This window comes from Manacus vitellinus, unplaced genomic scaffold, assembly GCF_001715985.3.
Source record: "Manacus vitellinus isolate BGI_N305 unplaced genomic scaffold, ASM171598v3 scaffold_21_pilon, whole genome shotgun sequence".
Taxonomy (NCBI): domain Eukaryota; kingdom Metazoa; phylum Chordata; class Aves; order Passeriformes; family Pipridae; genus Manacus; species Manacus vitellinus.
In genome coordinates this window covers 59,597-203,775 of record NW_021939546.1, presented here as the reverse complement: position 1 = coordinate 203,775, position 144,179 = coordinate 59,597, and the positions used below count along the sequence as shown (strand labels likewise).

General features: G+C 38.0%; 3 protein-coding genes and 1 long non-coding RNA gene across 13 annotated transcripts in view; 2 read left to right on the top strand and 2 right to left on the bottom strand.

The window, feature by feature from the left end:
• ABCA4 (ATP binding cassette subfamily A member 4) overlaps positions 1-30,920 on the bottom strand; it is a 65,295-nt gene extending 34,375 nt beyond the window's left edge. Inside the window, exons 1-17 of the mRNA XM_018072175.2 lie at positions 30,855-30,920; positions 28,826-28,919; positions 28,187-28,328; positions 26,200-26,339; positions 24,048-24,175; positions 19,569-19,766; positions 16,957-17,046; positions 16,341-16,581; positions 14,779-14,918; positions 13,537-13,653; positions 12,580-12,777; positions 10,146-10,351; positions 9,807-9,983; positions 7,466-7,688; positions 5,460-5,681; positions 3,668-3,872; positions 1,353-1,451 (exon numbers count right to left, since the gene is read on the bottom strand). Coding sequence (XP_017927664.2) covers positions 1,353-1,451; positions 3,668-3,872; positions 5,460-5,681; positions 7,466-7,688; positions 9,807-9,983; positions 10,146-10,351; positions 12,580-12,777; positions 13,537-13,653; positions 14,779-14,918; positions 16,341-16,581; positions 16,957-17,046; positions 19,569-19,766; positions 24,048-24,175; positions 26,200-26,339; positions 28,187-28,328; positions 28,826-28,919; positions 30,855-30,920 — 2,686 coding nt within the window. The remainder of the gene's footprint in view (positions 1-1,352; positions 1,452-3,667; positions 3,873-5,459; positions 5,682-7,465; positions 7,689-9,806; positions 9,984-10,145; positions 10,352-12,579; positions 12,778-13,536; positions 13,654-14,778; positions 14,919-16,340; positions 16,582-16,956; positions 17,047-19,568; positions 19,767-24,047; positions 24,176-26,199; positions 26,340-28,186; positions 28,329-28,825; positions 28,920-30,854) is intronic.
• An 8,906-nt stretch (positions 30,921-39,826) lies between these two features.
• ARHGAP29 (Rho GTPase activating protein 29) lies at positions 39,827-89,284 on the bottom strand. 7 transcript variants are annotated; one of them, XM_018072313.2, is made up of 23 exons: positions 89,240-89,284; positions 86,274-86,620; positions 65,621-65,764; positions 59,071-59,167; positions 58,643-58,715; positions 54,773-54,833; positions 54,152-54,289; positions 53,810-53,874; positions 53,227-53,337; positions 53,016-53,096; positions 52,528-52,716; positions 52,143-52,280; positions 51,009-51,199; positions 49,040-49,206; positions 48,367-48,495; positions 48,097-48,195; positions 46,391-46,554; positions 45,957-46,145; positions 45,671-45,808; positions 44,090-44,319; positions 43,024-43,330; positions 42,744-42,855; positions 39,827-41,754 (listed from the first exon to the last, which is right to left on the bottom strand). In XM_018072313.2, the coding sequence occupies exons 2-23, from the start codon at positions 86,533-86,535 to the stop codon at positions 40,856-40,858; spliced, it is 3,984 nt and encodes a 1,327-aa protein (XP_017927802.1). In that variant the 5' UTR covers positions 86,536-86,620; positions 89,240-89,284; the 3' UTR covers positions 39,827-40,855. The 7 variants fall into 7 exon arrangements, with proteins under 7 accessions (XP_017927802.1, XP_017927801.1, XP_017927804.1 ...); XM_018072312.2 differs by lacking the exon at positions 89,240-89,284 and adding an exon at positions 88,576-88,805; XM_018072315.2 differs by lacking the exon at positions 89,240-89,284 and adding an exon at positions 88,576-88,805 and having other exon boundaries at positions 42,744-42,852.
• Positions 89,285-94,881: 5,597 nt separating this feature from the next.
• Positions 94,882-100,876, top strand: LOC108639587. The gene is made up of 4 exons (XR_001920602.1): positions 94,882-94,991; positions 98,905-98,971; positions 99,683-99,808; positions 100,042-100,876. It is a non-coding gene; the product is annotated as an uncharacterized LOC108639587 (long non-coding RNA).
• Positions 100,877-112,717: 11,841 nt separating this feature from the next.
• ABCD3 (ATP binding cassette subfamily D member 3) lies at positions 112,718-140,934 on the top strand. Of its 4 annotated transcripts, none has more exons than XM_029959785.1 (23): positions 112,718-112,883; positions 122,858-122,894; positions 124,874-124,972; positions 125,936-126,024; positions 126,827-126,896; positions 127,731-127,828; positions 128,418-128,541; positions 129,500-129,556; positions 130,739-130,881; positions 131,210-131,279; positions 131,716-131,785; positions 131,897-131,994; positions 132,073-132,164; positions 132,660-132,748; positions 132,825-132,897; positions 133,917-133,980; positions 134,337-134,414; positions 134,508-134,573; positions 134,672-134,761; positions 134,979-135,098; positions 135,536-135,640; positions 137,013-137,069; positions 137,876-140,934. In XM_029959785.1, the coding sequence occupies exons 1-23, from the start codon at positions 112,771-112,773 to the stop codon at positions 137,951-137,953; spliced, it is 1,980 nt and encodes a 659-aa protein (XP_029815645.1). In that variant the 5' UTR covers positions 112,718-112,770; the 3' UTR covers positions 137,954-140,934. The 4 variants fall into 4 exon arrangements, with proteins under 4 accessions (XP_029815645.1, XP_029815644.1, XP_017927665.1 ...); XM_029959784.1 differs by having other exon boundaries at positions 112,771-112,883; positions 124,871-124,972; XM_018072176.2 differs by lacking the exon at positions 112,718-112,883 and adding an exon at positions 114,866-114,953 and having other exon boundaries at positions 124,871-124,972.
• Positions 140,935-144,179: the final 3,245 nt, after the last annotated feature.

Sequence of the window (144,179 nt, the reverse complement as noted above, 5' to 3'; positions counted from 1 at the left end):
TACATAACACAAATTCAAGCTGGCAGTCTAGAGTGAAACTAGAACAATTGTAATGTATCAGATGGTCTGGGACTTATTTTTGTTGTGCAATTTCACCCTAACTTTCTGCTATAAGAAATTTTAGCCCACAAAACTCTATAAAATTACCTAGTGCACAAATAGCCACATAAACAAGTTCACGCCATCACCTAAAATGGCAAAGTAGGGGATACAAAAGTGCTCCAGTAGAAGTAAATTTTAAAAGTACGAAGATAATTTACCAGTTTATCTTAATTTTCAACTGTGAATTTACATTATCTGACATTTCCCTATCCAGTTTTCCTCCCAATACATTAACCAGTTACAATAAATTAAGAAAATGCTCCTGAAGGAAAGATAAAAGTTGAGAAAAGTTCTACAGTTGTTCAAGTAAGCCTAGACACTGAAGAGTCTTGGTTCTTCAAATAGATAAGAATCACAGTCTCCTACAAAGGAATTAATCAAAGATGACCTTTCCAATTGTCCCTGCTTGAGAAAACCCAAGGCAATGTTTTGTAGAAGAGAGAATGAAATTACTACCAGCACAATCAAGCTAGCTGAGATAATAATAGAATAATTTAGATCAGAAGTGACTTCCAAAGGTTTCCAGTTCCATCGTCAAAAAATAGGGTCAATTCAGATCATGGCAACTATCTCAAAAAATGAAGATTTTACAAACTTCCTGAGCAACCTGTTCCAGTGTTCTAACTACCTTCATAACAAATATTTATTTTCTTATATTGAATCAGAATTCCTGTTTTCCAGTTTATATCCATTGCCTCTCATGCTTCCTCCAGACACATCTGAGCAGTCTAGATCTATCTTAGCTTTCTCAAGGCTGAGTAGACCCAGCTCTCTCATCATGTTATGTGCTGCAGCTCCTAATCAATTTGGTGGCTCTTTACTGAGTTATTCAAGATGGTACAAGTGTGGCATAAATCATGATCTTGCTCAGAAACTGAAAGTAAAAAGACTAAATTAGTGTCAAATTAGATAGAAAAGAATCAGGTTTAAAAAGATGAGGAAACTCAGTGTAAATAAGATCAACATTTCACAAAGGCTGTGTTGAGCAATACCTTGAATGTCTCAAAAAGTGTTGGGTAGAGAGACTGGGGGTCTGATGTTGCTTGTTAACCCACACTTCAAAGGCTCTCAAATGGAACAGGGACTCACCTCTACTAATTCAAATAATAGCAGGCCACTCCAAGTTCAAAGGCACCTGCTGAGATTCCCAGTGTATGGCTGTCTCTCACCTTTGCAGCAGCTCAAGTAATGTCACCTTTAAGCAGATCAATGAAGTTATTTCTAAACACCCAAGTTTTAAAAGAACTCACCATCTGCAGTTGCTGTTTTCTCATCTTGTGGGTTTCTAGAGCCAAGCCAGTAAGATTTCTGCACAGGGAAATACCAAGGCTGTGGTAGCCCATAGTCCCCTAAAACAAAAGTAAGTAGGTAAAGTGCACTTCATAATCCCATTTCTCAGTAGGCATGAATACAATTAAACTAAATCTGAGTATAATTATATACACCTGCAGTCCTACTGTGCATATCAGAAGGTCAAACCATCCACCAAGGACCTGACAGAACAGATTTTGTTTACAGATATTTTTTTAATTTTGGGTAGCAGTAAAATATTAAGAAAATATGTGATGTGATTTGCCTTACCTTGCTTAAGTACAATATAGTTGAATTACAGAATGAAGCTACTCCCTGAATCCTTACCAACCAGGAGGCAGCTGACTGCTTAAGTGGGATCCCAGCCTCACTTAGTGATTTTCTTTTAAAGCCACTTAGCGCTTGAGGGTTGACATGAGTGAAAAGCGTTTTGTATTTACACTTATTATCCTGGGGCTAGATTCACAAGTCACAATGGGAAAAGACACTCTGTTATTTCAGCACACAGCCTTTTAGGAAAAGTGACAACACAGTAATCGTCTTCTTAAATAAAAATGGGCTTTTTTTGTCACAGGTTAATTCAGTTTGGATAAGAGAAAGTACAATAACATTACCAGTTCTTGTCAGGCCAGATCAGAGTTACAGCAAGTCAACACTGCTTTCCTGGATCATACTGATTTATAGAATGCAAGAATTTGAGCTGCTATGTTTAAAACTGGCATCCCTGAGAACCCAGATGTTATTATCCTTGTGCTATTTATTCAAAATAAGCAAATGGAGTTTGTAATACTCACTGAAAGATGGTCAGTTTTTCTTAATTGAAAACCACTTTTTATGAAAGTGTCTACCTATTTCTGAATTAACAAACATTATCTGTATTTCAGGCAACCACTTATACCCCTATTAATGCACACAAATGCTCTGTCTTCATCTACAAACAGTTTGCCTTGCACTTGCTATGGACTGGATTATATCCCTCTGAAACTGGTGGCTAAAATGACAGATTCTTATTCAGGATGAATGCAAAACCCAAGTGATATTTGTTATGGAGCAGAATACTCAAATAGCCAAAGCACCATTGTGCCAATGGGTGGTTAGCTGCAGAACACACTTGAACAGCAACAGAACCATATGGTTCAAAGGATTATCCAGGGAACTGGATATGACACAAAGGATTATCCATAGTAACCTCAAAGACTACAGCATTGATTTGGTAGGTCTGCACGTGTGTGACAGAGAAACACCATGAGAAATTCTACAGAAACAGAGGAGCAGAAAGTCAATCAGATACTCAGAGCAAATATTGGGAAGATGGGAAGGTACTAACTAGAAGCCCTGAAAGGTGTTACTTTCGTGTAAAGTGCTGACAGAAAAAACCCAATTTGTATCTATGAACAAAGAAACTGCTGTTGTTTAATTTCTGCTGTGTTCATGGAAATAGTACATTGTCTACTCTTTAAATAAACAGAGTTGCAGAAAAGGAAAAGGAAAAAAACATCCATCTGCCAAGAACACATTTTGGAACTGCAGTTTGCATGCAGGAGTAATTAATGAAAAGAAACCTCACTTGCTGGGTACAGCATAAGAGTTTACATTTATTACACTGTAACAATATTCAATATGAAGTAAGATAACCATTTAAGCTAGAAGGATAAATCATTTTGTCACAAAGAAAGTTCCAGGATTTTGTAACTGATAACAAAAAAAATCCTCTTGTGAACTCACACGAGAACCATGATTCCCCTTTAGAAATAAAATAAATCCGCACATGAACTTTCATAACTGCTTGGAACAAAGTATGTGTCTTAGGAAATAGTACCATCCTTTAAGAAACATTTTGCCTAAGGTGGCCATAATATATATGTGAACGAGAACTGTTACTTCTATATTTTTAAAAATTTAAAGAAATCTCATTAGAAATGGTTGAAATTTCTCAAAAGAAAACTTATACACAATTTGGATTTTACAGATGATATTTTTCTAGATTTATTTTCTATTTAAATTATAAAATGTGACCAGAAATTGCATCCTTCTTTTTACTCTTTCTTCCTTTTTCATTCTTTTCAGGAATAAAACAGGAGAAAGAAAAAAAAAAGAGAGAAAAGTGGAAGACTTAATAAACCAGTGGTGCTAAAGTGGATAAGATTCATGGTCTACAACACCCTGTTTTTACAGTGAATTACGCAGACACTGATTAGATTAACAGAGTTTACAACAACTACCGCCACTTCATATGGATAAGAAATGGACATACCTGGAAAAACGTTATCAAGATACCACGAAAGTATTCCATAGAAAAAAGCATCAAAAAGCATCATGTTAATGGAAAAAAGAAAACTATAATCATCTCCTTCCAAGGGACTGGTTCTGATGTTACCCCACTGTAGGCCAAGACCTTGTTCTTCATAGCGTGACAAGTATTCTGTACCGAAACCAAAAGCTACTTGAGAAAGCAAACTCTGGAATAAAGGAAAAATTACATTCAACTCAGACAGGGGGACGTCTTGTAATAAAAAAAAAAAAGACAACCTTTAGGGACTGGACTTCAAAACTTAATAATGCCTAACAAATGACACGGGAAAAGTTGTTTCACTTTTATATTGGCCTGTAATGTTTAATTCTCTGAATGGAAGCAATTCTAAGTAGTTTTTAGCCACAACAGACTGAATTCAACCTTGGTTGTGCTTTCTTTAACTACTAGTCAACCTTCACAGATTGGGGGTTTTTTCATTAATGTCTCTGTTCAGAAAATACTACAGATGCATCTAGAAGTTTGCAGTGTACAACTTTGCCTATTTTGGAGGAAAAAAATATTTCCTGAGTGTACGGGGAAGGGCCACTATGAGTAACAAGTCAGAAAGTACACCAGATGCTCAGGATAAGGAAAACCACAACCATCCCTTCCCCTGTCATGTCTGTTAGCTGGTTCTCACACAACAAACTAATAAACCAGTAGAGTATCTACATATTATCTTCAATGTTGCATTGCAAAAATAGAGGAAGAAGATATATAGTGCTGTTTCACAGGACTTGTAGTTCAGCCAGGAATGCCAGACCTCAGGAAAACGAGGGATCCCAATAGCAACTCTCAGTGAGGCATTATCATAGTGTGCTACGTAAAGAATATTTGGTTTTCAGCAATATATTCGCTGTCCTTAAAATTTTAACATTTTACTTCAGGCCCCCTAAACATGCACACCCTGCCTTAATCATCCCTGGTAAGAAAGCTGATTAATAGCCATATTTACACTTAGGTAGAGCTTTTAAAGTGTTCTGTTTTCTTTCTTCCTTTTTCTACAGATTTCCTAGTGCAAGGGGAGAAGACAGTTCTTTTACCTGTGTCGTTAGAACGCTCAGTAAAGATGGGGAGACTGGCCTCAAACACCCTTCCCGTTTCATTGAGCAACAAAAAATTAGTCTGAATAATTTTGTAAGATCACAGTTCCATTTCAAAAAACAGCAAGAAGTTTCCAGCTCCTCTGACTTGTTATGTATCTTAGCTAAAATGGAAGAGAACCAACAAGGAAGCACTGTGTGGAGAACGTCTACAACTACTTAGATGAAAAGTATTTCCCAGAGCTTTGGCACTCCAGTTCAAATCCTAACTCTACGGTCAGGTAAAGAAAGAATGTGCACCTGAGGTCTTCTCATCCTTAGATATTTTGGTGTTAACTAGGTTATAGCACATGAGAAAGATAACTGTCCCCATTTTGTGAATTGCCTTCATATTTACTAAGCATATCAGAAGTTAAATTTGCTTTGACTTCTAAGGGGCGTTCAAAACAATTTAAACAGTATGTTAATTTCCTAGCATTCAAAAAACAAAATAAAATTTTATTGGATTTTCTGAAAACCATGAAGATATCTCTTACACTAGGCCTGCTAAAGGCTTATGCACTTACAATCCTTAATTATTTGAGAGAGATTTAGAGGTCTCCCTCTCCAAGTCACAAAAGCAGAGAGGAAGAGGTATGCAATATTTTGTAATTCACATATGCACCATGAGAAGGGGAGCAAAGACAACACAGAACCAGTGAAAGGCTTACTGCTAGGATCTTCAGATTGACGGTCACGCGGTCTTGCCAGACAAAGCAGATGATGTGGGGCAGGTACAAGGTGAAGTAGATGACTCCACTGCAGGCAGCTGCCAGATTTGCTTTGGAGAAGAAGGTGCTGAACAAGAAACACTGCATTATGGTGGCTGTGGTGAATGTCAGTAGGAATAGAAAGAAGAGAAGTGGATTGCTATAATGCAGTACTTTTCCACGCTGTAAGCAAAAGGAAAACAAAAATTTAGAAGTATTGCTGCTTCCTGAACTGGCAGAAAAGGTCAGAATTGTCATTGACATATAACATGTAATGAGTAATAAGCCAGTCCTTCTTACCTAATATGACTTCTAACTCTCCCAGGTAGTATTTTCAACCATGGAGGTCATTACAATCACAAATCCTTCATCTAACTTTATCCCTGTTCCTGAATTGTGACTTCAGGTTAGTACAATAGGTTGTGGAGTTTATATTCCTATTCAATGACTGAATTAAAATCATAACTGATTGAAAATAGACATTGTGTCCCTGTCTTAATAAGTAAATGATTCCAAGCAAGATGTGCCTGCCTGGAAACTCATACATTTTAAATAAAAGTATTAAATGTTAATAATAAAGTTTCATTGATCTCTTCTCATCCTCTCCTCAATCCACTTGCTCTACATGCAGAAAAGACAATGTAAGGAAGTGTGACAAAACATCTTTAAAAAGCCAACAACAAAACCACAGGAAATTATAAAGCTTCTGCACCTAAATGATATTCAAACTCCAGAAGGGTATCACAGCTGAGGAAGCCAAGTGAAGTTTCTCAGAGATCCTTGTGTGCTAACTGACCCACTGGGTGAACTTTTATCAGTCTTTCTTCATTAGAGCTTTTGTAGATGCTCGCTCTCAAGAAGAGCATGAACTGCTGCCAATTATCTATTTACTCCTAAAAAAACAATGTTGAGATCTATTTATTAGGTCAACTTACATAAGGCTAAAATAGGTCTTTAAGGCTATAAATAGGCCTCAACGTTGTTGCAACATCCCACGGAGCCTCACAGACTGACTTCTCTATCAATAGTGATGCAATGTCTCATAAGGATGTATTTACAGAGGTCCCTTACATGGGCATAGTGAAATCTCGGAAAGGAAGTGAATTACAGGTAAAGCACATTCCTCTCTGATATTAATTCCCTCCTGATTTTTAATTAAACCAGTGTAGCAAATAAATTAATCTCTCTATACACCCAAGCTGTAATGGAACCACCAGGAACTAGAACAACACACCAGGGAATAAGACAAAGCAGAGTGAACCCTAATTGTGCATTTATACCAATATCAGTTCCCCACATCAGAAAAGATGCAAGGGCATTCTTCCTTATCAAAATGCTACAGATTTATATAATCAAATATAGCAGCAAGCTCTAAATATAGAGCTTGATTCTCAGGTAAATGAGATAAGAGATAGTCTTCAGAGACAACATCCAAACTATCCTGAAAATTTACAAAATTACGGTAATCCTGAGCCACCAAAACAAAAGGCAGGTTGATTTTTTTTATGTTTTCCTGAAAGTTGTGTTCTTGCAGTCTCTTTTTCCACTGAAATAGTGGCACAATTTCTAAGCAGGCAAGGATTGGATATTATACATAAATCACATATAGTGAGTTACAAGATTAAAATTCTTCAAATTACTATCTCTCTGATTTAAAGCAATGATTACTATTTATTGGGAGATGTGCATCTGCCTATAGAAAATACAATATACAGAGAAATCAGCCTGATGGATTGTTCTATGAGGAATCTCACAATTAATCTTTACTAGTGAACTTATCGTTCTGTCTCTGTCAAGTGCTGATGCCATTATGAGGTCTGCTTAGAAGAATGTGCCGGTTACGTGCCCTGATCTGAACAGGCCATCACTACTCCCATCTCCCTGTCAATGGCTACTCTTCTTTCTCAACAGCAAACTGATATCAGCAGTGCAAACACAACAGTGAGTTTGAGAGAAGCAATCCTTACCATAATCAGTACTGTGAGGAGGAATGTGCTCCCAGTCATCATGAGAAAGCTGTCTAGGAACCAAGTGCACCAAATCACCCCATTAGTTATACCCCTGTTCTTCATAGCCTCTTTCAGACGCATTTCCTTCTCCAGCACTATACTCTTTACAATCATGGACACTGAATATATCCAAGCTAGCACCATGAAGATGGGGAAGGTGCGGTTCAGGGTGATCATGAAGCTACCAAAGCAAGAAGGAAGAAATAAATTAAATTTTGGTAAAACAGAGAAATATTGAGATGAAAAGCAAAAGGAGTGGGGAAGAATGCATTCACTAAATATGGAACCGAAAATTCTCAGTCTAAACATCAGTAACATGTCACTAGTGAACTTCTCCAGCATCCTAAATATTAATGAACTAATGGTTGCTGCATTCCCATGAGACAGATAAATGTTATTTCTATTTTACAAAGAAGTTCTGAGGGTTATTGATGGCTACAAAATATGTGGTTGTTCATGAAAATACAGCTCTCTTCACAGTGAATTCCCATAATGCTTTTACTATTATCTACAAAGAATATTTTAAGACATATGCTAATGTTAACAATTTAGGAGTATCACTGTCTTTTTATGCTCCTAAAATTCACTGGCAAAAGAATTAAACAAATTAACCATTAACAGCACCTGAGGTTGCCAGCAAGGCTGCTGAAATTCATACAAACTGTGACTCAGGGTATTGGATCTAGCTGAGATGGAGTTAATTTTCCCCATAGCAGCCCTCACAGTGCTGGGCTTTGCATTGGTAGCTAGAAAGGTGTTGATAACACATCAGCATTTTGGCTACTGCTGAAGAGTGCTGGCACAGCATCAACACCAAGAACACCAAGGCTCTTTACTAATAAGCCTTATCTTGACCCACAAGTTGTTTTCCATCTTCATTTCTTCCCTTGCTTAAGGAAGGGAGTGATAGAGCAGCTTGGTGGGCACCTGGCATCCAGTCAAGGTCAATTCACCACAGTCCTTCTTGGCACCCAGTACAGGGTGAGACAGCAGCAGTTTTACATAAGCATGCTACAGTTATAGTAGTTATTAAGTAGCAAGGTCCTGTGCAGGACACAGAGTTTGTCAGCTGCACTGCTTATCTCTTTATTTTGCTGAGTCTGGGAACATGTTAACACAACAAATGTCTCTGTTGCTTTGCCCTGGCATTGATGGCCTTTTGCTGTGCTGGAGGAGTTATCTTGTGAAGAAGATGAGGGAATACATCTCCCTCTCCCTAGCTGTGACTGATGTGGATGGTTTTATTATTCAGGCTTCCAGGGTCCTTTTCCATCCTTATGTGAGGTGTTTAATTACTATTACTAATTAACACTGCCAGCATATTATGGGGTTTGTGGAATCCTGTGTTGTCTTGGTGTATGAGAAAGCAAATTCTGTGTGAGGGGATAATGAAATGTGCCCTGGCAGGGCAGGGCAGTGAGCAGCGGGTCCCTGGGTGGCAGAGCATATGGAAGGATTTGGGCAGGTTCCTAGTGTGGTTATCACTTCCATACCTTGGGACTTCACACCTGAACAGGCAACCAAACCTAGCAAAGTGACACATCACCTGATGGAAGGGTGCCTGCCCACCCCACTGAAAACCAGCAGCTTCTTGCCCTGTACCGGAGCCTGGCCTGTGCCCACAGAGCCAGGGTTCAGTACTCTCAGACTCACAGTTGAGGCAGGGACCCAAACTGCATCTGAGGACACTATGGCTGAGACAGGGACCCAAACAGCAACTACAGGAATTGCCCCAGTAGCGAAAAAGAAAAGGTGGATAAGGAGAACAACAGGTCCATACCATTGACTAGACAAGGGGAAAGAAGAAGAGGGAGAAGAGGGAGAGGGAGAAGGAGAAGGAAAGGGAGAGTCTGATCAAGAAGACAGCCCTTAACAAAGAAATTGAAGAAAGGAGTGAGAGAATTTAAACAGGAAAAAGAAATTACCCAGTGAGATTTTGGGGTGAAAAAGCTGAAAACATTTTCTGTGAATTCAGCATCGCAATTTTTCAATGAATTTGCCCTAAAACAAAACGGAGTTGATTCTTTAAAGGCCAAGAGCTCAGAGTTGCTAAAAATTGGATGTTGTCTGGATGCAACAAAGGCCAAGATTGGGATTAGGAGTAGAATCTTGGCAAAGGTGGCTTCTGGAGTTTGGGTTATGACAGGATAAGGAAAAAAATCAAATTTATAAAGTTACGTCTCAGTTATTGCTCTTGTATATACACTTTAGGACTAGGATTAATTCTGGTGCTTGAGAGTCTTAAAGCATCCAGCAATCCAAGCATTCAACAGAATTAAGACAAACTACTTTTACTCACACATCATCCACAAAACACGGATATGGCATTTGCTGCAGATAAATTCCCAATGGCACTTCAGTAGTGGTCTGGGTCTTTATAATCCCATGCTCAATCATGTCTTGGAGATACGCAAAACCTCCCCATATATAACGTAAATCATCCACAGGATCAGCTCTTGGACCAGGATCCCAGTACCTCAAAAGAAATTTCACATGGAAATCATTCTGCACTGCATTACATAGTAACTATTAACAAAAACAGTTGGATTTCACTTATGTATCTAATGCAGGTTCTAATATCCTTATGTCTCATATTCATGTTATGGCAAGTAAGAACTGAGAAGCAACCATCACTCACCTGTCTTTGATTTTGTTTGTTTTCTCCACTGCATCTATGTCCATCCGGATCTTGTATGTCACATGTGGTGGGAGATTGCTGGTTGTAGGTTCTAGGTCTGGAAAAACCACACCAGCCCAGAATTTGTTTTCCTCCAGTAGATAAAGGGCTTGATGAGTCAGTTGAGTTTCATCAAGATAACCTTCAAATTTATCCAAGGTCAAGCACTACAAATAATTACAGAGAGAATAGATTAGTAAGAGGTATACATTAAAGCAAACATGAGTGCTTGAAAATAGAAAAGGGAGGTAGGTTCATCTGAAGTAGTTGCCATTTTCAGCTTTAAAAGTTTATGGTGAAACTATTAAAGTTGACTTTCCCTCCCCATCCTTAGTCTAAATCTTATAACAAATCCAAAACACCCAGCATTATCAAGATAAGCTCAGAAACATAATTCTTCCTAAAAGGAAAATAAACCAAAAACCTGTACTTTTCAGGTTTAGCATTGTTGTGGTCACTGTGAGCGGATGGAATAATTTTGAAAGTAGCTTATTTCTGATATTTAAGGATTGCTTCCTCCAAGCTCAAGATATTTCCATCCTGATAAGAAATGAAGTAATGGTGGCCACAAAAGCAGGAGCTGCTGTTGCAATTTAAGCATGACAGGGCAAATTTAGACATACCTGTACAAAATGTATAGCTAGCATTATGTTCCACATTAATTAGATAGATTGAAATAATTTTAAAAAATATATTTAAGCCACTGTAATCATCCAGACATGGACACATGAACTCTGCCACTTGGACTATGCTTGGAAGATTCCCTCAAAAAGGCAAATATCTGAATTGGAAAGGCTAAGAGGTCCTGGTATCAGGAACCGTTTCCACAGTCCTCATCCAGGAGATAAAATTAACTCAGCTATAAAATAAATCTGGCCACGAGAACTCTTTAGCAGTCCATTTGAAACAAAACATTAACCTTTTTCAAGTTTTTGCTGTAGTCTTTGAGGTTACTATAACAGTATTCTCAGCTGCACCACAGCTTGCAGCAGAAATTTGGAGTCTCCAAAGATAATTGCTGGCAGCACACCTCTCCTCATTGCATACTATAGTAAGGAGTAGGCTGTCCCTGAAAGGGAGCTATTTGTTCCCATTGTGTTTGGCATGGTGGGAAAACATTCTCAAATGCTAACAACTCAGTGTAAACAGCAGACTTAAAGAATAAGCTCATTACAAAGAATGCTAGGACACAAAGATCTATTACCAGGTACAGTAACTGCCCTGATATTGTGGATGTTCCAGCACTGACCTGCTGGGAGCGATATATTTCACTCAGTTTGAGTAAGAAATAATTCTGCTAACATGATGCAAAAAGATCACTAAAAAAAAAACAACCAGCAGAGCTTTGTGCAAAACCTTTATTGTTCCCTCTTGCAATAGCTGTAGGAAGGCAGATACACTCTCAGTTCCTGTCTTATCACAAGGGATGAATGGTCTTTTAGCCCGAACCAGATTGAAGTTAGGTTTAGTCCTGTTGGCTATAACTAGTACCAATCTTCACTGTGAGCTTGAGCTCAGCTTATTTATTCATTAAATAATAACTAAATATTTACTTTTCTTTCAGAGATGCTTGTAAGATGTAACTGATCTCTATAAAGACCCTGACTCTCATATGGTAAGTGCTGAGTTCCCAAGTATTAAGCCCTCTAAAAAAATATAACCTTTTTCACATTGGACATAGCTTGATGAATTTATCAGTAAGCTGGATTACTCTGGTTACTATACCAGAGTAACCTCTCATTCAAAGTATCTTCACAATGCCTTGATATTTTAATCTACATCTTTAGCATTTTTTATTTACGTAATTAAACTTCACTCACTTTCTGCACTGTGGCTCTCAAAAATCCTCAGAGGGCATCACTGAAAACAACATGTTAGAGTAGAGGGGTACAGATTCCAGGAAAGAGAGACAGACATCTTGTCAGAAGTGGCTACAGAAGAAGCGGAAACTCCCTCATTAACTTCAATGGAATTTTGGTCTGGTGCTTAAAAACCTGAAGGGTGACTTACCAAAGAACTATTCGTTTCTCTGGTCCTGATCTTGCTGAAATTAGTGGCCTGTTGATTATCAGTACTTACAAAACAATACTTCCTTGAGGTTTTACATTCATCTTCTGCCTCTCAGCATTGAAGTGCGTTCAGACATTCAAGCAACATTTTGAATATAGCATAAAAGATCATCAAATTGAACTTCTTTTCATAATGATAAGTATTGATGTTCTTGTACCACTGTATTATTTAAAACATACGTTTTAATAATGAGATTAAATTTGAAACAAATGAAGATGTCTTATGATTTCAACATTCCTGTCTGTTACCACAGACCCCAGTACTGCCTAACCAGGTTTAAGATATCCTCTACAAGTATTCCCAGTGGGGGTGGGGCTGATCTTACCTCCAAATACTGACTGAGCAAACGCAGAACTTGGTCTGCAGCACTGAAGATGTTCCGCCAGTCAAAGTCTGCCATTCCCTTCTCGCGGCTCCTTGGAGATCCATTGTGGAGAAAGTTGATTATGTGTTCAGCGGTTAAGCCTTCAGCACCCAGCTGGCTGTTCAAGAAGTCCCTCACTGTAGGGTGCTTCAGAGAGTCCTGAAGAAACACACCAGGATAGTTTCACTACAGTGATTGCCTTTCTAGCCCCGTTTAGTTAGAAAGGTTTCCATTTCCATAGCTCTTTCGAGACAGAAACAAGTGCGAAAGGGTATGCTAAGGACTTCATTTTACAAATGGGTAATTGCATAACTGGATGTGAGATTTGAAGAATGCATGGAAAGAAATTTACCCTTGACTATTGCATTGCTTCCTTCTAAGCAAGAGGATATGTTACAAATGTCTAATTCAATATAGAAAAATGAGGGAAAACAGATGTTTTTTCTAGTATGAACTGCTTTATAAACTTTAACTACAGATAGTAATTGCAGCTGACCAAAGTCAAATCTAAGAGATAAGGAAATAAGCAATTTCCCAAAGTAGTAAACTGTTGGCCCAGCAAAAGCATGGTCCTACTGCCCTCTTTGCCTGTACCGAATCCAAGAAAATCAAGTTGTTTGTTCTTGAAGAACATTTTGGAGAGGTGAGGAAGCAGCGGTTGCTGCCTTTATTAAGAAGTCATTAGCCAGACTCTTGACTGCTCAGATCTGAGGTCCGGTCACAGAGATGGTCTAATGCATCTATGACTTGCCTTCAAACCAAGCTCAGTAACCAAGCCTACAGCTTTGAAGGCCACAAATTCCTTGCTGCAAAGGCTGTGCTTCCAGCCAAACCTTTCTAATTGTCTTTTCCACCAGTAAAAATAAAGGATGGTGAAAGGCTGCTCTTACTGAGGATCCCTGCTAAGTTATAACATACACGGATCATGTTCATTTGCAGGCTGTTTTGAAAGAAGTACCACAGCTGAGGTCCTATTTCTTCCCAAGCTTTGGTCAACAGTCTGATGCGTTCCAGTTCCTCAAAAGTGGTGTTTGCCTGATGAAAAAAACAGCAGAAAAGAGTGTTAGAAGTCTAAGGAGATAAACAAACAGAATTTATGATCCATCCAGGATTCAGTGACAGTAAATTATGGGAAACCCATAATTTACAAATGCTGTAGTTTTTACCTTCAAAACTAAATAAAAATGTTAAAATAGCAGAAATGTTAATAATCCTCAGAAAAACAACCTGTAAAATCCAACCAGAATCAAAGTCACTTAGGATAAAATTATGTTGTATACGTAATGGAAAAAACAAGTGCACATCAATCCTAGTTAACTTTAATTCCTTTAAATACTCAGATTTTAGGTAGAATTATTTATTCCTTTCTTTTTCCCCTGGATTATTTCTCTCCATGAAGAACTAAAAAGAAAGGTGATGTGGGTAGATGAATGAATGGGAGGCAATTGCAGAAGACAGGTACTCCCGTAGTTAAGATACTAGTTAAGAGCTGAAATGCTGGGCTGCTGTAAATCTGATGTTCTCCTGTGTGAATTATAAGCAGCAGTTCGGTGCCTTGTATAGATGAGAGTAAGTGAATTGCTGGTTATGAGGTGGCCAAAATCTAGGTCACATGTGACCTTGATTTAACTGCTCAGATTCACTTCACCCAACTGCAAGCATTTCACTGAAGAGTCCAGGCTCCATCCTATTTTCATTAAGTGAAAATTATTTATCATTTCAACAAATATAATACTAAACTATAATGTTGTTACTGGTTTGCAGTCTCTCAGTGTTAGGTCTCAATGAGTCTGTCCAAGCCTCACAGCTGCCCCATTTAAATATTTACTGGCACAGAGCTGTTCATTTTCCTACCTCAGTAAAATAAATATAAATATTACTATTTTTACTACTGTAAATATGGAATCATGCCAACAAAAGGCTGCTTGAGTGAGCTGGAAAAACCATGTAGCATGGACCAAGATGGGATGAGTCAGTGAAGATCTGTCTCCTGTTTTTTAAACAAAGAGTAACTGTCCTTCCTCTGATTGCCATCAGAAAAAAAGGATTGCTGAGAAGAAAATCTGATTAGACTGAGGTAGCTGGGTCACTGTTTTTCAAAAGGTGTTTTAGGATGCAATTTTTTAAAAATACACACTTTCACATTTCAAAACTTCTTACATTTTTTAGGATTTGCCGTACAGAAGGTGAATCAGGAGCAAAGAGAATTTTTCCCATCAGCAGGGGCTTCACAGCACTCCAGGCTATTTTGGTTAAAGGGTTTGATTCCAAGTTCTGGATCAATGCATTACAAAAGGGTGCTAAAGACAGAAAGAAACACAGTCTTTATGTAACCATACTCAAATCCTACTATATATAACATCCTGCCGGGCTTTTTATTGGCAATACAGACAGTTTAAAGCATTTTGAATCTGAATGGGTTAAAGCACATTCTGCAATGTAGAAGTACAACATCTGAATAGATAGAAAAGACTATTAAGTAGCTGTTGGAGTTGTAAAGTACACACAATGGAAATTGGAAGGCAAACATAAATAACCATTTGAAAGTTGCTGTCATTTATATGGTATTTCAAATGGAAGGAAACCAGACAGTTCAAAACTCAATGAGCAATTTGGATCTTTAATTGTTTGACTTCTAATGACTTAGCTCCTTTGCATTGTAGTTGATACTGATACAAAGTGGATCCAGCAGGCTTGGATGTTGAACTCTGGAACAGTTCGGATTTGGATCCTACAATAATTTAGAATTAAACATTTTAGTGTAAATATTTTTATCTTACTCCTGCACTATGAAGTAATTAGTTTACTTGGATAACATGCAATTATTTTGTTCCTCAGTGAAGAAATGAAGTACCCGGCCTTTACAGGTCTTTTGAAGGTTCAGACAAAAGTAGAGCCAAGTATCAACACAAACAGGGAAAGGCAGGAGTCTCTCTATAAGCAAAGTGCTCATCTGTACTTCATGACTGTGCAACATATGTATCACAGCAGAAGGGACACAGAAATATACTGCCAGCTATAACGTGGATGGTAGTACAGAAAAAATTGCTGGTGAGCTCAGTGTAGAGAGAAACTAAATGGCAAATGGAAAAGGACATAGTAAAAAGATAAAATAACAAAAGGTAAAAAAACTGGTTCATCTTTGCATTCTCTCTTATCACTGTAACAAGAAGTGAGGAAATCAAAGCTGAAATATTTTCTATGTAAAATGTAATCATGCTGTAGAATATTTTTGCTACAAAATATATGTACTTCTATGCAGGAAGAAACAGCCACCCTGCATCAAATGGAGTATTATTTAAAAAGAGAGATTTTTAAATTCCTGTGCTCCAGGCCATCAAACAAGTTAAAAGATAAAAATTGAATTTAGAAAAAATATTTTGGAGAAAAGTAGTTCCAGAATGCAGCATTGTCTTTTCCTAAATCTTCTTCAGAGGCATCTTTTTCTTAGTTGTATCAGTAGCATATACTAGAAGATAAAGTAGAAGGACTGTCTTTAATTACGATGATGACTATATTTATGCCTCCATATTAAAAGCAAATGCATATTTCTGGGCTTCTCTCCTTCCAGCTATGAAGTAAGTATGAAGTAAAATCATTTCATCTCTCTCTAATTTCCTGAATCAACTGCTTAAAAATGTTATTTTATAAAAGGAACAGTGGTACTCTAACGAAAGTTGCACCTGTCTACAGTCTCTTAATGGTATGGTGGAAAAACTTACTGGTTGTATTATCATAAAGATAACTGGATTTCTTCCTTGATGAATCAATCCCCAGGAAAGCTTTGTAGTTGTTATCTTCATACCAGTTGAAGGAAAGCACTCTGGATCCACCTCCTTCTGGGTAGCCACAGAAAAGATCCGACAGGGAACTCAACAACTGGCCTAAGGATTCTGGCCTTCCGGCTTGTAGCAATGGTTGCAGGACCATCAAAAGGTCCTGAACACTTGGCTTCCTGGCCAGCTGCAGTAAGACAAGACTTTGTTAATTGCAACCCTCAAAGGAGGTTAATTATCTGCTGAGGTCCCAGTTGTGCCCAGACAGTGAAGCACAGATGCAGTCAGAACCACATCCTTTTATCTCCTCTGTCCTGGTCACTGGCATCATATTCAGTTTTTGTTCTTTCATATCTTTTCTGAAGAAAAGAGTATACTTCATAATTGCCAATGCTTATGTCTACATTTATTCTGTAATAAGAGAATGATTTTTTAAGGAATCAGCTCTTCCAAACAAATCTCTTTTCCTTCTGGTAAAGCAGGTAACTGGAACATAAAAAGAACAAAGGAAAACAAGGACTATGTGCTATGCAGAAAAGTCATCTATTATTAGACCGCTTACCTTTTGCACCGCGTGGGAGACATTAGACAGCACCCTCCCCCAGGCCCTCAGGTCAGCACCTGGTGAGTTTCTGTCCAACACAGTGGGAAGCTGTGAATACATAAGAAATACAGATGAGTTTTGTTTAGTTTCTACATGACAACAGCCATTACAGTAAGAAGAAGATCCAGATGGCATCTCTTTAGCTCAAATACTTTGAGTTATTTGGAACAGTATCTTGTGGGGCCACAAATCCAGTACCCATGTGCAGACTCACACAGTAGCCTGTGTGTTTTTTCTGATACAAGGCTGAAAAAATCATAGTCCACTAAAAATATAGCTTGGGATTTGTTTTGCTCATTTAAGCCCAACATACCAAAAGGTGAAAAAACAGAGGAGGAACGCAGGAACTGGGATTTCTGAGAATTTGCTTCTCACAGAGGCTACTCTTCCAGTGAGATCTACAGACTCTCAGTAACTTCCAAATTTAGCAAAGGTTGTGATACAGAAGTCCCCATTTGCCATGGAGGTAAATAACTTGGAGTACTTTATACTTCAGATATTTGCTGATTTTGGAGACAGTCTAGTCCTCACTGTCAGACCTGACAGAAACCATTGCTTTCCCAGCTCCTGCAGACTGACCAAATTGCCTTTCCAGCAGAAGTTAACACTTTAGGTATTAATGGCTTAAAAGAAACAGGTGACAACATGGTGTGCTTGTCATATACCACTTTGTTTGCATCACTGCATCCTTCTTTATCGGTTGTCTAAAGAATCACATATGCATTTGGAGATAGCACTTTTGAGGTTTTCTCAGGCATATATATTTCTTCTGCTATTACAAAAAAAAATATAAGGCTGGACTTGCAGACAGCTAGACTGTAATGTTTATGAGACAAGCCCCTAAAAAGCCTTCCCCAAAACTGCCCAGCTATATACCCTACTGATTGCCTGCCATTCCCTTCAGTCAGTAGGTGGTTAAGAAAGCAGGACAGCTGCACTGTGTAGGGACCTGGCAGGGAGTCACAGAGGCAAGAGTTTTTATGGAAAGCTTATGTTAGCATGTTCTGATCTGTCACTTGCACTTCTGGCAGGAACTATACACATACAGTGCTTAAAAATATACTTTTCTTGTCCCCTAAGGGGAAACAGTCTCTGCAATACAGGGTTCTTGAAGCACTTGCCATAACCTGGCCTTTTTGAAACTGTGAGGAACAGGTATTGTAAAAACCTGTAAAATAGCTGGGTAGCATAGTGTGCATACTCACATAAAGCTATCTTAGAAGTACTGTAGCATTAATTCTCTGCTACTTCTGCAAGAATCAAATTTATGAAAATATAAGAGTATATTTTTAGAAATGGAAAACAGCAGCTTTAAGAAGCTCACCACAGATTCTTATCAGGACTGGTAAAATCACATGGGCACAATGACTGACCTTCAGTGCTACAATAATCAGTGACTTGCTGGTGTGTCAATTAAAGCTTCTGGCATATTCTGTTCTCAGTTCTGAGCAACTCAGAGCTGAATAAAATCCATGTTAAATTAATGATGATGCTACACTGCTGTGGCAGAAAAGTCCAATCAATACTTCCTATGTAACTTTAGCAGTTGTTTATATATCCTGCCTGGTTCTATAGGGCAAACTGACAATATATTGGTTTCATGACCCTAAATTACAAGCTGAAAACCAGCAAATTAAATTCAGTGTTGAAAAAGGAAAAGCATGATCATAGAGAAAACAGACATGAAAGATGTATACACAGTGATGGACTCTAAGTTCACTATCATAAGGCAAGAGACCCTGGAGTCTTTATGAATAGTGGCTTGAAGGCACCACATCAGTGTGCAGAATACAAATGAAATATCAGAAAAATATCAGGAAAAGAACACAGAAGTAAAGGAAGAAAAAAAACCCCACACCAATATCCCATTATATATATATATATATATATACACACATATATACAATTTATATGTTATTATATATTTAAAGTAAATATATCAATATTTATTTATATATATAAAATGGCATAATATCTCCATAGTAAACCAAGTTTGCAGATGTGGTTATAACACAAAGAAGGGCAATGAAAATGAACAGAGGTGAGGAAAAGCTTCAGTAGAGCGATGAAAGCCAGTACAACTTCCCAGTTTGTTTCACCTCTTTTTACTGAAAAAGCTCACATGGCTATGTCAACTCAAGCTGCATCACGGCTTTGACTGCAGCATAAAATTCTGTCACGCTGGATGGAACAAAGATAGAATGGGTTGTACGGGGTATTTTCAGAACCCTCAGCAATGTCCCTTGGTCTTGCTATACACTGTTTTGCTACACAGATGGAAAGACCAGATAAGTTCCACACAAACTTTGATTTTAAGATTGCATTTCAGTCTCTTAGTTCTGCTCTACTGTGAATTTCATCTGTTTCATCCCAAAGCATACTCAGAACTGCCTAGTGTCCTGCTGATGGTAGGTTAATTATCCCACATCCATATCCTTACATTTGCAGGGGTAAATAAACAAAGACCACTTGGAAAATCGGTGACATATTACCAAAAGTTCTTGAAGGGCAGCGAAATATCAACCAAAATAAATTACAACATAAGGCAGGATGATTATGTTAATACTTACCAGTTGAAATAACTTAAAGAAATCAACATTTGCATACAAGGCATCTTCCACTCTCTGTAGACTTTCCTGGGACAAAGCACACATGGCCTTGTGTACAGAAGGGAGACCTCTTCGGCTGCTGAAGATAATAAAGCGGTCCAGGAGCACCTCACTGCAAGCAATGTCCTTCAGAGTCAAGTCAGGGACACCATAGGCAAACTGCAACCAAAACCAATGTTTCATTTACTGTTGTGAAACCTTCATGCTCCTCAGAAACAATTATAACTTATCACAAGCGGGCACCTTGATACCAGTCCCTGCTAATATTTTAATGAACGGTAGAAAGATGTGGTCAGCTGGAGCATCAACTCTTGAATCACTTCCACTTGATATTATGCTAGATCACCTCGCCTTCAGTCACATTTTTCCTTCTCTCATTAGTGATTCTTCCTTCCATTACAAAAGTTCTTGTGAGTTGTCTTCCCTTCCTCTGTCATCTAAGCACACATGAAGTCATGCCACCCATTCTTGTGGCTAAGGAGGGAGAGCTACAGCTTGCTTGAAATTATTTTCCCAGTACTAACCAATGGTGCTACCTCACTACCGTTTGTGTTTAGGTTGGTTATGTCTTTGCTGTCAATTGTGTAAAAAAAAAAAAAAGGGCCAATTCCACTGAATCTCAAGCTTGATTTCCCTCAGCATTTTATTTCATAGAGATGACTATTCCACCGCAATGCTTCCTCACAGCCATTATTCATTGTCACTGTGCACAGCATACAGCCAGGATTTACAAAGTCATTTTACATTAAATCACACACATCTACTGATTACCACTTCTAATATAAACATGGAACAGAAAAAGCTCCAATTTTTATCTTTAGTGTTCAACCACTGGCAACAGATTAGTTTATAGTTAAACGAATGTAAATGCAGAATAACTCCATAGAAATCAGATATACTTGGGATTTACACTGTTGTTATGGAATGCTTTTGGTAGTCTACTAAAATAAGTTCCACTTATTTTATAATGGACAGAATATATGGCAATATAATAAAAGTAGCACTGGAAATTGCTCCTGAGCTAATGTTCCCATCCTGTCTCCACCTCCTTTCACAGTACAAATTTTAAGGAAAAAAGCTCAGAACACTTTGATGGTTGTAAATGCCTACTGTGTTTGAGACAAACACAGACCTTCAGACAAATGAGAACTATGCACTGACATAATATCATTAGGTTAAATGAATTTAATAAGCTGCATGGAAAGAGATAGTGTCAAAATCTACCCAGAATATAATTTTCTTTAGAAAAACAATCTGCTGAGCATTCCAATCTCTAAGACATATGGATCAAAACAAACATACCACACCCATACCAGGTCAGACATAAGCACATATTTGTTTCTTATTTAAGCAAATTAGAAAGTTCATCTAAGAGATTCTGAACATTATCAAAATTTTCTATCTGCAAATGCCCTATAGTTAGCAGCTGAGACTTGTTTGGTGGTGCCTGTAAAGAGAATATTTAAACACACAAAGGAATGAGAAAAAACTTAATTCAGTTGCTTTGGAGAGTAGGTTCAAGCTTGAGGAGTTATTTATTAAGTGCTTTATCTGTCAGAAGCTATCACAAAAGTGCAAGTGTGGCTGTGGAAAGTCAGCATCCAGAATAGAAAAGGTGGAGAGGTCTAGTACAACATTATATTTTGTCTGCCATGACTGCCCTGAGTTCCAGCTTATGGAGCTGCAGTTGGGGAAAAAAAAAAAAAGAAAACAAGAAAGACATCTGAGTTACACACAGATTATGTATTGGAATTATGATGCAAAAAAGGGATGTGGATTTCTAGCAAAAGTGTCTGAGAGGCACTATCATCACTGCAGCTATACTCACATAAAGGCATTGTTAACATGAGAGAGAGCCTGGAGAGAGACAGAATGCAAAAGAGGGAATGCAGCTGACAGATACAGTTTGTCTTGCTAAAAACCTTCAAAACCAAACACTCCTGCCCTCCCTCAAACTGGAACATTTGAATTTGAATTAACTGAATTTATGCCAGTGAAAGAATTTGCTTATTTGTTCAGTCTCTTATGTCCTGGGGCCGTGTGTGATAAGAAGGGCATTTTTCAGCCATATATGCCTCATCATGCAGGGTGAACTGCAATGAAACGGGGCTGCACATGGAGGCAGCCCGGGAGCCTTGCTTTGACTTGTGAAATGAGGAAACAGTGACATTAACATCATTGAGAAGGATAAACATATTAAAAAAAAAAAGGTTATTTACAAACTGTAACTGCATTTCAAGAATGTTCACGAACAGATGGGATTAGAAAAACATCAAACCTCCGCCCTTCCAATTTTTCCGGTAGGGTGGGCTGCTGCCAATCTTTCCTGAACTTATTGTGTTTTAACATCAGTCTCTTATCCTTATCTTAGAATGACTCAAAAAAGCAGGCCCTCAGAGGGAAACTTCAATACTTTTTTTTTTAATCAATGGGTCACTGTTTGGCCAAAGCTGGCAAGATGAAGTCCAAATTATTTTTTCAGCTAGTTGGCTGTTTGATCAGGTTTAGCTTTCAGCTCTGTGTGTCATTTCCTGACTCCCAGGCGGCTCAGACCTAGATCTGCAGCCAGCTGTTGGCAACAGTCAGGCTTTTGTAAACAAGTTGCTTTCAGTTTGATCAGCTCTGTGCCATCAGAGCAAGGGGGAAAGTGTGTACAGCAATATGCAAGCAAACAGAGGGCAGAGCAGCACAAAGAACTAGAGATGAACCATCATGGTTGAGGATTAAGACAACCATAGATCTAGAGTGTAGTTACAGCTCTGCAACTTCTACCTCAACCATACATAAGTCCAGCCCAAGAAACTTGCCTATCAAGGTCCCTACAGGTACTAAGCAATATGTCTCCCACAAGAAATAAAGCGTTCAATTCCCATTGAAAATAATTCCCTTGTCATCTCTTGAAAATTATGAGATTAGTTTTTCTGCATCAGTTTCCCCTGGAGGAATTATTCACAGCACTTTCTTCCCTCAGCTGTAAATCAGCTCTGGTGAGATGATGTTGTATTCCTGAGATTACTGCTATCAAGAAAACTGTATGGAGGACAACAAAAGTGGTATTTAACTTGAGATCTCCTCCAGCTTCCTCTCTAACCAATGTTCAGATTTCTTTAATTTCCAGCATAAAGAGAACTACATCTCTTTCTGCATCAGCATAGAAAATACAGCAGAAGGACATCAGCAGGTTTCAATCATACTTTCAGTCCTGCATACACTTGCAAGCAGAGGTTTTAAAAGTAGATGAATGAATGCCACTGGGGAGCTAATAGAAACTAATACAGCAGCACTCAGTTCTCCTGACACAGCAGATCTCTGGTGAAGAAAAGGTTAGGGACAAAAAGGGAAAGAGAAGCCCAGCAGGATATCTGTATATATTCTTCTTGTCACAAGCAGTAAGGAAGCAAATTTTCACCATCTCAGCTGATATGGAGGTGTGAAAATAAGTAGGATGTATCAATTGACACTGGCTTTGGTATGATCTTGTGGTATTGCTTCATGATAAAGTGAGGAGAGGGGCAGGCTTCCCCCGTATTCATCAAGAATACAGCAGATAAGTAATCTGACTACTGGTCACACCAGCTGGAATTTGTGATGCAAAAAAGGAAGTGCATGCAAGTGCATGAATGCCCTCCCTCTTTCTGGCCACACACAGTTCCAGCATTTGTGTTTTATGTGGCAGTGAAAAAGACAAATTGTTATTTGTCTCAGCCTCAGTTATTCACTTGCTTCCACCCACACACTACGGCACTGTAGAAATTGTTTCAGAACTCCGATTCAGCAACATTCATTCATTAATACAGCATTCCTCACAGAGCTCCCAACCACCAGTACATGCAGAGGCAGAAACAGCCTGGACTTGGTCAAACGGTCCTCTGCTTTGCTGCTTCAGGAGGGATTTGACTTGCAGTTTTCACTCTGAATTTTCTGAGCAGATCTATTATTCAATCAGAACCTACAAAAGTGGATCTGTTTCTCCACTGGCACCTATTCATGATGTGAGACAATGCCAAAAAGCCACCATATTAATCTGTTGACATTGGGGCAGAGAATTTAAATAATAAATTAAAAACCTCCAAAAATTCTCTCTGGCTATTCATCAGGACTACTGTCTCAAAAGGATTCCTCATGCTTTTGAGTCAAGTCTTCAGTCATGGGAATGGATGCATTGCATGGCAGTATCGTTTCTTGATGCTCATTATTTGGAAGGAACAACAGCACTGAACAAATATGTACATTTAATGCATATTCAAAATGCTTTTAAAAAGCTAAAACAAACATCTCTTCTTCTAGATTCACAAAAAACAGAGGGAGAAGTTGTACAAACAACCCATAAGACACTAGGTGCTCTGAGCCCAAGGCTCTCACTGAGGCTACTTCGCACATCCAACTCATAAGATTCTTTCCTCACAGATAACAACTTGGTAACTGTTAAACTCTACCCACCTGTTCAGGGCGTACTTGAGCATTAATAAGCTGGAAAACAACAAAATCGGAGAGGCCAACATTTTCCAGCAAGAAGGAGGTGAGGGTCTCCCCATCTTTCAAAATGTCTAGAATTCGTATTCCTCTTCCTGGATGAAGAAAGAAATCCACAGATTAGTGAGACACCAAACAAAGGAAGTTAAAGAAAACTCATACTCAAACCTGCAAAAAGAATGTACTTTGGCTCTTATACTTAGTAGTGACTAACAGGGTCTAAAATTATTCTTGCAATTCAAAATCAGTTTAATCCTTTGTTGAGGAATGATAATCAGAAAATGCTGAGTGTTCTGACTTGGCATATCTGATCTCTCAAAGGTATTTCAGACTAGAGCCACAGCAATGGGTGCACTGAAAGTAGCCTTGACTGCATTTGAAAGTGTCTGCCTTTTTTCGATGCAATGTTTTATTTTAAATGTTCAGATTCAAGTATGCTGTTGCTGTTAGTGTCCTTCCTTCTAGGCCTTGTGTAAATACACTGTCAACTAATTTTAGCTAGTTAACCTTATTCTCTAGCACTGCAGAAGTGACCATTGAGAATCTTCCACAAGAAAAAACTCAGTTTCCTTGGAAAAGCATAAATTGTAGTTTCTGCTTCATATTAAACTAGATGAGCAACTACTAAACTAAAAGCTGGCAAATCTTCAGGCAAACCAATGAGACTATCCACTGTTAAATTAGACACATATAAGAGGCCACCAAATTTCCCTAATCCTGCCTATAACAATATTCAAAATACTGCTGCTCATAAAGTTAAACAGTGCCAATCTTTTTTAACTTTTCTATGTTACAAATCATACCAATGGGAATTCTTCCTCAGTATGCTCCAAGAGAAAGCTTGGGAAGTTAATGCTGCTTGTGTCCATTGACTACTACAGCCTTTTTAAAAGGTAGTTCACACAGCATCAAGAAACTCTGGTAAAGAAAGCTTGAAAAGCACTAGTTCTAGCCTTCAGGCAATTGAAACTGCCAGGAACAGCACATATCCTACAGACATGGGGAATGTAGCTTTAGACATCTCCACATAAACATGCACAAATGTGCTGCTGGGGGCCTCCATTCTGTGAGTTAAGCAGAGTCTTATCAGAGTTTGCCAACTAACTTCCACAATTCCATCTGCAATAAGCATATTCTGCCCTAGGGCTGTAGGGGTTGAGCAGGACTTCTTCAATTGTTCCTCTATGTACTTATTCAAGCAGTAAACACTGAAAACAATAGTAGGCGTCTGTCCCTCATATTCTCACTGATGCCTTTCCTGGCACCCAGGCATCACAGAGGAAAAAACACACTACAAGAACACATCAAATGTGTCAGTGCAAGGGGAGAATGGGACAAGGAAGGAGGACTCAAGAGTTAGATCTTGTTTAAGGAATCAACAAAAGGAGCAATCTCAACTCTGACATTTGCTAAATGGCAAAGGATTTGAGAATGGGACATATCAATTCTCAAAGCCAGTCCAGTTTTATGCCTTTAGTTTTAGGGGTATCTTTTCAAATTCTGTACTTTAAGTCCAAATATTATTAAAAAAAAATATTATTATACCATTTCCTATTTTCCCCCAAGACTGTGTTTTGAGTTTGGAAGGTTGTTTTAAATAAAAATTAATGTAGTCAACTTGCTTTTTCAGTTTTCTTTATGTTTTTAATGCCTTCTCTTTCAAAACACATCATCAAAACAAGGGGAAAGTGTTTCTTTCTTCACTGTTCCAAACCTGTTTTAGGTAACACTTCTAACAGTGTACCTCTAAGCACTTCTCCGGGTTATGCTTCTAGTATATGTTCAGGCATGTTCCCAGCTTTTCATTCCCCTGCATCTTCCATGACGCTTTCTTACTGCTTCTACCTCTACTGTAATAATTAATAATGAAATCTCTTCAGCCACATGTTTTACTTGGAGTGGTGAGAAATCCAAACTTCTGGTTTTCGAGTTTTGTCTACTGTTACTTAAGGACAATTGTAGAATGGAGTTGACTGCCTCTCTCCTTTCTCTTAAATGACAGGTGTTACAACAGCTACATGTCAAATATATTATAATGTTGCCACTCTGCAGCTTAACTACTATCCAGTTCTCAGAGAGAAAAATTAAGTAATCTAAAGGATATAGACAAAACAATTACCTGCAATTCTTTCAGGATTAGTTCTCATTGTTTCCATAAACTGAGTCATAATGATCAGTTCTTCCCAGATTCTGCCAAGGTCATGGATTTCAGGGCCTTCCAGTAAAAGCTCCTGAGCATCTTTATATACCCTTGCAAGGCTGAAAGGAGAAATAGTGTACAAACAGTAACTTAAGACTGATGACTCTTGAGAATCTTTTATATTTAAAAAAAAAAAAGGCAGTGTTGACTTTCTCTGTTAGGGATGAGAAAAAAATAAATTATTTTGTTCTCAGTCTCAGGTACTGTGAGATTCAGTTAGATTTGAAGTCCATAGAAGGTTTAAGAGGGCTACTGGTGTTGCAGGAGGTTGGCCTCTCCCACATTAGCCATGCTGATCTTGCTGGGGAGACAGGACCTTCCTCAGACTGCATGCATCTCGCAGGTACAGTGCAAATCTGCTCTAGCCCAGGCTCAGCTCCAGCAGTTGAGTGGGGCACTCCAGGCACATGCAGCCCTGCTCAGCCAGGTAAGTGACATGGAATCATTCAGACACAGAATCCTCCTCCCCCTCTAACATCAGTCCCCTCCAATGTAATCGTGGTGTTTAGGTCTCTTCAGAATATTTCTTCTAGGAGTGGCAGGAAAACACAAGTGACAAATGGTCACAGACAGCTGTTCACCTACTGGGTCTGGGTTAGAACATGCAGATCATGCAAGGATGCCATCAGGTCCTGTGTTCATGAACAAGTATAGAAAATTCTTACTATCAGGGCAGACCATTACATTTCTTTAATAGTATTATGTTTTTCCATACATGGAATGGTATATATCAGTCTTTATGACTTATTTTAGCTTGAGGAAACAGCAAACAGGAAGGACCGAATTCTTTCAGAAAACACAATGTATTTACTTCCGCTGTAATGCACTGAATTTACTCTGACTGACAAAGTGACAGTTTGCTCTGTAACAAGTAACCTAAAAAAGTCAGAATATATAAGAAACAAACCCCTTTAGCTTCACTGCGTGATTGAGTGTACCCCACAAAAAATGTTCAGCTGATCATTTTAAACCCTGTTCACTAGGAAACAAGGTCAGCTAGTAAGTTAACCCCAAGCCACAGATTTTCACATGACTGGAGCTTCAATGGCCTTGAGATTGTTAGCTCATGAATTTTAATGATTGGATGCTCCAAAGTGGACTTCGCAAAGGGAGATTTGGAGCATTTTTTTATATTTATTCTAATAGGTTTTTACTCTAAGGGTCCTTGTCTGCTGTGCTGTCTTTCATGACTCAGCTATAACAACATAATAAAACACTTCCACAGCTCTTTTTCAATAACAGTTAGGAAATCTCCCATCCTTCTGCTTTGCTAACAAGCTGAGTACTGAAGGTTACTGTGCTGATTAGTCTCACAAGTATAAAGCCAAAACAAGTGCTACATAAGAACTGGCACTGCAGGTTTTTCTTTGCTGCTACTTCATTAGAGCTCTCATTCAGAAGAAATGACTCAAGTAATGAGAAAAGAAGGCTTAGGGGTTTCATGCTTTTATATCAAAAAGATCTGTCCCAAGACATTCAGTAAGCAGTCAACAACAGGAAGGATGGATTTTATTAAATGGACGTGTGTTCCCTAGAGACTAATACAACTGAAGTCTTTCTCCAAAAGGCCCAAACCCATCCTCATGAGTTCTGTTTCAACTTTGCTGGCCATTGTTAGCACGAAACCGACGTGTTAGAACTGAACATTTTTGTCTTCCACTGTTTGCACACTGGTGTTTTACTAAATGCTCACCCTTCCCTTTTCATTCACACCATAGAGTTATTCTTTAAAATATTCCTGGGTGCACTAAGGGTACCCTTCTAAGCAGGTTGAGGATACTCCGTCCTTTCTTCTTGCATCATTCATGCCCATGAACACTCAACAGTTGCCAAGAGCAGGCTACCAGCAGCTGTCTAGCAGGCTTGTATTGCTGCAACCCAGTCTCACACATACAACTCTGCTTACATGGAATTTTTGTAGTTGGACACCACACCTGGACCCTCTCCAGGGGTTGGGCTGCGGAAACAGGGATTGTTCATGTTACAGAAGATGCCATGTAACCATGGCAACGTTCCTGCTGATGGCATTGCCTTGTTTGGGAAGTGACCTAGAGTAGGGAAACACAAAATATAAATTGTTAGGTGTCTTTTCTAATGGAGTCTGTGGGAATCTAAATAGCATGATGAGTTGGCTCACTACAGAATCCTATAGGTTTATTTTTTACCAAAAAAAAAGAAGTCACCAATATAAGCAATAAGGTTATTTTCAACAGAAACGAGTTCTGAACTAATGGGGGGGGGGTTTCAATAGGTAGTGAGTTAGTACTTTCTCAGTAACAGAATTACAGAAATCCAAAACTTGATAGAATCTTGAAACTTCATGTGTGTCTGACCAGAAAGCATCTCACTGGAAAATTAGAGCTTTTTAGTTCCTCCTCACTGGTAATTCTTACAATATATGGCTATAAATAACTAAGCTACTCGAACTAAAGTTTGTTCCTTTGCCAGAACAATACTCCACAAGTAGGTCCCAGTATCTCTGTCTGAGAACTCTAGCCATTACCTAAAACAAGTCCGATCATTGTAACATCTTAAACGCTCTTACATTCATGCTGGCGATACAGTGGATTAGCTTTCCTCAGCCAGACAAGGGCAAAAAATAACGACAGAGGCCAGACAAGCTCCACTAGAAAACGAAGCTGGGAAAAAAAAAAAAAAGAAAAAAAGATTTTACAAATAGACCACCATAGAGTCACTAAGTGACTAACAGGATGAGGCTGTTCTCAGAGCAGCAATGCCCAGCGCAGCATGTGTCCGTGGTTATTCTTTGCCTCTTTCACCATTTGAAAAGGACACCCAGAAAGAGTGAGGATTCATCAGTGCCATGAAGCATTACCATTAACTCAGTGGCTTCTCTGCCTCCTCTAAAGAAATATCTATGCATCCTGTCTGAGGTAAGAAGAGGCAGCAGGTAGTAGATGACTCTACAAGAAGGATTACATGCAAGAGAGAAAGTGTGGGGTTTTTTTATCCACACTTTAACACTGCTGGGCTCATTAGTAGGCTGTCTGTGCACTGTGCTTACCCAAAGGTAAAAGACTTCAGCATAAGCTTAACATTCTTTGACCTTTACTTTTAGTTCTTTTTGTCAGCATTCATTTTAACACTATTAATTTCCTAATACAGGTAGAAATGTATACATTAAGATCAAACACCTTATTCAATAATATAGAAGATCCCATCAAAGGCCGGTTTATTGCCCAGATCTTTCAATAGACTTACAACAGTCACTACCTCCCTGACAGAAAATCAAGGGCACTGCTTTACCACAGAGCAATGTACTGCCTGGTTTTCAGTCTGCTTCCTCCACTCCTGTGTTTCAGTTTGTTTTACTGCCTCTGTGTGTTCTGGTAGAGGCTTGAAACTACAATCCTTTGATCCTGTAATACAGGCTTTGGGCTCTGAGGAACAGCAATGGGATTTTTGTGTCCAGACACATGGCACTTTTTTTCCCCCCTCCCTACAAGAGTGAGGACGAAGTATCTTCAGAACCAGGGTTGTAGCACATGCACAGGAAAGCACTCCTTGCTTCTTTACCTTTGCTCTCTCCTTCCCAGTCAGGTACCAAAAATATAACAATAATGCATATAGCAGCAGAGTCAAAGACAAGGTGGGTCACATACAATTGTTTTGAGCAAAAGAGCATACTTAAGAACAGGTTTTTTTGAGCAGTCCTGTTTTTATCACTGTAACTTTGTCTAATAGCTTTAGTTAAGCACAACATATCCTTACAGCAAAAGGGTAGAAAGCTTTACACCAGGCAACAATTCCCTATTTTTTCTGGTAAGACTCTCTTTTTTAAAACAGAACAATAACAAAAAACCCCACCCACCACCACCTAGGAAGTTATGCATGCCTGATATTTTTAAAGCCAGACAGAATCTTACCAGCAGCAAAGGGCAGATGACACAATTATTAGAGAAGAAAACCTGACAGCTGTTGTGCACAGCTCAGAACATAGTGTTACAGATCCTTCCCAGCAGGTCCACAAGGTATGATTAACATCCATTGCCACCCATTTGGTAAGAGGTTTGGGACAAGCACTACACATCCATAAACTCAGATGGGTAAGGACTGGGGAGACTGGTCATCACCTTTGCTGCAGAGTTGATCTCTGTTAATGCTCAGATGTAGATTCTTTCTTCATCCCCAGGAAATACAAAATCCTCGGACTTGAATTTGGTAATTCCTTTCTGTCTGAGCTAACTAGTTTGGAAAGGATTAAAGTCTAAAGCACAAGGGAAGCTTTCTTTCAAGCTAGTACACAGTGTGTCATGCAATAAGGACAGACCAAGTGCTGTTAGACCTCTGATTCTTTCCTGTGAACCTTTTCCTGAGGACACACAGGTGTCTCAGAATTCACTAGAAGTATCAGAAAGCAGCCCAGAAGCCTTCAGAACCACAAGAGAAACAGCCAGAAATCCTAGCAGCATGCACAGAGAAATGTGGCCCATATAAAGATCACATTTGATTCTTTGAGGGATTTGTGATTTTTATATGCTGATAAATGTACCAGCCACTTAATCCAGCGAAGCGCATAGTCCAAAGCTGAAACCCAAAGCCTAACACTTTACCTTTTGTCTTTTCCGGAGGATCCAGTTCTTCCAAAGCAGAAGTCTGACTTGTCTAAAGAAGTTCATTCTTCTGCATCAACACTTCTTGCTAACCTGTGGCAAAGGATGCATTGCCATTTCTCAGCTAACAGCTGAAACAGACCTTAGAGCAAAATAACAGCTTTCTGTTCTTATTTTAAGATTATGTTATCATAGAGATCAGTTCCTTTCATTGTCTGCATCATTTAATTTTGCACTTGATACACTATCATACATGAAAAGTCGTGGCTTTCCTTTGTTTGGAGGCTGTTTCCTGTGACACATTTATCAGCACCAAAAAGCAGTGGAGAGGAAAAGCATCTCTTTCGAATAAAAAAAGTCATTAACATTGAATCTGGCTGTTAACTTGGACTTGCATGTAATGAAGGTAGTTAACTGTTGTATCATTTATTAGAATAAATCTGTGTTTTCAAACTATATTTCCAAGAAAAGATAGATTTACTACTAGACATTAGTTTATATAAAACTGTTTAGTTATTATGACACAATTAGCTTTAATCATTCAGACACTATAAATATATATTGATTAACAGAGTCTTGAAAGGATTTTGTAAAAGTAAATCCATTTTGTTGCCACTTTAATAAAAAACACAGGATCTCATATTTTTATGCTTTTAAATTCAGCAATTCCTATGACTTTTTAGTAGGGATATAACAGAATTTAAACTGTTGCATGCTCTGTTTTTTACATCTATGACTCATTATAATGATCATGAATTTTTACCTTCAAAAGGAAAAAGAGAATTTGACATATAAATTCAAATATGAGATACATGGACTGTTAAAAATTAAACAAATCATTTAAATTTGCTACTAACTCGAGTAAAACACTATAGTAAAATCATGGAGTAGAACCATGATAAAAAACAGTACCTAGCAACAATGTGTAGAGAACTCCACGTGGGTTGAGGAGGTACACGAACTTCTGGAGTGATTAGTCATGGTGGACATTTATCTTCACTCTTTAAAGGCAGCACTCTGCTCATAAAATTAGTGATGGCTTGAGACTGCTGCAATTAGAAAGAGCACAGGTACTAAAAGAAATTCAATTTCTAAAAAAGAAGTTTATTTACATAGATATTAACATTCTCCTAAAGTCAGAAACTTTATGAACTGTTCATTCAGTTTTCTGCGAAGATGCCAACACAAATTATGACTGTTCCTATTTAGAATGGCACACACTTTCTGCCTGATGACAACATGCTTAAGGGATGCAACTCATACCCATGGCACAAGAAAATATGTTATTTTGTTCATTTTCCTTTTGCAGGAACTGATTTCTTTTCTGGGGGCTGATTGTAAGAGCCAACAAAATAACCTTGTTCTATCATCAGAATACTATTGAAACATTGGAAGACTCTTACAAAGCCCCAACTCAAGAAAATAAAAAAAAATAGCACTTCTTTTTAACTTTGTTATCTTCTTTTTTTCCCTAGTAGTTCATACTATAACATAGAAGAATGATTTACTGAATACATTCAGAAAGAAAACTCATATATATTGTTGACAGAATACAAGAAACTGAAATAAGAAATTGGTTACATCAGTCATTAGAGTTAGCCTGAGCTCCAGAAATACTGACATTGTCACAGCCTTCCTTATTCCCATCAGGTTAAGAACAGTGCAGTGTCTTCATAACTTCTCAAATTCCTTAATATTATCATCATAAACAAGCATCACCCTTGGGTAACTTTTTTAGCAAATTCCTTCAATTGTATATCTGCTGACATGGCCCTGGAGAAGACAGAAGTCTTTTCCACTACTTCGAAACCTAGTTCATGGGATTTGCAATACTTTCTTTAAGCTTCACTTGTTTTATGAAGGTGGCACAAGTGCTTTTTTCTGCTGAAGACAATGTTTTAAATGCCAGGAATTTCTTCTAGGATTTCTAGATAAATCAGAATTTCAGTAACCAAAGAAAATGATTGTTTTTCACCCCATCAATTTTCACAAAATTTTCTGAAAAAATTAATGTCCTCACTGTTGGTATACTTCCCTTGTGAAAGGCCTGGGGAGTCTGTTCTTACAACATCTATGTGTGCAGATATACAGGTGGTTCACCACATTTTTTCATGGACCATCACTCTCAAAGAACAGAGACAGTGAAACACAAAATTAACTGATTCACAACACCAGGAGAGGAGGGAAAAAATATTTCATTCTTATAATCTGATTTTCAATTTTATATTTTCTAGAACTTCTAAAATGCCAGCAAATTGCTTGTTCACACTGAAAAATATTAAACTAAATGACTTTATGTATTCAGACTCAGAGCTCCAGAGATGCATTCAGAGAGTTTTTCAGCAAGTTCTGTCCTACTTGAACTACTATTTACTAAATCAAGTTACATATCAGCATTAAATGGATCATTTCACATCTCCAACATAAATTTCCCCCAAGGAGTATGGTCAAATCCAAAGCAAAAGAGCATAGAGTCAACACTGAATTCTTTATAAATTTTCATCTGTAAGGGCTGGGACAGCAATGCAGTAAAACCTCTCACTGGTTCTCATGCTGGGCGATGGTTCTGTATAAGCACTATTGCAGCTTCCCTCACTGCCACACCATCATTGTTCTTCAAAGTAGAGGTTGAGCAACAATCCAGAGTTCTTTATTTAAAAAAATTTTAAAAAGGATGTGGCAGCTTGCCTATTTCTTTCTTCTTCACAGGACTTTGGGGAGACTTCTGAGAATCCTGTTTCACTGAATTTACCAACTGCTAGATTTACCCCAGAGCACACTGCAGCTCTGACAGCAGAGCACTGCACTCAGCACTGTTTCCTTCCCAGCTCCATTGCAGGATATTTCAGCCTCTGCACAAATGTGCCACCTAAACCCACAGAATTTAACCCAATTTAACCCATGCTTCCTTCACAAAGCATGACAAGGCCCAGGATCAGGCCACCCCTATGTGTTGAAAGATGAGCAAGTGGGGAAGAAGACTGGCTTTGGCTGAATAAGGCGCTTTCACTGGAACTCAGGGAAAAATAGAGAGTTTATGACCTTTGGAAGAAGGGACGGACAACTCAGGAAGAGTACAAGGATGTTGTTAGGTCACGTAGAGAGAAAATTAGAAAGGCGAAAGCTCAGCTAGAACTGAATCTGGCCACTGCTGTGAAAGATAACAAAAAGTGTTTTTATAAATGCATTAACAGCAAAAAGAGGGCCAAGGAAAATCTCCATCCTTTATTGCATGCAGAGAGGAACATTGCAACCAAGGATGAGGAAAAGGCTGACGTACTCAATGCCTTCCTTGCCTTAGTCTTCAACATAAAGACCAGTTATCCCTCTGAAATGGCAGACAGGGATGCAGAGCAGAAAAGATCCCCTTCAATCCAGTAGGAAGTAGGTAGTGACCTGCTGAGCCACTTAGACACTCACGAGTCTATGGGGCAGGATGGGATCCACCCAAGGCTACTGTGGGAGCTGGCAGAAGAGCTCACTAAGCCACTCTCCACCATTTACCATCTGTCCTGGTTAACTGGGGAGGCTCCGGATGAACAGAGGGAGGCCAGAGTAACAACCATCTGCAAAATGGTCATTACAACCACAGTGCTACAGGTTTGGCGAAGAGTGGCTTGAAAGCAGCCCAGCAGAAAAGGACCTGGGGATACTGGTTGACAGCGGCTGAGCATGAGTCAGTGTGTGCTCAGGTGGCCAAGAAGGCCCCTGGCAGGACCAGGGCAGTGACCATCCCTCTGTGTTTGGCACTGGTGCAGCCGCACCTTGAGCACTATGGCCAGTTCTGGGCCCCTCACTGCAAGAAAGACACTGAGCTGCTGGAGCAAGTCCAGAGAAGGGCAACAGAGCTGGGGAGGGGTCTGGAGAGTGAGTCATATGAGGAGCCACTGAGGGAGCTGGGGGTGTTTAGCCTGGAGGTTCAAGGGAGAACTTACTGCTCTCTACCTGAAAGGAGCTTGTAGCCAGGTGGGGGGTCTCTTTTCCCAGGCAACCAGAGACAGAACAAGAGGACATAGCCTCAAGCTGTGCCAGGTGAGGTTCAGGAAGAATTTTTTCACTGAAAGGGTTGTCAAGCATTGGAATGGGCTGGTCAGGGAGGTGGTGGAGTCACCATCCCAGGAAGTGTTCAAGAAATGACTGGACACGGCACTTAGTCAAACACAGTTTAGTTGACAAGGTGGTGTTTGGTCAAAGGCTGGACTCAATCTTGGAGGTCTTTCCAGCCTTAATGATTCTATGATTCTATTCTATCATCCTATGGCAACCTCCTCTTTCACAAGTAGCTTTGCTCTAATTTCTGTCAGACACATGTTCATATCACAGCTGAGCCCCAGCCTGCTTCAATCCAGACAGAAAAAAAAAGCTGTATAAAGCCACAGATAGAAGCTCACTCTGATTAACAGCAATGCAAAGCAGAGAAACTAGTACTGCTGTTGCTGCTCAGCTGTAGACCGTATTTAAGTAGTGCTGCTATGTCTGAGGCAAACAGATACTTTAATAGTTTTATCCAGCAAACAAGCATTTTAACCCTAAAATCCTAAGTCCTGTTATTTTAAGAAAATGAATCTCTTTTTGTTGTCCACATGTTCACAGAGACAGCTCTAACAGATTAAACTAATCTCTCCTAATTAGATTTTTTACATCATTATTGGATGATGGTAGGGTAGATTTTGCTTTCTATGATCAGCTGCTCCTGTGACACATTTTTGCTCTGCAGCTTTACAAAGAGATCTTTGGAAGTAAACAGAGAAGCTTATGTGGGGCCTATCATTTTACATGAGAGGTGAAAATACAGTTCAGCTTATGGAGCACACTGCACAATGTCTCTGGTAGCTCTACCCACAGTTGTCACTATCACTGTTTCCTAATGATTTGTAGTTTGTTGCCAGTAGCAACAAAAAATGAGACATTCCGTTTATGTATCAGAACATAAAGAAAGCAAGAAGTGGAAATAGATATTTGGTGATGACAGTTCTCACATTATGCCCACAGTAGATATCTGATAACATAAAAGTTCCCTGTGATATGCTTCATGAGTATACATGCCATACCAAAAAACTGGGGTCACATGGCACGTGTGTTGTATTATCCCTCACCTCACATGCCATGGTTTTAACAGCTGTTTTAAGTACCAGCATTTTATTTGTTTTCTTATTTCCAGGCTTATTCCTGACTTTTGACTACAAAATCAAATCTGGTTAAAATTCTGTTTGTCCAGCAAATTATAAAAACATCCCTAGTAATCTCTCTAGTACCACAAGAATATATTTCTCTAAAATTAACAGAATTTAAAAATTACCTGAAAAGATAACTTTGAAAATACACACACTCATGTGTATTGGGTGTGCTCATGGGCCAACACTTCTAATTTTCAAGAGTAATGCTTTCCAGCACCCAAACCATTTCTTAACCAGATATTCTGACACATGTAGAAGAGCATGTCCCTAGACACAGCCTCACTAGGAAGCGAACACAATTAGTGCTAACACAATTTTGCCAAAGCTAACTGTAGGAGTGGTGTGTATAAATGCATCTTCTATAGATAAACAGATATATCTATGTGTGTGTAGAGAAAACTACACATACACAGGTTAGGGCTTTCTCAGTTAAGGTAAGTTTTGCACCCAGCAATCTAAACTGCTAGGGAAAACATAAGCTGAAGGTTTTTAGGTGTTTCCTACGTATTTCAGAGGCCTCCCCCCATGAAATAGGTAAGGAGTGAGCTGAGGGACAAGAATGGCAAGTTCTGTCAAGCTGGAATCAAATGATAAAAAGAATCAGAGAGATTAAGAAAAGGCTCCATGAAACCTCTGCTTGAAAAGTATATTTTTACAAATCAAAGACAATCAGAATCACTCTTCCACATGTCAAACACAGGGAAATGTAGAATCTTAAGCAGATTCCATGCATGTGCAAAAACAGTGGTTGGCTAATCACCCCAATCTGTGGAAAAACATACACAAAAGCACAGCAAGTAGAAACTCAAAAGGCATGTTTTCTACTTCTGGTGTAATTCAGTTTACTTCCTATAGACACCATTCTGTCATGCAGCTGCATAAGGGCTGAGGAGTGAGGATTTTCCTAGAATTTACCTTACTCAAACATTTTACATTTCAGAAGATTTAGGATACCTTTTCCTTCTACCTGTGAGTAAAAACACTTTCCATGGATCCCTTGGATCTCTAAATTAGAAAAAGAATTCCCCAGTCTCTGAATAAAAATGGGCATGGAAATAGAACATTTTATTCAGAATGGTTTTTCTGAAGAATCCTCCTGTGAAACTTACTTGCAAGAATATTCAAAATAACATAGTTTGCAAATATCAGATGTTCCCTGCCCCTCTCTCCTCCAACTCTGCTAATGAAAGTTGAAACATCTGGTTTGTTTCATTTTCCCAAAATATTAAGTTTATGTGTGCATTGACAGGTGGGATGGCCTAGTAAGAGTAGCTTTATAGTGAAACACTGAGTGCTGAGGACCCAGGACACACACACTACTTGCCTAAGGGTTACTTTAGAGGAACTCCATAGACTGAATGTGCATTAGCAGCTGCAGCACGTCAGGTATGCTGTTGAAGCATATGTCCCAGTTAAGTCTCACCCAAACAGAATCGAGTTTGTGTGCTCTGAGATCACACTGTACCGTGAGCCACAGTGGCATGTAGAGAAGTCACTTGAAAAGTACAAACATGCTCTGAGCTAAGTTACCAACATTAGCATACGTGCACTAAGGGCCTTCACAGAGCATTTCGTGACTGCTTTCAGATTAATTCCATTAGGGCTCTGCTTTGCTATAGAAGCTAAAGAATTCACGGATTTTAAAGCAAAACACAGACTTCTTAAACAGAAGCAATAAAAAGCTTGAAAACTTACCCCAGAAGCTTACCTCATGTGCGAGCACTGCTGGAAGAGGAAGGTTTCTGAAGGAATGTTCAGCTTGGTGGCAGAGAAACACATATCTTAGATGCAGTTAGTGCTGGCAAAATAACACTGCTCAGTTGTAAGGAGATTGTTTTAATCCCCTACTCGATACAGAACAGCTCAATCGGTGAGTTTAAGGACTCCTGAATAAAAATACCCCCAAATATCCAATATGACCAGCACAAGCAGTCAAGTCTGTACCAGGAAGTTGATATTTCTGAGTGTACTTCTTCAGATCTGAACAAACTCTGTATTTGAAAAGATGGTAGTTCTGGTAGCATCAGGGGCCCTACTAAACCAAACACCTGTCATAACTAATTAGGTCAGAGACTTACAAAAGTCGGTATGCTGCCAAAGCTTTAAGAGGGATGAGGCAGTGCATTACGACTTCAGAAAATGCAATTACCAAGCAAATCTGACAGAGAAAGGTTTCCTCCCCAGAGGACAAGCCGCAGGGTTCTGGCACTTTGCATGACCCACAGCCTGTCACCTGGGGCAGGTGGGTGGGATTGCTGCAGTTCAGTCGGAGTGAAGCCATTTCAAAGCAAGACCTAGGGAAACCTGCATCAGAACCGAAAGAAACAACAAGGGCCATTAGTAACATTTCCAGTCCAAAAGGAAGCCAAAGTCTTTTCCACCAGGTTTAAGGCTCCGCTGCCGGCTCCTTACACCCCTTCCTGTGCCGGCTGAGGCGCCCGCCGTCCCCCCCGCTCCCTCACAGGGCGGAGCGGAGCTCGGTCTACGAGCCCGACCAAAACACGGCCGTGACTCCAACGTGCAAACATTGACGAAAATTTACAAATTAAGAAGTCACACACTGGCCGTTCAGCCGCCGCCTCCCAGCCTCCCCCGCTGGCTGCTCTATCCCAGGCCTGGCTGGAAGGCTCCGGAAGCAGGACCCCCCCCTTCCGTGGTGCCACCAGGCTGAGCAGCAGGGTCACAACTCTTACATAGGCTTCAAAGGTTTAATTTCCAAAGAAGTACCCTTGGCTCCTTCGCTTGTATTGCATAAAAACAGTCGAAGGCATTATAAAGCTGGGTCGTGAGTAATTCATCTGTTGAAATTGATGATATTTTTCATGAAATCCGGTGGGTTTATGAGACCCTCATCCCCGCGCGCAGGCACACAGTGGCGCTGCGCTCCCCGCGCCCGGCCCGGCCCGCTGGCACCGGCCTGGCTGTGGGAAACACCAACAGAGACCCAAAGTGCACTTCAAAGAGCAGAAACTCTCACACCAGCAAAACATGGAAGGACATGATACATAAAAAGCAGTATGGCAACAACCAGTAGTAACTAGTATTATGACTTGATTAAGAAACATTTGTCTGTTTCTCACAGATTAGTATTTGATGTTGTAATTCTCCATCCCAGCAGCCTTCTCGGGCCCTAATCAATACTGACCAGCACCATCCTTTCACAGCTGTGCTATTAAGTTCTGCTCCAACATCTGTAATGACTCATTAACCAGTTGTGTGCATTATATTCCACTCCTCCATTGTCAAAGTAGAACAAACTCTCATCTATATCAAGAAGCCTTTACCTGTCCACTTATTTTGTTATGCAACTCACAACACCAGTATGGGCAGACAGCAGCATCTGGGATCTTCAGCTTTTCTGTAGTATGAGGCAGCTCCCCAAAGAAACAGCCTCTAGCATGGCCAGAGCAATCCAGTAATAGCATGGCTTTTTCCAAGAATGCAAGTCATGCTTCCCTGGAAATGTGATACGGAAGCAAAAGTTCAGCTTTGTGAGCTTAGTAGCTTTTGTTCTGGAAATTAAAATCAGATTATGTCCACTGAATGGAGTGTGGGATTTTATTTCGGATATTTTGGGAAGATGGGCAAAGGTAACGGAGTAGGAAAGTCCAGTGAAGTTCACACTGTAAGAACAGAAAAGTGATTCTTTGCTTTTCCTGTCCTTTTCATTCTTACATAGAAAGTACCATGCCAAAGTAACTCTATAGTATGTGAGAAAGGGTCATGCTAATTGTAATCCCATTAAGAAAAGTGTGCCACTCCCCATCCCCAGAAGACAGAGGCAGCAGAGTACTGTACTATTGCAAAGGCAAAATGTCTGTATTTTAATAAGTTAGAAGAAATCCAGATATAGAAGCCATAGAGTCACTGAAATGTTAACACGTTAATATATTTTAAAGCAAATATAACACAGTGTACACATAAGAACCATTTAATACAAAGTGAAAACCATTAGATGCACCTACTAATGCAGATTTTTGGTTATTTTCAGCTCTTTCACTGAAACTTGGAAACAATGCTCTTCATTTCAGTTACACCATGTTAGGTGGTAAAACTGATCCATAGCAAGCAAATCACTGCCTTTTCACTCACCTGGGAAAGACAGCACCACTGCAATGATAGTCTCTCCAGAAGGGCATCCAAACAAAACAGGTTCTGCATATTTGCCCCACTTGCTAAGCTATACAAGAAACCAGATGTGAATTGATTGCTGCTTCTGAATAGTAAAACTCAGTAAGTGCATCCTTGCTGTACAAAAAAGAAATATTAAAGTGACAACATAGAAAACTGGCAACAGATAACCATGTCTGCCTAACATATACACATATGATACATAATTGTGGCCATACTGGCCAGTATGTAAGCCTGTTCATGAGCAAAGCTTTAATTGCACATATTAGAGAAATGAACAAATGCTTTTACAGAGCAAAGCACAAGCTTTGGTTTTTGCTTAGACAGTGAACATTAAATCTTCCATTTTTATTATAACATCTATTAAGAAAAATAGCTGTTTCTCTATGAATAAGCACTCCATTCCACACAATGAAATGAAGCTCAATGTCTTATTCAATGAAACCTTTAACTGTATCTAGACTGGGAATGTAATACATCTTTATTGAAAGCTACTGAACTACAAAAAGTTTGACTCATTTCATTCACAGTTCCCCAGCCCTCCCCCCAATTTTAAAATGCTGCATATATAAAAATAACTCCAGTATGGCACAAAAGTGGGATTCTCAAGGGAAGGCGAAGGATAAAGGGGCAAAGGGAAGCCTCCACTGGCAACATCAACAAATTGCATACAGTCCAAGAGGAATTTGCACCCTATACAAAATGAGCTTCCCTGTGTTCCAGTTCTTGGATCCTTTTTGGTCTCAGTCTCTGGTAAGCAGGTTTCAGATCTGTGGGGTGAATATCCTCTGAGCTAGGTTTCTGTTCATTTGTGTTCTGTTCAGGATCACCTGATGGAAGTGCAGAGCTCCTAGCCAGTTTCACGGTATTGTCCTGGTGAAGCACAGAGCTAGCACTGGTTGGTGCACAAGCTTTAGCAGAAGAACCATCTCCATTTTCTTTTGATTTGTTAGAGGGTGGTTTATAAAATGTCCCGGGGGGGGGCTGTAATGTTCGTGGTGCCCTAAAGGCAGCAAGAGGATTAACACCAGGACCGTTCTCTTCTGTTGCTGTCATTCCTGACCCAACAGCAGAATATGGCTTACTAGGAAGAATGGCATTAGCTGAATTGTTACCAACGCTGCATGATGAAGATAAAGCACCTGCAGTTCCACTCTCAAGTGCTCGGTTCTCCTGGGGCACATTAGTCATAATCATTGCTGTCCTTGCTGTGATATCGTACTGTTTATATTGCTTGTCCCAATTTTTTCGCAGCATCTGGGTGTCATAACAAGGAAACCTACAGCAGGTATTATCAGCAGGGAGTGCCTTCACCTCTGAAACCTCTTCAATAGTAGGGCTCCGGCCCAGCTTCTCTGAACTTACTGCTCCTTTATTTCGTGAATTTCTTTCATTCAAAACACATGGAGGAAGTAGTCGGTCCACAGGCAGGCTCACAGGGCGAGAAGCTGCTTTTGTCCTTGGAACCCGCAATGGAACTTTGGTAATCTGACGGTTAGGTTTTGCAGGAAGTAAGTTAATTTTACAGCTGTCTTCACCTAGGGAATTTAATGGATCATTGTCTTTCTCTGAAGTTGGACTCACAGCATCACCTAGAAACACACAAATAGATGTGACTGGATCTTTGCACCAAATATAAAGAGAAGTCAGCAAGACTTTATTAATGATCCCTTCGCAGTTAGTATTTTAATGGGATAATAATTTTTAGGGATAGCCTATATACATACTAGGAGCATCCTACTCTAACCAAATGTTAACTTTTCAATAGCAGTAAAACACATACTGTACAGCTGTAACCAAGGAAGACACCAAGAAGAAACAGCCAAAGAGACACTATATTTTTTTGGCTGGTGCTCTCCCATCCCTGAATATTTTCAGCTTTAGTATGTTTCAGGATGTTGCACTGTAAATGTACAGGACATGACTGAACTGGTAGCATCAGCTGAAAATCAGTATAATTAAAAGGGATTAGGGACAGCTACTCCTAAATAAAATAGATGAAATCATACCTACATTAAAAAAAACCACTGTAGTAGCACAGGCAGATAAATAGAAAAAATGTAGAGTTAGTTAGGTTAGCAAACCTGGCTTTTTTTGAGCAGAAATATTGATATCCAAAACGCTCTTAGCTGATGATTCTGTCAGAGAATTATTCTTCCCAAAGCCTTCTGGTTTAGTTCCTGTGAGTGGCAATGATACACATTCGGGGGGGGGGGGAAATGGTCAAAACACATTAATTGCTGGGTATTAGTTTGCAGCATCATAGTGGATTTCAAAAATCTATAGTCACAGTGGAACTATGGCTTTGTTTTGTTTGATTTTTTAAAAAAAGCAGAAACCACCACACTGTTGTATTCTCTAACCAAATACTTTAAGCTCCAATTCCATAAACACAGGTTTCTTGAAAGCCTTGGGAAAGATTTAATTCTCTCTTCTTCTTACAAAAGGAAACAGCATATCAAGCAGTGATAAGCAGGTTTTATCACTTGCTTCTGTCTAAATTGAAGAGCTGCATGCACTGTAACCTAAAGCATCGAGGACTCCTTATTCACTCACTCCCCAGAGTCAATAGCATACTAACCAGTTACACATGGATCTGTGTGTTCTTTTGTATTCTTGCTGTTGTTCGATTCCAAAAACAGTGCAGCTGTTTCTGAACCTCTGCTTTCACTCGGAGCTATCAGAATACCCTGCTAACAAAAGTCAGAGCAAAAGTAAATGAAAACTTGAGAGAAAAGGCACTCCTTAACAAAAAAACCCATAAAGATTTATTAGAAATGTGCCTTGGAATGCTGCAGCATTTAACACAGAAGTTAAGATGGCACAGGTAGCATTGTGGCAGCACAAGAATAGTCACTCACTTCCTTTACAGCAACAAATGATTTCCTCTGCTGCTGTGGCTCCTTCTCATCTGCTGATAAAGCAACTCTGACTGTAACAGCTGTTTCTTCAGACTGAGATGTGCTCAGAAGTGGCTTCAATGAAACATCAAATATCTTTTCATAGTATGTTATGAGCAGCTCCACTACTCGGGCCTGATAAGGGTAGTCCACAAGTGATGACAGCGAAGCTGTAGCATCAGTTTGACGTGGTCTGATCAGAGTTGGGCCAAATATTATGCCAAGGTTGCTGGCTGACATTTTATTTTCATCAGCCTGTTCTGTAACTCTGCATAAGAAGGGGGAAAAGAAAAAACAAAACAAACCTCCAGGAGTTAGAGGGTTTTATTACTTTAGAAATATTTTAGATATTAAAATATTATGTCTAAAGAAGATAAAATGCAATGAGAAACTGGAAGTGGGTTTGGTAGGCAGGTTGAATCTTCAGTGTAGACTGCATTTAAGAGCAGCTTGGACTTTCCACACGGGGTCATTTTATGTCCTATTTGTTAATATTATCTGGGGCTATTTGGCATTTTTGTTGTTGGGAAAAAGAGCATCTCTCACTCTCAGTAATAATATAGCTGTGGCCCACTTCTATTGGTAGTCATCAGCTTGGTACCCCATCATACAAACCAGCATTTGGAGGACAAGGAAGTGAAATGTAACTGGAGAATAGTCATGTAAGAGACATGATACAAGTTCAGTTTTCTGTAACAGCCACCAAATTGCTGCCCCGCCTGGGTCACATCACAGTTTAAATCACACCTAGGTCCCTGCATGTGACACTGGTTACTACTGACTGATGACAATGCTAGCAGTGAATCAAGAATAATGGAGCTCAGCGCTTTCCCTGTTTTATTTCCTTTTCATATTCTTCTCTCACTTGAGAATTCATGACATGGAAAAAAGAAACAGCAAGGGAACAATGCCTCCTAAGATATACATGACTTCCTCTAAGTCATTAAAAAGGTACAAGAGATTCCTAGTATGCAGCATGTAGCAGTTCATTTTTCACAATCAGTTTGCATTTAAAGTCTTTTCTCACCTGTGAAGGTGTCCAATAAGGTACTGAAGAGTGTTATAGTTTGGTACAGGCAGTTGTTTCAGAAGATCTTTAATTTTAATGATGATCCTATTCAGTTCAATACAGATTGACTGCCTTTTCTTTGATTTGGGACTACCTTTAGCATCGAACTCCTCATTAATGTGCTGGCTTTCTTTTCCAAGTCCAATGAACTCATTATAAAGCCGAAACAAAATCAAGGGCTCAGGAAGCTGAAGAAATAAGAACATTTCAGAAACACACTCAAAACTGAATTTTAACTTAGTTTCCTTCCTGATTTTCTTCAGCTTTGTCTCATCTAGCTTCTTTTCTTTGACGATGACTTGGTTTAATATCCTTGTTCGTTAGCTCAAAGGCCAACTTTTTCAAACCCAATCCCAGGTAACAAAAACACTCCTTCCTACACTGTTCTCCATAAATCTCTTGCTAGCCCTTTCCCACAATAACTTCAGGACTGAGCACTTATCAGTACTTTATTGAAATAAGATTTAAAGAAAAAAATAAGATTTCAAGAAACTGATTACTATGAGGGAGGAGGTTACACTGCATATGCTCAAATAGCATGGTAATAGAGCAATTATTTATTCTTCCAGTCTTTGACAGTATATCAATAGTATATGATTGGTTTTAATAATCAAACAGGGTTTAACTCAGTATTCTGAAACCGCATGTTTCTAGCACTGCTCCTGTATTTAAAACAAGCAGGTTTACCTAAAAGCCACACCAACAGAACAGCTACAAAGGAAGTAATAAGACCAGAAGAAAACATTTTATTTGATATTTTTCTTTTTAATTGTAAGCCCTATTCAAAATACAGCACAGTACCCTAGTACGCTACCTTCTTACTTGAATATGTAGGCAGGGTACATCTTAGTAATTTTTCAAAATCACTTAATGGCAATGATCATAGGATTGGAATGCTCATCGCTGACAGCCAGTGTAAGGAAGAGGACAGGATTACGCAGCTAAGGATTATTTCTTTCAGGGCTAACAAGTTTTCAGTGACACAGTAATTTCACTTGGCAACATTCCAGCCTAATTTTTTCAGATAAATATTGAAACTGGCTTGGAAAATTCAATCATGAAGCTTTAAAGCTCCATTTTGAAAGACAGACCCTCCATAATGAACACATCATAACCATTATGAGTGTTTCATGACATTTTCAATAGTGGATATTAACAGCAATATATCAGCATCTGTCTGCATGAAAACACAAGAATGTGAGAATCTTTTAAGTTTCACCTAAGACAAGCAAATTCACTAATCAGAAAGGATTTAGAAATTAAAGCTTCACTACGAGTAGACAAACAAAAGGTTATTCTGTGTATGGTACTAATATTTAAGGAGCCATAACACCCACGTGGAATACATATTGTAATACCAGCAGCTTTCCCTGCCCTTGTCACAGGCTCCATGTGCAAATAAAGAAGCCTTCTGCAAATATACAAGGCACCCATTTAATCTTCTGCTGTGGGACTACTGAAAAGGATTTTTTTTCCCTATTGTACTGAAGAAATATACTACAGTACTTCAGTTTTCCATCTGACCTCGCAATTCCATACCTGGCGGAGATACAGCTTGAGAACGTTGCTGATATCATGTGCATAGAGTTCAGAGAGCTCGACCAAATCCTTTCCATTTTCAAAAGCTTGACAAAGCTTTTCAACTCTTAATTTGGCTCCATTCACACGATAGATGCCCTGAAATTAAAAGACCAGCACAACTCTATTTCATTTTGAATGGACAGTGTTGAACAGAGATATTGACAGTACAGCATTAACACCCTAAGAAAATTGGTTTTTTTAAAGATTGTCTATAAAACTTAAACATGAACAAACTTGAGTATACCTTGACATTCAGCGCTCTGCTTTCAATTTCTGACGTACACTTTTTGATGATGAAAGGAACGCCATCGGGAACATTTTTAGCAGCTTGGGCAAATTCCACTCCAAACAAGTGAAGCCTTCCATGAAGTTTTTTGTGCCCACATTGAATAGCTAAAGTCTCTAAACATTTTTTATGGCATGCAAGTGAACACTACAGGGGAGATAAAAAAAAGCACATCGTTTGATATAAATTGACACCATAAGAAACATCTCTGATGTTTGTCACCCCATATGTGAGCAAAAGGCAAGATTTATTAGTATGTTGTGCCTCTGCTTTGAGTTCACAGTGATTATATGAGCCACAAACTCGACAGTGTTTATACAGGAACATAATTCAAGTTTCCACAACTCTCAACTTTACGTAAATCCCAAGCAGAAATGTAATTTTTAACTTACCTCCTCACATTCAGCTCCATGAAATACCACTAAGCTGTCACACTCTCTGCATTTAGATGGAGCTCTCAGCTTCCGTAGTTTGTGTGTTTGTGCTGCTTTTGACATATTAGCATTTCTAAAAGGTCCTGGAGAATTTGCAGTTTCAGATGTCAGATCATTTAAACCTGGAGAGAATTTCTCTGTTATAGTCTTTCTAATATCTACTATTGGGACAGTATTTATTCTGATTTTTTAGAACTGTGGTGCAGAACACAGAATTCTGTAAGTAATAGCAACTATCAAAGTAATTAAAAACATTTCAACCACAAGAAAGCAAAACTACCTTACAGTTTACATAATAGACTTATTAACTATCAAAGAATCTTACATAAAAGTGTAATTAAATGATAATTTTTGCATTTTTAAGTATTCCAGTTTTCTCCGGTATCAATGACATGTGAAAATATTAGGACACTTAATTCCAGCTGCCCTGCAGTTCAGGTAATGATTCATAAAAGTTTCATTTTATGTATTTCAAAGTCCTGTATGAGAGGATGAAAGATGACAATATGCTTTGGCCTGTAGTGTTTCTGAAATACTTAAAAAATAATACTTTGCAGCAGGGAAGAATTAACATACACTCATGGCAGAATGCATATGAAATTAAAAAAATTAAATGAAAAAAATACTGATTCTCAGTTTCCTATAACAACATCAAACTATTTTCTAGAGGATTCTACAGCTAAAAAGAATAGCAACTGGCCCTTTTTACATCCAGTTCTTTTCAAGCAGTTTACTTAAAATGCTACCAACAACTCTGGGAACCAAAATACTTTGTTTTGCAGATAACTTAAAATTAGCACATACAGTTAATTGTCCAAAAAGCTTCTTAAAAGCTCAAGCATTGATTAAACAATACCACTCCAAGTGAAAGTTTGCATCCATTAACATATTGCCATGCTTTGAATCTTGATCTAAACTAATATTGTTAACCACAGATTCATTCCTAGAAGGCAAAGTATACATTTAAGAAATAAGGACTAACTGAGTAATTTCTTAGGGGCTTTACTTAGCAAGTGCCACAAATATTTCAAAAATAGTTTGTGAGTACTGTAGAACTATTCCCATAGAACTATTTCTGATAATCTAGTTATTCAGGTTTCAATGCCTGTGGCAACATTGTCTTTATACAGTCAAAATTAATTTGAAAATTAGATATGGCCTGATCAAATCTGGGACAGACATTACTGAACTTGCTTATCTTAGTTGAAAAGGGTAGGATCTCAGCTATTACCCTAAACACTTGGAACTATGTTTTTCCAATTTTCCAATTACCAACTCTATGTATCTGTGCATTTTATTTCAAAGTTTAGAAGTTACCTTACATAAATCAGTGCTATGCAGCTAAATTTACATGCAAAAGTCTTGAGGGAATGGTTAGCAGATCATTTGTTTTACCTCAAAAGGGTGAAGACACTAGAAATGTTAAGCAGCTGCCCATATAGTTAATCTAAATGTATAAAGACAATTCTGCACCACTTCATTAAAATGACCTGAACATTATTCCTCAGCTCTCAACCTCAAGTGGATGCACACTGTATTGAAAAACAATGCTGCTGGTAATCACAGCCTTGTTACAGTACTTTTCTTAAGCACATTAAAAAGAAAAGCCACATTCTGCAACAAAAAGCATCATCTGGGGTCTTCAGGTATGGAAACAACATTACCACAGTCTGAAGGAGATGGTGGCTCTCTTTCATCGAGATCATCTGCAGATGACATAGTACCAGTGGAAGGTGTTCGGGGAAGTCGTCTTTTAAAATCCCCTGGCAGATAAGAAAAATTTTCAGGAAGTTGTAATTATGACTTTGACCTGACTGTTCATTTTCACCATATGCTCTGTTCAATACTTGCTTATCTAACAACAGTATCTTTGTTAATGTAAAGCAGAGCAAAGAAAAGACTTCTGATTAGTACAGCAGTGAATGGAGTTGTACCTGGGCTGGCAGATGGAGAATCCATGGATCGTGACTCACTGCTTCCCCCTGCACTTTCAGAATCACTGCACATTCCCCCACTCTGGTTGCCAACTGACCATGATCTGAACGGTGGTGGCCCTCGCACTGCTTTTGAAAAGAAAATCCGCTAATTCCAAATGTCAAGGACAAAAATTATTTTTTTTTATTTAAAGACCATTGATTATATTCAAAATAGGAAGATATTGCAAAAGTTACATGAGCATGCAATGTAGTGAAAAAACGCCCACAGCATATATTCCTTTAAAAGCTTCAGGATGTAAGAAAACTAATTTCAGAAACTCGATATTTGTGCTTTTACAGAAGACCTGAAATCAACACAGCATTTAGAAAACCAATGGATTTTCAATTGTTAAAGCTAATTGAAATAGTTTAGTCCACTGAGTTTGACAGTACTTGCTGTTTGAATTGCACCTCACCTTTCTTGTCAAAGAATCTAGGTATGCATACAGACAGTTTTCCATTTGTCCTTCTTATGCTCGAGTACATACCATTTTATAGGCTTCAAACTCTATAATACATTTTTAACCCTTCAGTCCTACATTTCTGACTGACATATCAAGTATACTTTTAAAAAAAATTTTATTTTTATTTATTTAGAGACCGAGCTTCAGATGAAATACAGAAGAACTACCTTGAATATCTGTGTTGCTGGAAGATCTCTTCTCTCTAACCTTTTGTGAACGATGATAAATTGGGCTTCCCACATCATCTAATGTCTGCACAGGAAAGTCTCCTGAACACTGAGATAAGTTACCATGTGATGCATGGACGCTGTTTGTTGATTGCTTATTAAAGACCCTTCAGGAAGAAGAAAGTAATTTGAAGAATGAGTCAGACAGAAATTAGAGAAAATCAATGTATTTTTTAAATCCCTGAGCATTAAAAATGCTTCATTTAGTTACTACTCATGAACATATGTATTTGACATGTAATTTTTTAAGTCCAAATTAAAAAAACTAAAAAAATTAAGGTGGCCATTTTTTTTTAATTAAATATGTGCGTTTTCTCCCCACGCCATAAATCAGCTTTCCCACCTCTCTGTATGGTATTATAAACATTATCTTGCAGACTTTGAAAAAACAGCCTATCTGTTCATCTGAAGATCAGAATAATTCAGAAGCCATTGCATTCCATGCTTATGGTTTCCCCTCCAAAAGATTCTCTGCCCAGCCATCAGGACCATCCACCTATAAACATACAGGTGCTAATATACCATGCTTTTTAAAAAGCACAGAAAATATGTTGAAGCTGTCAGAGAGTCAATCTGTTGTGAAAATCTACTCTCACAATAAGACAGAATACTGTTAACAGTAATTAATGTAAAATGCTGAAGCACCCTGTGGACAAAATGGCCTGCTGGCCAAGCTTAGCAGTCAGGAAGCTGTTGTTCCTTAATCAGTTCTACCCTATCAAGCGTAAGGAAATAGAGACTGAAAAACATTTAAATTCGCATTTGTTCAAGCTACTGTCCCTTAAATTAATGCAGACCTAAACAATAAAAATGATCACTTCAAGTACATGCAGAATCACAAGGCCATGACAAAGATAACAAAAGGTGGGGAGAGAGAAGGAGAAGAAACACACTCCTATAAATCTTAAGCAGTAAACAGCTGGGAGAGCACACAAAGAGTTGGAAATTTCATGCTCATCAGTTTCTCAGGGAGCTACACAGTTAAATCCCCTTAAGCCAAAGTTTATGAGTACAGCCTAAATCAGTCTTAAAAGGCAGGAAATTTATAGACAAGAACTAAGAATCTCAGCTTTAACTTTGAATTTCCTGGCTTTTGTTGGTAGAAGTCTGACTCAAGCATTCATTTTTTTGTATTTAGTTTCCTTTTGAAAAACGATGACGACACTTTCCTGTAGAACTGTGAAACACACAGATTGGAATGGATATTCTGGTGCTTTAGTGCCAAGATGACTATTAATTTTACAAATTAAAGGTGGAAAAGCATTTGGCATGCTGACACAAGGAGCTGTCTTTTTGTCTTGAAGTCTTTACTTCCACATTACCTGGATGTTTCACAGATTAACAATAAAAAACTTCCATTTCAGACAGATTGGAAAAAAAATATTTACGTTATAACATGTCCCTACAAATGGACTCTGAGCTTTTTTTAGTCACATTGCATGAGACAGAAATCAAGCAACACTTCCTGCCAAAAAGTTGTCCAGTGTAAACAATATGAAAGAAGCTACTGTAGCAGCAAAGCTTGTAGAAGAAGAAAACTACCTCTTCAGACTTTCTAAGTCTTTCTAATTATCAAATACTACTTCCACACTACACTACCAAGTCCAAAATTTACATTTTTCATATTAACCAGTGTCTACATTAAAATAGTAACAAGTCTTGCGCAACAACTGTCAATGTTTTTAGCAGGTCTTATTGCAATGAAATGACAATCTGCTTTGGAATGTACAGACAGGTTTTAATGTCAACATTATATATAATCTACCAAAAGATGGGAAAAAGAACGGTAAAGCAGGGTAAAATACTAGGATTCCTTTAATTCCTCCAAAAATGATATTTTATAGTTAAACACTTTTGCCTTATGTTCCATTCTAAAGCAAGTAAATGCCACCTGCTCTTTGGGACTTACCCATCAACCTGGGAGCTCTGGGTTTCCAAAGAGCGTGATTCCATAGGAACACCATCCTTTGGCAAACTTTTCACAAACTCTGAATACTGCTGACCAGGGTCATAGAGTTTAGCACTCTCACAGAGGGACTGGCAGTTAACTGGAAGAGATACAACCTGAGCATGCTGCAGCTGGAACAGGTTAACTGTTGCCTGTTGGGGGAAAAAGACTTTCATTATCTGTAGATCATTTACTAGATATTTCCCTTGCACATTGCTCAACAGAAATTATTATCCCAACAGAAGATTTTTTAAACAATAAGACTAGAAAAATTCCAGAAAATAGTAACATGTTTGTGCAAGATTCCTGAAAGTCACTTTTAAAAACTTGATCTGTAATACAGATACTAGTATTTCTCCTCTCTCTGGGTTATTGAATCCTTTTGGTAGCAAAGGCAATTCCAATGGCTTCCCACTTTGGGTTAATCCAGATCAACAGCAAGTTTTTTTTGCTACCAAAAAGGTATTTTTCACGCTCTGGGGGGGAATCTGAGTCAGCATTACAATGATGAAGCAGCTGGAATTCCAAACCCAAGTGAACTCCATATTGCCTTATGAAAAGGACAAAATTCTATCCTGATAGACAGATTAATTGCACATTTTCTTCATTAAATTACATAACACTTCTAAATGATTTTATCACAAGCCAGAGACCAGAAAAGGGGACTCTGTGTGGCTGCTTCTTCAGCTTTGGGGCTGCAAAGGAGTTTGGAATTTATACTTGAACTGACAAGTCTGTCTAAGCTTTCCATTGGTCTTACAGGTTGGTTTTGAGGTTGCTTGGGGACAGGGGGTGTGTGTTTGTTGTTTTATTTTCCATCTCTGCCCTGGCATTAAATTGTCTTTGCCTTATCTTAAAAAAAACAAAACAAAACAAAAGAATCATCTCTTGACATAATGTGTTCGTAAAGCTTTTTTAGAAATTGTGCATAAACTATATAGTAATATATCAGAAAGAGAACACCACAAATAAAAAGTTTTCCTCTGTCCTTTGAAAACTTTTTATTTTAAGCAGTAACATTATAGATAGGGCTTTCTGTTAGTTTTAACAATAGTTATATATCTGTGTGAAATATATTTTAAAAACCATGCTTACAGCTTTAAGAGTAAGATCACACTGGTAAATAATCTCCCGAAGCTGTGTTAAGGCATCACTTTTAAAGCTTTCCAAATCATTTCGTTTTTCTTCAATCTCTGCCATGCTTGCTTTATAGTGCTCATTGGCCTCTTCAGCCTGGAGAAAACACAAGTATAAAGGGTTGATGGACTGCAGGCCTTGATACTAGAAGCAAGAATAAAAAAAACCCACACCACATGCTTGTAATTGGAGATTCCCATTTAGGGTAAGAACATGATTAAAATTAAAATTATGAACTGAACTCTTTCCACTTAGGAAAGAGTTACTTACTCTTTCCACTAGGAAAGCATGAATAGAACGAGCATAGGCTTAACTTTAAAAGCAAGGAACAAAAACTCTTTACCTTTTGAAGAGCTTCCTCTTCTAGCCTTCTTTTTTTTTCCAGTTGCTTGCTGACATCTTTCACAAAGCTTCCACTTGAGCTGAGATGTTCCTCCTCAGCACGAGCAGTGCAGGATTTTGCCTTTTCATACTCATCCTGACGCTGTGTATATAGCAACTTTGCTTTTCGCAGAGCAGCTTCCAGCTCTTGCTGCAGAATGCAATGAAAGACAAAGCAGAAGAATAACTGATACTGATTTTTCAGTTATTTAATGTGATGTTTAAAGAGGTTGTTATGCACAGGGCTGTATGTTGCAGTTCAAAGTACACAGTCATTGAAAGACAACTGCTTAAAAATACCAGATTGTCATCAAATTGGCAGTTATGTGCTACTTACAATAAGCCCTATAGATGATACTTGTGAATGTAAGTTCATAACAGCCTAGTTTGAAAGTTTCTTCCTTTTGAAGAATTTTAGACTGAACCGTTAGATATGAAAGAATTACCAACCATTTTTTTCTGTTCTCGCTGCCAAAGCTCCTTGATATCTTTCCTTTGTCTATCCAACTCATTTTTCCTTCCAAGAAGAGGCTAGATAGGAAATATTAATAGAGTACGTTAAAGGCTTATAGGCTGCAAGTGCATTCTTTTAAACATTCTGTGGTGTCACAAAACTTTAAAAACCCTAAAGAATATTTTGGTCTTTTTTCTTTAAGCTTACCTGCACAAATTTGTTAGACTGAAGAGCAGCAGCTGTTTGTTGCCAAAGTTGATTGTTCTCAATATCATTTTGAAAAGCATTAACGAATATTGATTGGAATGGCATATAATCCTAAAATTACACAAAACACATTAATGTTCTAGGTAAGACAGAGATATGCTGACATTCTAAAAGTCAGCTGAACTAGATTTTCAATTAAATTTAGTAAGTATTTCTATGTGTGTGGAAGTCAGGTATGAATGTAGAAAATTACTGATTTCTCATCTGCATTTCACTTTACTAGGAAAAAAGTCTACAAGTCCAAATCACAAAGCATACAAGATATCAGACAGAAAAAAAGCACATTGTGAAAACTATTCTGGGTATTCAACAAAAATAATTTTATATATCCAAATTTCCATAGGAAATGGAAGACAAAATACAGCAGATCTTTTAACCAGTACTTTAAGGTATAAATCAATTCTGTATCAACTTAAAAATCTACTCCTTCATATCCCTGAATTTTACTTTTGGGCAAGGCATTCAATACTTTGGTTCAATACTAAGATTTAAGACTAAAATAAAGCCCCTAAGATGTACTCACCTGGTGTCCAACAATAGCTTTAGCAGTTTCAGCCATTTTTGCTAAGTTTCTAGAACACTCCAGTTCTGTTAAAAAAATTTCACAGTTATTGTTTACACTAACAGTTGTAACACATGCTAAATGTTTTTTACAGTCTTCCTTTAACAAATAGGCTACAGAGGGGACCACCTTCACTTTGTTACAGGCCTTTAATTATAGGAAATGTGCGATAGTTCTGTCCACTTCAGCAGAACAGCTACTAATTTAGAAATCACATTACTGACAGTCTGCAGCACAGAGGCCTGACAACAGATTTAATTTCATCATGACAAAGCTGATTAAATGCCAGAAAGAGCCACTCACCCACGCTAAGCTTTTTTTCTACCCATGCGACTACATCCTTGATATATTTTGACAATGCTTTAGCATAGGACAGAGCTGATTCGATCCCACTGTCATTTCTTAGGAGCATGCTATCAACCTCCTCTGCTCGAAGATGTCCTGCAAATAAAGCATCGAACACAAACAAGTGATTTTTAGACATGACCACACACTGAGAGCAAAGCCAGTATTAGCCAACTGTGAATGCTTAAGCAGCTCTGATCTTGAGTTGGTCTTTAATGCTAGTTGATTCTAAACAGGACTGACAGAGGTTTTAGAACAAATTAAAGGGTCATAGTATTTTATCTGGGGTAGTCATATGGTCAGCATAACTTTCTTCAAGAAAGTGACCCAACAAAACACCAATCATATGATGAGATACAGAAGAGCTTCAGGACTTGGTTCATTTCCCCCCCCAAAAGGCAACCAGGTTAATTATTTACAAAAGAATAAAACCTTTGCAATAGCATCTTTTTTTTTTTTACAGTGAAGTTTTAATGGCAGCACGAGTGTAAAAAAGTGACCAAGTAACTGACTTAAAACATTTTTAGAAGAAATAAACCCCACAGATTCAAAGTTATCAATGGTAAGTGAATTACCTACCTTGAATATCATCCCTTTCATGCAGTGAACCCCCAGACTCCACGGAAAGATTTTCAAAAGACTGGTGTACAAGAAAGAAAACATTAAGTTAGCAATGAAAAGCTCTCACTGGAACTGACAGGCTAACCAAATAAATGGCATTATCTGCCCCTTTCCTTTTTTGCAGATAAGGCAAACTGCACTGTAACTCCCTCTCAACTAAGGCACAACACCCTCTAACCTCCCACAGCTGTCGAATGAGACATAATAAATAGCAAGGAATCATTATATACCTTTAAATCAACAATCTTGAAAGGCTGTGATGAAAGAGTTAAATATCAACCAGATCTGTTGAAGAATTGAGTTCCAGCTTTTCTTAGATCCCTACCTATCTTTTAAAAACCTTTTCATACGGACCTAATGTCATATACATGTAACAGCTGTTATTCTACAAGCCATTAGAATCCTGTATTTCTTCCTCAAAGGAATAAAGTTATTTCTCCTAAATTACTTGCAGGTGTGCACTGTAGGCACAACAGCTGACTGTAGCACTTGCTAATGAAGCCCTGACAATCAATACAACCTGACAGAATGTAATCCAATAATAAAAGGAATGTAGCACATCATGTCATCCCTACCTTTGTCCTCATGCTGCATTTTGCTACCCCTTTATTTGTGAAAGTTGAACTATTTGTAGGACTGTGCTGTAGACCCGACTGCTCAACACATTTAAATGAATAAAAATTTTACCTAGTAACCACTTATCCCCTTAAAAAACAAAACAAAGAAAAACAACAAACCCTACATAATTTTAAATGGAGAAACTACTCTTCACAACTTTGAAGCACAGAGCAGACAGAAAATAAAGCTTAAGAAATAGCTGCAGAGTGCTCTTAAGCTTTACAAGAACAGCTTGTTTCCATTTAGACTTTGGAGCTGGTTTATTTTCAGACATTTGCTAAAATGGAGCACAGTATCAATGATGCAAGTAGTTTTGGTTTGTTGGGGTTTTTAAATGTAACTGAAAATGGATCATAAATCACATAAAAATCCCGAGAGAATAATTCTTTACTTCACAGCAAAAGCAGCTTTTCCATAGATCAAAACATGAAAGGTATTAATCATCAGTTGAACACTGAACAGAATTAAACTATAGTCTACAGAGCTGCTCCATTCCTAAAAGTGGAATACTAGTATAATTGCTGTCTACTATAAGAGAGTTTTAACAAAATGGAAGGGCTCTTCCAGAACAAATGGAAAACCTGTCCAAAGCTGTCCATCAACCAAACTGTTAAAAAACCCAAAATCTTAATTTAACAATGGATCAATATTCAGTTGTGGAGGCAGTTTGAACATTCCTAGACTTAGTTCAGATTTTGTAAAACCCTGTATTCTATAATAGCTTGAAGTGCTTATTAGTTATGGTCCTAAAAGTTACTTCTCATTCTGTAAGACCTAAATCACTGCACTCCTGAAAACTGTTCAGTCCTTTCCAGTCCCTCAGGCACACAGACTAGTTAGGGCAGCTAATCAAAGATTACTCATCCTTTCACATTCACCCCATTGCAAATACGTAATACCACGTTTTGAAAGCAAACATGAACAAATGCTTTCACATATGTCCTACAACTTATTATCAGAACTTGATCCATATAGCTTGCCCCCTCAAGCAACCAGTGACTCATCCTGGCAGTCCTAGCAAAAATGGAAAGCCCGACTTCTAGATAAGATTTCACTTCAAAATTCAGTGAGGCTCTTTCTTTTTTTCCCCTCCCATTACCCAAGACACTCACCCTCACAGCGGCAAATCTCCTCACACATTTTGAAAATTTTATCCTACTCCTTTATTATGCTCTTAGATCTGCATAGCATCAAATAGCATTCAAACAGCTTGCTGAGTAATGAAAGGTCAGACATGTCTGTCTCGTCTCTTTCAGTATGTTCTGAAGCACTTCTGTTTTTAATTAAAAAATATCTTTGCTTCCACCTTGTATGTCTGGTTGCACTATGAGGGCTAAAATGAGAACAATTACATTTGCTAAGAGGGGGTATACATATTATTTAACTTAAACTTCCAAGTGGAATGCCTGAAGTAAAGAATGTAGACTCCCCTGCAGTCAAGAGAAGCAAGATCAGCGCTGCCCATCCCCTTCCTCCTTGGAGCAATCCTCAACAGCTTAATTAGGGTAGTCCCTAACTAAACAAGCAATTAAAATCTTTCTCCTTAATCAATCCTCAAAAAATTTACATGTTAAATTCTACCAAAATGTTACACTCTATCTGTTTAAGATACAGCTAGCTGCTATGATCAACCACTGAACATAAACATCTACAGGAAAAGTTATACACCTCTTCAACATTTTGCATTTAACTCCTTCTAACACTCAGCTCCTAGCTAGCCTCCAAATTACTGTCTGAATTGCAGATCCAAGTGAAATGATTAATCTGTTAAGTGTATTTATTTGCCTAAATGAAAAGACACTTAAGACAGATTTCTAAGAAATTGAACTATGTTATCCTACTTCAAAATTTATAATTGTTTACCTCCACGTTAGGAAAAGCAAGAGACACAACAAAGAAGGGCTTTTAAATACAAGCTGGTAACTTCTGAAGCACCTAGAATAGAATTCCTTCTTCATTTCACTGTATTCTAATTTCCCCTTGGCCTTCCCCCACCCTCGTGTTCAGAAGAGTGATCTTTTAGGCAATCATTCACTTCACAGTACAATATATAGGACCATCTCATTCCACAGGCATATACTTTAGAAATGCAAAACCATTTCAAGATTAAAATGTTGGCAAACTTATCACCTTCCTTCTCCTGGTGAATCAATTAGATGAATTAGTAGTTGTTCCAATAACCTCATTTAACTTATATGAGATGCTGGCTTTTATGCTATTTTATTTCATACTTTGTATCAGCAACCTGATTCTAAGTTTGCTGGAACCAGTTTTCTGCATAGCCTACTTTTCTTCCATATTGTTTATGAAGATGAGTTTTGTAGCAACTACAGAAGTAGAACTTCTATCATAACCCATATTTCTCCCATGTGTGTTATCAAACATAGTGAAAATTTAAAAAGACTACTTCTCAGCTGCAGCTGCACAGCATTACTGTGATCAAGTCTGTGTGAAGGAATGCTAAGCCTTAAGTATGTTTCAACAAAGCCTTTAAAAAAACCCACAATCTAAAATTTTTAACCTTGCTGCAACTTGGCTTGTCATATGCACTACTTACCAACTGCATTTACCTTGCATGTAACTTCTAATTTTATTTGATTTACTTGAAAGTCTGCTTCTAGATACACAAAAATTAAGAACAGAATTTGGAACTGACCATTTTTCAATCACACCTTCAAAGTGTTTAAAGGGGAGATTAAAATGCTAAGGTTTTTCTTTGACTACCTATAAGTTGACAGGTATCTTAGTGAATTGTTGCTGAAAGAGTTACAGCACAAGCTGGGCTCTGGAAGAAGAAAAGGTTATTTTGTAATGAATATTAGTCTTTGAAAGCCAAAAAGAGGTCATTAAACCTTTAGCTTCTAGGTTTAACAGGTACATTCTAACTACTCCAGCATGTAAATCATTCAAGTATCTTACTTTTCAGTATTTATTTTCAGTTCACCACTTCAAAAATCTCAGAAGAAACTGCAGCAGGTTATCATTTACATATTTGAGCACCAGCTCTATTGAGTCATCATTGTCCTTTAGAACTGAGAATACATTCAGGTATCTGAAACCTTGAATACATATTTTTCATGGGCTTAATCTAGTTTTAACGCTCAGATGACTCCAAGTGTCCCATCCCCATGATGCACAGAGTTTCAGTAGAAATGGAAGTCTCCTTTAAAAGATATCATTCCACACTCCAAGAGAACGTGTTTAGCCTACCCGACTTCTCCGAGATACAGGAAGTCCCAATGACGAGCCATTGTCTACATCTCCCATAAGGAAGTCTGAAACCCTGCCAGAAAAACAAAGAATTGAATTGTGTTACTTCATTACTTTACCTCACCAAGCAATTTTGTATCACCAAAAACAAAAATTCAGACAGTGTTTTTAACATCCTTTAAAAGTTCTGCAAACCATTTTTAGAAGTAGTCTTATATTCCCTGTCATTTCTATACCATCATAGATTGCCTTGTTAAGGAAAAAAAACAAACAAACACTCAAAGCAGTAAAATTGTTCTAGATGTGATTAACTTAGTTTGTCAGCTAACATTTGACCAAAACAAAACTACAGTTTTTGTTGTTACTTAGTCTTAATTTGATTCAGCTCCGTTGATCTCTTTAAAAACTCCTTCTGCATTCCAACTTACACGTTTCCAAAGGTGAATGCCAATGTTTCAATGGAAGAAAATATTTCACTGAAGAGTTCTCTCTTGTTTTCTTCGTTAACTTCTTTGAAGTTCACCGCTTAGGGAAAAGAAAGTAAACCAAAGGGTGAGAGGTGAGGTCAAGCAAGCAGGTTTACCAGGCCTAAAGACTAATTTTATATGCAGTCTCCTACAGAACATGCAACATTATACTTTTCTGAATAATTGAAAAAACACGGTTTTAAAGAAGATTAATAAGAAAGTAAACACTAAAGGAAAGAAATTAACGCAATCCAGATGCTTCCCACAATGAAATCAGATTACTGTTTCACTTCCTGTATCTTCCCACTTAAGAAGCAGTTTTGTGTGGGAACATGTTGGTAATGTGATGGGAAGAGAAAAACCGTCATTTACCAGAGTCAAATCACACAGCAGCAGCACCACCAAGCAGCTCACAAATGCAGTCAGGTATTTGAAAAACTGTTTCTTTTCTGAGTAGAAATTTTAGAACTCAGGAGCACTCATTTATGGGGGTGCTCCCCCAAATGTATGCAATGCAGAACACAGCATTTCTGGCTTGAGTACAAGCAAACAGAAAGGTATCAAAAGGCAGTGCCCATTGCAAACCCCTTTAATTATTTGCTCCATAGTCTGGCAAAAACTCCTCAGTTTTTCCTGCTAAAAGTGGGGAAGAAACTCAGCATAACAATTGGTGATGCAGAATAGGAAGAGGAGCAATGCTGAACAAACTAGATGGTTAGACACTCAACACTGAATCTTTAGCAGACTTCCATGACAAACTGGAATAATGAGACAAAAAGAATGATTCATCCAGAGTTTCTATTAACAACTACTAAACAAGGAGGAGGAGGGAGAAAGGAGAAGAAAAAAAGCACAACCATTTTTGTCTGTTTTCAGTTTCACTCCTTAATCACTGGTGACTGGGAGATTTTTTGTACAGAAATCACATACACTCCTTTAAGCCAAAGTTGTGCCCTCTGGATGGAAGTTTTCCCCGATGTTACATTGTGAGAAGTAACAATTTCACATTAGCATTTATTTTGTATAACCTTTTTTTTTTAAGCAATGCATTGTTCTCAATTCTCTAAATGCTTAAGTCACACATGCTTACATCTGTTTCAGAGAACTGCAGTGACACACATACAGGTAGTTCACCCCATTCATCAGTTTTTGCAAAACCCGCAACAAGGTTCATTTACGTATCTTCCTTACACTTTGAGTATAAATATGGAAATAATGGGCTACAATGACTTCTAGAAGTAGCAAAAATTAAAATCATGTTAAATTGTTGCCCATTCTATACACATTTTCTTAGCAAATTAAATTACCAGGCTTTAATCTTAAAAAGTATTCAAACTTCCTGCCAGGTGCCTAAACACTAATGGGTAACAAACAAAGAAAGTACAGTAATCTACTCCCCCATTAGACTTCCTCTGTGAAAGGAAAAGTTTTTAACCAGTAAAGTTATACAGTTAAATCCATTCTTTTTTACACAGCATGTCAACAGACCTGATCAACATTCTTATAACTATTTCTATACAAAACTATTACAGAAAATACATATTCCTCTCATGGGCCATTTTTACCATTACTTGCAGATATGGAATAATGTGTCTTAAGAAGCCTACAGCAAAAAACAATCACCACATATTACAAAAACATTACCAGTCTCTCTTGCCCCAGTTAACTGCTAAACTACAGCTTCTCCTTCCTCTTCACTTGCTACACTTTGTAATTACACTAAAAAATGCCTCCGGCACCTTTGTTTGAAATGAGACTTAAAAAAAGTCCACAGATGAAATTTTTTTAACAAATTTGTAAATAGCAGTGACTTTATTTATTTTTTTAATATTCAGGTTAGTTGAAACCCTCAACTTTCCAGAAATAATGCTACCTATAAATCCAAATAAATTCCAAATCATTAAGCAACAACAGTTACTATGAGACCTATTGATTACCAGCCACTAATGACTGGAAAAATCATTTGAGCGCCGGCATGAAAAGCAAACTGTTTCAACATTAAAAGGAACTAACAAAAACTGTCTATACATTCAAAGCACTTACCACTGAAATATTTGTATATCCATTAGCCACAGTGCCTTCAGAGAAAGAGCACTTCTTTCACTTAGTTAACAAGACATTAACAGAGAGAGCCTTTCCCTAAAGAAATGCCGTCTGTTTCACTCTGCCTTCCTGTTCCAGGAAGAGTTTTGTTAAGCTTTACAGTTTATATGCCAAGCAAATCCTTTCCTTTCAGGATCCATCACAAAAGGAATAACCAATCTCAAATTTTTCAGAATTACCACTTCTCCCAAAACAGGTTAGTCCAATTTCTTAATAATTCAGTAGGATACAAACAACTTTCTTCTAGCTTACCACCAATGGAATGCTGATGTACTTAACATCAACTTTAAACCACGCACTCTCTTTCCCCAGGACATCCTGACTGCACACAATAGCTCCTGACAACAATGAACTATAGTAATCTTGCCATGTCTGGAAATGACAACTATCTATCTATAGTTCTACAGATTTAAAAGCACGTTTACAGTTTGACAACCCTTTTAAGTAAGATTTCAGATGACACATACTGAACTTCAAAAAAAAGAAACATATGATAGCGGTACATTAAAATCCAGTACCTGAAATACACACCTATCTTATAGTGGATCTTTATTGCCAAAGCTGTCTTCAAACTGAGGTGGGTTTGTCAATCTCATCAAAATGCTGTGAGATGCTGCAGTTTCAGTTCTCCAGTCACACCATCAAAACCTTTCTGAATCAAGCACAGACCAGGCTGGGGAAGCCAAAACAGCCATGGAAGCTTTGGAAGTGAGAATCCCAGGAGCTGAAGCGCTGACTGAGGACAGTTGAGCAATGCTTCTGAAACTACCAAGAAGAGGCTGACAACTGTCAAGACCAAAGTGCAACCAGGGCCCTTTAAAAGGTGATGGACAGTTCACTGTGATCACAGCACAACTCACAGGCACACAAGGCATGGGACACAGCCATGCTAGAGTGCAGAAGTTCACTTGTTTCCTCAACCCCCCTCCCCATGGACATGTGCAGGACTGGCAGCAGCAACATTATCCTGCCAGCTTCTGCAGAACCTGGACAAGGCAAAACCAAGCTTGCAGAATTTGCACTTTTTGGGCCAATTTTTTTGTACCTAATAGACTTACATGGTAACATCACCATTTATTTTTTTAGACAGGAATACACCTTCTATCCATACTTTACTAGCTGACTTTTAAGCAACTGGATGACTTCTTGGAACTGAATACCTTTGCAACAAATTTTATTTTTAAACTCCCAACAATGCCTTCAAGAACCTTTCAGAACTACTTCAAAAACAAAACTGTCACTCTAGCAAACAAAAAAAACCCAACCAAGAACAAAAAAACCACTCCCTCTCCCAAAACAAAGACTTGTAACACTTCTTGTTATTGCCCCTCTTCTTTAAAAACGTGTAAAATAAATGGGGGAGAAGCCTGAGTAAAGAGCAGTACTACAGAGACCAGAAAGAGGAAGAAGAGTATTCTTGGAACGTCACAGCTACAGAGGATCAGCAGGCTGTCCAGGCCCCACTGTTCTACTTTTAGTTATTAGTGCCATATAATTTCACCAGCCTGTACTTCCTACCAGGTTTGGCAGCCTTCTCAACTTGAACTGGATGCCAACAAGACAAGTTTGAGGAACTGTTTCCTTCTTTCTCCATAATAAATTTTGCTCTGAATTTACATCACAGATACACCAACAAAACTGAAATTACTTGATCTTCCTTGAGGTATTTCATTTTGATGCAAAACTTCTATAAAAAACCTTCATGCCTAAATAGGAAATTTCTATAAGACAAGTGCAATTTCAGCTTCACCAGGAATCTGTGTCCATTCTAACGATTCAGTTAAGTCAAAAGGTGTAATTTAGAACAAAAGAACAGTACAAACTTGAATTTGGGATCAGGAGAATCATGTTCTCTGGGGCCATCAACTATTCAAAGGCACTGAGTGGGAAACTAACAACTACAAATATGACGGGGTGCCAGACTGGGAAGTGACTTCCAGAAATAGGAGTCTAAACAGGTTCCAAGCAAGATGCTTCATTAAATTGCAATCCTTACAGGTCAAGTGAGGTGTCATTTAAAAGACACTCTTCATGAAGCACTCAAGTAGGCAAGTACAGAGTCCAAAGAGGTCCAGTGAACCACATCGTGTCCGAGATTTAACCAGAGAAATCACATATGTCACATCCCATCCCGCCCCCCTCCACACCATTTTCCTTCAACCTCAGTCCAAAATGGTACAGGTTTAACATTATCTATTCTGTCAAGTATCATTAAGAAAATTCAGATAACATAGCTAGTTTTTCCCTCGATCTATCTAAAAGGAAAAGCATTAGGCATACAAAGCAGAACTACAAGTACATTTACATCATTTCCATTCTAAGATCCTGAGAAATGGCTCAGAGGCTTGAAAGAGGGACACAAGCACTCTAATTTTTGCTAGCAGTAATTTAAAGGCAGTAGCCTACCTGCACTGGACATTATGTTTAAAGCACAGTACAACTTGTCAGTTATGAGAATACTTCAGAAGACAGAGTCACTGAGGTTGCACAGTTATTGTAACTGACTTAATGAAGAGCAAAAGGCATTCATTTGTTAAAACAGCAGTTTGTCCCTATATGAAGTTCCAAAGACAAACTAGATTTGAAACCATGGCATTATACAAAGACTCAAAAAATGAGGGTGGAATCACACATAAATCCTGGCTTGTGTTTATTTCATCCTCTCCTAAATAAACATCAGAAGTTTTCCATGCCAGGTTAATTCTCTTCCTAGTCATAAATCTGACTACAAATACACAGTACTTCCATATCTTTTTATAGTTCTGTCTTCCAATGACAAGAAACAGATGAGTCACATGAACTTCTTTCATAATGTCACATTAACACAGACGGGGAAGACAGAGGAAAAAGGATACTGGTTCTGTTCTACCAGCTCCTCACATTCTTGTAGCTTCCTGTTTATTCAAAAACTACATTACCTCTAGAGAAATAACCACCGCTGAAAACCTGTGAATGCATGTGTTACAGATAGGCCACTGTAAGCAAATTTGAAGTTTAATATGCTTACAATTCACCACAAAATGCTGTATTTTTACTTCTGCTTCCTTGGTACCAGCAGTCATACATTTCAGCTTGAATACAAACCTGGAGCAGTATGACCTCTACACAAAAAACAGCCGCAAAAAAACAAATGGGTGCTGAAGACAAGCCACCTTCACATTTACCACAGGTTATGGTTTTTTCATACAGCAAAGGTTTAGCTGTTGTCAGAGAAGCAGCACTTAAGTACCAGTCAGAAAAAGCTGATGTCTTGTAACTCCCCAATTTTGGTGCATGTGTGCACTTAAGTCTCCCCAAGATCAGCAAGCAAACAGCAATCTCTCAGGGATACTCTCTGCATTTCAACTGTTATGTACAAACCTCTAAGGCAAGTTCAGAAGTTATAGAGTTATAGTCCAAAGATCATTTCAAATACCAGGTACAGATCTATAAGAAACTCTACATGTAGCAGGAAGAAAACGCAAAGTAGGCTGCTAGTACCTGCCAAGATCAAACAAATTGGCAAAACTATCCTTAAGAGACTTGGAAGAATCCAAGCCATAGGAATCAGGAAGCTAAACACCGTGGCATTTTAACTCGTATTCCCACTTTACTGAATAAGCAGCGTATATTTCAACATACTAGGATAATTAGGAAACAAGAGGGAAAACCCTAGAACAAGGAGAAAGACTCAACTATGTGTCTCTGGAAGAAGGTATTCTGTATTATTTAAGACAGGTAAGAAGTGGAGATTTAACCCTACACTAAGCTGGTTCCATAGTAATATACCAGACAGAGTAGGGAGAGCTGCAGTCAAAGGTTCCACAGGGAAGAAACAGCTACAGTTTACAGGGCTGGAGCAATTGAGTGCTTCACTATTTACATTTTTGAAAGCATAGGTCAGCAATAAAAAGTATTAACACATGTTATGTCTGCAAGGCTTTTTTTTTTATTCCTGTTGACACCTTTACCATAGATATGATCCATCTGTTTAATTAATAACTGTTAGGCCATTCAGATATTTCTTCAGTTGATATAAATACAATACCATCCCTACAGATTCAGAGAATTAGGCAAAGATTCTTGGCAAATCTCAAAGTGGATGAATGCCAGGTTTATTACTCTGATATTATTCTGCGATACACAGGTAAAGAAAAGCTCGAGTTCAAAGGCTTGTGCTTTTTGAATTCAATGTGGGTTTGCAGCTAGCTTCCTATAAACAGAATGTTATCACATCAATGAGAGAACAAGCTTTTTAATACTACTCTTCACTTCGAAAAGGCATTTTTAAACAAATATTTAAGTATTACTCGTTAAAAAAATAGTTTTTTCTGTATACATAGAATTCTATCTGTAACTCCAAGCCAGAATCAATCAAGTCGGTAATTACAAGAACTTTCCAAGAATATGAAAGGTAGTAATTCCTTACCTTTTACTTTTGCAATAACTGTTCCTGCAGCACTAAGAATATCAACTGAATTTAGAGTCTGATGTTTGTTTATCACTGCTTTTAAAACGCGTAGCAACTCCCCCAGGCGTTCGTGCACTACCTGATGCAGGCCATCTTGATTTTCTGAAAAAAAGTAAAGGAGAAATTACATTAAAACAGTGAATTAACACCCAATTACATTACAAACCACTTTGATGGTATTCAGCTGCATGGAATTCTAGGCCATATTGAAGCTGCACCTACTCAGAACAAAGAAATTGTTAAAAAATAGTTATACTAGCAGTTGCCAACAGTTTACTTGCAATGTTGCATATCATTTACATATAAACTCATTTCTCACAAAAAGTCAAGCAAGTATATTAAAAAAAAAAAAGTGCTGGGGGAATTCTACACAAATACCCTAAGGTTTCTGAATTAAACCATCTTTTTCTCATGTCATTTCATCAATCACCATTTGATAATTACACATATGCAAAAAAGGTATCAACAAAAACAGATTTGGATTGTTCACTAAATATTTCTTCACCTGATACAAATTCTACACCATTTCTGTATATTCATAGAATTAAACAAAAATTTCTGGCAAATGTTGGCTAGTTTTTAACTCAAGAGTCGATGATATCTTAAGCATCATTAGTATATAAGCCTAGATCTACAAAGGTCTGTCTTTAAGCATGTCAGTTCTGACAAATCAGTTGAACACCTAAATTATTTTGTAAATTAGGCCTCATCAGAAAAATTTTCAAACACACATTTCAAGATGGTGATGCTCTGCAGCATATACCTCTTGCTATGTGCCCCTAAATCCCACTCTGGCTTAGCTTTTTTAAAAAATAGTTCTTATTCCATACATGGCACAGGTTCAACCACAAGCTTTTCCATTCTGTTACAGAAGAGGCGCTGGTGCATGGAATTAAAGTTTCACATGCACTAGAGTGCTGCGTTGCAAATTGTGGTAAAAAGCTTTCAAATTCAGGAAAGTCTAGCTTATGAAAAAGAAAAAGAGGATCTAATACAAGCTGACTCACTTCCTCACTGAGCAAAAAGGAATGGCAACTCTGTGTTGTCTGTGGTCATGATAACAAACAGGTCAATACAGACAATTACTGTACAGTGCAAATTGACCCAGTGCTACTCAGAGAACAGTTTCAAATCAGAGCCAGTTTGTTCTGGTTACAAGACATTGTAATTAGGCTAGAGGCACCTACATTCTTCTGAGGAATCAACAATGTACAACAGGACATGTCAGTACAGTGTATCACTGCTGTCAGGTGGGTAGGTGGGGGGACTACATACAGATTGCATATCATTGTATCAGGTGCAATAGCAAGTCTTATGGACTGCTGTGCTTCAGGTTTTACCTCTCTAGATGTCAAATATCAGGAAATTTTTTTCCCCCCAACTCAGACTGGTTTATACATGGTCAAAGGAAAAACCTTGACTCAGGAAGTGGACTAAGGCAAAAACTTTATCTACCATTCACTGGCACTTTGTATGTTTTTTCCTGCTGGAAGGCAGTAGGAAGCTCTGTCCATAACATGACACACAAAAGTCTAGGAAAACCCATCTTACACAACAGTAAATTAAGAAAGTTCTACACAATTTGTTAAAGAAACACAGCTGTGGCTTTATCTTCATTTACACGTACATTGTAATTAACAGTGTAGACTCAAACACAGCAAAGGAAAAAAAAAGTCAAAAGCCTGGTACTAAACGTGGCCATGATTCAGTGCTTCCACATTAGCAACAGAGGTTGTTCATGACAAACACACATCAATCTAAAAGGCATATTATAGCTCAGAGTTTTGAACTTATTGGGGAAAGCAATTCAGGCTTGAAGCAGTTTCCATGTAAGCAACAACAGCAGAAGCTGTGACCTTGGATAAGAAATGATTTATAGGGGATATGAAAGATCAGAAAATTATAAACCCCATGAAAATAGTGGGTAGAATCAATTGCTTATCCATGTCTTTCAGTTATATGTAAACACATCAGATGATTAAACTGAGCAAGGAGAAGCCAGATGCAAAGCAGAAAGGGGTGATTCTTCATGTAAGAGACCTGTGGAATTTCTTGCCAAAACACAGCATTGACACAAGAAGTTTACATGGAGACAAGGAGAGACTAGACAAGTTCTTTTAAGTTTCCCTGTGTGTTACTAATGAGTCAATAAATGCCACAGCAGGTCCGGCTGTGGGTTCTGCAAGCTTGTGCCTTTCACAGCAGTGGTGATGCTGCTTAGGACACTACACCAGACCGACTGCTTTCAGCAGTCCAGTCACCCAGCATCCACAACTGCTGCACAGTTGTGCACTTCAGTAATACAGCCTTGCTGTCTTTGAATTAATTCCTTCTGAACTTGCCTCCATAACTTCTTTTCACTCAACTACTCCACTCTTTACTCTACTGAACTATTAAGTATTGTACTAAAACAATGTAACTTGTAACAGCTTGAGAATTCTCCTAAGCAAAAACAGTTCAGAGGATACGTCCAACTTATCATTTTTACTCTTCTCTAGCTATTCACTTTCAGCAATCATCAGAACTCAGACACTGAGTTAGACACAGCTTTAGCCTAAGCTGGTATGACCATTCCCACCTTCTAACATTCAGAAATTTTATAGCTGTAAAAATGAAACCAAATAATTTTAACGGTCCCTTCAGGCTTTAATCCATCAAAGCCTCAATTGTACTCCATCAATGCAGGAATAAATTGTTGGGAGTAGCAGGCAGCTCCAGGCAAAGGTAATGAGGAAAATGAAAGACAGCAGAGCTGTACTGATGCCTACAAACCCAAAGTGGATCAGTCAACATAGAAAATGTATCTTAAAATCACAGCAACGTGTTATCTTTAGGAATTAGGATATTTAAATATAGTTCAAACTGGTTTATTAAGAAATACATATATCAAACTGCACAAATTATTCTTGTGAGTTCAGTGTGACCCAGACTTCTCATTATGCGATTAAAAAAGTCTGTTAAGGTTCCTTACGGGTTAGATGAAGGCAGAAAAAAATATACAGAAGATTTATTAACGCATATCTGATCCCAAAATGCAGTTTCTTAGTATTAAAATTTGACAGGACCTTACTATAACAATAGAGTTGGGGAAAAAAGCAAAATAAGTGGGAGGGGAAGAAAGAAAAAAAAAAAACTTGAAGAGGACACAAGCCTCTTCAAGTCTGAAACTGAAGCAGCAAGCTTCAAAGGGAAATGCAAGTTGAAAATAACTTCTGAGTTGAATTAGATGTTTATCATACCATCCAGGAGAACACTATCACTAAAATAATGCACTCAAGCATGAGATTAGTTATTTGTACTCTCAAAAGCAAAGGTCTGGCTACACCCAACTGAGATTTCTTTGTATTCCATCACTGTATCATTTGTTTACAAAATATCTGAAACATTGTTTCTGTGCCTCCAGAAGACAAAAGGCCTGTGACACAAGTGGTGCTTGGGGAGAGGTGGGGGCAGAAGTCATCAGGAACCACAACTACGCTGCATTCAGTGACTGATATCAAACAGACACTAAACCAGATATTTCCTGTTCACGACGGATTTAGAAACTTCAGGTAGCAAAACAATCTAAATATGCCAAATCAACAGAAACGCAGTCTTAACGCTAAGAAGTCTGAAAATGGCTGAGACAAAAACAAAAGCAGAGCAAATACAGCTTACAGTGAAAGGAATGCATGAGGGAAGCGTGTCCAAAAAGTTCCCACAGCAGTTCAATCTGACTTCAGTAGTCATAAAAAAATACTTACTTTCAGTTTTTCTTTTGTCCCTTGTATCACTGTACACATTTATTTATCTACATGAAGTCAAGCGGAAATTCTCCACCAGTGGATGCTATATTGTTTTCAAATCTCTCTCAAGCTCAATAACATGAACTGCAATACCACAGAAGGCTAAGATTGTGACTGCCGATGCTCCTGCAACACAGAGGACCTCTCTGGGCACTCGAGTTCAGCTGTTCGCTCAGGTGACTACAGTTTCCTGGAATCTCCTGGAGGAACAAGTCAGCCCCCTACATCTCAAAAGGAAAAAAACTGAAGGGGGACAAAAATGGCTTGGAGAGAGCTCAGTAGCCTATCTGCAAATCTTTCATTAGGATTTAAACAAGCTCTTCCAAAATGAAAGCATCCTCTGAAGGAGAAGTGAAGAGAGAACAGGGTGAAAAAGGCATGCATTCAAAGCTGACAAACCTAATGCACAAGAATGACAGTACAAAGCAGCTGAGAAGTCCATCAGTGTTTGCCAAGCCATCTCAGTAGTCTGCTGTTGTCATTAGCATCCCACTCCTCAATGGTTTTGGTCACCACATTTTATAACCATTCAACCATCTTTAATATAAAACCACCATAACCTATGTATTTTCTAATTTTAGATGTTTCTCAAATTGAAGCCTTTGTTTAGAAGTTACTGAGCAATAACGGCCTTACAGCTATGGATTCTATTCACGCAAAACAAAATCAAATTTGCTCATCAAGCTTGTCAGCGCCAGTCAACCTCCCTGCCAAGTCAGGGCTGGTCACAATACACACAGTCAGGAAAGGCACTGCTGTGTCAGTTGACTGGCATTCTTTTGTCTGACCTGATTTATTGTTGGCCCAAACATTTCTGAAGCTGTTTATGTCAACAAATGTTTGCCAGGACAAGTTTAAATACAGACTAACATTTTTTTCCTTCCGTGGCCACTGCACATCCTACATTTCTGCTCAGACCCATCAGAAGATGCGCGTGCAATTACACTTACTGCTTCTCTACCTAGATCATTAATGCTTTTTAACAGCAGACTCTCCCCCTACTACCCAATTTCCACCAGTCACAAGAGAAAGGAAACCACTAATACAACTATTGTTATACTGCAGCTAAAAGTTTGTTTTTAACATAAGTTGATCACACTGATGAAAGACGGTAATGATCTAGATAAAACAACCGAAAAGTAACACATCTATGAAAAATTCTTCAAGTCAGAATACATACAAGACTTTCAAAGCAGGTATTCTAATTCACACCATCTAATAAGGTCTTACTTTCCATAAGAAGCTTTTTACAAGTAGAAGGGTGTGATTAGTTATGTCATGCATTCAATGGCTTTCAAAAATGTTACACAGTGTGGAACAACCTGCCATGCATAATCTCTACAGTCATAGGTTTACATACATAGACCAGTCTCTTTTGACTGGGGGAGAGAATATACATATCTCACTTGTTGTGAAAATCTTACTATAAACAAGGTAACTTGTATTTTTGCACAAATATTTTCTTCATCTACCTTCATGAACACAGTTAAATGCCTTGACTATGATAAGTGTCTACTGTAAACTCACTCTATGGACATTACCACTAGAATAAATGCAACTGGATGAGAATACTCAAATGCTGGTTGTAACCACCACCCTCACTTGGCCTAGTCCTCATTTGAGTTGTAAATCTGTTCTCCTGGGATCAGATGAAGAGCATGTACTTCAGGTCCCTTTTTACTTCCACTGAAATATAGGAGTCTCAATTCTGGTTTTAGGTACCACTTTGCATCTGCATAACTGCAAACTCTTTCAGGACAAAGGGAGAAGCCAGACAAAATAGTGTTGCAGGATGGTGGTGAGAACAAGCACCGAACTGCAAAAATTTTTCTCGATATCTGAATATTTGGATCCAGAACTTTTTACTAAAGTTTCACCTTATGGAATGCAAACAATTAGCTCCTCATCACTTTCAATCTTGAAAGGATTCAGAAGAAAGAGGTTTGAGTAACCAACATTTCAGTCTGCAAGACCAACATCTTGGCTAAAAGACTGTCCACTCTTATTTACTAAAAAAACTCATTTTTGACCTTAAGGTAAATTACGTTGTGTTTCTATTATGTTATACAGAAGGATTACATGATATCACTAGTTATAACATCTAGGGCAGGGGGAAAAGTCAGAATTGGAATGAAGCTAATCCAAAGTAAAACAGATATCAACTAAAATCACATCACTAGCCTCTTTATCAATGTCCATATTGTGTATTAGGAAACTGTCAGCACTCAGGTCTGAATCTGATCCAGATTATGAGACTTCCCGGTGAGCATCACAGCAAAACAATCATACAACAATGAACTGTGTGGAAATCACCTAATTCCTATATCTGCAGTTTGGGAAACGGTCCCAGATTAAACCATCCTTTTATTTTTGCCCTCCTCTCCCTGTCAGGCCCGTTCTAACGCGATTAACGGCCTGGCACATTTGTCTGATTTAACAGAGGTCACAACCACACTCAAAAGACCACAAGAATTAATCAAACATACAGTGAAAACACATTTTACATTTTGGTTTGACCATAGCAAAGTTGATCTATGTCACTGCTGTCCAGCCTAGCATCAAGAAAGCTTTTTTTAAGACAAAAAACGTATGAGCTAAGTGTGATTTTCATCGATTGTATGTACACAAAATAAATACAACTTTTTCCTTTAATGGTGGTGTAGATATTTTGTTTGTTGATGGTCATAGTTTAGGACTGATAGCTAAGCATCCTTAGCTATCATATTTCTTCCTATATTTGACTGCATGCTGCAGATACAAGGAATGAAACATTTTAATTCACTGAAAACTAAAAACTCAGAGAATTTCTGCAAGAATTTATGCTTGTAAACTCTCTAGCAAGGTTGGAAGCTGCCAAAGGCATGAGTAAAGTCGTCGCCTTTCAACCCTGTTTTATGATGAAAAATTAGAAGCTACCTACTAATCCTTCTGTCAAGAAACATCACACTTGAAGCTTCCAAAATATCCAATCCTAGCTTTTTGGTTAATCAGTACCATGGCAACCCTCGTTGTCATGGCATCACTGAAAGACACTACACCAAATTCAGTCTTTGGCAACATGTGCTCCAGAATCCACTGCAATCACATCATATTACAGCAAAAATTACAATTTATGAAAAATAATCAGTTAAGCAGTTGTTTCAATGAAGAAAATCTAGGGACATGTGAAGTTTGATTAGGAATGAGGAAAAGAAAGTAATGAAAACAGTAACTCAAACCTCTACATTTGATATGAAAGCAATAAAGTTTGGTAAGGTTGTTGGGGTATTTTTTTTTTTTGAGAAGAGCAATATACTGACCTGATTCAGTGAGAATGCATTGAAATTTCCTGCAAACAGCTCATTGAATACAGTATATTGAAAGTAACAATGTTTGATGTCAGTTTTTATATGCAAATAATGTTTTTATAATACAAGAAAGCATTTATTATTTGGCAAGTCAGTTGCCTATGCCCTGTTAAACTGTTTTACAAATTTAGTTTAAGATGAAAAGCACCTGGAACCTCCTTTTTTTTGGTATTTTAAGGGTGGAAATTCTCTCTTTACTTTTTGAAATAAACAGGGTGAATACGCAGCCTTGCAATTGTTCTTGGATAAAACACAAAACTATCCCCCATTAGTTCAACCTAAAACAGGTTAAGATTTCGAGCATGATGACCTTCTGTTGTGTGCCACAAATACCCAAACAGATTTGTCATTTGCTATGAGGGATTGGCCAAAATACCTCAATCTATCCATTTAGATTCAACCATTAACCATGCTGCCTGGCCTCTGATGTGACCTTGAGCTGTGGTGGTTATTGTTTTTTTCTATTAAACTGGGATAACATTCCTACCCCATTTCAGTTATGGACCAATTCTGTACTTGTGAAGTCAAAACTTACATAAGAAGTCTACTACAAATATAGAGCAAACCAAGACTAAATTCCTTTTCAGAAATTAAAGTTACAAAAACAAAGATGTCTTAAAATAATCTTTTCAAAAAGTCAATAAAATACGTGTACATGCAAAATACATCAGAATAATCAAATCTTGTAATTCTGCCTACACTGAAAGCAGCTACTTATTTTCCTTTAGTTGGTTTGCCAACTGACATCAGCAGAATAGTTGTTACTTCACATTCATTTCACATTTAAATTCATAGATGAACTCCCCATTTGTGCATGTGGGGAAGCCTTTCAGAAAAAAACCTACCACAATACAGCTTTTCATTAATCTATTTCAATATGCTGTACACTACATTCCTTCAACTTTTTTATTCTGAGATTCCAGTCAACTAACCTAGATGTGTTCAGCCATGCAGTTTAATCTTTAGAATACATTAATCTTTTATTAACCCAAAATTTAAAGAGCACAAACTAGTCATGAGAATTGCTGATGTTTGCTTATTTACCTGTTTCTGATAAATGAAAATATTACATGGCCACTTTAGCCACTGTTCATATAACTTCCCTGAATCACCTAGGAGATTAAGAATAAAGCTAGGTGAGGATAATGCATCACAAGTTTCAGAACACATTTTACATTAGAACTGTAAATTGTCAAGTGGACTTTATCCTACATTCTTTATGATGAACACATTTGCAATAAGTCTGATCAGTCACAGTTCACCAGAAAGTCATATCCATCAGGACAGGCGACTATACCACCAGTAGTAGTGACTTGCTACTTATTTAAAGGCATTTCACTAAAACTTCATCAGTCACTGGACTGAACAGCTGCCAGTGGAAGACACTTAAAGTATCTTATGCTTTAAGCAACTAGGTTCCTTGCATATTGGTTCAAGTTCTGAAAGCATATGAAGTAATACCGAACATTCACAGCACACGTTTCTGAAAAAAGAGCAAGTCAGAAAATGAAAGACAATCCCCAGCAATTTGTTCACACCATATCAAACTGGCACACAAAAAGGGTAGTATGAAAGTCATGGTTTGTGCATTTTAAATAAAATAAATTTAACCTCTGCTAACCAACACCAAGAGATTATGAAACAATACTTAACCTTTAGCTTATTTTTAGTCTGAAATACTGTTTATTCTACATGGCTGCTCCTTCCACTTTTAGCCCAAGTCACTGATTGAATGAAGAAGCTATTTTACTGCTGCCTGCCCACCTAGTTTTCAAAAGACCACACAAAGCCAGGATTATGAGATTATATGATGTTAAACAAGAGGTGCACTACTTTGTGCATTTATTTTAAAGTATCCTTTGAACACAATTATAGACTGTTTTAGGATGTGATAGTTGTCCATTTCTGTTTTATTGATGAAAAGAAAAAAGTTACACAAAATCAATTTAGATATTAAGTGGTATTCAAATCACTAAAGCAGCAGCCAGTAACATTAATTGTCTAGAAAACTGGTGAACATAAAGGATTAAGGATTATTTGAAGTTTCTGCACCAAAGTCCTACTGAAACAACCACCCAAGAGAGTAAAGCCTGACTGTGTAATTCACACAGGTGACACAGAGCCATTTGAATGCTCCAAAGGAAATTATTTAAAAGTCTTCCCATTTCCTAAACTCAGGAACAGTAGACCCCCTTTACAGTATAATGTTTTGTTATCAGTCATTTCACACCAAAACGTCTTTGATTTTGTATGAAGAGAAAACACAACAATGATGTCACATTGTCACTTGCATGTTCTAAAAGACAACAGTAACCTACTGCACATCTCATTATTAGTTTTTAATTGAGTAGTATTTCTTTACAAATACCTTGCAATAAAAAGCTGAAAAAGACAAACCACAGACTTTGTTTGCTTTGTGGTTTTCAATTTACACAGCTGTTTCTCCCTAGTACCACTGAAGTTGTCATTCCAGCTAATCAATGCTACATTAAAAAAAACAAACCCAATAAAATACACAAATGATGTGCAGTCCAGCAAAAGCTACAGAATGTGAGAATTATAATAGAAATAGAAAGAACATAGTTAACTATATATTTCAATAGTAGCCCCATGCATTTAATTCTTCATACAATGGCATGCAGCATTTGATCCAATTTATTTATATGCTCCAGACTTATTGCTTTCTTTCCAAATTAAGTTCTCAGTCACCGCTTTCTTTCCAAATTAAGTTCTCAGCCACCTTCTCATATCTAGTCGACATCTGAAGCCAACCACAGCTAGAAAGAGCTCCCCATACCTTGCTGAATTAGTTTGTTTGTCCTTAACACAAAGGTTTGCACACGAATACCAGAAAGCATTTAAATTGGACCACTCTGCAGTCTTAATCCTACTTCTTCACCACTGGCATAAGCTATTTATCATGGTCACTTTGTCAAGACCCTTCACAAACTGTCTTCACTCAACTTTCACAATTCACATATGCTACTAAGCTTTCAGATAAACAATTTGCACCTTACCCAAGGAAGCACAAAGCAGATATGACTATTCCTCCAAAAAGCTGCCTCCTTCAACTGCTCTTTTGTTGGGAGTCATTAACCTACTTGCGAGCTGAGACCACAGCCCATTTTGTTGGCCAGTTCAGGTTCTCTGCACCTCCACTTCAGTTATTCCAGTAAACATTTTTTTTTCCACTTGTCATTATCGGAGAACTTCTGGACAGACCTTCCAGTTTCACAGTTGTGGTAGCACAAAGTACTTTATATACCCTCTATACAATCAATGAATGAAAGAAGTCCACAGGAGAAACAAACAAAAAAATTAGATTAAAAAACCCCACAAAAAACTTAAGCATTTTACTGAAGAATCTGTTCATACCACTATCAAGACTAAAACATCAAGACGAATTTGTGAACATTGAGCAGTCTTTAAGCTAATGCTTCAGGAATACCTTGTCCATAACTATTTCAGCAATATCTGGTCTTGCAAATTGAGCTAAGAATGTGCTCTAGTCCCAAAGTAGAACATTAACTGAAATGTTACATTTCTCACAAGACAGAGTTCTAAAACAATCACACCTGTGTAACTGGAAAAATTTTAATACAATACTCAGAGAGAGAGAAGAGTACCCTTTGGAAATGCTGGCCTACAAAATTGAAATTTGTCCCCAAGACCTAAAGATGTCAAAGCCTCTTGTTGAAAAAGCATGAGGTGAGAAACAGAACACACTTGTGCTTTAACTCCACCATACAAATACACTTCCTGCAACTTATTGATCTACAACCATGCAATTCATTTTTTCAATTGTTTTTAATGCATCTACGCTGAGACCTCCTCACCAGGCCTTCCACTTGAAGATTTCTAAAACTAGAAAAGGATTAAGACATTACAAGAGTTAGAAGAAACACTTGATTCTTTCCAAAGTAAGAACCTCCCTTTCCCTTTTATGTGTGTGTGTAGCAACATACATAATCCCACAGTCATTCTATGTCTCATAGATAAGTAGTACTAACAAAACTTTCAGAAATGTAATGAACTGCTGCAACATCCAGCTGTTGGCCCTGAACCCAAATTATAAACATCACAGAGAATCAACACATTTGAAAAAGGGAATATGTTATTACTAAAACAGCTTAACTATCTGAAGTAGTTCAGATATGACAAAGAACACAACACTGAAGAGATAAATTTGGTCAACCTAAGATTAAAACAGATTTATCAACTAAAGATAACCAGAATTGGCAAATAAAAATTCCATCATACTTTTAAAAATTAGTCCAAGAAAGTATGCAAGCAGTAAAGAAGGAAAAAAGGATAAAATGGAAAAATACTTTGTTCAGCTAAATCACAGCCTCTACAAAAAAAGGTCAAGTCCTAGGATTTGCAGTTACACTGTTCTGCAGTGAATGTCATTAAGATGAAAGTTTAACTCACACATAACTATTTTCTACAGCCTTACCTGAGTCACCTCAGTCTTCTATAAAAAGGGGCATTTTAAGCAGATAAAGGAATGAGTCCCCATAAAATCCCTACTTTCCTTAAAAAGGGAAGCAGCTGCCTATGAAGATCAAGGTCCAGGCTCTGTATCAAACCTCCTATCCTACCATGCAGTTCTAACTCTAATCCATTACCAAGACATTAGATCTAACATAATCAAATCACTGCAACTGCCAGACTGCTCAGAATTAAGAAACAAGTCAGCTTCAGTTCTGTGACTGAGCTACATAAATAAGAACAAACACTTCCAATGAAACTGGTGGAAAAGGAATGTTTTAGTCCATGAAATCTCCATGAAGTCACGATCATCAAGATGATCAATCACAACTCTCAACTCCAGGCTGTCAGGCATACCAAAATTATTCTTATTGATATTTTAAGTTGCAATTTTGATAAACTGATGCATCAGAGAAATGAAAAAATGGAATATTTTAGTGGATACACTATAATAGATTTTGCCAAGAGCAGAAAACTATTTTAGGGCGAGGGATTTTTTGTTTTGTTTTTAAACACAAGAGCTCCTACATCTACATGGGAATTGCTGTTTAGAACACAAGACTTCACACTGGATCAAATCTTATCTTTCAGGTGTTTAGGCAGAGTTCTTTGAGAGATACAAGTTGTTCTTTTGTTCAAATGTTCCTATTTCTTAAGCTTCAAACTATATTAGAAGAATTTTTGCTTGAAAGGTCTAGCTTTACTTTCAAAACAGAAAACTTGACTATTCATCCTCTTCCTCACTAGTTACTGTGCGTCTTGCTAATCTTGTAATTTCAGTTTCATTACTCTAGTTGCTGTGATGGAAAGGGAAGGTAATTCTAATTAACAAACTAGCTAAGGTTCTTTAAGTGTTTTGAGATCCTTTTGTACATCAGAAATGCAAAAAGGAGAGGAATAGAGTTTTCCCTGGTATTACAATTTTTGCACTTCAAAAGCAACATAGAAATGGAAAATGCTCAAGCTTTCTTATAAATAGTTCAGAGTTTTCCTAAATAGAGATATGCTAATTATTTAAGTCAACAAAAATATCCGGACTGTACGTAAGGGTTGATTTTACATTTTAAACACTCACAGGCCTTCAAGACGCACCCCCCCTCCTGACTGCTGATCTTAGACACTATAGCAACAAGTGAACATTTGTTCTGAAGGAATGTGGAGTATGCAGCTGGGGGAGGGGTAGTACTATCAGCCACAAACTTATCTCCTGGTCCACTAAGTTATTATTTAACTTCAGTCTTCCCCGAAACTGAAGAAACAGCATTTCCTATCCAACATTAGCAACGTGCATTTAACAGGCAGCTTACACTTTGACTATGAAGAACACAGATTTGCTTGAACTCAACTTCCAGAGGAGGTTGGTTTTTTTCCTCTTGTTCAGATTAGTGGAAACAGCAGAAGTGTTCCATGACTGCGGATGAATTAAGCAGTGCTCTATCACTGCAAACATGCAAAGCAAAACAAAATGCCCAGTTCCTCTGGCTCTGGTCACAGCATCTGAAAGTCCAAGACTTCCTAACAAAAGCCTGCGAGATAGACTCTGAGAAAACAGAAGGCTTGGCCAAAATAGTTTGTGGAATCATCTGGAGTGAAATGGAAAGAAAGGTGGAAAGTTCTCCCAGCTTAAGTGAAACATTCCCGGAGAAAAGCATGCTTGCAGCTATACAGTCAAAGTTTATGGGAGACAAGCAAACTACTTTTTGTTGGATTGTTATGAGTTTGTCTTCATTCACACTGCACAAACTTCTGTTTTCTTTGCAGAACCTCTCAAGTTCGAGGAATCTGGCACTGGACAGGAACAGGATTCACAGGCAGGGATCTCAGTGCTTTCTGTTCATGTGAAGGACCAGGAAAGTAAGGGAAGCATGGGTGTGAAAGTAAGGGAAGCATGGGAAAATGACCAGGACGTCTCTGGCTTGCTAGAACTCCACTAAGAGAAGCAGTTCATATGCCCAAATAATTTCTTCCTTTGAGTTTTGCCATTAAAAAAACACCAGAAGTTGTTAAAAAAAAAAACCAAAAACCCAACAAAGCAAACCCACTACTATTAGCTTTAGGTTCGTAATTTTACTTGTTAAAAAAATTTAAGGAAGTATTTACTTTGTTCTTATCCTTGTTTACATACTTTACATCTTTTAGCTTGAAAGACTATTTCAGATTTGTGAAAGAACAATTTCAAATTGACAGAACTAATATTTAGCAGTGACTACTACTTGGAGGTATGTGAAAGGGTGTACTAATGAACTTCCAGGTCAGAAAGATCGGAAGCGCATATGACTTTGCACATAAGAAATGGTTTTTAGGAAGGTGAGTTTAAAAGAGACTGTCAAATTAAAATATGCCAAAAGCTCAGAGCCAAAGTGATCAATTAATTTGCCATCTACAAAGGGCGTTTTCTGCTTGCTGTTCTCTCCACCACCACCCCACCTTTCTATACCCCCATCAAACTTCACATTCAGTAAGGGACACAAAAGAATTGGTACAGGGCTTAGCAGTGTATGCTGGGATGCCAGGGTGGAATGCCACACCAATTCTGTCTAGAGCTCACAGTCTTGTTCCATTTTAACCTCTGGCCCCTTGTTCCTTGGCCAGCCACCTTCTCCCTCTTGGTTGGTACTCAGTACAACCTTACAGTCAGCACATGGAACTGATCTTGCTAAAACCTAGTTCTTTTTCTTTCTGGGACTAGTTTCCAGGCAGATATGCCCCCAAAGCTGGCTTGCTATGCAATCACCAGAGAACTACTGCTAGTGCCAGGAAGATGCAGCAGCGAGCTCACAGCAGCTCACACCTAAGTTTCTTCCATAAGTTGCTGTGGAAATAGACAATTAACGTGTTTAAAACAGAGTCCTAAACAGAAGAAAACAGCAGTTTTAGATGCATCTTGTAGATTTTAAGTTACAGAACCAGTTACCAACCAATTCAGCTGTTGGTGGGGAGGGAAAAAAAGGAATTTTGGCAGGAGCACCTTCAGAAGTCACTCCTTCCAGCTGCCTTATACCTGTCTCAGCCTGGTTTAGTCCTGGCCCCCCTGGTACAGTAGCTCACAAGGACACTTCTGCTAACTCTGCCATGGGAACAGTAACACCCAAAGCAGCAAATTCAAATAGTCAGAATTCACCTTTTAACACCTAATTTGGTTCAGCAAGATGATGAATAATCTTATTACAGGCTGATACATTAAAAACCATGCAGTTAGTTCCTTGTGGACCAAGTTTTATTAGAGTTTGAATAGTAATATATCACAGAATTATTCTTCAGATATTGCAAGTAAATTACACTTTGGTAGATTTCGGAAGTGAAAAACATTAAAATTCCACTTCAGACTAATTTTCAACATCTTCAAATACTTTTAATCCTAGTTAGTTTATTTCCTAGTTTATTAGCTCCTAGCTAGTTTGTTTCCCTCTTTTTTTTTGTGCTACATGGAATAAGAGGACCAATGTGCTACACTGCCACATGGATTCCTCTGCCTTTTTCTAAGAGTCTCAAAGGTCATTTAATAATTCACAAGCAGATTGTTTACACATCTGATAATCACTGTGTTCTCAGAATCCCCAAAAGTTAGCTACCCTGGTAGCATTTTACTTATCCTTCTCTCAATAAAGGTTTTTTATTTATCACACAAAATACTACTGAGCAGAAAACCAGAACGTCTTCCACAAAAAGTTTAAAGAAATCAGTCCAGCTTCCCTGGAAACAAAATAAATATAACCCCCCAAAACATTCCTTCCAGAAACTGTTGCAAAGAAAGGTAAACACTTTATGAGATCCTTGTTTAGAGCAGTTTGCCCACCTACCAAGATTCATAGTATCAGGTGTCATTAGACAGGTAAATACATCTAGTTTAAGGGTGTATCAAAGACAGCACCTTTCACTGAGAAACATCAAAATTGAAATAAAGAACAAACAGCAAAATTACACCCAGTATTATAAATTATCATAAATTCAATCTGTAATCTTCACTGCAGTAGGTAATGAACTTCAGATTTCCCTAACGAAACAGAGCAAACTGACTTTCACAAACGCCACCTCAGAAAAAGGACATTAATATTTTAGACTATATGAAAATATAGAAATAAAAATCAAATGCTAAAAATACTACAGTGCCTTAATTATACTAAAAATACAGACAGTATACATTATCAAGCCAGGAAAGGCTGAAGAGAAATCATTCATCTTCGAGCCTCAGGCACTATATTCAGTAAATGGCTTCTGGCTTTTAGTGTAGCATGCGATTAACACCAATCTCCACGGTGCTAAAAGAAGGTTTTGAAGTCACTAGAGATTACAAGTTCCTTATTTTCAGGAAACTATTTAACTTGACACACCTCTAAAATTGTCCCACTGGGCTGAATATCTTATCCTTCAAAAATAAGGACCTGATAGGTTTCAAGTTAGGCAGCATTCCTGATTCTTTTGAAAGTATTGGTGCTACCATACAGAGGATGCAGACATTCCTGACCAGGCCATCCAGCTTCACCAGTATTGTTACTCTGCTTCAGTTTTAAAAAAGACTTATAATTTTATAAAAACACTTATAAACTCTAAGAAACCATAGGCAAAATCTGATCCTCATAGAGAAATTCGTGAGGAAAGGTAAGAGGTTTTATCTTACTACTCTGGTTTCTAAAATACCTGCAAAAACAGCATACTAGCATTTTAGAAAGAACTACAATTTACATTAGTTGAAGACGGGATGAACTTGAGGAAAAAAGTTTTTGCTCATGAAAAGGATGCAGAATTACCCACATGAAGCACACGATATCACACTTTGAAGATTACTTCAAAGTTCGTGATAAAGTAAGCAATAATTCCAAAATATATTCTAAAGTACAGTCAAGAAGACTATATATTAAAGTGTAATTACTCCTGCACTTTTAAACCACATGCAAATTTTAGCCTGAGAGCTATTCGTAATGAAACACAGTATTTCCCACAGTCCCAAGGGCAGACCTTACAGTATACATTACATTCTTTAAAAAAAAAAAATAAAAAAAAAGCAGATGTCACAAAACTAGTAGCTAACTATCTTCAGAGTAAGGAAACAGGAATGCTTCCCTCCTCTCTAATGCAATACAAGTAAAAGTTACTATGTACTGTTTAAAGGTGAAATACTAAGTCTGAGTTCCTAGTTAGAAGATATTTTACTGTCCTAAATATTGTTTTGTGTGGTCCTTTTACACCGGAGTAAATTAATTTCATTTAAGCAAAGACCATACAGCGGCATTATTTGCCAACAGTAAAATTTATTCTATAAAGTAAAAGCACAGATTGTAGTCATCAATCTGATACATAAATACCTATTAAATAGATTTTCAACTTTGCATATCAATGCAATAAGCAATACTATTTTTGCACTGATAGATTCTCTAATACAAGTTTGTAAGAGGTAGGTCCTGCATATTTTTTCCCAAAAAGTGGCTTATGTGCTTCCTATACAACTTCTATGAGGTACAGGCATCTTTATCTTTGGGAAAGATTGGACAGTATATAGTAATTACCCCACATCTCCTATTCTTCAAAAGAACGTACTACACATGTAGAAGCCACCCAGCCTCAAAATTCAACATAGTTTACTTGCAGACGCATTAACCTCTTGCTTTAGGACAAGAACTAACCTCTTCAAGTTATAGGATTTACCTTAAATATACCTCACACACTTCAAATTCTTAAGTATTTTCAATACTGTGGTCAAGTGGTTAAGCCCTCAGCAGGTCTCCACGGGAGACAAATAATTTCTCAGTTCCTAAAACATTCTTTACCATGGGAAGTTCTTATCTTGAGTGCCACTACCTCTGAAGAACACAGATGGCTCCAGACTTTAGACTGTACTTCACTGTATGTCCTACCTTTCCAAAGAGGGGTACAAGTTGAAGGCATCAATTAGATTCTCACTCTAAGTGTAGCACAAATTACAGGTAATGATCTGAGTCCTCTAAGTTAATTCAACATATACTCTCAAGCCTGGCCTTCCAGGCAGAGATTTTGTTTTCATTTTCTTCTTATCAGAAAAGAAAGAAGATTAATTTATTTTTAGTCTCCTTAATATATTTCAATTATCTCTGACTTCATAAAATAAGAATGCCACAAACGAAGACAACCTTTCAGTTCAAACACAAAACCACGATGACAACAAAACTATCCTTACTAATATCAGCCAGGAGATAATCTTGCTCATCTGGAAATTCACCTGAAGACTGGACCAAGAGATGGATGCACTGACTGCATCAGTTGCACTAACAACAGCTACAGTTTCAGCCTGTCATCAAGTAGAATTAAATACAAAATTTCTCGTGAAACAGCACATTGACCTAGGTTCAAAAATGGCCCAGAGCTCTTCTTAATGAAGACAATGGTAAAGTATCTTGATCCTATACCTCAGATTGCATGACTAATAACAGAATGTTATATTCGATGAATACAAGGCTGAGATTCAAAACAGAATTTAAAAGAAGACAGCAAGAACTGAAGTGTATGGAACACAAGGTATTTCACTCAACACAAGAGGCAACTGCAGCTCCCTCATGCCCAAACAGATGACAAACTTTTAAACTCTGTAGTTACATTCAGAAGGTGTTTTGTTTGTAGGTTTAGTGTGTTTTGTTTGGTTGGTTGTGGGTTTGGGCTTTTTTGAGGTGGGGGCTGGGGTTTATGTGAAGTATCATTAAGAAACACATTTCCTAATTGGTACCAGCAAGGAGGTTCCAAGTTTCTTAGATTTCGGTTTATACTGAAAACTTTGTTGGGCAAGAGTCTGAAAAATAATCAAACTAAGTTACAATGCTGAGTTTACCTTTGTTGAAAGGTATCCAAAATTTATTCAGCATTATGACAATTAGACTACTGTAAGAAACTAAATCACATTAGCATAAGAAATGCAAAGAGAAATAGCCTTGACATCTACCAAACATTTCATTTATGTAACACTCCCCTTAAAAGAGATCTCAGCTTACTTTTCACTTTACATATCAACTTGCATTAACACTGTAACAAAACAGTTCATGTCTGTAAGCCCAAGGCACTTATGATCTAATTTAGACACGGATGTATGTTATCATCCAAAATATCTTAGATTTTTCATCCAAGATTGCATCACTACATCAGATGAACGTTAAATGAACCATGGGCAAATAACTGCTGGGCTCTTCCACGGCAGCTCAGGTAACAGAAGCAGGTAACACAAGGCACAGACCCGCCTGCCAACACAGACCCCACAGTGGAACGGCCAGCCCTGGACAACGGGGAGTCACATGGTCAAAAGTGAAGCCACTGTGCATCAGAAGAGTTTAGACAAATCAGCCAGAGAGGCAATAATACAATTAATAGTTGACGTAGAAGCTGAGGGAATAGTGGTTAGAGGCTGAAAGACTCTAGGAACACTTGCAAGGCAAATACAAACACTGATGCAACCCTGTTACACCACTTACATTTGCCACTTCTGAACTGCCTGCAGATGCATGCAGCGTATGCACACCAAAATACACTTTTTTTTCCCCCATAGATAGCAGCAAAACTTAATTTTGGTTCATATTTAATAAATTTTAGAGCAAAGTTTTACTATCCAATAAAGTCTACATCCAGTTGATAGATTAATGCTGTATAAAAAGGAAGAAATAAATTTCCCATCCCTGCAATTGATTCCACCTTGGATTAATTAATGCAACCAATTTCAGGATGGTGGTAAGCTGCAAGCACTAAAAACCAGAATTTCATGTGTAAGAACAACCTTCGTAAGTTTTTGTTAATTTTTGGACAATTGTAAACATTTCTAAAGATTAATAAGACAAAGAAATGCAAACCAGAGTATGCAGTTTCCAGCATGTTGTCTCCAGCCCGCAATAAGCAAGCCCAATATTACAGAACTCACTGTATTATAGGGACAGAGGTCAAAAGAACACTTCCAACTGTGGACAAGAAATACCTCTCCTTTATATGGACATCTTTCCTTTAAATGAACAACACTGTTTCACAAATGAATTCTATAATATAGTACAACTCCTGTCTTCCATGTTAGTTTTTTGGATCTTCTGAGTTCAAAATTTTAAACTGAACATTAATTAACTGCTGCTGCATGGCAACTGGAACACTAATATTTTGGCAGTCCTTTTCTACAGGATGCCCATTTCAGCATCAGTAGGCACCAGACACCCAACCTCACAAATAACTGCTCATCTTGTGTGCTCAGCAAAAACTTTGTGGACACAAAGTGATCACTAGTGTCAAATTATTGCTTCGTTAATTGTTTACACCTTTTGGCAGTGGTATTTCAGCTGTGTGCACACTCACTTGAACACAGAGGTGACTGCAAATGCTCAGCACTCGGGACATCTTACACAAAACTGCTCTGGATGTCATGTCAGCTATTAACCTAATAATATTTCTGTAGGAATTAGATAAAAGCTTTCCTCCTGATGACCAAAACCACGCTAATGCCATTTCCCTAATGGAACAGAAACACACAATAACACACACCTCTCATAAGCAAGAAAATTTGCAGTTTCCACCTGCTGGCAGAAGACGGTAAATGCTTCTCTTGCAAAGGAAGAAAGTGCAGAGTTACATTCTACCTTAAAACTCAAATTACTAGCATTTAAGACTTTGAAAAACCAAACAAAACCAGCCTAGAAAAGTGAAACATCACCAAAATAGTAAGAGAATTGTTTGGAATTGGAAAAAAACATTCAAGCAGCTAAAGACTAGTCAGTTGATGGTCTCACTAACTTTTAGCATCAGCCTAGGCAGCCGGCTAAGAGCCTGTTTTCCCTTGTTATGATTATGAAAGAGATTGCACTGTTGTGATGAGGAAATACAGAACCCAAACTAAAAACCACGATTTCCCGTAATCATCATGCTGGGGGTGGGGAGGGGAGAGGAAGGGAGGATAAATGGTAAAGGGCAGGGGGGAACAACCACAGTAAACACTAATTAAAACATATGAATTGTAAGAGTTTCATAAAATCTAAGAATTAAGAACAACTGACACACCTTCTGATAGAATGGCTTCCTTCAAGTAGAGTAGCACATCTGCAAATTTTCTGACATCATTCACCAGTTGCATGATATACTCTGGATCCACAACAGGATTATCATAGCAGTCAGAGTTGGAGCTAATGCTGCTCAGAGAGCTGCTCTTGGTGCTGCGCCCCATTCCCCAATTTCCTGAATTAGAGACGGTGAAGAAGTTGGAGGTAGACAGTCGGGCTAATCCCAAACCACGCTTGTTACCTCCGCCGTTCTGTCGCAACATCCCAGCAGCCGCCGTGCCTATGGAGCTCTCGCAGGTAACACTCACTGTCACTTAATGCCCATTTGATGAGCCAAAGGTGAAACCCCTGAAAATTGGGGAGGGGGAAGGAGGTGGAGGAGAAGGAAAAATGCTGATTAGTACAGAAATATATACGAAGCAATACTTTGTACTGACAAGATCCAAAACTTCTTTCAAGATGACACTGCTTTGCATTACAATGCTGAACTGAGTATTATAAAGGTTTTCGACTGTTTGAAGTTATTTAAATTCGTACAGCAGGTAGATTGTTGCATAAAAGAAATCAATGGTATGCAGAAATTATTTCAAAAGCTATTTATGATGCATGCTTATTTCATAAGAAAAGTTTCTGCCATGAATACTTATTCTGCAAACCTTAAAAATCACATTCTTTATATTTACTAAGACCTATTCTTTACCATAAAACAACTGAATATAATTGCAAAAACACCTGATGTGATACAGACCATGAGCAACATCCCCTCTTGCACGAACCACCAAGCTGTATTCAGCATCCTGTCTCTTATAATAATAGCTTTAATCTGATAGGATGAGTTTTCTTTGTGTAGATTGTGCCAAGCAAGTCATCATGACCTATCACAGTTTGTCTCACGAAGGAAAACATCCTGAAAGAAGTTATGTGGGCTTTTCAGGCTGCTATCTTTTATTAAGAAAAGCAATCAAAGGAAAAACATAGGAAAGCGGAGAGATTGAAAAACATTCTAGTATCAAAGTTTATCTGCAAATCTCAGTGCAGTTATCTTGAAGGATGTTGCTCTGCTTTGGTCCACCTTAAAAGTTCTCCCATAAAAATGCACAAATTTGGGGGAGTATAAGTAAGCAACCACCTGCATTCCTTTCATTTAGAAAAAAAAGAGAAAGCTACTGCTAATTTCGCCATGTTGGGTTAAGCGATTCATTTCAAAGCACCAAACTGCAGGTGGCAGAGTCAGGTGAGCTTCCAGCAGCTCCCACAACGCCTGCTGTTGTTCTCTCAACACCAGGAGAAATATTCAGTGTTTACATTCAAGTGTAAACACCACAGGGAAAAAACCCCAAAACCAAACTGGAACATGACAGCTAGAAAGTTAACGTAGGTCGCAGATACATCTGCAGTAATTTCTCAAAATAAATTATTTTACCTAAAAATAGAAGTTATTAAGAACTAAAACATGCAGGCTGAAACGGGTTCTCCTGCATATGTTTGTGTTTGGTTAGACCAACTGAAACAGTAGCACCTTTAACACTTTGAACACTCCCACTATGAATTTCTATAGGCATTACTCTAATGCACTTCAATTATTTTTCCATTATTTCTGCTTTATTTCTCTTTGCAATTTAAAAATATCAGAGGAAATGTGGTCAAAGCAGTTGTTTTTGTAATTAATCTGGCAGGCCTTCCAGGGAGCATGTGCTGGGGGGAGGGGGAAGAAAACTTCAGAATTTAACACAAATTAACTGCTCTAATTTCTGTTTACTGTTTTAAGTCTGTACCTATAAGAGTACACATGACATTATACAAATAATGCAGATAATTAAACAATTCCAAACACCTCAAGTAGACTGAAGTGAGGTTTACATTAAACACAGTGTTTAAGCAAGTTTCTTCTGTTCCCACATATAATTCTCATGGCTATAAAGCTACTTTGCAATTCCACCTTGCAATTAAGGCAAAACAAGCCACATAACCTTCCCTCCTTTTAACAAGTGTGATATCTATTTATATCGAGACAGATATTTTCATATTATTTAAAAGACAAGCCTCTTTTAAGTCTGCCAGCTTCAAAGTCAACTTTAAGTAGCAAGATGTGTTAGACCTGTTCCAGTGGCAAGTCCACGCTTTTAAAGATGTGTTATTTTAGAGATGTTGCTTTTTTTTTTGTACAAGCAGTACAATAATGCCACCACTGTAAAAATTATAAAAGTGATGACAAAGCGTTTCTGAATTAGAAAAACTTGAGAGAAACTTCTGCTGTAAAGCAGCAGCATAACAAAAACTGAGCAGCTTAATACAACAGGCACCTTTTCCTCGTAAATATCAGCCCTTACGTCTGTTCCTCCTGTGTTACAAGGCAGATGGTGAAAAGTTTCTCTCCCAGAACACATGCCTTTCATTACTGAGAAGTGTTTCATATTTCTTCAGGAGACTCTGGTTTTGAAAATGAAAAGCGTCCACCAGCTTTGCTATAAACGCCTCCAGACTCCTTCGGCTCAGAGCGAGCCATTGCCAGTCCCGATGGAAAAAAAAAAAAGGAAAAAAACTAAAGCGCCAGATATTTCAGAAATTTGCTCAACCAGCACAATTTCTCCGGTAGGGAGGGGAAGAAAGGAAAAAGGGGGGGGAGGGGGGAAAGAAGGTAAAAAGGATAAGGGGCCACGTCGCTGGCGGCCGAGGGCAGGGCCGCCCCCAGTGCCCCGGGCGGGTCGGCGCGCCCCGCCGCAGTGCCCGCCCGCGCACCCCGCGAAGCGGAGGTGGGCGCAAACCGCCAGCGCGCGGCGCGGGGCAGGGCGTGGGCTCGGGGGTCAGACCCCACCGGCAGAGGAAGGAGCGCCGGCCCCTCCCCCCCCCGCTGCCCGGCCATTCACCGCCGCCCTGCCCACACGCTCGCCCGCAACTCCTCTGGCGGCGCTAGACGACACCCGTCCCGTCCCGTCCCGGCGCGTCCCCCTCCCTCGCCGCCCTTACCGGAGAGCGGCGGCCGAGCGCAGGCAGCAGCCGGGCCGGCCCGCGGCCCGTGGCGCGGCCGCCCCGCTGCCCATGAATCGCTCCCCTCCCCGCGCGCGCCCCGCGCGACGCCCCGCCACGCCCCATTGGCCGCACCGCCCGGGGCCGGGGCCGCGCGGGACACGCGCCCTCCGCGCGCGCGGAGCGGGGCGCGCGCCGGCGAGAACAATGGCGGGGCGGGAGCGGGACGGGAGCGGGAGCGGAGCGGCGCCCTCCGGATCCGCCCCGGCCTCTCCGTGCGCCGGCTGCGGCCCCGCCAGCAGCGCCCGCCCGGCCCGCGCCTCCTGCGAGGAGCGGAGACCGACCGCGCCTGTGGCGTGTGGGCAAAGCTCGGGGAAAGGAGCTGCGCAGGAGCGACTGGTGTACACAAAACAAGCTTCAGAAGCGAGGAAAAGTCCAAATTCAGGCTACGTGGTGTTTGGCAAAACAGGATTTACTTTCAAGTGATTTGCCCAACGAGAAACAAAAACACCGTGGCAAAGAGAATGTATTTCTCTTGCTCAACCTCCCACGCTTTCTACTCCTGAATCCAGTTTATCATTCATTGTACAGCTTCCAGTATTGTTACGAGTGAGAAATGTGTGCGTGCACAGACACACACTTTGCTTTCTACTATACTCAGCCTGCTTTTATTCCTGGACAAACTCTGTTGGCTACTTAAGAAAATATAACCAGTAAGAAAAACAAAATACAACATCAGTCTGTGCCTGCATGATGGGAGTGGATTCAGCTATCCAGGCAGCCCATATTTTGGCATAATTTTGCTTCTGAATTTATTTGCATGTGCAGATAACATCCACATTTTTGAGCTTAAGGAGAATTTGGAAAAGCAGATGTTTGCATCTGTGTCATGCAGAAATTCAAATACTTCCCAGTGACACAAGGACCTTTATACCTCAGTGCAGACTTCTCTTACATCATTTCACAGTGACTGATGGCAACAGTAGTTTTTCCATCTTCTGGAGGCAGGGACTACAGACCCACAATTTCTTCCTCAATATTAAAAGGCCATTTAAATTCAGCAACCTTAGATCCAATGCCCAAGCTCTGGAATGGGACATACTTTCAATAAAGTATCAAAGCCCTCAGTATCTAGTTCTTAGCCCAGTTCCTCTACTCTACCAGTTTTGAGCTTTACATCTGGAATTTACCCATCCTTGCATCCTTTCCCTAGCCATGCCAGCACAGTACCCATGCAAGATTTTGTGTTAGAGTACCAATGTTCTCATTGCTTCATCCTTTCTCTCCGTATTTGCCATAATTTATTCTTTTGGAAGAATTTTATTCAATTTCTTTTGGAATTTATAAACCCTTAAACTAAGCAACCAAACTAAAACAAGTTGTGACATTTCTTATCTCTAGTGTCAATGCTAAGCACTGTTAAATACCTTTTCTTCACCTTGAAAGAATCCTAAATAAAGTGTGATGTAAATTCAGACATTTACAGTGTTATAAATTCTTTAAGTTTCTAAAAAAAGCAAACAAAGAAAACAATACCCTGAGCTTCAGAAAGATTTTGATCATTCAGTTAATTGATCCTGCAGATGTCAAAATCAGGCCAGAGTAAACAATTGTAAACTAATTTAATGTGAAAGCAAGGAACTATGGCAGGGAATGCGAGTTAAATAGTACAACCAGCAATCACATCATCAGAAAAAGCATTAAAAGTTTATTGTGGGAAAAGTCATTGAAACCATTAGATAAGCGTTCAATAGCAACAAAAAAGATAAACAAGAAATTCCACCTATACTTATCAATAGATAGAATACAAAGCAGTGGATACCATTTGGTCTGCCAAATCTTTGTTCAAAAGAAAATCATGTAGCTACAGCAGACTGTCTTGTCCTTACAGACACGCTTCTTGAAAATAGAAGGGACTTCATCTTGCCCTAACTATATCATTCCCAGGTGCGTTTTAGAAAATGCTAGGAAGAATAAACTGAGCTCTTCCAAGTACATACCCAGCTCTAGTCCTTTCACTGTTTCTGAAGTAGATATACACTTCATTATGCCTCATCCCCCCCGTGTGTTAGTCTTGTCTCTCTCATCTCAGCTCCCACATAAGCTAACCTGTGTCCATATAAGAATTCAGCAAATTTATTGGTGAATTGTTTGTTTGAAAAAAAAACCCAAACAAACCAGTCCCAGATGTCAAACTGAAAGTGACAAAGACACGGAAATTACATGTTTTTATACTTTTGAAATATTTTTTAGTTACTTTTGATTTGAAACATAAAAGTGTTCTTCATTGTGGGAGGCCTAGCTTCAAACATCTTTTGAAAAAAGGATTTGAGCCCACATCTGCCACATTATGGGAATGTTAAATGAAGTTTTGGGTTTTCCTCAAAGTAAAACAACAAACAATTGTCCTTTTGCATTTTCGTTGTTCAGAGCTTTTTTCCTCCCCATTTTCAGTTTGGCTGCCAAATTGAATACAGAGTCCTCCACATTCCCCCTGAATCAAATCTAGCACAAAACAGCTGCAACCATGTCCCAGACTGTCTAGTGTTGATTACCTCCTAAACTGCCTTGGAAAATATTACATGAAAGAGAAATGGAACTTACAGATCTACCTTCAAGAAAATATGGCTTGCATAAAAGGCCCAGTGTACATCACAGGTCACAACTTTTGCTGCAGCAGATAAACTGGAAGGAGGATTAAGGGTCTGACAGCTGCTGTATGTTGGTCATCCTTTACTAGTTTACAGGGCTAACGCCCCTTTTTTAGCCAAGTATAATCTACAGCATCACTAATGCAGGCTTCAGGGCATAAACAGAAGCTGAGCAGGTGAAAGGTTGCTTAAAGTCACCTTTTTCTGCACTTTATCCACTATCATAGTTTGCTTGGAACAAATAATCAGTTCTTTCACTGAACAATCAGTTATTAGGCAACTAGGGAAGACTGGGGCAATAAAAATAGTACAATCTCAACAATATAGTCTCTAAGAAAAGACATCAAAATTGAATTTGTTTTCATTAAAAATGCTGATTTTTCCTGAGAGCAGCCACTGCAATCTCTAACTCATTAATAGCCACTTGTATGATTCTTTTAACAGTTTTTTTTCCTGATAGAGCATGTGAACACAGTTAAATAAAAGCAATAGCACATCTCTGTTACAATATAAAAGACAAACCAAAACTCCCAGTACGTTTCTTTCTTCTTAGTGCTAAACAGTATTTTACTCACACAAAAAGTCCCTTTGAAATCTAAAGAAGTACCTGCATGATGAAAGCTGTTCTACATCGCAGCTTCCAACCACTGTTAAGAAAAGAAACATTTCTAGGTTGCACCATTAATGTAACTAGAACTGGGAAGGTGACTTTAGTTGAGGAATCAGTTTCAAAATACTGTCTGTATTCTATGTATTTGCAGAAGTGCCAGATATTCTAGACTAGTTGGAAGACATAAATTATGAGTATAGCACTTGCTGTGAGCAATAAACATTCGATACAGAGCTAGATATTTGTTACTATTGTTAACAGTCAAGTCTGCAAGGGAAGTAACTGCAAGGACCTCGAGCCTGGCCACACACTGAGCATGACTTTAAATAATTTTTAACTAACTACTCTCAGAGGTAACTTGGTAGAAGTTTCCACCCTCTGCTTACATTCCAGTGAGCAAAATTCTGCTCTTGAGAAGTATTTCCATAAACCATTTCTTTTTAAGAATTTATATACAGGCTCCTGCAAAAGGCTAACATAATTGGTATATCAGAAAACCATTCAAGACTCAGCTTCTGTTAAAGGAAATAATGTGACATTTTTGCTAAAACACAACTTTGCCCACTGCTATATTTTAAGTTTTAATGAACAGTCTGAAAATTATTTGTATAAAGTCTGAGGAAACTCAGAAAATTAATCCCCCGGCCCCACTGCATCTACTGATGATTTATAGAAGATTTATTTTTTTCTCTCACAAGATCTTCTTTCTGATTGTAGTAAATGCCACCCACATACCTGAGAAACCATCAAGATATAAGATTCATGCACTCTTCCTAGAACATCCTACATTTCAGTCAGTGCACCAAATGCCCTTAGGGGAGCTACGTGGGTGAAACTGCAGCAGCCACTATGCACTGGAATGAACCTGCAGAGGCAACTGATAGAAAACAGGAGCACCCCATGTCCTGCAGACGTGCTTCTCACACCATCTCCCTTCTCACAGCCATCTCTCTCTTCTCAGTCCTAATCTTCAAGGTAGACCACAAAACACTTCGAAAAATGAGCAAAGAAAATTAAATTCATAGCTTTAGTAGGTATTTAAAAATGTATTTTTTGTTTAATGGCTCGATGCAATTCACCCTCAAGATAAATCCCTTCATGCTTTTTAGCATGATGAACTAGGCCTCTTTTCTAAGGGAGATATCACTCAATCACCTCTCCGCTTGTTAATAGCCCTCTTATCCACTAATCTCTCCTCTATGTCACAATTATTGCCTGGTTTTTGTCTCAGATGATCTAGCTGTTTTTTAGCTTAATGCAGAGCCGTTATTCTCAAACCCGATGCCCCCAAATTATTGACTTTTTCTTTTCAGTTAGTTCAACTGATCTAATTTAAAGCTCATTCTTTGGTCTTCCCTATTTTTATATGGCATCCTGCATTGCTCAGGATGAGCTACATAACATCCTAAATTATTCCTCAAAAATTATGCAAGGCTGGAAGCATGATGTGAGAAATGCAACTGGACACAGAACAACTCCATTTGCTAATCCTCCAGGGAAAAGGATTGCCAATGGCATGGGCAGCACCCCATTTCCTAACTTTTAACAAGCAGTTTCTTAAAAAACTTCCACCTTAACTAGCAATTGCCAAGGAGAACAGTGGGTGGTGAGGAATGAGAGGAAAGACTGCATGAAGGAAACAACTTCCAGAACGTTCGCAGCTTGCCAAACACACTATTAACCAACAGTAATTACGGCACAGCGACCTGCTGCTCTGGGAGCCAGGAGGCCTGAAGCTAACCACCCTGGCTCGGTTAGCCCCACCTGCCCTACCGGTACCAGCAAGATTTAAGGGAGAGAAAGCCCAACAATTAAGGGTTAGCAGAGAAACAGCCTGTTTCTACAGGGAACAGGAGGTTTGGCTGGGAACTCCTTGTCGGTGGTATCTTGCCAAAGGCTGTCAGCCGGGCGGCTGTTGGTCTGATGTGCTCTGGGCAGCAGGGCTGCTGCCTGCCAGCTGAGAGAGGTGGTAAGGAAAACTGTCCTGCTGGATTTGCCTTGCAGGAGAAGGGGGTTGTGATGCAGCTTCTGCTGGCTTTGTGATTTGAATTAAGGGTTGGAAGTAGATTATACGATACAGAGACAGTGTCACCCAGTTTCTGAAAGCCCTTGTGGTGCCAGGCCTGCAGGGTGCTGGGGAAGGTTCTTGCTGTTGGCGGGGTTTCTGTCTCACTGCTCTGAAGCATATAAAGTCCTTCTGAAAGCACTGACTGTCACTGCTCTCAGCCTTAAAGCAAAATTTCATTTGTATGTTCTTGACAGGTTTTAGTAGTTACAGTGTTTGATAAATAAGGTTAAAAAAGTAGCATGGCTAGAAACTTTTCCTTCCCCCAAATTTGACTAATTATTAACACAACGGTTAAGTAAATCCAAATGTAGCAAATAAACCTCGTAATCCTCCATAGTTTCAGAACTATTTAACATACACTGTTCTTTCTGGCAAAGAACAATTGTTAGAGGAAAAATGGAGTACTTCAGGTTGGGAGAGCAGGTAAGGTCTTTAAGTAGGAATCAAATGCACTACATGTGATTAAGTGGTTTCTATTTCTAGATCTATGCTTTGCCTCTTCCTTCCTTCTCCTGCCACTGATGTTGTGTCATGATTGTTCAAATCCAGACCTGAAAAAATGATCTGGGTTAAAAGAACCCTTATGGTTAAAGGTCTTGCATTTCACTGGGATCGTTTTGCCAACACAGCAAGCACGGCTTGCCTTGATGCTGGCAAACCTGAGTGTACTAGTTTGTGATGGGGTAGGGAGCTGTAACCTCACAACCTGCTTTAGGGGAAGCTGGAATAGTTTTTTTTATTGTGGCTTAGGATTTTCTGTGCTAGTCTCAGGGACTCTACTTGGCTTCCATATGCAGTTTTGTTGCCAGAGTTCATATTTTTACGTTGGAGCCTAGACAAAAAAAGCAAGATTCAGCTAAAGATCAGCACTGTTGATATCTCAGCAGTTTGTGCAGGAAGAAACTGTTTCATATTCAGTTTTTATGTCAATTTAACTGTTTCAGATATAATTCTGTATCTTTTCTGGGCATTTTTTCCCAGAAAGAAAGGAGGGGGAAAGAAAACATACACAAGAAGAGTTAAACCAAAGCTATTTCTAGCTGCTTGCAATTATATGAGAAAAACACTGTCTTTTACTGCAATTGGACCAAGATAAGATATTCTCAGTATATGTATCCTCATAATAAAGTAAGTGAACCTTATTTAATGAGTGTAATTAAAGCACAAAGCTGGCTGATTTTGGCTGGTAGGGACAATTGAGCTAATCACAGTGAAATCGAAGCGTCCTCGCTGTGTGTGTTGTTACAACAGATATATCCGAACTGCGCTAGGGGAGTGCTCAGATACTGCGAGGGAAAGGTGATGAACTGCATTCTCCTGTGTGTAATTAATGGCCACTATTTGGTACTTCAGGACCAGAAAGGACTGGAAAATAAAGGTTATTCTCATCAGTACAGAGCAAGGTATACTTTACCCTTACTACAGCTCAGAGATAATTAAGCTCTGTGCCCAAGTAGAGCTATGTGATTACTCTTCTTTCTAACTATAGAGGCAACATCTAACCATAATATTAGCAAGGCTAGGAAAACATAATCCAGCTATAAGGTACAGCTGATCTAAAGCTTTACTGAATTTCATATGCTGGTCACATTACCTGAGGAAGTATTTTTTGTACGAGGAGCTCATTCTGTAGTTTTCATCCTGGACTTTATAACCTGAATATCTCAGTCAAGTTCTTTCTAACATCTTCTCAACAAATTAAGTATTACAATCTACTTTGTGATACAGTAGTTTTAATCATCTGTATTAACTGAGGTCTTTAAAATGACATCACATTTTATTGAGCACTAGTGTGCATACATATGCTAGAGGGTATAATATTGTTCAATGAAATTGCTGAAGTGATTATGATGTGTTCATAGGTTTTGAAAGTACAGTGCTGTTGCCTGTGTCTTTTGTGTCAGTGAATGCAGATCAGTTTCCTGAGGCAATATTGTCATGAGAATTTTGTAGCACGTCTCTAGACTAGCATCAGGAGAGGGCTCTGCTCCTAGTCCTACATAACAGTTTACATAACTCATTGGTGGTATTTCTCATCTAAAAAAATCTGGTCACTGTCACTGACAATTATGAATGCTTCTTGATCATGAATATGAGTTTCAGACAAGGCTTCTGGGAGAAGACTTACTACTCTAACTGGGCTTATGTATCCAGTATTTAGTTTCTTTCAAAATATTGGATCTTCACTCAGGTGATATAATTACAAACAGAGGAAAGAAACATCTGCCACGCAGTTGTGAGACTTGCCCATGTGAACAGATCTCATACAAATAAATGCGAATAGAAAACATACAGGTATGGGCCCCTTAAAGGTGAGCAAGTTACTAAATGCCTCTGGCATATCTTTGAGTATGCTAATCCCTGAACTACTCTACAGAAGCTTCAGTAAAAATAGTGTACTCTGTACAGTTTCTGATAGAACAGTTGTAGATGCTTGGTCCCAAGAACGATTCCTGAGTGGCTCTCAGCCTTGGTGCAGCACCTGAATTCCTGACAGGGATTTCCTACTGACCTTAACTGCTCTTTGCTCAGGGCACAGGTTGTTCAGCTGTCCTATAATGAAGCTCTTAAATCTTCTCATTGACAATACAGGGAGTGTAGGTGCCTAATGCAGAATTCCCTGCAGGCCATGGGCTGGGACACCGAGTGTTATAGCCCATCAGTTTCTCACTGGATTTGGCCCAAAAATTCTTAATGCAACACCAACAGTGGTTTGTCTGTTTTGTTTCCTGTTTTTGTTTTAAATAATAATGATGAATCTGATTAGCTGCAAGACAGCAGATGCTATGGCAATATAATATTTGAATAACAGATGTGAGAACAGACTCCAGCCTTGTTTTAAATGCCATGATATTTTATATTATTTAACATTTTCTTGTGTAATGGAAGCCAGGTTTTCTGCTTTTCCAGAAACTCTTTACTGAATAATATGTACAAAATCAGGACCATTATTATTTTATGTGTGTATAACAAGAAAATATAATTGTTGTATCTAAAGGAACAGTATGTATTTTGAAATATGATACTAATCACAGAAGGATTAAAGTAATAGAACTGATCTATTTCTGTGATCTTGGCCAGGTAAAATAATCGAATATGATGCTTACAGTTATAGGTCAACGACAAGTAAAAAACCTCAAAAACTGAGTCTTAGAGGTTTCATTTAAGAGCCAATTTTAGGCAACAGGCACACATGGGGATTCCCTGAGAGTACCGCAGCTTGCCCCATGATTCACAAAGATGGGATGCCTCTGTGAGAAGGCTTAGGCCTCATGTCATGTCAAGGTGACTGCAGATAGTCCTTTTGCTTTGGTAGACACTGCTGGTAGCTGCTTGGGGAAGAGCAGTCCAAGTAGGTACAAGTCTACAGAAATGAAAATTCCATTCTTCTAGAACCAGAGGTCTTTACCAAAGGCAGGCCACAAACCTGGGGTGGTTCCCTCCTTGTCACCCTGCTGCTGTTGTGTGGAACAGCTTTGGAGACCATCCTCTTCAGACAGATAGCCTCCAGTTCAAGATGCAGCCACGAAGCAGCATATAATCAAGAAAGCCACACTGGCAATCTTCTTTAGCGTAGGAATGTGACTCCAGTGTTGCTGGAGCATTTGCCATCTAATTTCAGTAACTTCTTCCAACCAATAGAAAAATCTGAGACAGGCTTGGCTGCCAAGCATTACAGGCTTTGAAGTCCTCTGGCAGGTAAATCTGTATGTCAGTGACCTACAAAAACATCAAAAGGTATGTCAGAGAATGCTCTTGTAAAGGCTGGAAGCTGAAAATCTAAAAGAAAATCCTCAGAGATAACACTAAAAGACTTCAAAGGTAGGAGATATGCAGAAAATCAACAACACTGGTCAAAATCAGACAGAGAAACAAAAATTTTCTCTGACAAGTAGAAATTGGAAAGGAAATAAAAAGGAGAAATATGTACTGCTTTTTATGGTCACATGTGTACATGTACTTTATAAGCAACAGCTATCTTTTCTCCAAAGTATATTTATTGCTATGCTCAGAATATAGACATAGACAGTTAATGCTTCAAAAGGAAACTAATAATTGACATCCATATTTATCTTTTTACTCACATATCTAAAGGTACTATAGAATGATTTCTTTTTTATAACATAGTTTATCACAGTGTAGCGAGTATGTAATAGTGAAAGACACCACCATTAAAGATCATGTCCTTCACATAACCTGCCGGAATCCACGTGTGACTGAAAATACTCAAAAGTGAAGGCATTAGTGTAGGAAATTTATTCAGCTATGCATTCATCTCAGTAGTATAAGGTGGTTTTTTTTTTAATAATCTCTGGTACTTTATCTCTTAAGCAAGGATTTTTCATCAATAAAAACCCAAGAACACAGAATTTACACAGAAGGAACTCTGGGACTGGAAACAGGTAAGGCTTCAAAATAAGAATGACCAGGCTGGGTAAGACCAAGAGTCCAGCAGAACCAGTATCCTGCTTCTCATAATAGCCATGAATGGATACTTAAGAGAGATATGAAACATTGGACAGGAATATATTCCTGAGCTTGCAGCCATTTGCAGCTGAGAAACTTCCTGAGCCAAGCATGACTTCTGTATATCTAGTAATTCTCAGTGAATTCCTCTCCTATGTACTTGTGTCTTCCTCTCCTGACACTAAAGTTTTAGCAAACACAAGATCCTGTAGCAGGGAGAGTTCCCAGCTTGACAAACAGACACTGCGAAGAATTACTCATTTTTTTTCCTTTTTTTACCTCTCTCACTACTTTTGATATCTGAGAGTCACATCTACTGTAATGAGATTAATTCTTGGTTTCTGAATCTGGCTCCTGCCACAAAACCTGTTCTGTGAAGACAAGGTCTATTGGAACAAGCTGCAGGAATGGGTCTTCCATCAATGCCACTGTGTAACAAGTGAAATGAATTGGAAAAGAGAAGGAAATAGCAGCAGCATATGGTTTTGAACATCAAAATGACCACAGGAAGACGTGTTCAAAATGCATTATAGCATACTTGCTTGTGCTCTGTGTGGTTTACCATGGTGCCAGAGTGCACAGGGCTGTAGTTAAAATTCCATTGATTTTTTTCCCCCTTTTTGTGAAGTTCTGTTTTCAATTTTCAGAGTGCAGTAGCAGTGTTACCAAATATGGGAGAATCTGCAACTACTCTGGACCTGTATCTCTGCACTGGGAATGCATAACATAAATGGATTTCTTTTTAATTTACTATTTTTTTTGTTATTCCAATGGTAAGACACCGATTTCCTGTAGCCCCCAATATGGACAGAGAAGCTTACAGGCAAATGATAAGGTAGATAGGATTTTTCCTGCTTTGCATCCATGCAATTTAAAGAGAGAAAAAAAGCTGTGAAAAGGAATGCTGTTGAATATATAAGATACAGTAAGAAGGGTTAAAAGGGTTAAGCTGTTCAGATCACCTGTTTCACATCCAACATAAAACCTTTTTTTTTTTTCCCTCCAGGAGGAAAATAAACAGTTCCCTTATCCCTAGGGTGGTAGCAAGCCCTAACAAGGAAAAGCAGGACACATTCCTTCCTTCCTTCCTTTATAACCAGTCACTGAATTGCTCCCAACACATTCCAGATCTGGCAGAATAGCTTAATTGTCTTCACCTGGAGGCCACTGCCTGAATTCCTGTCAGTTAATATAGCACCTCTGGAGTGAGACACTACAATTTCTTTCTGATGAAAGTGGGTTAAGCACCCAGCCCCATGGTCATGAGCAGTTTCATAGGCTCATTTGCATATGAAGATTTATGAGTTTCTTGGGTGTAACTGTGCCTATAAAAGTTCGAGTCTATAAGTGTCATCAAATGTAATTACTCCCTAAAGACTTAGAACAGATATGAGAAAGATGAAGAACTGTTTATTGTAATAAGTTGTGGTTATGAGTGAAATCTGCTTCCTTACAATGAAAGGTCTGCATGGAGAAGGGAGTGTTGCTGGTTTGCTTTCACTAATGGTGAGAAAGGTAAATTTCTGTAACAATTCATGATCAGATGTGCAGTTTTATTCCACAAGGCAGCTGAAATTTTGCAAAGCTATTCAGACAATAAAAAATTCTTGTCACAAAACATTGTCAACCAGTACTCTGGGTCAAAATTTCTCATTTCTGTAGTTACCATTCACACAGAATGTCAAGAGGAGTCTCAAGATTCAAATCCTAAATTAGTAGTAAACCAAAAAAAAAATATACTTTTTCCAATTAGACAGTTAGACTAGAAACATTAAAATATGTAAGTGTAGGAACTCCAAAACAAGTAGTTTTTCCTTCTTATGCACTTGCTCTATTCCTACCATATTTTCTGAAGTATTTTGTAATACAATTTAAAAGCTTGCTTGTGTTGCCTGATTCTGTTCTAAGTGAAGTGAAACATTCATGTTGTTATAGATAAAAACTCTGGAATAGAATTGAAAACAGTTGTTTCACTGAAAATATTTTTTCTTTGTGTAAAGAACCTTATTATACCACAGGAAAGGAATGGAATACCTGTTTCTCAGGTGTCATGTACCAATATGCTTCTTCATTACTCCCAAAACTACTGAAACATTACCCAAAGTAGACCAACATTAGACTGGTTTGCTATTATAATAGCAGAAGAAATATGCTAATTTAATTAATCTTTGGAAAATTAAACTAAAAGAGATCTGTAGATCATTAGCTCCATAGTTGGACTACTAAAATTATTTCTGCACAATGTGTTTTACAGGTATTCCAGAAAATCAAAGTTATGAAGGGCAAAGAGGGCCATGCTGTTTCTTCAGCAATAAGCCCCTACTGTACAGATGTTCACTTTAGCTGTAATTAGTCCACAGTCACCCCTATACACATATGAGATTTGGGAATGAAGATCAGATGAGTAAAGAAAATAGCAAACTCACGTGTAAAATTTAAATTATCTGTCAAACGCAGATATTGCCGGCCATGAAGTGTACATCAGAATTCCCTTTAGCATTTGGTTTTTTTAACTTAACTCAAGCAGCAGCAGAGTCATGTACAAATCTAACCCTGTGGCACCATCCTGTGGCACACCTGGCACTTGCACGGCTCTTCACTGCTCTTCCAGCTGCTGTTACCTGCCTGCATTTTGCATTCAAAAGAAAGATGATGAATTTAGAGTTTTTGGAGAAGAACCTTAAGGTTAGTTTGGATCGTTATGTGAAAGTCTGGAAGATGAATTAAAGTTTATTGAACCAGTGAGGTACTGCTTATGTGACCAAAACTGAATCAAATAAACTTGGATTCTAAGACTTGCTACTGCAAATGAGAGGTTCCATTATCCACCTCTAGAAATTTTCAGGACCAACCCTTATGACTTTAAATTACATTTGTAAAAACCTCTCCTTTTTCTCCATCCTCCTTCTCTAGACTTTTGTTGCTCATTTCAACCTTCTTTTCTGAGATTTCAATTACTACTTTGCTTTCCTCCTTCATCCAATGTAGAAGTCAGTGCTCTGCTTTCCCTAAGGTTGTACGTTATTCAGACATGTAATCTTTTCCTCACAGATATTCCCTTCTCAGCAGCAGAGGCTGTGGTTGTGCTACATCGCTACACAGGTCTTATTTTCTGTTATGAACAAAAGCTTCAGTTTTTCCTTACTGAAATGATCTTGAAAGAAGTAGAGACTTACGTTTCTTAACATGTGACGGTCCTCCTGTAATTGGAAAAATTGCTTTAAGCTGTGAGATGGCGCAGAAGAGGAGCCTGTTGAGCACTCACTCGAAAAATAGCAATTTCAACGGTGCCTGAATTAAACTTGCAAAATGCACCTGCAAGAATTACTCAGTACTTGCATATATTGATCTCTTGCCTACTTTTAGAAATTCACCCTCCTCTTCTGCCAGACTGCAGATCTTCTTGGGCAGAAAGGTATTTCAAAAACACAATCCAGACAACACAACTGCTCTGCTTCTCATTTACCCCGATAGTTATGTGAGTCAAGCCCTATGATTTACAATTTCAGATTACAAAAAGAAATACATAATAAGATTAAAAATTACAGCACAGGTGTTTCTGGAGGTAAAATATCTGGCACAACTAAGTTTAAGAAATAATTAGGAATATTAAGTTTATATTTCTTTTTGCTTAGTTATACACAACTATTAGAGTTTTGGTCCCTAGTTAGTATTTGGTTGCTTCTGCTGCCTGTTTATGCTATTCCCACCAAGTTAGTGTGAAATAAATTAGCATGTGAACATTCAGTGCATTAACTAAGATGTGACAATAACATGGAAACATGTCTTTACTTGTGGTAAAAACTCACTCTCATTTCAGATAACAGGGCAATTGGCAGCTGAGTTTTGACTTGGAATGATGTAATTTGGATGATTATTTACTTAATAGTTAAACTGTGTATCTTCTATTTATGTGTTCTGCATTAAGATGGACTGTGTGGGTTCAGCCTTGATGAGCTGAAGCAAAGAATGCTGCTCTACCTTATAAACTGTGCCTTAGCTGGCAGGCAGAGAGGATGAGCTTTCAGCTGTGGCTTAGGGTGTAGCTCTATGTAGGAAGGAACAGAGAATTTTCTCACGTTGGTTAGAGACATGCAATTTTACCCCTGAAGGCTGAAGAGTAATATTTTTCTTCCTTCTGCTAGAACATGATAAAACTTCACTATTTATTTTTTTCCTTTGAAATTAACATTAATTTATTTTTTGTATCAAAAAAGGATATATAACTACAGAAACTTGCACCATTTTTTTCTAAAACATGTAAAACACTGGTCTGTATAGCACGAAGGCAACTATCCTAATGGGTATCACACTATACAGCTATGTCCATTAGATCTCCTGATAAATTCAGTTTAAAATTTTAATTTCCAGTTGACATGAGCTACACTAAAAAGCCCTGTAAGCAGCAAGATGTATTATTAATAAATTAGTAGCAAAAATTATTAACATATATTAATAGCAATACATAATATTAGTAAGTAGTAGTAATAGTAATAACATGTAGTAGTAACATCCTTTCTTTAAAAATAAAAAAAAAAGTAGAACACCAGCAGCTTCTTTCTTTGTATATTCAGGGAGAGGAGCTTCATATTTCTTTAAAACTTTACTATTTTCTTAACATTCTTCAGGAATCCATTTTTTTGCCTTCTCCTCTACTGTTATTGATTCTATGCTTATTTAACAAAAGCCCATTTTTTCACATTTCTGAATTTTACTCCTTCAATGACACATTTTGTTACCTATTCTACAATACACTAGGATTGTATCTCTTCTTGCTTGTTACGTGCAACTTAAAGGTTCACTATGTTTCCCTGGCTGCCTTCATTCCTCTCATTCTATACCATCTTTGCTAAAGACCATCTGGATGATCCTGAAGGTATCCTCCAGCCCTGTTTTTTACAATTCTATGATCTTTAATCAACAGAAAGATCTAAAGTCTCTCTTCATTTTCTCAACGAAATTTAAAGATCCACCACTACTGTACCTTCTATACAGTTCCACTGCATTCTCTATTTTCTTATCACAAGGCAAGTATCATCCCTTCACAGCTCACACCTTTCCTTGTTGATTCCCACTCTGTTACCAGTGCATTTTCTTTCAAAACTGTGAGTAAACTCCAGTGCTTTGAGAGAGGCAGAAAGCAACCAGATCCAATCTCTTGGAAGATTTTAGGATCCAAATATTATAGTTCTAAACCAACACTCAATTATAAAAACTACTGGAAGGCAGTAGCAAAACACCCTTTTGCAGAAAATGTTGCTAAGTAAAGCAGATGAATTCTGCATGTGTGTCTTCTGGAATAGTCCAAAATAAGTCTGCCCCAAAAGTGGTCTAAAACTGCCCAAGAAACTTTAATTAAGGCTATATCAGGATGCAACCTTTAGTTATATGGCTTCATATGGTTTTTCCCACAGTATTGCTGCTTCATTCAGTGAGTAGACAGCTATTTAATATTCATTTGTAATACCGAATTAATTTGTAACCAGTATCTAAGCACTGGACTTTAATGGACACCAACAAAATATCATGCAAAATCTAAAAACATATTACTAAATGCTAAGTATTTTTAAAAATACTGTGTTTAAAGAAAGATCCAGCAAACTGCAACCACCTGGTAGCACAGAACACTTCTGCAAATACCTCTCTGGTATACCCCATGATGAGTATTCTGAAAATGGGGAAAAATACTAGGCCAACTTTTAATGTGTTAGATAATTTAGGGGCAGTATCCTACAGTGATTCTGTGATAGAGTTAAAGTGGTAGTTCAGATCATCTTATCAGCATTTATCTGCCTTAGCCATAGAACTGTCATTCTTTTTTTTACCTGCCTCATATGCTGTGTTTCAAAATTGTTGTAATATATGACAGAGCAGGCCTGTAGGCCTACTTACCTGTACAATCAGAATTCAGTACAGGTTCATGCAAGAAGGGAACTGGGGGTGTTTAGTCTGGAGAACAGAAGGCTGAGAAGAGACCTTATCACTCTCTACAGTGACCTGAAAGGAGGTTGTAGCCAGGTGTGCGTTGGTCTCTTCTCCCAAGTAACAAGTGCTAGGACAAGAGGAAATGGCCTCAAGATCCACCAGGGGAGGTTTAGATGGGATATTAGGAAAAATTTCTTCACCAAAATAGCTGTCAAGCATTGGAACAGGTCGCCCAGAGAAGTAGTTGAGTCACCATCCCTGGATGTATGTAAAAGACATGTAGATGTGGCACTTAGGGACATGGTTTAGCGGTGGACTTGGCAGTGCTGGGTTAAGATCATTGGACTCAATGATCTTAAAAGTGTTTTCCAGCCTAAATGATTCTGTGATTCTAAGAACTGAACTTGAACTCCTATCATGATTCCCCCATCATGTCTTCTCTCAGTCCTTTTTTTCTCCAGCTAGTTAGCTCGAAATCCCTCCTTTCTGTTTTGGTCATAGCTCTAAGAGTCACCCTCTTATTTTGCAACACATATCCACTCTGCTTTTCTTGTCTAAGGATTTAATTCCCTCCTAATACCAGATCATTGTTCAGCCTATGTAATCTCCTTGTTCAACTGGTCTCTAGGTCCTCCTTCCACTGCCTTCCTGACCCAAGGGGCTCAGACTCCTTTTCTAAATACCGTCTTGCTAAGCCACTCCAGTTTCTGTAGACCTTCTTCACTGATTTCTTGTCAAGCCATTTATTTATCTTTCAGTCTCAGTCTTGCCTCATCCTAATGCATTCCTTTCACCCCTCATCTGGTTTATCTGCTTGCATTCAAATCAGTGGAATAATTCTTAAAGTCAAAAACTGTTACTTATGTTCAGTCCCCATTTTGAACTGCATTTTGGTATAAAACACCCATTGCAGGAAAGCCTTTGAGCCTGCATAGTATTTGATCAACAGCTGACTGCTCAGTCTGTATGGAGGAAGGTTGCAGAGACTTGGATAACATGATCTGCAAGGCTGGATAACAGGATCTGTAAGGAAATGGATGCCGCATGGTTGCTCTACAGTGATGCAGTTTGCTTAGCAGCAGGAGCTGTGAGGGATGTGAACACACTGAAGGATGGAATCTCCAGCTCTGTTGGTAGCCTAAAGTCAAGAGTTGTTACAGAAGGCACACGAATCTATGTTTGAAAAGTCAGTAATTTGGCAGTGTGAAGGAGTAAGTGAATATCATACGTGACTTCTTATTAGTGTATAAGAGCAGACCATTAGGCTCCTGGAATGTTCAGTGTCTCTGACATGGTTAATCAGAAGGGCTCCTATAATAATCACCAACTTGTGAAACAATGGGTGGAGACAGGACTTTGATTTTAGAAATCCACTTCAAGTTACGACATTGCTCCTCCATCTTCTATCTTTCTTCAGCTGGTGAGTGTGTAGCAAAATGCTAATCAAATCTGTGTGTTAATAAATGCAAAGTATTGCATACAGAGGAGAAATTCTAATTCTGCCTTAATTCTCAAAAAAGATCTGAACTATATTCACTCAAAACAATGATTATCACTTGCCAAGGAGAGAAGTTTAGTGTATAACATGCACTTTAGACTAAATAGTTTGAAAGTCTCTGTAGTGAGAGGAAGTAGGAGATATCAGTTTCCAGGAATATGCCAACAGGGAGAAGAGTTTTGAGCAGTTCGGACCCTCACTACTGATCTTGACAGTGACTAACTAAGCAAATAGATCTGCACATAGAATGTATTAAGAGCCTTGTTCTGTTACATTAGCATCCTTTCTACATTACCAATGTTAAAACCAAATTATATTTGTTTAAAGAACACATCACCATGATGGTAATAGCTCCTGGAAAACAGAAAGATGGGTCTGATTAAGTTATTATGGCTTCAACCTAATGTCTGTTATCTCTTGACCAAATATGAGCAATATGATTCCTTTTTTGAACAGTTTTAACAATTCAAGCTGCATCACCTGAAATAAGAAGGAACCATAGCATTAACAGTGATGATGACATAGCTTTTCAAAAGTTATATCTTTCATATAAGCTAGTGTCTGCCAAATTCAACTCTGTATTGCAAAGCATGGTGATAAAATACAAGTGCCTAAAAGCTTTTTACATTTTGTTAATGTGTTTAAAGTAATTCATTTTTCTGTTGCTTGATTCTGAGAAATAATCAGACCATACTGGCATGGCATCTTTCATGAAATAAATGAATATCTAAGCAGAGACAGAAAATTTATGCCAACTTTCACTTTGCATCATTATAAATGAGCAAACATATTAATCAACAAAGATATAAGCAGCTGAAAAACTCTACTTATAAGGGAATTAAGAGGTAATCTCAATAAAAGAATTAGAGCTCTACCTAGGAAATAGAAGTTAGTTGTAAATCTATTTTAAATGCCTTTGTTTAAATTACTGAATTCAGCACATTCAGATATCAAACTTGACAACTTGACTTTGCAAAGATCCATGGTACTGTTCATGAATTCCTTTTCTGTAAAATGTTCCTTAAAAATTTCTTTCAGTTTTCTCACTCTTTGATGGAAAACTGAACATTTTTTAAACCATAAATTATTCTATGTACAATAAGGCTTCTGGTCTCCAATTCATTATGTATCTAATAAAACAATATTTGAGATAAGCTAGAAATAAATGTTGAGCAGTGAAATACTTTGGCTTTCAGATCACCAAAAGCTATCAAGATCAAACTGAGCTCTAATCCACTTCAGGAAAAAAACTGAACAAGCTAAACAGGAACATCTAGTTTCAGTTACCATTTTTCTACCCACTCACCTAGTCCAAACAAGGTAGGCAAGAGAAGCTCAAAATGCAAACTGACACTGACTGTTCAGAAATGCAGAGAACTGCATTTTGGAGGAAGATCTAATTCTGTTTTTTACACAGGTTGTCCAACAAAATTGACTCACAAAAGGAGTATCAGCATTCTAAGCATCAATGTGAACAGCTCAGTTGAGACTTCTTTCAGAAAGAAAAGTCAGAACCAGATGCCAACTAACAAGGAAAGCAAATGAAAACTGAATTCTTAGTACAAATCAGTTGTTTTCTCTCATCTGAAATACCAGTGTGTTTTCTGAACCATCAGAGTATGAGTAATTATAATACTTAATGACAACAAAAACTAGAATGGGTGTCAAACAACATACTTTAGAACTAAATCAGTGTGTAAATGTTTGAAACTAGAGTAAAATCTACTAGGAAAGCAGATATGTGGAGTCTATACCATCTCTCAGAGTATCTGATACTATCCATGCACAGAGAGAAGACCACATAATTTCTGAGTCTGATCTAATAAGTCCTATGTACTTTTGCATTTTCACCTGGACTTCTAAATTTATGAGCTGTGATTATAAAAAATGATCTGTCATCTTTTTTTTGAAAAGGCACGAGGTATTAAGTAGAGGTAAGAGTTGTTTTTAGAGGATAGATCACAGTCATGTCAGAAAACTCAGGTGTATAAAGCAAAAAAATAATCAGAAATCAAGGAATTGCATGAAGGAGACTTGTGTGTAGCAATTAAACTCTTGTGGGATATGGTGTCAGTTAATAAAGATTAGGAAAAGTACCCCTATCCCCATAGACTGGGAAAGTGAAGCAGTAATGGCACTGAAAGCCTGCAAGCACCAATATATTTAAAAGCCAATGCTCTGTACATCCTAAGATCTCTAAGTATTTTTTTTCTATACACCACTTATCCTCTTTTGCCTACACTACCCCCTATTTTACTTACTGCTCAGAAAGACTAGTTTCTCACATTTTAAGTTCCTGTTACACCTCAATCATCTGAGGGCAAGCAGGAGGTAAGAAAGGGGCAAGAAAAAGAAGAGAAAACAGGAGATACAAAGAAATGGAAGCATGTCTTCTCTCTGTTCTGTAGATCAAAGAAAGTTTATATCCATTTCAATTTCACCCCGTAGGCCCCACTCTGAAGATCAAACCTGTGTTATAATCAGCATATGTTTCATGGAGGTGTAGGCTTATGGGTTTTGAGTGGCTGATACCATATCCACACTACTTCACCCGCACTGGAGTTTGAAGTTCTACAAAGTGACTATACACATAATGATACCATTCTGCAGATGTAAGTTGTATTAATGAGGTTGTCATTGGGAATAATCTGTATCATTATTCATATACCCACATTTACACATATATGAACTGATACATGATAAAATGTAGCTCAACTTCAGATGTGTAACTTCCTTCTGTTAAAAATCAACCAACAAACTTAATACACTGATACAGCACTTCAGCAGAATGACAAAACCTTATCACTTAATGCTGATCGCAGCATTAATAGAGAAGTTCATTAATTTCCCTGCAAACCATGCCAGATTCTACAACTAAGAGATATAACTAGGAGATAACACAGATTTCACAAAAGAGATCACATCAATTCCTGGAACTTTCCTTCTTACTCCACTAGTTATTAAGTTATCAATATCACAGTACTTTACTTAACATTAAACAAGTGAACAATCCCACCAAATTGATACAGACTTAAAAATTAAGCAAATCTAAGTCTACGGAATGGAGTCCAGCACTACACAAATCACCTTCAAACTTAACTAACATACATGATACACAGTTTGCATCTTACAGTTTACCTCAACTAACATAAATTAATCTCATTCTTCTGTCACCTTTCACAACATTTGTAAATTGCTCTCTGTGATATTAATATATGTTACATTGGACCTACAATAAACAACAAGATTTTTCATTTAGTTATTAGATGACATGTTGTTCTCAGAATATAGTTGGGTGTTGTATGCCAAGTGCCAAAAGCAAATAATACTGGTTCTTCCCGTCCTGGGAGAAACCAAATCAGAGCCTCTTCTTATCTGATAACCTAGACTCCATTAAAAAAATGTATTCACATAACTATTAGTAGGACAAAATATTCACTCCATAACAATTTCTTATATTTCTGACTTTGACTCAAGGGTCTAAACCAAGATTGGGTGAGGACATGAATTGAGAATCTGAACTGTTTAGGAATTTTATTACTGCTTTTTATTAATCAGACTTTGTTTTTTAAATTGGGATATGAAAGAACTGCTTACGAAGATAACACTGCTTAACAATTCAGACACAGGACCACAGCCTATCCCTTGATGTTGAGGCCTCATGATGTCCATTAGGGGATTTAAGGCTTTAATAGTAAATATGCATCTTCCTACAGGCTTCAGTCTTCCAGAGTGCACTTTCTCATTTAAATAGCTTGCTTTCTGTGGATGTCCCTACATAGTTAGTAAGAAGTTTGAACCATACCATGGACCATATTAAAAGGACAGTTGTCAATTTGACCTTGCTTTTTCAGAGAAACTACACACAGTAGTACTAATACAGGTGACAGAGATGCTACTCTTTGTTTCTTCCAAGCTACCATTCCACCTCTAGCTTTTACAGTGGAGATACATTTGAATTAATATTGCTCTTATCTGCTACCTTGGAAAAGCCTCACAGTTGACTGGTACCAAGAATACCAAGAAAGCAAGATGGCTGCAAAGTATAAAGTACAGAAATGCAGCAGATCTCAAATTCAAGACAAAAAAAAAAGGAGCTTGTATCACAAAAGCGTTTGATCAGCGTGTGTCATTTTATCAAGGATATACTTAGCCATGAGTGCTGTTGGAAACTGATGAAACAATGGATCAATAAAAACCTCATGTTTTAAACTAAGTGCCCATTTATCAATCATGCTAACAAAGTTATTCTGAAAAAAAAAAGCAACTTTCAAGAGCGGAGGTAGTAGAAGACACAGTGGAAGGCTGGATGCATGAGTCAAGTTTCCCAGAAGATAATACGTGAAACTATTTACGGACAAGTTAGAAGAGAAATAAAATATGTAGTAGGACATGGTATTGGCTAGTGTCAAAAAGTGGGATAAGGACAGTGAAGCAGACAAACAGCAGAACGCGAGTCATGCAGACATGCAAACAACAAAGGTCAGCATGGCCCAAACTGATGGACATTTCATGTAAACAAGTTAGACTGTTAGATAGCAAGTTCTGTGGAAGGGTACAATCAACCTAAGCTTAAAGAGGGAAGAGAACTTGTAAAGAAAAGCATAGCTATATCATAATGCTCTTATCTCTGCGCTGAAATTGAGATTAAAATAGAAGTAAAACTGTATTACAAAGATTCATAAACCTGAAAACTTCTGGAAATTTTCATTTTTGTAATGATTTTAGTATAAGAAGTTTCTTTTGATAAAGAAACTACCTCTTGCTTAAGTTCTCCCATTTACCTACTGCCAAAGTATCTAAGATTTTAAAAATCAAGATATCTTCACAAATTCATGTTATAAAATTAAATTAATTTATTAATGCTGTGTGATTCTGCTGTATATTTTCCTGAGGATCTGAAAGACTTCAAATAGTTTAGCATCCCCTCTCCCCACCAATATACAGCAATATTATAAAGCAGGGAGATTACTGATTTGTCAAAGATCACAGAAAAAGTGCCAGAGAACTAGATGCAGCAGTCCTGACTCTATTGCTCTAGAAAATGCTAACAATTAGGGCTGAGACTAAGCTGGTTGAGAAAAGCTGGTTTGAGACTCCAGCTTTTATATCAGAACATAAACTTGCCCCAAAGTGTCTGATGATACCAAGGATAGGGAGAGGGAGCAAGTAAGAAAAGTATATTTGGTGATTCAGAATGAAGATCCAGGGATTACTTCTTAAACTGCAGCTTCAGCCCTGCTACTCCAGGCAGACATACTTGGAAGAAATAAGAATATTCGATAAATGGACTGATGCACACTCTTATACTACAGTAACAAAATCACAGTATTCAAAGGTATTCAAATGTTTTTAAAAGCCTGTATGAAAACATTTTTTTGAAACTAAAACCAGATACTATTGATTCTAACTGCATTTTGATTTGCATTTAAGTTTGATCAGAGAAATTGTTTTGTCATTTCAGTGTTAACCATTACATCAACGCAGGTTTTCAATATATGAGTGACCAGTTCCTATGGAAAGTACACCCACTTCATATACATTATCAGGTGTTTGAGGGATATGATCACAAGGGAAGATCCAGTGTAAATACAGTTATGCTGGCATGGGTGTTTTTATTGGTACAGCTTAACTTGGCAACCTGTTATTAATTCTGCTGGAAAAAGCACCCATTCGAGTATAACTGGTTTTGTGGGAGAAGGCTGGTTGGTATCTCCCGCTGTGCCTGGCGTGGTTTTGCCTCTTATAGGGATTGTTTTCCTGAACTTTGATGGGTGACAACTCATTCCACGCTCTGACAGCCAGTCTTAGCAGCTCCTCTCATGGTACTAAACAAAAAACCCCAACCAAACAAGAAAACAAAGCAGTGTGGCAAAACTTGCATCACAGTTTCTCTGAATTTAAAAAAAATAAATTTAGTATTGTCACCACATTTACAAGTAATTTCTAATACACTCTTGTGAAACACCCTCTACCCCTGTACAAAGACTCCCATGGCAGTGAATTACCGGACCCCAGGCGGCCGGAGGTGCCGAGCCGAGGGTGCCTGGGAAGGTGAACCCGCGGAATGAGGGGGGAGGCCCGGCCTCCGGCTCCTCAACCCGACCTTGCGGCCGGCGGGGGCGCGCCCTGTGCCCGGGAACGGCGAGGGAGCGGTAATTACCGCGGGCCCGTTGCCACAACCGCGCCCCCGCGCGGCGCGGCCCGTCCCGCCGGCGGAGCGGGGCCGGGCGGCACCGCCCCTCCCGGCATCCCCGCTCGACTGCTGGGCTCGCTGCGCTGCTCGCTCGGCGGCTCCGCGCTGCGCTCGCCATGGCCGCCCTACAGCAAGTTCTGACCGCGCGGCACTCCGCCATCGCCGGGCCGCCGCCCGCCTGCGCGCTGCTCTGCCTGCTCGGCAAGCGGCGGGCGGCGGCGCAGCACGGGTGAGCGGGGCTGGGAGCGGGGCGGGCCGGGCCGCGCGAGCCGGGGGCCGGCGCCGGGAGGCCGGAGCGGGCAGAGCTGTGTGCTCGCCCTCCCGGCCTGGGCCCGGCGGAGGGGCGGCCGCGTCCTTGTGCCGCGCATGGGGCGCTGCGCCGCCGCCCTCTGCCCGGGGAGGCTCCCGAGTACAAGGCTCAGGCTGCTCCCCCACCGCTTTCCCCGGGGTGAGGTCGGTGCCCCTCTTGTGAGTGTCCAGCCATCGCCACCTTGTTACCCAAATTATGCTCGCTTTTTCTGTTTTCCTGGCTGTGAACATTAACAGGTGACTTATAGGGATGTCCGTGTCTGCATAGGCAGCTCGTGGACCTCAGGTGTTGTTTGAATGCATCCGTGTGACAATAAGGAACACGGACAACAGTTTCAAAGAGGCCGAATCTGGTGATGTTCGCTGTGTGGTTGCTTTACAGGTGTCCACTGCTCGGGTGTGTATTCGTTAATATTCTGCAAAGCACTGGTGCCATGTAGTGTGGTGGATGAAGAACGTATCTCAGACTCAATGCTTTCACAATTCCACTCTATTTTTGGCTGTAGGATTATGACCATATGCTAAAGACCTGGCATGTTACAATATTACAGTTAGGTATCTTGTAGTGATACTCGTGAAAGGAACTTACTCAACAGACTTTTGTAATAACATACCTATGATGAAGCAACAATCCAGTTTTATTTTACCTAAATCGCTTCATACACGATATCTGTAAGAGTTTCATGGAGTTGGGTAATGTCATACAACATGTCAGACGTTGATGCACTGCTGACAATTCATGCATTTGCTTGAGGTCCCAAACTGTGGCTGAGAGTTACTCTTCTGTGAAACTCACAGGGAGGGATGATTCTTTTCAGATCTCTCTGCCCAATTTAGTGAAATACTGTTGTAAAAAAGGAGAAAAGCTGAGTGGAAGAGCACAAAAATAATGGGCTGGGACAGTTACGCTGTAGTGTGAGATTTTCCCACCTGATATATCATAGTGGTATTTGTAAGAAAGACTAGGCCATGCAGATGTTCCGGGAGCATCTGTGTGTTGTCAGATCAAGAATATTCTTTTAAAGTGAATCTTAATTGTCCACACTTACCTTGCTCTGCCTTTATTGAGGGGTAATCTTGGAGCACACAAACCAGATTACATTCAGATTGAAGCACATCTTCAAACATAGATGCAAGTCCAGTGTAGTTTTGAAGTTCATTTAATATATTCCTGCCACTAGTAGCATTCATTTCATAGAAGAAGGCTAGAATTTGTCTAGAGTAATCTTCCTATCCCTGAAATAAATGTTATGTGGATCCTGGGTTGTCCCCACTAAACTATTTTGCTTGTATGTGTTCTGACGTTGATCTGCAGGATTTGACAGTGGCAATGCATGTATTGGCTTGAGAGTCAATGTTCTGAAAATAAGCATTAGACTTAATGCTGTATTTGGAATGTGTCCTTCCTTTATGAATCTTGAATTTTGCTACGTACAGTGTTAAAAATCTGAGGCATTCATATGTATTTGGTGGACCAAACACTATTACAAGATTAGTGAGAATTGGAAAGCAGAGAGAACTTATGAATTACATTCGAGCTAATTCAGCAATTGACTGGACTTGTGAGAGCCTGACCTCATCTGTCCCTTTTCCTCTCTCTGAACTGCATTCTTTCTGATCCTTTGTCCCTTACTTCTATAATCTTCTCTTTATAGTCATTTTACATTCTCAAATCTGTTAGAAATGCAGTTGCTGAAGTAAGTACCAGGCTTGCAAACTTGATTGTTTCACTTGTGTTTATGTGTTGTTTTATGCTTTTGAGTCCCTCCACTGCTTAGGTCTTATTTACTAGTGGTACTGTATTGTGGCTGTGGATTCCAAACTCTAACGTCCAACATTCGGTTGTTTCAATAATAGCTGTGCTGCTGCTTGAATGATATTTTGAGGATGGTTTTTGCCCACTGGTCTTCATTCTTTTCTCCATGTTTCCCTGTGAGGCAAACCTTGCCAGGAGCCTTACAGAATGCTACCTATCAAGACTAGGCAGTAGGTAAGCTACTTTGCCTGTATCACCAGCCTAGACAAAACCATCTGGTTATTACCGTTGCCTCATCCTCCTTTAGTCTCATTATTTCATGTATCATTCATTTCTTCATGCTTTGTTGCTAATGTAAATTAGAGCATACTTTTGCAAAGGATTGTCATCATGCCAAATCTTTACATATTTCAGCATTCTTATGCTGGTATATGATGCTGACATATAATAACAAGCGCACAACCTTTATGCAGTGATGATAAAAATCTCCAGGGCCTAGTGTACCCTTTAATTTTTGTGTTGTATTTTCCTGTCTCTTTGGGAAGAGCAAGAAGTTGGGAGGGTATGGCTGTCCTCAATTTTTGTACTTATTCCTATGGAGAAGAATTTCATTTGGCAATCCAGATAGTCTGGAAAAGGACTGGTAGTCTGCTTGAGGTTAACTGACTAAAAGATGTGAGGAATAGTGGTGATTTAGTTTTATATGTGTGAATTCCTTTGTTAACCTTGGTATATAATGCCTGAAAATGTTGTGTCATGTTAGTGTGAGCTGAATTTCAGCTTCTTGAATTCTGGAAGGTGAAAGTCTAGTTTTGAGCTTCCTAAGGGCAAAGGTGAATGATACAGACTTGAATATAAACAGCCAAACACTGACCTTAACGTTCAAGTGAATCATGGAAATGTTCATGTGCAACTGTCAACTTTACCTGCAAAACTTCTTCCTTCCTCATGTAGTTTCAGAATACACATTTCAGTGTTTATACTTATACCTTATTTTGAACATCAAGTATGTATGCTATTATATCATGTTTTCCTGGAGCAGCTGTCTGTTTTCTGTTTTATTTTGTGTGCTTTTTTTAAGTTTTACTGGAATGTTAGCAGTAGGTCTGCTGCTGGTCAAAGTTGGAAAGTAAAATAATGTACAAATTGAAAAAAAAGAAGGAAAGTCTTCTTTTAGCAAATCAAATGTGTTTGAATGTGTAACAAGAAAGTTATCTGACAGGCTCTTCAAAGTATATGTGTTAATTTTAATATAGAATTACCAGTTATAGAAATGATACCAGGAAGGAGAGGTAGCAACTTTTACCTACTTTTCTGCTGTCAAACAGTAGGGGCAAGGTCCATTGCAACTCGTATCAAGTAGTAATGTATGAATAATTAAGCTGTATATGTTATGCCAACGTGCCTTAGTAGGTCAAAGATCACTTAATTAGTAGTAGTTGGATTAGTCACAGATGTTCTTCTGTAAGAGCTATTACATTGCTTGTTAGTTTTGCAGAACTGAGAGATGGTGTCACAGTTTACAATACATTTTAATCATAACTTCCTGAAATCTTCCAAAATGGAATGATATAGAACGGATTACTTATAGTAACTTGTTAGTTTTCCACGTTACTACTTTGGAGTAAAGCATGCAGAAAAATGCATTGTGTCTTTATTCAGGTTGCTGTCCTCAAAAAATCTGTTTCCTTAGAAAAGCTGCATGTCTTCTTGGGAGGGTGGAAGTTGTTATAGCTAAATGGAAGGATGACTTCGGTTGTAGTATTTGGGTTTTTGAGTCATAAGAAGTTCTTTGAGAAACTACATTATCCTGGGTATATGATGCAGAAAAAACCAGTTACTCCATTCTGTTTATTCCATTTCCCTAATCCTGCCTCAAACAAGAAGCAACAGAATATTTTCTTAAGATTTGATTGCTTCAGAATTAAAACCTTGAGGGGTGTTACATAAAAGAGCTGGATATTTTTCATTATCCCTCTAACGAGAATTTTTCCCAAATATCCATGTACTTTATTTTAAAGTACTTACACAAGCAGATAATGAACTTGGATTACTTTCAAAAAGAAGGTATTTAATTCATATAGCTTTCTGGGGGAAGGAGGGACTGAAAGAAGTAATAGAAGGTAATTAGGGTAAAGAGTTTGGAATTGCAAGATTAGGGAAAGGCAATAAATAGAATGGAATTAATAGGAAGGAATTTATAATGCGTGGAAAGATGACAAAACAAAATATTTTACAATCTGTTCCTAGACACACTGGCCTTCCCTATCACCTATCTGTGTCCATTAGAATCCGAGAGGATGCTAGGACATGGACTCAGTTTTGTAAAAATTGAACTTCTGAAACCCAAGTGTTTGGCATCCCTCCTGTAAGGGGAAAACCTGCATAAAGCAAGCATAGTGCATGCTTGGAGTCTTAGAGGTTAGACATGGCTAAAGCAAGGGGAAAAGCTCACTTGAGTGGAGAGAGGTTAACAGAGCTGTAGACAGTGTATATCAAATAGGTTTTACACATTTCATCTTGCCTGTGACCAGGCTCCTCAGCTGCTCTCATCTGACAGTGGCAGCAGATGTCACACAGTGGATGTCACGCTGCTTGTGTCATCGGCTGCACAGCCTGTGAACCTGCAGTTTGGCAGTGATTGATCCAAGTGTACTGGAGGAGCTTTCAAATATAACACAGGAGTTTGAGCATAGCAAGTGGTAGTTGTAACTTGAAACAAATAGTGTGGTTTTTTTTTCATTTTTGTATATTTAGAATGTTATTCTCACTTCTTAGTTTGCATAATTTCCTTAGGTTCTGAAGATGCTTGTGTGAGCCTTGCTAGTGTACTTCACATGAAGGGACCTGTTCTAGTTGAGTCATGACTGTTTGACAGAAAGGGTGAAATTATATTGCTGTGGATTAATAGACTTCTTTCATGTATGTAAATCATTAAAGGGAACCTGTGTTACTTGGGTAAAAGGTGACAGGTGTCAAAACCAAAAACAACTCTATGCTAACTACATTTAAGTAAGTTTACCCAGGATGTGAATTTGACTGTTCGATCTACTGCTAGTATTAAAGAAAAAAAAAAGGCAAAACATACAGATATGATTACTAGAAAATGCATCTAAAATCCAGTCTTGTAGAAAAACCTGCCTGGGGTTCAGAAAACTTGTCTTCAGCTGGAGGGTATGGAGACAGGAGAAAACAGATGACTCAGCCCTGCTCCTAGCATTTAGACTGCCTTTGTTTTGGGCCTGGGTAGCTAATTAGTGGTTTCTCTCTTATTAAGGTGCATAAAATGCTTGCTATCTAAGGCAAGATCTAGTGTAAGTGTGTAACAGCGTGAAATTTTTTTTTTTCAGGAAGCTGGCTAGAAGTTTTTTTCCGCTGTTATCCATGAAGGAGAGCTACAACCACAGCTTAGGCCAGAGCACAGCTTATGGGAAAAATTATTAGTGCTAAGGTTTTTCTTACATGTAAACTTTGTTACTGAGATGCATTCTTCTACTGAAACTTAGAATGTCCTCCACAACAGTTCTGCTTTGTTGTCTTCTCAAAGGAAACCTTTGAGCTTTAGCAATTCAGAGCAACTCAGAGTTCCTGCTTGCACTGAGGTAAATGTCTGTGACCTTCTCAGAGTCCACTTCTTGGTTGCCTGAATCCATTCCCCTCACATTATTTTTGGTTATGCTGCAACTAGGCACTGACCTAGAGCCAAGAAAATTGTGCTCTTGGTTCTGTGTGTGCTCAGGGTGTACTGTGCAAACGGGCATGCTTTTGGACAGCCCAGGCTTCCGAGTAAGGTTGCTGCCCTTGACCTGAAATAACTGTGCTGTTGCTCTGCACTCTCCTGTGCAGGGTGTGCAGTGTGAGGCTGTGCCTGCCAGGGAGTGTGGTGTGAGTGATAACCCACTTTTCTCATTATAGCTGTTATTTCTTCACATGGTTGCATTCCATCTTTGGTCATTTGAGTTTTATTCTGTCTTTGCAATGTCTCAGGAGTTATCTTGTTTGCAAAACTAACCTGAAACTGCACAAATAATCATGAACTATTACAAACTGTTACCTTGTGTGGTTTTTTTAAAGCTGTGGAAAATGCCCAGTGCCATTTCAGAATGTAAGGTCTGAAGAATACAAAAGTTGCCTATAGGTAACAAGTCTTTGAAATGCTACACTTAATCCTAACACAGATATTTTTCCTTTGCACTGTGTTTAGCAGAAGCTAGTCATCCTACTCTACAGAAAGAAGGTAGCATGACCTGAAATTTGTAGTGTTTTTTCAGTTAAGGACAACACAACGTTTTCAAACCCTTATTTCCTCTTGACATGTCATTAAACTGGAAGTCTTGCTTATCACTCTCATCTCAATTCCCTGTTATGCTTAGCTCAGTGTAGATTGCTTCCTCTGAACTTTGTTCTGGATGGAGACAGGTATTTCTAAAGACAGTAATCCTTTAACTTTTTCCTGTTTGCTAATAAATACCACAGAACTAGCATGCCTGAGGCCTTTCAGTAAGTATACTCAGTGGCCTCTTCAAGACTTTTTGCAGTTTCTTCTTCAGTGGTGTTGAGAATGATCCTTTTTGAGTAACCAGTATTGTTGCACGTTTCTTTGGAGAGAATAGCCTTGCTGGTATGTAAATAGAGTCAAAAGGCAGTGAGTGCTGTGCCCAATACTTATTTGGAGACTGAAATTTCATGGTATTATCAAGTCTTCTGCCTTCCCCCTGTGCTACACTGCTGTCCTTAAAGTTGGATCAGCTGTCAAATGCTAGTACAGAGTCCTAAAATTCTTTATTAGTTTCTTTGAAACATCTTGCTAGTTTGGGCTGATCATGTTTCTCAATGTTGGGGAAAGGTGTTTTGTTGTGTTGTCTACTGTCTATTGGGTAATTACTTGTCTATTTACTTATCTTTAGTGAGTTGCTATTCAGTTACCATGCATGTGTGAATGACAAGTTTGGTCTAGTTGTGTCATCTCAGTACTGCTGATACCTTTCTCTGCTTTTACACTGTTTTCTCTAAAAGCTGAGTGCAGTTAAATAATGGATAGCAGGCTACATCCAAGATGCTGCTTTTCCTGAAACTTCTTCAAGTGATACATGTCCCATTATATCTCTAGCCTCTTCATGTTCTTAAAAAAATTTTACTTTTTTATTCTTTTTAAAAATCACTTAGGATAGAAGGTGCCTCAAGAAGTCACTTAATCTAAGTGCTCAAAGCACGATCCACATCGAATTCAGATTGGTTTTTTGAGGGCTTTATACAGTCGTATCTTGAAAATATGATAAATTCTACAGTTCTTAACTCAGTGTTAGAAATGTTATGATACCGTGCTTTTTCTTCTTTTTTCTATGTACTGTCTGGGTGACTCCTTTTAAGAACCTCTTCATCACCACCCTTTCTTCTCTGTGAGGGCATAAAGGAACAATGGCCCTTATACCAGAGGAGTTATTTGCAGCAGAGAATTTGGCCAGCAAGTAGCACTTGCCTTCCTCCCCCAATAAGACTTGTGATACTCCAGCATTAAGTAAATGAGAATAATAGAGAGCTTGAATCTATTCCAAATGTTAGAGCTCTCTGCTGTAACCAGATAGTCTTGCTGTATTCTTGCTGAGTAATTGAGGGTGTTATTTAGTCTTTAAATTCAATGAGAATGCAACCACAATTCTCACGAAAAAGTTCTACAGTAGTGTAATGGAGTCTGGAGTAGTGCCAGTAGGTATCAGACTGAAAAAATGAGACTCTGGAGAAGGAAGAGTTCTGTACTAATCAGCTGGTGGAAGTTTTTTCCAGACGGAACTATAGCACAGTCTTTTGTTGCAAGTAAAATGTTTTTACCTATTAAAATAACAACGGATTATTATTTTTTTTAATATCAGGAGCCACATTAGAGCTATTTAGCTATTTAGGCACTTTTTTTTTTATTCTAGACTTCATAAATAAGATTGTTTCCTTTGCTTTTGAAGTATCAGTCTCATTTTGAGCTTGCACAAATTTTTTGTAGAAAAAGAGAACAAAACTCTGTTAAAGCTCTTTTTTCATTAGGTTTTAAATTTACAAACACTTAATTTTTATCTTAAACTTTATAAATATAAATTCTAATTAAATGTGACTTCACAATGAAATGTGAGATTATGATTTCTGAACAATCCTTCTTTCTCTTTAGTGGATAATCAGTTCCAGCTCAGTAGTTTCAGCTACTCAATTTTTCTCAAGAGCTACTGTAGGAAAAATATATCAATAAATAGATCAAAGATATTCAACTAACTGCCAGAATAATTCTGGGCCTTATCTTCTTAATAGACTAATATATTAATATATTCCCTTCTGATCCCTTTTAAGATGAAATAGTTGTGTATTACGAGTGTTGTGACTTCAAACACTGGCAAGGCTTGAAGCAACAAAGCTTATAGGAGTTGTAGCATATCTGGAAGAGAATCATGCTTTCATTTTACATTATGGCAAGTCATGAATTGTCTAGTGAAATGACCACTTAATTTGATAACTACTTATTCATGCTTAAGAATACTGCTTTTCTCCTAGCGCCAAATCAGTTATGATTGGAATGATCCATATTCAAGGACACTTTTAAAAATACAGGTCAACCTTTTCTGCTTTGAAAAATTACAAGATCTGTTGAGAAGTTTCTTGTTACAGCAGTACATTGCTCTTCTGTCACCGGGATTCAGTCTTTTACTGGATTGTTCCTTAAACTTTGCACAGTTACCATTTCCACAGACGTACTTCCGTCACAGACTGATTAAATATTATATCTCTTCTGAACTTTTATTAAGTTATTTCTCCCCCAAACTACCCTCTACTGCCCTTCATGTTCTTTATTTTGTCTTTTGCACAAGTAGTCTTACAGGATTTTTATCTCCTCTCAGGCTTCTGTCTCTCTGTTACCTTTAATTAAGTTCTGGCTAAACTAGCATCTCTCCCTACTTGCTTTCGTGGTCTTCCTCCTTCCTTTTTTTTCTCATATTCCTCTACTACCTTGCCTTTTCCTTTCATAGTAATTATTTCTATTCATTGGCCAGACATTCATAGATCTTCCTGATCATAAATTAGAATAGACATGGTTTCATTCTAGATATTTTCTTCACAGAGCTTTAAAGCACAAGTCTGAAATGATGCTGTTGATGAAGTTGTGGGATAGCTGGTTACATGACAGTCTGCAGTTGTTTTGATGTTGTAGGCAGGTAGGACCAGTGCCTTTCATAGTTTCTGCTTCCTTGTGGTTTGAGGTGCTGCCTGAAAGTGTATGAATATTGTAGTTTTCAGGCAGCCTGCTCTCAGTGTTTTAGTATCATGGCTGAGAAATGGTAAGTTACAATTTGTATGGTTAGCTGTCACTTTTAAACTACATAAACACATACTCTCCCAACAGCTTCATGTGCTTGAGTGTTCCGAAAGGGAGAAGGACCAACTATAATTGTCTTATATGTCAGCTTGTCTTTCTTAAAAGTAGGGGAAAAAGAATAACATTGTGCTTTTGAATGTTTGTTTAGCACTAGTTGAAAAGTATTTTTCTTCTAACTCTTCTGTAAAATGCAGGGGAGGGAAAATGGACAGAATAAAAACTAGCTTCCCTTCCAATGCACACCTTTGCAGGAACTTGGTTTCACAACTCTGACTTTTTTCCCCTGCAGCATATGTTTACGAACAAATAATCTCAATATATAGTAAAATGCATTATTTGAAAGTCAAGTACAATGCAAACAAATCTGTTTGGCTTACATAGATGATGTGGAAACATCAAAGTTGAGTTGCTTGGATTGCTGAATCTGCATTCCTGTAGTTTTCATTTGTGGTCAGTGGAATCATGTAGCCATGCTTGTAAAGTATATGTGAGAAACATAAAAACACTTGGAGTTCATGATACAGAGCCAAGGTAAAGCAGAACTCTGAGATGAAAGATTGAGGCTTAGTTTCCCTACATAAGACTGGTTTCTGAAAGGGGTAAGGTTTCATTGAAATTGTAAAGAAACAGCACATAGGTTTGACATAAAAGGTAACCCTGCTGCAGACACTGTATTGCTTTGAAAGAAATAGGGATATAATCCCGAGCTTTCTTTTCTGTGTAAAGATGAAGACAAAGAAGAGTGTTAGTAACAAGTAAAATACTCTTTTTCTTCCCTTTACAGTAAAAGAAGTGGAAAACAAGCACTGCAGAACAATGAGGTAATTCTTTTTTCATGTCATATATTCTTTATTCATTTTAAATATATCTGATTTTTAAAAACTTTTAAGTCCTATCCTTGTAGTTTAATTTTGGACTGAATAATGGCTATGGTGCAAATACTGCTTGAATGATACTTTCAGACTTGCATTGGTGGAACAAATGGAAGAATCAGGTTAATCACAAGAGGCTGAAGTTTGGCTCCATAATGACATGCACTTGATGTGTACCATGTGCTTTTTTATCTCATAGTGCCTTATGAATGTAAGGACTAGTGCTTAAGTTTATCTGTATGTATAGCAACAAACAACTATGTGTACATTTGGTATAACTTGTATTTATATTTTATTTAAAAGAAAAAGCATGGAACAAGATGTAGAGTCTGACAATTTCTAAAAACTACTTCAAACTTCTGGTAGGAGGTTTGGCATATCCCCGATCTTTTGTATGTTTGTTAATTTATTTATCATATATCCCTTTAAGCCAAGTTTGCTGTTTTATATTCAAGTGAAATATGACAGACCAAAAGGCAAAGTCCATGATTAGAAGTATTGGGTCTTATGATGGTATGAATAGCTTTCAGATACTTTAATCTTTTGCTGAAAACTTAAGAAAAGGCTTGCACTGGATAAATCTGAAGGTGTATACAAGCATCATGTTAGCTTCTAGCCACACCTTGACTGTGTTATCTGCCATAAAGTTGACTTTTGCGTAGCTGTACCTATTTGTAAAAATCTTAACTAGCTTTCTCTTATTCCTACCCATCTTGGATACAGTTATACTGAATGAGGAATTAACAGTCCAAGGGAAAAAAACAAACTTCTGGGAAAGGAGATACTGGAACGAATATAAGTGCAACACAGAAATAGAAATGAGGAAGAACTGAGTACAGAGGAAGAATAGGTTCAAGTTATGCATCAAATATGTTTAGTCAGGTACTCTCTTGAAATGTAGCACATCAGACATTGTGTTTGTCGTTTCAATTACAGAAAAGCAATAACATATGTAGGATCATCCTTCATTAGGCCCAGACAGTAGTCTTTAGTTGTTTGGATTGCTTGGATTTTCATGTAAATAACTTTTAACTAAAATGTTTTAATCATCTACCACATAGCATCCTATCTGACTACAATTTTTATTTGTAGTTGGTGTTCACATACTGTTTTGATAAGGGTGGGACTATAGTTGACTTCATCCTGTGAAAAACAGGTGTAGGCTTATTTTCACAGCATTCAGAGTGAGGTTTTTTCTTTCAGGTTTCCTGTCTATCTTGTAGTATTGATATAGGCATTGATAGCATGCTTCACATGAGCCTTGGGTAGCAGAGATATCAGGATTAGGTTGATTAGACAGGACTTTTTTGAAAGTGTGCCCTTTCAATCAGTTTTTCAGGACCAAATTCTTCTGTCACATCCTTGTGTGAAGGAAAAGAAAGAAAACAAATGAAAAAAAGAAAAAATACTTGCACCATTAGCTTTTAAAAAGAATGCAGAACAGGAGATAGGGTTATATGGAGTGAACAAGTGCAACTGACCCAAATAAAAGGTGCTTGAGTACAGGAGGGTTTTTAAGTCTGGTAGATTTAGCTGTTTGGATGTTGGAAGACATCTTTAAAAATACTGGCTGATGGTGTCTTTTAGAGACAAGCAATGTTAAGAGATGGTAGATTGCATTAAACTTGTAGTTGGATGTTTTAGTGCTGTGGTCTGCATTGTTTGTGTGTCACCCTTAACATAGATTTGAAATAAAAAGTATTTTGTATCATGGCAGCTACTTCCTTTTGCAATTTGTTTTGATAGCTCCCAGTTCTTACACTATATTTAATTTGTCGGAGCAAGTTGGAAGGAAATGTTGCAAATGCTCCAGAAGGAAGGTAGCAGTAAATAACTTGGATAGGGAAAATAATCACATCAACAGTTAAATAATACTTATTACCAAAAAAATCTTACTTTTCTTACTTTCCTTGTACTACATGCAGCAGAAAGAGGGAAAGAAGGAGCGAGCAATGGTGGACAGAGTGTTTATTGCAAGAATATGTCGAATCCTGAAAATAATGGTCCCTAGAACACTTTGCAAAGAGGTAAGCATTGCCTGCATGAATAGGGACCCTCAACAGCTCATTTACAAAAAGAAAGTACATGGAAGGCAGAAGCATGGATGGGAATGCCTGTGAGTGTGCTCACAGAGCTGACCTTAGTCAACTCCAGAAGCTCATGGCCTTCAGAAGAGGTTACTGATAATCCCCCCTGAAAAAACAAATATGGCTCTCATATTGGAAAACAAGTATACTGGAAGCTACAGGCTGGTGAGCCTTGCTGTATTCCTGGTAAGGCTGTGAGCAAATTCTCCTGGAAGCTAACTCTGGCCACACAAAGGACAAAAAAGTGGTTGCAAACAGCGAGCCTGGATTTACCAATGGCAGATCATGCCTTACTCACCTGACTGCTCTCAGTCATAAGACAAATAGCTGTGTGGATAAGGGAAGAACAGAAAATGTTGAGTATTTACTTTGATTTTGGTGAGACCTTGACTCTAAGGTCTCCCTTAGTACCCTGATAGCCAAACTGAATTGGCTGGATGAGTGGACAATGAAGTGGATGGAAAACTGGCTGGACTGTTGGGCTGAAAGGTTTTCTGATCAATGGTATAAGGTCTGACTGGTGACTGGTTACTAGTGACCCTGTTTTGAGTAGGGAGTTGAAGTAGGTAACATTCAGAGGTCTTTTGCAACCTTATGGCAGAAAGGTGTCAGAATAGCAGTAACTTCATCTTAATGAATTTAATCCTTCATCTTAAAGGGTGTGTCCAGTACAGGTATCAACCAAATACAACTTTTTAAAAGGCAAAATTTCTCCATAAAAATGAATTCAGTACTTTATTAAAAACATTGTATGCTACTATGTTTCCTGCAAAGTAAGCAAATGTTACATTAGGTGGGGGCAGCAGGGTGATATGTTTCTGCTAGGTATTGTAGGATTACTTACTGGAAAAAATGGTGACTTTTATCCATTGTTTAACTGTTACACTTCTGTGGTTGTACTAGACAGGTTATTTGCTGCTTATTGCTGTGATGCTGGTAGTCCGCACTTATTGTGATATTTGGATGATTCAGAATGGAACAGTCATTGAAAGGTACCGATATGCTTGTTAATTTTAAACGTTCTTTCTTGTGTTTAACAGGGAAGGTGGTCTGTCAGAATATGTATTGAGACATTTTACAAATTGCTTGTTTAAAACAGAAAATTATACAGTTAAAAAAATAAAATTATTATATTGTTCTTTTTAAATGGTTTATTAAATATTCTTTTGGTCACATTTTGTACACTGAAGACTCTACATTTTGTTGATATGAACGTCTAAGAAAGCACTTCAGAATGGTGGCATAGTGGTTTTATGTTGTAGACTTAGACATGTTGTGTGGATATTAGGACTGTTATTGCTTCCTACTGAGCTGTTTGCTCTTTAGGTTGGTAAAAACAATGCTTTCAGTCTTTCTGTGTTAGAAAGTGTTTTTTAGACCTCTGATTATTCTTGTTGGTCTTGTTACTAATTGAAGCAAGTCAGAATGTGTCTCGAAGTGTGAGTTCAAAATGATACTGTGTTTCAGGAGAGACATTTAGTGCTTTGTAGACTGGAAGGACTGCTTTGTTTCTTGTGTGAGAATCTATGAAAGCAGAGAAGGGAAAGAACTGGTATTCTCTGACCATGAATTTCTGAGCCCTTATTGTGAGCAGTTACAGCAGGAGCAGAAGGGAGGGAACTGCTGAGTCTGTCACTTGCCACGTAACTTACACAAGTGTGTCAGACTGCATCCTACAGCTGATACCACAGTTTTCCACGATTATTTTCTTTCTCTGTGTAGTCCTCTGAGAATTTATCCACTTAAGACTGTTGTTTCTCTTGTAACTAACTCTTAGCTGGTGGTCATTTACAGTGCTATCATTGGCCGCAGCAGGAAAGATTTCAAGAAATACTTGTTCAACTTCATTGCCGCAATGCCCGCTGTAAGTGCTCTACTTCTGACCTTTTAGCAGAACACATTTTATATGTAAATTAAGAGTTTGAGGAAGAGATCTCACAGGAATGTCTTAAAACTCATGGAAATGAGTTGGTTTACATGCATGTCTGTATTAAGACACATTTAATTTTCTGGCTCCAGTGGGAGACTTTTATCAGCGTATTTTCTTATTGGTCACAACCATTTTTCTAACAGATACATTTAGGTTTTCAGGTTGGTTTTACTGATGGCAATTTTGACTGTAGCTTAATGTGCCATGCATAACGTCTTATGGATTGGATTATGTTTCAGTATTGTAGATTTGGGATTCTTTAGGCATGATTGAAGATGAAGATTTCTTTTTAGACCTTAAGTTTTTGTAATCCTTACATTTTTCACAGATTTGTTATGTTTTTTCCCCACCCTTTAACTTTACTTCAGCTTGTTGACATCTCTGACCTGCACCAGACAGAAATAATTGTTACTGTCTAATAGATAATGTACCTGGTTTGCAATAGATTTAAAAAGGAATTGATAAATTTAAGAGAATGGTTTTCAAATGGTGGCTCTTTTCTATATCTTATCAGAAGAGCTGAAAATAAGCTATATGAACATAATTTTATGTTTTTAAATAGTGAGAGCCACTGGAAACTGGAGACAGAAACCTAAGCAGTAGCATCCTGCAGATGCTATATGTTTAGTCTTTGGTGTATTAATGGTATTACTGACTTTAAGAGAAGAATTCACCTGTTCTGAAGTGTTTACACAGCTTATGCTGCAAACTGATATAAGTATATTGAATCGTGTTAGCTAAATATTGAAATAGTGTCTCTTATTTTAGATTTCTTTAGTGAATAACTTCCTGAAGTATGGTCTAAATGAATTGAAACTTTGTTTCCGAGTAAGACTTACCAGATACCTCTATGAGGAATATCTCAAGTAAGTAACACCTTGTTAACCTATAGTATAAAGTTTTTAAAAATTGATTAAAATAATTCTAATTATATTGTAAAAAGGTTGCAAGGTGCCTAATAGGTAAGGTACATTGCTCAGAAAAGGCTTTTGGTTTCAGTTAACTTGCAGTTGAGGATAAGTAGCCTGTCTGGGTTGTAAATGGCGCAGATATAAAGAGAGCAAATTTGACTCGGTTGGGGGGGCAAAAAAGCACCGTACTGCTTCTAGGATTGATTGGGTCAGCTTCCAAAGTACTTCAGTTCCTTTCATTTGGTGCAGACTGAATTGGTTGCAGGAGCTGGAGTAGCTCCTTCTGTGCTTCTGTGCTGAATTTTGGTTGTCAGATGTGCTGAAGCAGAATTTCTGAGCGTTTTCTAGATAAGTTCAATAGCAATGTGGGCCTGAGCTTTTACTAAGACATTCTGGAGCCTAAACAACCCTGCAGCATCTAATGTGGATTTGATTAATGTTTGGCCTTCTTTCCATCTAAGTTGTATGAAGCAAGGGGGTTCCAATTATTTCAGATCCCAGGTAATGATTTCTTTTCTGCTACTTAGCTATTGTTTTGTTTCAGAGCTTATACATACTACAAAATGGGAAATCTGGACAACAGAATAGCTAATCCAGATCAACTCCTTACACAGGATGTGGAAAAATTCTGTAACAGTGTAGTGGATCTGTACTCAAACCTTAGCAAGGTAAGTCTTCCAAGAGAGAACTTTGAGTAATAGCTGTAGTCGTTTAGGATGTGGTGTCAGCTCAAAACAATTGTGTGTGTTTTTATGTGGGTTGCTTGAAATATGGTATGAAAAAATATTGTTTATGATATTATTTCACACTCTGTGGTTTTCATGACCAAAGCACTGTTTATGAGTTGTTATAATTTGTATTAAATTTTCTTTTAAAGAATTTGTTGCATTCTTTTGCAGTTGAAGAATGATGAGTTTACTTTCTCAACTTTTGGAAGAAAACCAATGGCTACCTTTTAGTTACTTACGAATATTACTTTTGGTAGGGAGGTGTGGTTAAATAAGCTCTTCCCTCTTTCTCCTGTAAATTTTGGGGGGTTTAGGTAATGAAGGAGAATACTTGTGGATGTTTTTAGACTATTTCTCTGTTTTTTTTAATGCTATGTTTTTCATGCAAGCTAAAGTATAAGCGAAGTACAAGTGACTTTGTTCAAAGCCTTCTGACTACAAAACCTGTAGTTCAGCTGTTTTAGCTTTGAGAAAGAGGTTATGGAACAGGATGCTTGCAATTTGGATTGTTCCTTCTGTCAGGTACATAGCCAAATATATGGGATTATCCTTTCTTTCAGTATTTCTCATAATTACTTCAGTTGAGTAATCACGGGGTCTAGTCCACTTCGATTAGTGAGCAGGGTGTTATTACAGATCTAAAATAGTGAAGTACTTTTTTTATATGGTGTGTATTTGAAGATCATAATGCTTCTGTGTTCAATTCTTGAGTGAATGTTTTCAGGAAAAGTCATGTGACTGAGATTACTCTTGTTTTAGGTTTTAGTTTGTGTAATAGGTTAACCAGTATTGTGCTTTTAACGCAGAGCTCTAACTGTTCTTGGAGTGGTGTGTGGTTTCTGTACCATTTTGTATTAATTTTGTGTTCTAAGGCTTTTTTAACTCTGCTCTCTTACAGCCCTTCTTGGATATAGTTTTGTATATCTTCAAGCTAACAAGTGCAATAGGAGCACAGGTAAATTGAGTGGGTTTTTTAGAATTACAAGTACATTTCCCCTTCTTTGCTTATAGCCTTGTATAGACCTGTATAGACCTGTTTGGAATCTGAGGAAAACTCTAGGTGGTAATTATAGATTCATCCATTATTTGAAGGGATATGCTGAAAATATGCATTTACACTTAATATTTTGTATGCTTTAGTGTGCTCTATTTTGAGGCAAGGAAAATAAAACCCAGAATTTGTAGGCATTTGATCAACAATTTGAAGAAACAAGAAAATTCTTTATTTTCTTCTAGCAGTTATTTGAGAATCTCGTTTAGTACAGTACTTTTCTGACTGCATATGTCTTGCATGAATTCCATTTACAGGCAAAAATAAGTTTTCTCTTCCTGTGTGACCTCTATGAAGGGGAACCATTTCTTGCATTGAGCTGTATAACCATTATATTCTCGCCCCCCTCCCACCAATAAGCTGAATCATTTCAGAAATAATTCTTCAGCTTAGTGTAATGATATATTATCAAAAATGTTCAGGAGCTGAGAAGTAGAAGCTCTGGGACACATCATGCAGATTTTGTTGAGACAGTCTTGCAGTAAGGCTTAACTGAACCTATGTAACTTTTCCAGTCTCAGATGTCTTTGCATCGCTGTCTGTAGTAGTTATTACAGGCAGTTTATGCCGTGCCACACTACAGTGGTACTTAAGCATGCTGTTTGGGAGCCCTAGTCTGTGGAAGTTGAGGATCCAGAAGATCCTGCCAGGACTGCTGGAGAGAACCAGGAAATGTATTGGAGATATATAGATCAAAGAAGAGAATGGGATTGAAATATTGGCTGCTATGACAGTGCAGTAAACGTAGAGACAAAGGAGTAGGCAGAAAGGAGACGAAATGAGAGAGGACCGGGAAATTATTAATGAAAAAAACTAGGACAGTAGAACACAGAGGTCACACTGGATGATAACAGAAACTTGAGTAGAAGGCTGGGATAAGAAGGAATTCTAGGGACAGAGAATTAGTAAAATTTGTTAAGCAGTATCACAACACGAAAGATGGAAATGTGATGGGAATTGCAAATGTAGTTGAATTGGTAACATAGGTACGTAGGAGGTAAGAAGGCATTCGTGCTTTCTGGGTATATATGTTGCCATTTGAGACCATCTAGATGGTAAACTTTTATTCTCTTTTGATGTTCACAGGGTCCAGCTAGCATGATGGCCTACTTGATTATTTCAGGGTTTTTCCTTACGCGTTTAAGGAGACCAATTGGCAAGATGACTATTATAGAGCAAAAATATGAAGGGGAGTACAGATATGTCAACTCACGTCTCATTACAAACAGGTATAGGTTTACTTGGATGGCAAGATATAAGTGACAATATTGTGGGGTAAATGGAAGCTGTGCATTAAAATATATTTGGGGAAGCCTGATGCTATCAGTTCTGAGCCAACTGTTTGCATCTTTATACAGATTATTATAAAGTAATTTGTATGTGCATTATACTAACTGTAGCTGGGGTGTAATAAGCTTATGTTCTACTGTTATGAAAAAGTACAAACCCTTATTTCTTAAGGTAACTGAAAGTGCTCTATTCCTGTGTTTTATGCCTTTTTTCAAAGACTGTCTTTGACAAAAGGAAGTAACATTCCTTTCATTTGTTTCTTTTTAGTGAAGAAATTGCCTTTTATAATGGAAACTTGAGAGAAAAACAGACTATTCACAGAACCTTCCGTAAACTGGTAAATCTTCTTTTATCTCCTAGTTGAAGTTTTGCTTAAAATGCTTTAATTCTGTTGTGGTGATTCTTGACATGTATTCATAGAAATGGAATTATAGTGGCTTGGTGTTTTTGCTACTGCAGTCATTAGATTAAAAAATAAACTAGAAGGCTATAAGGAGAACACAAGATCTTGGTAGAGTGGTTTTTCTCTTGCCACTTACCTCCTTTTCACCCACCACAATTACTGTTCTCGCTATTGTGTGTAGGTTGTTTTGATGTCAAGTGCAAGTCTTTACCAGCAGGGACTCTTGTGCAGTGCTTGTCACAGTTAAAGGTGTGTTGAGGTATCTGATGTACTGAAAAATAACTGTTTGAAATCAAATGTCTGTAAAATAATAGACAATAGTAAAACAAGTACTGATGTAGTTTGAACTTCTTCTTCTGTACCTTACTAGGTGGAGCACTTGCATAATTTTATCCTGTTCCGGTTCTCTATGGGTTTCATTGATACAATCATTGCCAAATGTAAGTGTTTGTCCAGTGCTAATGGATTTCTGTAAATAACAAAACAAACTTTTAAAATGAGAATTGCCTTTTTTCTTATTGTGTAGCTTAGTATTTATTCTTAAACTGCAGACCTTGCCACTGTGGTTGGTTACCTGGTTGTTAGTCGTCCATTTTTGAACCTGTCTGATCCTCGTCATCAGAATAGTACTCATGCAGAACTTCTGGAGGTAAATAGACTAGAATTAAAACAATCTCCTGATTTTAAGTTTTGTTAGTCCACATAAAAAAACTTTCTTCTATTCTAGGATTACTACCAAAGCGGAAGAATGTTACTGAGAATGTCTCAAGCTTTGGGCAGAATAGTCCTAGCAGGCCGTGAAATGACAAGATTGGCTGGGTAAGCTTAATAGTAGTTCTGTAAAAGAATCTTTCTTAAGCTTTTGTTGCTGTTTGTCATCTCATTTTGAGAAAGTGCCCGTAGAATTAAAATAAATTTATGTGCTTTGTTCCTTGCAGCACCCTAAAAATATAGAAATTAAAAACATTTTATACTGAAAACATATCTGAAGATGTGCTAATTTTATCCACTATTTCACACCTGAATAGTAGCAGCATACAGTTTGAATGTTTAATTAAAAAGGCGTTGTCAGATGCTCCTAAATCAATTATGTATTGATTATTTACCAAACTTTTTAAAAAATACCTTAAGAAGAAAAATTTGGCTGTTACACTGAAAGGATCTTGTAAATATTGTGAATATTGGACAACCTGGTGCAACTCTAAAATGTAAACATTCTGTTTCTATGCTGGGATGAATAACTTCGTCATTTGACAGTTTAACAGTGCTCCAGTGCTCATTAGAGCTTCTTTGGATTTCTTTTTTTTTATATAGATTTACAGCTCGAATTACAGAATTAATGCAGGTTCTGAAGGACTTGAATAGTGGCAAATATCAGCGTACTATGATATCACAAGAAAAAGGTAGATGTGACATAATATGCAATATGTGCATGTCTGTGTAGTGTTCCAATCTCTAATACTTTTTTCTTAATTTAAGATGCAGATAAAAAGCAAGCTTTGTCCTTGATACCGGGATCTGGAGAAATTATCAACACTGATAACCTTATCAAGTATGTTTACAAAGTTTTCACGAGTTTAATGTTTTTCATGTAGACTGGCTTTTATGTCTTCCCCTCTATGACTCTTAATAGAGATTTTAATTACAATTCGCAATTCCTGTTGTGCTTGTGTATTTACAAGTAATTCCACCTCATGCCCACTCAGCATTTCTATTCTCTAAGTCAATCCTTATCCACTCATGTTAGCAGAAGACATAAACTGCTCTCTGGACTTAGGCTTTTTGGTAACATTTCCTGCTGTCCTTTGGAGTGTGACTTCCCAGACCATTTTGTTTACTCTTAGAAATATGTTAGTTACGGATTTTATTCCATTATGTAGTTTAGCTGTAAAAATCAAGGGCAAATCTGTATTCATTTCCGAAATATTTGCTTGTAATTCTGCATGCTCAGAGACCTCATTGATGTACTCGTGTAGGGATCAGTTCCTTCATTCTTTGTAGTCTGAGGAACATGGCATTGACATAGTATTACTACTTAAAGGCATAAAATACAGCCAGTTAAGAGATTAAGTAACCTCAATCTGGGCAGTGTGGAAAGCGGATAGGGAAGTAGGAGGGAAGGAATGGGGGAAGGGGGAAAAAAGAAAGGAGATGATACAGCTATTTTTATTATTTTCATTTAAAAAATAAGGCAGGGGGAGATGAGTAGAGAAGTCATTCATTGTGTATCCTAGAAGTAATGAAATACACTTCACTAGTAGGCTTAAAATGATGTGCATCCTTACATGTACGTTTATATCCACAAGATGTTTTGGAGACCAAAGGCTTAGAAAATTTGGAAAACAAATACATGAAGGGGATAAAAACAAACCTGTAGATGTTTAAATGCTAAGGTACCATTTTGGTTCAAGAACTTCCTCAGCTGTTAATAGCTGGGAAGTGGGAGAGTGAATGAAGTACTGATGAAATCTTGCCCTGTTCCATAAATCTCTGAAGTAAGCATGCAGTATTAACTTCTTTGAGGCAACCGTTCTGTTTTTTTTTTTCCCCCCAATGTTGCGATACATACAGGTTTGATCATGTTCCATTGGTGACACCTAATGGAGATGTTTTGATTGAAGACCTTAACTTTGAGGTAATGTTTTTAATATCATAGCAAATGATATTAATATAAAATTTTCAAGTGAAGGTGACAGCTTCAAAGGTCATCTGATTTATAAAAAAAATGCAAACATCATGTTCGTTTTTAACAAAAAGGCAACGAGCTATTTTCACAGAAGAAGTTTTTATTATTACAAGTACGTTATCTTCCAGCAGTTGATGCTAAACTGGTTGGGGGAAAAATTAATTTATTGCTGAAAATGCCTCATTGTAATGTCAGAAAGTACATGTGTACAAGCCTATGATGATACCAGATTGTCTTACTGCTTATAGAAGCTTTCAACAGTACATCCTCACTGTGTTTTTAATGTGTTGGATTTGCATTTTTAGGTTCGATCTGGTGCAAATGTTCTGATTTGTGGGCCAAATGGGTGTGGGAAGAGCTCACTGTTTCGTGTTCTTGGTGAGGTAAGGGAACTTTTTAAAACAAGTGGCGGAGAATGCAAAGCACTGTTGTAATTGGACTTTCTTTGTCACATTTTAACCTTTTGCCTTTTGCAGTTGTGGCCTTTGTTTGGTGGGCGTTTAACAAAACCTGTAAGAGGAAAGTTGTTCTATGTTCCCCAGGTGAGGCCAAGTACTTTATTTGACAATAGTGTTCTCTTTCTACTTTCACTATGTTTAGAAATATTTGACATATCTCTTTGGTTCTAACTGTATCTCAGAGACCATATATGACTCTTGGAACCCTCAGAGATCAAGTTATATATCCAGATACTTTGGAAGATCAGAGAAGGAAAGGGATTTCTGACCAGGTAATGATAATTAGTTCATTAACCCTTTGTCTTGCTTAGGATGAGTGATGCTTCCGATTTAGAAATACTGAAACTGCTATTAAAAACACTGCATTTAATTGGATTTCAATATTTACCAGGGTTGATAACATGGTGGTGTAATCCTTTATAACCTTTTTCAACCATTTCTTTGTTAAGTTCATGTAAGCTTTATTTGTGATTCCTGTTTCCATAAAAGGTGCTGAAGGAGTACTTGGATAATGTCCAGCTGGGTCAAATCTTGGAACGTGAAGGAGGCTGGGATAGTGTTCAGGATTGGATGGATGTACTCAGCGGGGGAGAAAAACAGAGAATGGCAGTATGTCTCAGAAGCATAAATGTTTAACAAATGCAGAACATAAGTAAAAAATATGATCTGAATTGTAAGCTAGTTTTGTTCACTAAATTTTAAGATTTTACTTAGAAGAAACCACCAAAATGTGAAATACCTGAATACTGAGAAAACAACTGAAAATAGTGTTTATTGCACTCAAAATTTAAAAGGAAATGTTGATCTATGCCACCCTTTTACCATACCTTATGCTTTCATTGTATAAACAGAAGTTCTAAAACAATTATCTTCAATAAAAAAGTAAAGGTAATATACAACTCTTGGATTTTCAGCTTTCAGTGGGTAGCAACTTAATTCCCTTGCCATAGTACACTTTTAGACACTAATTTTTAGTATAACTTCCAACACTGCACTATTGGTTGTTGTTCTGTATCCACAGTAGCTTTTTTTGGTTTGCATTCCAGATGGCAAGATTATTCTATCATAAACCCCAGTTTGCAATTCTGGATGAATGCACCAGTGCTGTTAGTGTTGATGTAGAAGGCTACATATACAGCCACTGCCGAAAGGTAAGCTCTTTGTTTCTAGAATTACATCTCTTTGTGTTAAGAGGAGACTTAAAATGATACAAGGTTCACTCTTCCTTATGCCTAGTGCAGACTAAAAATTAAAAAAAAAACAAAAAAACCCACAAAAACCTAAAAAAAAAAGCTGAGTCCTGTGAACTTTATGCACACTAGAATTCAGTAATCTTAGGATAATTTACATGTACATGTAGCCTCTGTGATATACAGAGAACTCTTACTAACGGCTAAGTAACCTTACTTTTCTAGATAGTCTTAGAATGTCAAGTTAAGATCAAATAATCTAAGATTTTAGACTTTTTTGTTGTTCATAAGCTTTCTGTTGGCCAGGGCAAGAAGTGAAAGGCTGGAAGTTAACATTTCCATCTATTTTGAGATATGAAAAGCCAAGCACTCTAGGAAAACATGATGTTATTAAATACAGTTTTGTTTTTCCTCTTCCTCCTTAACTCACCATTTCAGATTCTATGCAATACCATGTGAAATATCAGCACGATTCAACTTCACACCCCTACTCTGGGAAAGAATAGGCTTGAAATAACATTAGTTATTGAAATAACATTAGTTATTGAGTAGCAGTATTCTCAGGATAGTAATGGAGCAAAGCTGTGCCTCCACTAAAATACATTCTTGAAACCATAAGTGGAAACTTAAGGAGCCTTCTGCAGTAGTGAATGGAGAGTAGGTGAGGACTCTGCAGAAGGGACAGTATTTCATGAACTAATTTTACCACATTGATATCAATACCCTGATGCTTTCTAAGTCTATTTTCCATACACTTATTATTCTGTTAACTTGAATATTCCTTTGTACTTGCCAAGTGGCTAATGCATGTTACTGAAAAATAGAATTCTTTTTTAAGCTGTCCTTGCAGAAAGCAAAAATGTTACCTTGTTTTATCATCAGAGCCATTTTGTCCTTGCTGCTACTGTTAGGGATGAATAGTTAACTGAGTTGCAAGGAAACAAAGGAAGATTATTCACCTCTAAATTGTCACTCTGAGTTAATTCATTATAGCTTTTGTGGGTTTGGGGTTTTTTATATTGCTAGGCTTTCTTTATTCACAGGTTTATTGTTTTACCTGTCTCATACCCTACCTTCTTTGCCCAGTTGATTCTGTTTGACGAATCATTAGGAGCAAAAGAACGATGAAATCAATTAAAAAAGATAAATCCCTCGTTTCCTTTTTTTCCCCCTGCAAAATATTGTATTAGGCTATATATGTCTAATGTTAATAATAGTCTGGAAGTTAGTGGTTATGAATTTAAGATCTTCATCTGCTATCATGCTGAAAAATAAATAACACCTTACCCATGAGAAAAAAAATAACTGTTTTGTGGGTATTTTCATCATATAGGTTGGCATCACTCTCTTCACTGTTTCCCACAGGAAGTCACTCTGGAAACATCATGATGTATGTAGTCTGCTTTACTCAGAATATGTGTAGGTGGTCGGGGCTGGTGTTGACTGACTTTATTAAATTGACTTTGCAATTCGAGGTGTTGTCATTTTACATCCTGATAGGTCATGTTCTGGTTTTGGGGGTTTTTTTGTTTGGTTTTTTCAAGACTTTACTTTCATATTCCAGTTTCACTATTTGAAATAATCTTATACTTCTAATTATGAAGAACACTATCCAAAAATCCTTCTATGTATCTGTAAAAGTAGCCACAAAAATATGAAAGGCTCACTAGATGCTTAAGTCTTCTTTCTTAGACTCAAAAAACCCCTTGAACTAGAATCCAATAAACAGCATGGAGTATTTTTGCTTTCACTATACCTAATATATCTATGCTTTAAAAAAAAAGTTAATCTGTAATATGTGGACTTCTTTTTTGCAAACTTAAGATTTTACTACTCTTTTTATGCAGACAGAATGTATGCGTGGGTAAAAATCCTGAGTGAATACACCGGGATTAATGTGTAACTCAAAGTATATTGTCACAAAAGCCAAGAGAGCAGTGTTAAGTCTGGGTGTGGCTGTTAGCAGACTGATGTATGATATGCAAAAAACCCAGTTTAATGTTTTTATAGAGGCAGTTGAATTTAATGAAATGTGAAGTAGAAACAGCTTACCCTCTGTTTAGCTGAGTTTAAGATTTTGCTAAAACTTTTTAAAGTTTTTTTATTTTTAAAACTACTTCAAAATACAATTTATATAGGACTTTATAAACCTAGTAATTTTTTGGAGGTTAATAACATACGTTCTTTGTTTTTCAGTTCTACTTGCACATGGATGGCAGAGGAAACTATGAGTTCAAGAAAATAACTGAAGACACAGTTGAATTTGGATCTTAAAGTCATAAACTGAACTGCTGCAGAGACTGATGATTACAGGAAGTGTGTAGAATGTCAGAAAATGTACCATAAAATTACTCAGCTTGTTAAGCATTTACTATTATGTAGGATATTGCTAATTGTGTATATGTTGGTTTAATTATTGATATGTACTAAGAATGTCCTTATTCTTGTGGTTTAAAAACCTGCCTAAATTAAATTGGGCTTAAATTGGTGTAACCTGATTCATCCTGGGATGCAAACCATTTGAAATCGGCTGATTTGACTTTTGTAGACCTTCTTTCCCTTCACTGAAAAGCCCTGTTAAAATTAGGGTTGCTACCTCTCTTGTTCCTGCAAAGCAGTCTTGGATTTTTGCTCTGTTCTATGCATATGATAAGAGTGATCTTATGCAGTGCAGGACATTGTCCCATCTTCAGATCTGTGCCCTGTTAAATGAAAGAGCCTTTTCCTTGTCCAAGCCTTGTGATGTAGCCAATGTGCCCTTGCTGCAAAAGGATGAACTGAAACTAAAAGACAAAACTAATTCCTTCTGGTGGTAAAAAAAAGAATTAAGCTTGTTCTTTGCTGGGTTTTGGATTCTCTTTAGCATCTGTCTGTCTGTGCAGTTCTCTCTGCTGCTCAGCAATCCCATTGTCTCCCAGTTTAGCAAGAGCTTCATCCATCCCCTACGCCAAATGCCCTTTTTCTCTTAGAAATACTATGGTAATGAATAGCTGAGAGGAGGCTAAGGGAGGAAAAGACAGATGCACAAAAGAAAGGGGGGAAAGAAAAGAAATGAGATTTTTATCAAACAATCTTGTGAATGTTTTTAGCTCTGAAAAAATGAATGACTCCCACAAGAAGCAACAGAGAAGAGAGTGTGGGTCCAGTCATTCCTCTCCTTAAATCAGTGGAGATTAGAATGAGCTCAGACATGTTCATCTGTGAAATAGCAGACTGTTGTGTGTCTTGAGTTCAGTCCTCTAATACAGCAGTTACTTTTTCCAAGTTACTCCTTTTCTCCCTCTTCAAAAAACCAGGTCTACTTATGATCTGAATTTGCAAGTGAGGATAATGGTACTTCCTGTTTGGTCTTCTAGGCTGTGAAGCCTAAAGCAATGCTTTAATTTCTATGTTTATTCTCTTATTTGTTATGATGTTTCTTATTTCTGATACAAATTATTTACGAATTATTCTCGCTGTTGTCTAAGGATATCTATTCCTTGCTGGTTTTCTTGTTCCAGCTGCCAAATCCCTGTGAAGAAACCAAACTTTTAAGATAGTTTACTGTGACAGTTTCTTCCTTACAAATGATTACTGTGGTTGTCATTTGACTTTGACAAACATAAATGCAGCAAGGTTTTTTTTGTGATCAGGGAATAAGAAGGTATAATTCAAACTGAATTGCTGTTTAGGCTTTAAAACAAAAATTTACAATACTTGTTGTACAGTGAAGGTCTAGTAGTTTTTTAGTAGTTCCATGTAAGATACAATATAGGAATGCACTACATGAAGGCATGCATAAAATATGCAATACATCAGTTCTCTGTGCATCTTTTATCAAGGGTTTAGGTTAAAAAAACCACCCCAAGTTTTTATAAAATGGATACGTACTTGGATGCACTGCTGATTGTTAATTTTTACCCAGTTTGATTAGTCATTATCTTTCATGCTGAAATTGCTATCTGTTAATGTTTTTCCTTTTATCAGGTTTCTTGCCCCTACCTGCCACTATTCTTTCAAAGTACTCAAATGCTGGTATAAGAATCTAGTGACCACAGTAGATTCAGAGTATAACGCATCAGTGAAAATCAAAAAAGCTTCTCTCTGAAGTATAGCATATTCAAGAGAATAAGGTACCAGAATAATTTTTTGTGCTTGTTTAACAAGAAGGCAAATAGATACCTGATTTAACTAATCTCTTTTTCCTCTTCATTCGGATTCTCACATCAGCCATAACGTAGCAGGTAGCAGCATGCTGTATGTGAGGTCGTAGTCTTTTTTCAATTGTAATCATGAGAATAGGGATGCCAGATAGGTGGTTGTGTCAGGAGGTTTTTTTGGTTTGGGTTTTATTTTGTGAAAGTTCTCAGCACAGATGCAACTTCTTCTCTTGGAAGGGCTGTTTTAGTAGCCTTTTGGAGAGACAAAGGAAAAATTAATGTCTAAAATGAGGAAGTTGCTATGATCTTTGTGATTAGGGCAGTCTTTTGCAGTGGAGTAGTAAACTTGGGATACTTTAATGTATTTTTTAGTGCTGACAAGCAAAACCACACACAGCACACTTATGTAGCCCCCCAGCAGCCAATCCCAATTGTACTTTACAATTTAACTGGTTATAACAGAATTTTGTGTAATCTCTTATTTATTTTTAAAACTAACAACAAACAAACAAACTAAAATCCATCTCCAAAACCAAGGAGGAATAGGTTTGCCTTTAGATGCCATGAAGTTCATTGAAACTGAGGATGCTACTATCTCCTTAGGGCCAGAACTTAGTGTTTCTAAATATACTGGAAGGAAAGAAAAATACTCTTCTGTGCTTGATTGTAAGAAAGACTTATAAAGAAAGTATAAAAAAGAATGATGTTTTAGAATTATATTCTTAAAAGGCCTTACACTAAAGTGTTTGAGATAGACTTGATCTAATGGAAGATTGTAAAAACTCTAATGAAGATGATCCAAGTCTCAGTTCTGTTGCAGAATTGCACTGTGATACTGTATTTTAGTTGTTATGTTTCTTTAATAGCACAAGCTGGAAGTTCGTAAATGGGAATTCTGAACTATCTTAGTAAGACGAAGTAGTGATGAATATTTTCAGTCTCAAACTGTTGGTGCTTTGAAGACGGTACTGGTAGTAGTCAGATGGCTGCATTTCAACAGTGGTGGGAAACATTCCTGTGTGTAAATACTGTAAAGTGTTTTGGAGGGGGAAATGGCGCTATATAAATGTAAGACATTAAGTGCCTCTGAAATAATAAATCTAAAGATAAAATTTATCTAGGCTTTTTATGTTTCTTAATGATGTGATTAGGAATTTTGTAATAGTTCAGTGAATGCATATTGAACAAATGTTGAGTTACTCAATGAGCCAATTGACTTGTATTCTGCTTATAAAACATCTGAAATCTGACCTGGAATCAGCCAGGTGATGCCATCCAGTTGTAGGCTTAACCAAGTACATGAGCTCAGTACTTGAAGGTATGTACTTAGAGCAAGTGGATTATAGGTTCATTCATCTGTTTTAAATCTGCACTGAGATTAACTCAGTTGGTTACAGCCTGGTGCTTGTAATGCTGAGGTCATGGATTCAGTCCCCATATGGGCCATTCATTTAAGAGCTGGACTTGAAGATCCTTGTGAGTCCCTTCCAACTCAGAATATTCTGTGATTCTGACTTTTCTGTCCTTTGTCTACTGGCCACTTCTTTTCCCTTTATTGATTTTAGAAGAGTATGGGCCTGAACAAGATTAAATTAATATCGGTTCATACTGTGGTAATTCTTTTGAGTGCTCCTTAATCTTTCTACTTTGAGGAAAAGAAGATAATCACTTTCCACTATTATTTTATTTGCGAATTTCAGTTGTTTTCCTTTGTTGTGGTAAACATACCAGCTATCAGGATACTTGAAACACAATAGTATAAAAGTGCAACCAAGATATGTTTGAATTAACTGATTCTAAAGCGATCAGTGTTTTCTAATACTAATTAGTACTGATTTTTCTTAACTCAGATTAGTTGTGCAAGGTGAACAGAACATCACAGTGCACCTCATCTTCCATGTCAAGTGCAAAGCATGCTTTACTGCATCATGGATTTATTTTTCTTACAAAAACAAACAAACAAAAAAAACCCCCCAGCAGGAAATGTGTGCAAAAATCCAACCTACCTCTGACCCTTGTCATTTTTCTTGGAAATGTTGTCAATGTAAGCTATGTCCTAAACAGTATGCATGTTGCAGGGGTGTTTCTTGCCCAAATGTGCCACAGATAGAGCAGGTTAGACACACCTGACTGGACAGCCTAAATTCAAGATGGCTTTAGCACCATTTGCAAGTGACTTGTACTATAAAAAAATTCTGGATGAATTGCCAATGCATTAGCGCTGTACTGTATGATTAGTGAGAAGCAACATCATGGAATGCTTCCATGACACTTGACACACTTTTTAATTAAATCTCATCCAGCACTGAAAACTTAAACAACTTAAGCTCTGCAGAATAGGGAATTCAATCTTCATATCTGTTAGCTCTATAAAGACACAATATCCTATGACTTAGGACAGGAGAGAAAGAACTAATTTGGTGGTTTTTCTATAGAATTAATCTCTGCACACTCAACAATCTGTCACCTAATCCTTGGTGTTCTGAAATGATCCAGAAATGTGAAAAAATAATAAGTTGGCCTATTATCGAGGTAGGAGTTAAAAATCCATTATTAAAATTTAAACGTAACTGTCATAGGTGCTAAGAGATGTCTATAGAAATGTCCAGGATAATGATCATCTGAAATCCCCTGTGAGAAATAGTAGGGGAAAAAAGGTTGTTTTGATTTTAAAGAGAGAATAAATCACAACTTTAATCTGTCAAGAACATCAACAGTATGCAAATTCAAATTTCTGCTTATAAAGCTGCTGTTCAAACCAGGTATTTCTATATATAACGTATTTGCTTCTATATTAGGTGTAGATAACCAGATGGTTTATGCCAGACCCTTTCATGAGCATGGAAAGAGGTTTCTTGGTTTTACTAACCAGTGATATACAGCTCGTCAGGAGGAGGTTTGTTGGGTTTTTTCCTCTTCACATATTGTGGTTACAGGCTCTTGCTAATGCTCTGGATGCAGTCAGGTTTTTATTATGATGCCTTAAACTTCACCTGGAAGTTTAGAGTGGCTGTGCACATTACAGATTCCTTTAATATGTTTATATCTTATGATGAAACCCATCCTGTCATGTGCATTCAAATCTAAGATGAAACTGATTTCATTCAACTCAAACCATTCTATGATTCATCTTGAAACAGAAATATAGCCAAGTTAGGTTATTATGACAGCAACTTGTCTTTTGTATTAAAACCTTACAAAAATTTAAAGCAGTCTTTGAGTTGCTGCATCATTTTCTTTCCTTGTATTCAAAAGCATCATTTTCTTTCCTTGTATTCAGAAGCAGAGCCAGATGAGAAGCATCTTGGAACTTCACAGACAGAAGCTGTTTCAAGGGAGTAATTTGAAAAATATGATAAATTCGGGGATTAAATAGGAATAATACTCCTAAGCATCTGGTGACATTCCACGGGGATTGACTTGGGAAACTGAAGACATTTTGCCAGTAATCCTGAAATGAAAGCAACAGTGCAAGAATAATCATCCAACTGGCATTTTAAAAAGGGAGAGAAGGGAAACTTGGACACTCCACTTATATGAAATGTATCTTTCACAAACCAGGCTTAATAATCACAAACTCTCTTACACTGGTTAGAAACCTCCCTCTTAGTGATGTTTGACAAATCTGAACCACAAAGATTGAACACATTTACTGGTGAAAGGAGAGCTTTTGCTGAAGCACCCAGCCCCATTCTGTGCTGTGTCCACAAACCAGCATCCTTGTTCCCCACCCATCCCTTGTCTCGGGAGACAAGTGGCATCTACACATGATGCTGCACCAAAATAGAACAGAACTGGAAAAATGAGGTCAATTCTGTCTAGACAAAACTAAAACTGCTGGGATTGATTTACTCGGTTAGAAATAGGGAACTCCACCTACATGACTGAGCAAGTTTTCTGTATTAAAATAACTTCAAAGTATGGCACAAATTGAGACTAACTTTTTAAGCTTGATTATAGAAGTTTTGGGGAATGATGCTCCAAAAAATACACTCCATGTGTGCAATTGAAGAGACATCTTCTATGTAACCAAATATTCCTTTAATTTTCTTAGACTGAGTGGTTTAGTGCAAGCAGGTACTAAAAAACATTTGATTAATTTTAATTGTTGTGAATGACAAGGTAGCTAGTGTGTAGGTGCTCCCCAAAACAACCTACCCTTTATTTCTTTACTTTATTGTAGTACTCTACTGCAGGAATTTGTTGGCACAAAAGCAGCAGAGCTAAACAACTGTGTCAGAAGCTTCTAATGTGACAGACTTGGTAACACACTAAAAGGTGAAGTACCTATAGAGGAGCTGGTAAGCTGATGTGTTCGGGAAATTAATAGTTAAAAAGCAAGGCTTGTGTGCTGGAGGCTT

Excerpts from the sequence above, each read along its gene's own strand:
- ABCD3 (XM_029959784.1), top strand. The coding sequence starts at position 112,771 with ATGGCCGCCCTACAGCAAGTTCTGACCGCGCGGCACTCCGCCATCGCC. Across the intron at positions 112,884-122,857 it reads CGGGCGGCGGCGCAGCACGG|TAAAAGAAGTGGAAAACAAG; the intron begins GTGAGCGGGGCT and ends TTCCCTTTACAG. Across the intron at positions 132,165-132,659 it reads GAAATGACAAGATTGGCTGG|ATTTACAGCTCGAATTACAG; the intron begins GTAAGCTTAATA and ends TTTTTTATATAG.
- ARHGAP29 (XM_018072313.2), bottom strand. The coding sequence starts at position 86,535 with ATGTTGCGACAGAACGGCGGAGGTAACAAGCGTGGTTTGGGATTAGCC. Across the intron at positions 53,338-53,809 it reads AAGCTATTGTTGGACACCAG|GATTATATGCCATTCCAATC; the intron begins GTGAGTACATCT and ends GTGTAATTTTAG. Across the intron at positions 41,755-42,743 it reads CACAGATCCATGTGTAACTG|GTGATGCTGTGAGTCCAACT; the intron begins GTTAGTATGCTA and ends GTGTGTTTCTAG.